At 47.7% G+C, this 128,458-nt stretch overlaps 3 protein-coding genes across 5 annotated transcripts; all 3 read right to left on the bottom strand.

Annotated features, from left to right (window-relative positions):
• Positions 1-15,652: 15,652 nt before the first annotated feature.
• BIN2 (bridging integrator 2) lies at positions 15,653-58,876 on the bottom strand. Of its 2 annotated transcripts, none has more exons than XM_030816432.1 (13): positions 58,701-58,876; positions 48,303-48,383; positions 37,660-37,714; positions 37,258-37,352; positions 36,592-36,687; positions 34,169-34,276; positions 33,765-33,850; positions 31,524-31,599; positions 30,256-30,338; positions 25,784-26,534; positions 22,575-22,655; positions 19,346-19,417; positions 15,653-16,077 (listed from the first exon to the last, which is right to left on the bottom strand). In XM_030816432.1, exons 1-13 carry the CDS (start codon positions 58,779-58,781, stop codon positions 16,048-16,050), a joined length of 1,695 nt encoding a protein of 564 aa, XP_030672292.1. In that variant the 5' UTR covers positions 58,782-58,876; the 3' UTR covers positions 15,653-16,047. The 2 variants fall into 2 exon arrangements, with proteins under 2 accessions (XP_030672292.1, XP_030672293.1); XM_030816433.1 differs by having other exon boundaries at positions 25,784-26,531.
• A 4,369-nt stretch (positions 58,877-63,245) lies between these two features.
• CELA1 (chymotrypsin like elastase 1) lies at positions 63,246-81,352 on the bottom strand. The gene is made up of 8 exons (XM_003252126.2): positions 81,303-81,352; positions 80,518-80,600; positions 78,472-78,572; positions 77,291-77,416; positions 75,976-76,112; positions 74,605-74,750; positions 64,494-64,643; positions 63,246-63,396 (listed from the first exon to the last, which is right to left on the bottom strand). Exons 1-8 carry the CDS (start codon positions 81,340-81,342, stop codon positions 63,379-63,381), a joined length of 801 nt encoding a protein of 266 aa, XP_003252174.1. The 5' UTR covers positions 81,343-81,352; the 3' UTR covers positions 63,246-63,378.
• A 5,509-nt stretch (positions 81,353-86,861) lies between these two features.
• Positions 86,862-126,923, bottom strand: GALNT6 (polypeptide N-acetylgalactosaminyltransferase 6). 2 transcript variants are annotated; one of them, XM_030816533.1, is made up of 13 exons: positions 126,818-126,923; positions 126,072-126,159; positions 118,661-118,782; positions 114,166-114,759; positions 112,069-112,241; positions 100,052-100,201; positions 98,753-98,987; positions 95,327-95,444; positions 93,743-93,943; positions 92,737-92,868; positions 91,956-92,057; positions 90,795-90,947; positions 86,862-89,481 (listed from the first exon to the last, which is right to left on the bottom strand). In XM_030816533.1, the coding sequence occupies exons 4-13, from the start codon at positions 114,654-114,656 to the stop codon at positions 89,368-89,370; spliced, it is 1,869 nt and encodes a 622-aa protein (XP_030672393.1). In that variant the 5' UTR covers positions 114,657-114,759; positions 118,661-118,782; positions 126,072-126,159; positions 126,818-126,923; the 3' UTR covers positions 86,862-89,367. The 2 variants fall into 2 exon arrangements, with proteins under 2 accessions (XP_030672393.1, XP_003252173.1); XM_003252125.3 differs by lacking the exons at positions 118,661-118,782; positions 126,818-126,923 and adding an exon at positions 126,504-126,626.
• Between the last annotated feature and the right edge of the window lie 1,535 nt (positions 126,924-128,458).

Below are 128,458 nucleotides of genomic sequence, written 5' to 3'. Positions count from 1 at the left end.
TGGCTAACATGGTGAAACCTCGTCTCTACTAAAAATACAAAAAATTAGCCGGGCGTGGTGGTGGGTGCCCGTAGTCCCAGCTACTTGGGAAGCTAAGGCAGGAGAATGGCATGAACCCATGAGGCGGAGCTTGCAGTGAGCTGAGATCGCGCCACTGCACTCCAGCCTGGGTGACAGAGCGAGACTCCGTCTCAAAAAAAAAAAAAAAAAAAACCGGAGTCCCCCCTTATCTGTGGTTTTGCTTTCCCAGGTTTCAGTTACCCGTGGTCAACTGCAGTCCGAAAACATTAAATAGAAATTTAATAGAAAAAGAAAATTCCAGAAAGGAACAATTCATACATTTTAAATTATGTGCCGTTCTGAGTAGCGTGATGAAATCTCACACCCTGCTCCATCCTGCCTGGAAAGTGAATCATCCTTTTGTGTCCATGCTATAAATGCTTAGTAGATGGCTGTCACAGTATCACAGTGCTTGTGTTCAAGTAACCCTTATTTTACATGACAGTGGCCCCAAAGCACAAGAATAGTGATGCAATTGACATGCCAACAAGAAGTGCTTCCTTTTAAGTGAAAAGGTGAAAGTTCTTGACTTAATAAGAAAAAAAAAAAAGAACTTGTTACTGAGGTTTCTAAGATCTATAGTAAATAAGACATTTAAGTGAGAGACCATTTCACAAACTCTTACTACAGTATATGTTATAGTGTTCTATTTTATTATTATTAATCTCTTACTGTGCCTAATTTACAAGTTAAGCTTTATCATATGTATGGTACAGGAAAAAACAGTATTAGATGGCGTCAATCTATCTGAGATTTCAGGCATCCACTGGGCTTTTGAATGAATCCCCTTGGAAAAGCGGGGACTACGCTACCACTGAATTGTCTGTTGAAAAAAACGGCTAAAATGTAATACCTGTACTATGTTTATTTACCACAAATTTTAAAAAAAGAAAAAATGGCCGGGCAACGTGGCTCATGCCTGTAATCCCAGCACTTTGGGAGGCCGAGCGGGCAGATCACATTGAGGCCAGGAGTTCAAGACCAAGCCTGCCAACACGGCGAAACCCCATCTCTACTAAAAGTACCCAAATCAGTCGGGTGTGGTAGCGCACGCCTGCAATTCCAGCTACTAGGAGACAATGCGGAGAATGCTTGACCCCAGGGGGCGGAGGTTGCAGTGAACTGAGATTAAGCCACTGCACTCCAGCCTGGCGACACAGCAAGATTTGGTCTCAAAAATAATACAATAATAAATAATAAAATTTTAAAAATGTAAAACAGCTCCCCTTGCGAGGTCTAATCCCTCAGCTAGCTGCCAAGGTATCGCCTTTTTCCCTTGTGGGCAGGCTTATTCTGGACGGTCCTTGCCCGCCCACTTCCTGAACATCCTCCAGGGTAAATGTCTCTGTGCTTCACACATGTTATGAGTTTCTACCTTTATCTAGAGCAGGTACACATGAAAAGGTATTCTACCTTTCTTAAGATACCTGCTGCACCCCTTTGCCTGTATGAACCTTGCCTGTCTTTCAAGGGCCAAGACTCAGATCCCCTTCCTCACCCACCCATGCAAGCTTTGCTGACCCATTTCTCCCTCCTACTCTGTTGCCCCCAACTCTTTTTTTTTTTAAGACAGGGGTCTTGCTCTGTCCACCCAGGCCGGAGTGCAGGGCATGATCTCGCTCATTGCAACCTCCATCTCCTGGGCTCAAGGGATCTCCCACCTTAGCCTTTGGAGTAGCTGGAACACACAGTGTCTACACCAAGCCCGGCTAATTTTTTAATTTTTTGTAGAGACAGGTTTCGCCATGTTGCCCAGGCTGATCTCGAACTCCTGAGCTCAAACTACCTGCCTCAACCTCCCAAAGTCTGGAATTACAGGCGTGAGCCACCGTACCCGGCCATTTCTCTTTATCTCTTCTCACCAGCAGTCCAAGGGGACACTGTCTGTAGACTTCCGCTGGGTGTCACTCACCTTTTCCACATCAGTAAAGCAGGGAATGCCTGTCCTAACGACAAATGTGACTGTGTATAGGAAGACAAAGGTGTAAGACCAACCAAGGGTTTGTTTCCTCTCTCTCCTCTGACTAGCACATGCTGAAAACAGTCAATAAATAATGATAGTTTGTCCGCGCCCAGCCTGATGATTGAACTAAAAGGTGGGCATCCATTCTCAGAGTGCTGAGCAGTAGTGCCCGGCCTCCGCACACCTTCAGGAACAATGGGGTTTTGATGCTGGGTCTGTATCATCAGAGGAGTGGAATTAGAAAGCCAGCAAAATCCTTAGGCCGGGCGCGGTGGCCACACCTGTAATCCCAGCACTTTCCGAGGCCGAGGTGGGTGGATCACGAGGTCAGGAGAATCGAGACCATCCTGGCTAACACGGTTGAAACCCCGTCTCTACTAAAATACAAAAAATTAGCTGGTGTGGTGGCGGGGGCCTGTAGTCCCAGCTACTCGGGAGGCTGAGGCAGGAGAATGGGCATGAACCCGGGAGGCAGAGCTCGCAGTGAGCCGAGACGCGCCACTGTACTGCAGCCTGGCGACAGAGCGAGACTCCGTCTCATAAAAAAAAAAAAAAAGCCAGCAAAATCCCTTTCAAGGGAAAAGATGGGTTTCTAACAAGCACTCAGTGCTAATAACCAATGTGGACTGAGTGCTTACGAGGATACTACACACTCTTCTAGGTGTTTATATGGGTTGTCTCATTTAATTCTTATAAATCATAAGATAGGTACTGTTTTCCCTATTTTGTGAATGGATGAAACTGGAGCTTAGAGGTTAGAAATACTATCTTTAGCAGGTTTTAAGAAACTATTTCCCTGTTATCTTTGAAGATTCCTTTTCCACAATTTAACTATAAGGTTTCTGCTACATTCTTTGCCATAGCTATAAATTATTAGACAGATGAATGTAAAACCCTTCCTTTAGGGCTTATAAAATAATCAACCTTCCTTCCTTCCCTTCCTTTCCTCCCTCCCTTCCTATTTTTTGAGACGGTCTCACTTTGTTGCCCAGGCTGGAGTGCAATGGCACAATCTCGGCTCACCTGTGCTCCCAGTTCAAGCGATTCCCATGCCTCAGCCTCCTGAGTAGCTGGGATACAGGCGTGCACCACCATGCCTGGCTAATTTTTTTTATTCTAGTAGAGATGGGTTTCACCATGTTGGCCAGGCTGGTCTCAAACTCCTGACCTCAGATGATCCGCCCACCTCGACCCTCCCAAACTGCTGCATTACAGCATGACCACCACGCCCGGCCTCTTTCTTTCTTTTGAATTATAATATGTCTCACTATGTTGCCCAGGCAGGTCTCAGAACCTAGCCTCAGGAGATCCCCGTCTCGTCTCCCAAAGTCCTGGGATTACTGACATAAAATCATTTGATAAACCAAGTTACAAAGCTTTGTGAAGTCACCATGTCCATGTGACTTCAGATTAAAACCGTACTAAGGGCACACTCTAGTTCCTGCTTCCTCCCCAGGCCCTTCCCGTGTGAGGCAGCAGAGAGAGGTGGAGTCTTCCCACCTGGGCGAGCTTTCCACGACTGTCTGGGGAAGGGGATGTTGAACAATTCTTTCTCACTGGATTAGAAAGGCCTTCACCTACCTCTTGGAGAAGGAGTGGTCAGAGGCTGGTCATTGTCACTAGTGGTTGAGTTCCTTGGAGAAGAGGCAGACCTGTAGGAAGAGGGGGCAAAGACAGAATGTAGCGGTGTCCCTGGGGCTTCGAGTCCTGGAAGTCCCAGGAAAGCCTCTGGTCCAGGGTCTCCCAAGTTCCTTCCCTTTCTCTTTCCTCTCTGGTTTCCCTGAGTATCTCCCAGGCTCCAGGTACCAAAAGCTCTCCACAGGACAGGTCTGAGGTCGCATGCAGTTTGACGGGTTTACCTTATACGCTCTCTCCCGATCCTTTCAACGGGCCACCAATTTACTTAGGAGATTCTCAAGGCCTGAGAGGTCAGCAAAGGTTCGCAAATCAGCAGCGAACCCAGTTTCGCCAAAGGCGCGGTAACAGTACCCTAGGGTTCCACAGCTGGAGTTCTGGTGACGCCATCCACCAGTGTCAGGAGAGGCCGGGAAGGTCAGGACCCGCGCCCAGCTCCGGAGCGGATGGGCGCGCCGCGCAGCCGGGCCAGGACGGGAGGCGAGGGCCGTGGCCGCCTTCTGGCCCGCCTCGGACCTGGGACGCCGGACTGCCGCCCCCTCCGGGCTGCCTTCGCCGTCCAGCGCGCGGTCCGCGCAAGCTGCCAAGCCTCACTGGGCCCCAGCCCGCGCCCCGCGCCCGGGAGACCCTCGACCCCTGCGAACGCGGGGTGGACGCGGCGGCTGGGTTGGTTCGCCCCGCGGCCCCGTCCCCCCCCCGCCCCCGCCCCGAGCCCCCCGCTTACCAGCACTCGCGGAGCGCGCTGCGCTGGGGGCGGCCGGTGCTCGGAAGCCGCTTCCCAGCCACCGCGACCCTCTGCCCACGGGAGCGCTGAGCTTCGGCCGCTCCGGGTTTCGTTCCTGCCGCGGCCGAGGTGGCTGCGGCGAGTGTGGGCGACCCGCTCTCCGGCGCCCCCGCCCTCCCCTCGTGCTCACCTTTCCAGTCCGACGGGCTGCAGGGGAAGGCCGGCGCGGCTCCGCGCGTCCTTTTGAACTCAACGGGGCGGGCACCGCGGAGTCGCCGAGGCCGGCAGAGGCCGAACGAGGACCCCGAGCGGAGGAAGCCGCGGGTGGCGCGCGGGGTTGGCGCAAGCCGGAGGGGTGGGGGGGGGCAGGCCGACCGGGTGGACAGGAAAAAGCGGAGAGAAACCGCCCTCTGCAGGTCCCCTCGGCTCCCCGGGAGGAAAGGCAGCCTGCCCTTCTCGATTGTCACTTTACTTCCATCCGGAGCCGCTTCCTCTCTCGCCCCGAGGCTCGGGGTTGCGGGGTGGGTGGGGGGACCAGATTGGAGCCGCGGGCTAACTGGGATCCGTCCCATTTCCCTGGGCTTGAATTCTCTGAATTTTTAGCTAATGTGGAAAGTTACATTTATTTGCATTTGTTTATCGCTTGCCCACATAGGTCTGTGTCCCGAAGCTTGGCAGATGAGCGAACTTAGCCAGCACACCCCCGGCCGTGAAGCAGGGAGGGGAAGCGGGGAGAGCAACGAGCCCCACCGGGTCTTGCCAGCTGGACGTTCTTGTGGGGCAGCGTTGGGCAGCGGTTAGGAGTGTCGTGGACTTTGGATTCAAACAGCCCTAGCTCCTCTGCTTGCTAGCTGGGTGACTTTGGGCAAATTAACATCTAGAAAATCTGTTTCCTCATTCCTAAAATGCGGGGCTGAAAGTGATCCTGCCTGTAAAGCCATCTCATATCCATGGTTCTAGAGCATGGTGAGCACCTCAATTTGAATAATCAGTGCCATGCTTTAGCTGCCTCTTGACTCACTCGTTTGTGGCAGGAAATGTTCCCAAATTAATCAGAAGAATTCAGTGACTAAGAGGATGTAATAGTGTATAACTCAGGCACTGGAATCAGCTCTGCTGTGTGATTTGGACAAGTTGCTTGTTTCGTTTCTCTTATCTGGGGCAATACCTGTCTGATAGAGTGACTGTTGGGACGAAATAAGTAGTAAATATGTACTGTAAGGCATTAGAACCTTGCCTGGCACGTAGTAAGTGCTCAATAAACGCTAGCTCTTGTTACCTTGGCTTCCCGTTTAGGATTGGAACCCTTGTGATTATTCTTTCCCTCCCAGTGATAGACTTCTGTGCTTACTTCGCACTCCTGTGCGTTCTGTAGGTTTGTAAACCAGTATTTATACAGAAATACTTTCTATAGAAAGACAGGCATCATCAGATTGTGCAGTTAATCCGGAAACGGACTGAAAGGGAAGGTCTCAGAGGAAAGAGTCATAAAGGGAGAAAACAAAACAAAGTCATAAGCAAAGCAAGAGTAGTTGCTTTTATTCCTAAAGTGTTCGTTATAAAAGAAACCAGAGGGCAGGGCACTGTGGCTCACGCTTGTAATCCCAGCACTTCGGGAGGCGGTGGATCACTTGTGGTCAGTAGTTTGAGACCAGTCTGGCCAACAAGGTGAAACCCTGTCTCTACTAAAAATACAAAATCCGCTGGGCGTGGTGGCGCACACCTGTAATCGCAGCTACTCTGGAGGCTGAGGCACGAGAATTGCTTGAACCTGGGAGGCAGAGGTTGCAGTGAGGTGAGATCACACCATTGCACTCCAGCCTGAGCAACAACAGCAAAACTCCGTCTCAAAAGAAAAACAAAACAAAAACAGGAGGAAAACAAACAATAAAAAAGTGATGAAATTCATTTTATGTAAATATATTGTGAGAAATATATGTAAATATATGCATGGGAAAATGCCAATCCAACCAAGAAAGGCAAAGAAAGTGACATGCCAGCTATGCATTTGTAACTTAATAAAAGAAAGGTGAGCCTGGCTTGTCCTTAGATAAGAGAATATCCAAGAGAAAAGGAAATTAAAATCCTAGAGGGCTAAATCCAAAGGAGGACAATTGCTGGCATTGACATACTCTAGCTGTCCACCTGATCATGAATTCCAGGAGAAGTTCAGATCATTCTTGTACGTGGGTCTGTCTCTTTCACATTTTCTATTATGTGTTGAAGATTGTTTAGACCTACAGACTCAGCTCACACTTGTAATCCAACACTTTGGGAGGCCGAGGCGGTGGATCACAAGCTCAGGAGTTCGAGACTAGCCTGGCCACACAGTGAAACCCTGTCTCTACTAAAAATACAAAAATTAGCTGGATGTGTGGCAGGCGCCCGTAATCCGAGCTACTGGGAGGCTGAGGCAGGAGAATCGCTTGAACCTGGAGGCAGAGGTTGCAGTGAGCCGAGATTGTGCCACTGCACTCCAGCCTGGGCGACAAAAAAAAAAAAAAAAAAAAAGAACTACAGACTCAGAGGCTATCTGGCTCAACTGACTGACTCTACTGATTTACTGTCACTTTCACAATTTCAACAGTTGTTAATAATGTTCTCTCAATAAGCATCTTTTTTTCTCTTTAAAATGTAACTGGCAGGGCGCAGTGGCTCATGCCTGTAGTCTCAGCACTTTGGGAGGTCAAGGCAGGCAGATCACCTGAGGTCAGGAGTTTGAGATCAGCCTGGCCACATGGCAAAACCACATCTCTACTAAAAATACAAAAATTAACCGAGTGTGGTGTGGGCGCCTGTAATCCCAGCTACTTGGAGTCTGAGGCAGGAGAACCCTTTGCACCCTGGAGGTGGAGGTTGCAGTGAGCTGAGATCGCACCAACGCACTCCAGCCTGGGCAACAGAGTGAGACTCTGACTCAAAAAAAAAAAAAAAAAAGTAACCTTACACCTATAATCCCAGCACTTTGGGAGGCCAAGTGGGCAGATCACTTAAGCCTAGGAGTTTGAGACCAGCCTGGGCAACATGTTGAAACCCTGTCTCTACAAAATACAAAAAAAGTTAGTCAGGAGTCGTAGCATGCACCTGTGGTCCCAGCCAGTCGGGAGGCTGAGGTGGGAGGATCACCTGAGCCCTGGGGGTGAAGGCTGCACTCCAGCCTGGGAGATATAGCAAGACCCTTTCCCCTCAACCAAAAAAAGTAACCTTAGGGAGGGAGGTGGGATGATTAATGGGTACAAAAAAAAAATGAATAAGACTTTAAGACCTACTATTTGGTAGCACAACAGGGTGACTATAAATAATAACTTAATTGTACATTTAAAAATAACTAAATAGTATAATTGGATTGTTTTAACACAAAAGATAAATGCTTAAGGGGATTACTCCATTCTCCGTGATATGATTTTATTATGCATTGCATGCTTGTTTCAAAACATCTCATGAGGCCGGCGTGGTGGCTCACGCCTATAATCCCAGCACTTTGGCGGACGGATCACAAGGTCAGGAGATCAAGACCATCCTGGCTAACACGGTGAAACCCCGTCTCTACTAAAAATACAAAAAATTAGGCGGGCGTGGTGGCAGGCACCTGTAGTCCCAGCTACTCCGGAGGCTGAGGCAGGAGAATGGCATGAACCCGGGAGGCAGAGCTTGCAGTGAGCCGAGACTGCACCACTGCACTCCAGCCTGGGAAACAGAGCAAGACTGTGTCTCAAAAAAAAAAAAAAAAATCTCATGTACCCCATAGATTATATACCTCCTATGAACCCACAAAAACTAAACATTAAAAAAATAAAAATAGGCCAGGCGCAGTGGCTCACGCCTGTAATCCCAGCAATTTGGGAGGCCAAGGCGAGCAGATCACAAGGTTGAGAGATTGAGACCATCCTGGCCAACATGGTGAAACCCCAACTCTAATAAAAATACAAAAATTAGTCGAGCATGGTGGCACATGCCTGTTATCCCAGCTGCTCAGGATGCTGAGGCAGGAGAATCGCTTAAACCTGTGAGGCGGAGGTTTCAGTGAGCAGAGACCGCGCCACTGCACTCCAGCCTGGCAACAGGGTGAGACTGTCTCAAAATAAAAAAAATAATAATAAAAATAAATAAAATGTAACCTTGGAAGGTTTGCTGATACTTGATTTTTTTTTGTTTGTTTGTTTGAGACAGAGTCTTGCTCTATCACCTAGGCTGGAGTGCAATGGCGTGATATCGGCTCACTGCAACCTCTGCCTCCCAGGTTCAAGCAATTCTTCTGCCTCAGCCTCCCAAGTAGCTGGGATTACATCCATCTGCCATCAGGCCCGGATAATCTTTTGTATTTTAGTAGAGACGGAGTTTTGCCATGTTGGCCAGGCTAGTCTCGAACTCCTGACCTCAGGTGATCCACTCGCCTCAGCCTCCCAAAGTGCTGGATTACAGGCATGAGCCACCACGCCTGGCTTGATACATTATTTATTTATTTTTTTTTATGTAGTCACATAGCTCATTTTATTTTTTGAGGTGGAGTCTCACTCTGTCATCCAGGTTGGAGTGCAGTGGCTCCATCTCAGCTCACTGCAGCCTCTACCTCGCGGGTTCAAGTGATTCTCATGCCTCAGCCTCCGGAGTAGCTGGGATTACAGGTCCGCACCACCATGCCTGGCTAACTTTTGTATTTTTAGTAGAGACAGGGTTTCACCATGTTGGCCAGGCTGGTCTCAAACTCCTGACCTTGAGTGATCCACCCGCGTCGGCCTCCCAAAGTGCTGGGATTACAGGCGTGAGCCACTGCTCCCGGCCAACATACTTCATTTTAAAAGTGTAGTCATTTAGAAAAATAGATCCAGTATGCACAGGCTCAGCACCCAGTTTGGTGTAAAATAAATACTATTGTAAGCAGTGTGCGTATTATGCTCTCTGGTGTGTGTGCTGTTTATCTGGATATGTCATGTCTCGAGCTCTCTGCATGTCTTACCTAGTCTGTCAGTATATCCTTCAAACTGCTGGCGGGCAGAGACTGGATGTTCTTGCAATTAATTCTATGTAGAGAGGCATACAGATAGATGATGAATGAAGCCTGGTGGTAGTAAACTACCAGTGTTCTCCAAGGATCAACAGACCTCCAGAGGCCTTAGGGAGGGGACAGGAGACATTCATCTCCACCCAATTTTATTGGCCTTCAGCCCCACCTTGTGCTGCTGCCAGGATGGCAGTCTTTCCCCGGAACATTACCATTTTGTCAGTTAGGGTAAACAAGCTGTTCCCCAAATGGCACTATTCACCGTAGGTAAGCATATGGGCACTTTCCCCTGCCTCCTTGGAGCTCTCAGTAGGGTTCTATGCAAACAAAGTGCCAACTTCACAATTCAGTAAAATTTTCCACTTCAGGTGTGCCTCTATTGCAGCAGTTACTGCTTGTCTGCCTCACCAGACTGTAAGTGCCTAGAAGTCTCTGGCTCACGCCAAAGAGGATCAGTCTCCTGAGGAGAGGAGGGAAAGCCCTGGAGAAAAGGGTTGAGGGCCTTGTGCAGCTAGGGGCCTCTGTTCCCAGCATTTTCCCTGTATCACTCCCAGCAGTGATTCTGAATGCCAAGGGAGTGGAACATCTTTTATTTTATCTTATTTATTTATTTTTGAGATGGAGTCTTGCTTGGTCAGGCGCGATCTCGGCTCACTGCAACCTCCGCCTCCTGGGTTGAAGCAATTCTCCTGCCTCAGCCTCCCGAGTAGCTGAGACTACAGGCAAGTGCCACCACACTCAGTTAATTTTTTTTTTTTTTTTTTTTTTTGAGACGGAGTCTCGCTCTGTCGCCCAGGCTAGAGTACAGTGGCCCGATCTCGGCTCACTGCAAGCTCTGCCTCCCGGGCTCACGCCATTCTCCTGCCTCAGCCTCCCAAGTAGCTGGGACCACAGGCGCGCACCACCTCGCCCAGCTATTTTTTTTGTATTTTTAGTAGAGACGGGGTTTCACCATGTCAGCCAGGATGGTCTTGATCTCCTGACCTTGTGATCACCTCGGCCTCCCAAAGTGCTGGGATTACAGGTGTGAGCCACCGCACCCGGCCCACATTCCGTTAATTTTTGTATTTTTATTAGAGACAGGGTTTCACCATGTTGGCCAGGATGGTCTTGATCTCCTGACCTTGTGATCCGTCCGCCTTGGCCTCCCAAAGTGCTGGGATTACAGGCATGAGCCACTGCGCCCAGCCCGGGAGTGGAACACATTTTAGGAGAGCTATGAAAAAGGACAGGCAGTAGGGCTTTTATAATTTGAAGAACAACTCTCCTCTCAGGGGGAAATGCAAGCTCCTCCTCTCCATTACTGCTGTATACAGTAGAGATCCTTTGAAGATGATCCTTTTCTTTTTTCTTTCTTTCTTTCTTTTTTCTTTTTTTTTTTTTTATGAGACTGGGTCTCGCTCTGTTGCCCAGGCTGGCTGGAGTGCAATGGTGTGATCAAAGATCACTGCAACTTTAACGTGAGCTCAAGATATCCTCCTGCCTCGGCCTCCAGAGTATCTGGGGCTACAGGCATGTGCCACCATGCCCAGCTAATTTTTTATTTTTTGTGGAGATGGGGTTTTGCTTTGTCATCCAGGCTGGCCTTGAACTCTTGGGCTGAAGCAATCCTCGAGCCTTGGCCTCCCAAAGCAGAGATGATTTTCTTTTTTTTTTTTGAGACGGAGTCTCGCTCTGTTGTCCAGGCTGGAGTGCAGTGGCGCAATCTCGGCTCACCACAACCTCCGCCTCCCGGGTTCAAGTGATTCTCCTGCCTCAGCCTCCTGAGTAGCTGGGACTACAGGCACATGCCACCATGCCCAGCTAATTTTTTGTATTTTTAGTAGAAGCGGGGTTTCACTATGTTGGTCAGGCTGGTCTTGAACTCCTGACCTTGTGATCTGCCTGCCTCAGCTTCCCAATGTGCTGGGATTACAGGCGTGAGCCACTGTGCCTGGCCAGATGATGCTTTTTAAAGAGTAACATCAGCCTGGCCGTCATGGCGAAATCCCATCTCTACAAAAAACGCAAAAATTAGCCGGGCTTGGTAGCACGTACCTGTAGCCCCAGCTACTCAGGAGGCTGAGGTGGGAGAATCACTTGAGCTCAGGCCGCCGCGGTTGCAGTGAGCCTGAGATGGTGCCACTGCACTCCAGTCTGGGCAAGAATGAGCCCTCGTCTCAAAAATAAAAAAGAAAAGAAAAGAAAAAAGAAAAAGGAGTAACAGGATTAGATTTTAGAAAAAATGACTCCCAAATATAAACATGTATTTCCAGCTCCTTAACGAACATATCTACTGGAACATCCTGCAAGGACTACAAATTCCTTGCATCCAATGCTTGTAGGGGACACCTAGAGTTTGTTTTATAGCTTAATCAAGGCATAATTGATGCACAGTAAATTGCACATAAAATATACAATTTGATAAGCTTTGACACATGTATATACCCATAAAACTATCACCATAATTAAAATTAAGAACATTTCTGGCCGGGCGCGGTGGCTCACGCTTGTAATCCCAGCACTTTGGGAGGCCGAGGCGGGTGGATCACCTGAGGTCGGGAGCTCGAGAACAGCCTGATCAACACGGAGAAACACCATCTCTACTAAAACTACAAAATCAGCCGGGCATGATGGCGCATGCCTGTGATCCCAGCTACTCGGGAGGCTGAAGCAGGAGAATCGCTTGAACCCAGGAGGCGGAGGTTGCAGTGAGCCGAGATAGTACCATTGCACTCCAGCCTGGGCAACAGAGTGAGACTCCGTCTCAAAAAAAATAAAAAAAAATAAAAAATTCACCCTCCTTACCATGATCCCCTCCTATCACTGGTCTTCTTCCCGTCATAGGCACTAACATGTCTGGTAATAGTGCCAATCACAGTTCGCCATTTCCCTGGCCATAGGATGGACACATCATGCAAATTGGGCCAGTTGAATTTTCTCTAGGGAATGTGGATCTGGAGAGAACACAGTGGCAGAAGGTGGCAGCTGCTGGAGGGGCTGTCCACACATTCCTGCTGCAGACATCCAGGGCTGGCTCTTGTCCTTCCCACAGCCTGGTTCTTCTTTGGCTCTATGAGCTGTCTAATATCAACATATCCTCTTATCCTTTTAAATTTTTTTTTTGAGTCAGGGTCTCACTCTGTTGCCCAGGCTAGAGTGCAGTGATGCAATCTCAGCTCACTGCAACCTCTGGCTCCCAGATTCAAGCAATTCTCAGTGCCTCAGCCTCCAAATTAGCTGACTACAGGCTCACGACACCATGCCCAGCTAATTTTTGTTATTTTTTGGTACAGACGGGGTTTCATCGTGTTGCCCAGGCTGGTCTCAAACTCCTGGGCTTTGCCATGAGATCAGAAGCCATCTGCCCATCTCGGTCTCCCAAAGTGCTGGGATTACAGGCATGAGCCACTGTGCCCTGCCCCAACATATCCTTTTCTTTCAGACAGAGTCTCGCTCTGTTGCCCAGGCTGGAGTGCAGTGGTGCAACCATGGCTCACTGCAACCTCCGCCTTCCAGGCTCAAGCGATCCTCCCATCTCAGCCTCCCAAGTAGCTGGGACCACAGGTACATGCCACCAGGCCTGGCTAATTTTTTGTAGAGATGGGGTCTCACTATGTTACCCAGGCTGGACTTGAACTCTTGAACTCAAGCAGTCCTCCAGCGTCTGCTTCCCAAAGTGCTGGGATTACAGGTGAGAGCCACCACGCTTAGCCCCAACATATCCTTTATTGCTTAATTTTGTCAGTTCGTTGGTTGCAACCAGAGAACCCACATAAACATACTTCTTTCTGCAGTCAGTGTTAAAGGGAAAGACACCACCAAGTTCTAGTCTCTCAAGCCTAACTTAGAATAATTCCTGGCCAGGTGCAATGGCTCACACCTGTAATCCTAGCACTTTGGGAGGCCGTGGCGGATGGATCACCTGAGGTCAGGAGTTCGAGCCCAGCCTGGCCAACATGGTGAAACCCCATCTCTACTAAAAATACAAACAGTTAGCAGGGCGTGGTGGTGTGTGCCTGTAATCCCAGCTACTTGGAGGCTTAGGCAGGGAATCACATGAACCAGGGAGGCGGAGGTTGAAGTGAGCAGAGATTGCACTATTGCACTCCAGCCTGGGCAACAGAGCGAGACTCCATCTCAAACAAAACAAAACAAAAACACCTCACTTTTCATCATGTGTCCCCTTCTAGCCCATCACTAAATCTTGCCCATTCTGCTCCCTGCTCAATATTCTGTCTTGTTAAATATCTTATTTTTAACCCCCCTCATCATTGTTTCCCTCGTTCCTAGTACTAGTACTCAGTGCTTGGTAGACGGTTGATGCTCAGTAAATGCTTGCAGAATGACTGAACGAATGGTGATATCATCACCTCTAAAAACAAGAGCAAGGATGGAAGGGGTTTGGCATTTATGTGGCATTTATCAAGGTGGTAGGACTTCAGAGCTATTTTGAAAATGTTGTCACAAATATTTTCATATAAAGTAATGATAGGACTTGAATCCAAGACTTCTTTTAATTTTTTTTTTTTTGAGACAGTGTCTTGCTTTGTCACCCAGGCTGTGCAATCTTGGCTCACTGCAACCTCCGCCTCCCGGGTTCAGGCAATACTCCTGCCTCAACTTCCTGAGTAGCTGGGACTACAGGTGTGCGCTACCACGCTCGGCTAATTTTGTATTTTTAGTAGAGACGGGGTTTCACCATGTTGGCCAGGCTGGTCTTGAACTCCTGACCTTGTGATTCACCCGCCTCGGCCTCCCAAAGTGCTAGGATTACAGGTGTAAGCCACCGTGCCTGGCCTTTTTTAATTTTTATTTTGAAGACAGAGTCTCCCTCTGTCACTCAGGTTGGCGTGCAGTGGTATGATCGTTGCTCCTTGCAGACTCAATCTCCCAGGCTGAAGTGACCCTCCCTCCTCGGCCTCCTAAGTGGCTGGGAGTATAGGTGCGCTCTACCATGCCTGGCCTAGTTTTTAAATTTTTTGTAGAGATGGGGGTCTATGTTGCCCAGGCTGGTGTAAAACTCCTGGGCTCAAGTTATCCTCCCGCCTCAGCCTCCCAAAGTGCTGGGATTAAAGGTGTGAGCCACCACATCCAGCCCTTTAAAATTTTTTTTAAAAATAAGAAGGGCCGGGTGCGGTGGCTCACGCTTGTAATCCCAGCACTTTGGGAGGCCGAGGCGGGCGGATCATGAGGTCAGGAGATCGAGACCACGGTGAAACCCCGTCTCTACTAAAAATACAAAAAAAAAAAAAAATTAGCCGGGCGTGGTGGCGGGCGCCTGTAGTCCCAGCTACTCGGAGAGGCTGAGGCAGGAGAATGGCGTGAACCCGGGAGGCGGAGCTTGCAGTGAGCCGAGATTGCGCCACTGCACTCCAGCCTGGGTGACAGAGCGAGACTCCGTCTCAAAAAAAAAAAAAAAAAAAAAAAAAAAAATAAGAGATGGAGGTCTCATCATCTTGCCCAGGCTAGTCTCCAACTCCTGGGCTCAAGCAGTCTTCCCCTGTTGGCCTCCCAAAGGAATCCAGGACTTCTGACTCCAAATTTCATGCCATTTCCAGGATAGGATTTTTTTTTTCGAGACAGAGTTTCACTCTTGTTGCCCAGGCTGGAGTGCAATGGCACGATCTTGGCTCACTGCAACCTCTGCCTCCTGGGTTCAAACGATTCTCCCACCTCAGCCTCCCGAGTTGCTGCAATTATAGGCCTGCACCACCACGCCCGGCTAATTTTGTATTTTTTTAGTAGAGACAGGGTTTCTCCATGTTGGTCAGGCTGGTCTCGAACTCCCGACCTCAGGCGATTCACCTGCCTCGGCCTCCCAAAGTGCTGGGATTATAGGTGTGTGCCACCGCACCCAGCCGATATGATTGTTATTATTATACTTTGTATCCTTTAGGTTTCATATCTCCTCTCTTGTGCTCAGACCCCTTACTCATACCAAGTACTAAATTTTAAACACTAGATATAGCTCTAAAATCTTATTACCCCTTTCCAAGTGTATCTGTTTATCAACCAAAGTGGGGAGTACCTGCAGGATTAAGGAGAAGAGTCTGTGGCCCTTGGTATCATAAAAGAATTACAGTCAGGAGTTAGGGTGAGCTGGGGGTCAGGGATGTGACTAAAGCTTTCAGAACCTGAGGCAGAATCAATAACCATACCTAAGTGGAAAACAGTGTCCTGGGTTGCAACGATGCCCTGTGTCAAATAAACAATCCACAGATAGTCAGAATCAGACTTTATTTAACAATCTGAAAATGCATTCTTCTGGCTTTCAGTCTTGCAAAATAGGTCATAAGTCAAAGACAGATTTGTTCACTATCCTCTGAGTGTGTGTGGTTATGTCTCTGTATAGACAAGTGTCTGTGTCTATAGATACTTTTGCTTTTTATAGTGATTAAAGCTCCACTTTAGTTAATGTATAAAGTCTTATTCTAATAATGCTAAAACCAGAATTAAATATTCCCTGAGTCTAATGTTCTCTTCTCCCCAGCCTGCCTCCCTCCATCCCTCCCATAAGGCTGCCCCTCCGCCTCCATTAATGCCAAGTCTTTAGACAGCGCCAGCATTCTTACTGAGAACCCAGGGATGGATGCTGGCTCTTATATCCCTCCGACCTATACCCTCTGGTTGAAGAGCTTCTCTGGGGAGGTGTGGGGCAGGGGGAGTCTTGGCAGTTTCTCTTCAGAGTTGTGGATTTTCACTTGTAGATACCTCGAAAGTAAACATGATTGTGTTAGGTGTTGACCTGCCTTCCCACCAACCACTTATGGAAGGGTTAAACTCAATTTGCTTCTACTGAATTATACTTCATGTAATGCCACTGGCCTCTCTTGAGGGAGGCAATGTGAAACTGGTTGTTGGGATTATTGCGAGGACTTTTTGCAGATATCGTTCATTACATCATTCACAATATCTTTATGACGATTCACAGGAGAATTTCTTTTTTTTTCTTTTCAAGACATAGTCTTGCTCTGTCTCCCAGGCTGGAGTGTAGTAGCACAATCATAGCTAACTGTAGCCTTGAACTCCAGGGCTCACGTATTCTCACCTCTGCCTCTGAGTAGCTGGGACTACAGGCACCCGCCACCACGCCCGGCTAATTTTTTGTATTTTTTAGTAGAGACGGGGTTTCACCGTGGCCTCGATCTCCTGACCTCGTGATCCGCCCCCCTCGGCCTCCCAAAGTGCTGGGATTACAAGCGTGAGCCACCGCGCCCGGCCTAAAAAAAAAAAATTTTGTTGCCTAGAATGGTCTTGAACTCCTGGGCTCTAAGTGATCCTCCCACCTCAGCTTCCCAAAGTGTTGGGATTACAGGCGTGAGCCCTGGCACCTAGCCTCCTTAAGGAATGAGCATCGTGAATTGGGTTAACTGATCAGGTTTTTCTCTTCTTGGATTTTAGAAAGTCTGGAACCAATTTTGTGGTCATCTTTAGTAAGCTTATTTTATAGAATGCATTTTTTATACTTGCCTAATTCATGGCTCCATTTTATATCACTATCCTGTCTCATATAATTCTGAGTTTTTCTGCTATATGTTGTGTATATGTGTGTATGTTAATATAATAAACATATATATATGCAGTTCACATGCCACATAATGACGTTTCGATCAACAATTGACTCTATATACAAAGGTGGTCCCATAACATTTTAATGGAGCTGAAAAATTTCTATTGCCTAGTGACGTGGCAGCTATTGTTAACATTGCAGCCTTCATGGCATCACAGCACAACACATTACTCACATATTTGTGATGATGCTGGTATAAACAAACTTACAGTGCTGCCAGTTGTAAAAAGTATAGCACATGCAATTATGTACAGTACATAATACTTGATAACAATAAACAACTATATTACTTGATGTATTTAATATATTATGCTTTTAAAAATATTTTTCTATATGTATTATTTTTGAGACAGAGTCTCACTCCATTGCCCAGGTTGGAGTGCAGTGGCACAGTCCTGACTCACTGCAGCTTCTGTGTCCCGGGTTAAGTGATTCTCATGTTCTCATGCCACAGCCTTCCAAGTAACTGGGATTATGGGTGTGTGCCACCATGCCCGGCTAATTTTTGTATTTTCAGTAGAGATGGAGTTTCACCATGTTGGCCAGGCTGGTGTTGAACTCCTGGCCTCAAGTGATCTGCCTGCCTCAGCCTCCCAAAGTGCTGGGATTACTGGCATGAACCACCACACCAGCCTACAACACTTTTTTTATTATTATTTGAGTGTGTATTCCTACTTATTAAAAAAAAAGTTCTGCTTATTGGCCAGGTGCATTGGCTTACGCCTGCAATCCCAGCATCCCAGCACTTTGGAAGGCCAAGGCGGGAGGATCACAAAGTCAGGAGTTCGAGACTAGCCTGACCAACATGGTGAAACCCCGTCTCTACTAAAAATACAAAAATTAGCCAGGCGTGGTGGCGCCACCGCCTGTAATCCCAGCTACTTAGGACGCTGAGGCAGGAGAATCGCTTGAACACAGGAGGCGGAGGTTGCAGTGAGCCAAGATTGCGCCACTGTACACTGTACTCCAGCCTGGGCGACAGAGACTCTGTCTCAAAAAAAAAAAAAAGTTCTGCTTATTAAAAAAAAACATTAACTGTAAAACAGCCTCAAGTAGATCCTTCAGGAGGAGGCGTTGTTATTACCGGAGATGACAGGTCCATTTGTGGTAGTGCCCCGAAGACCTTCTAGTGGGACAAGATGTAAAGGTAGAAGACAGTGATATGGGTGATCCTGACCCTAGGCCAATGTGTATGTTTGTGTGTTTTTATTTACTTGTTTATAGACGGTGTCTAGCTATGTTGCCCAGGTTGTATTCGAACTCCTGCCTCAGCCTCCTGCATCGCTGGAACTACTACAGGCACATGCCACCACACCCAGCTCTGTGTCTTAGTTTTTAACAAAAAATTTTTAAAAAGAAACAGAAAAAATACGGAAAAAAGCCTACAGAATAAAGATATAAAGAAAATATTTTTTGGCCGGGTGTGGTGGCTCACGCATGTAACCCCACTTTGGGAGGCCAAGGCAGGCGGATCACCTGAGTTCGGGAGTTTGAGACCAGCCTGACCAACGTGGAGAAACCCTGTCTCTACTAAAAATACAAAATTAGCTGGGCGTGGTGGTGCATGCCTGTAATCCCAGCTACTCAGGAGGCTGAGGCAGGAGAATTGCTTGAACCCGGAGGCTGAGGCTGCGGTGAGCCGATATCATGCCATCGCACTCCAACCTTGGCAACAAGAGTGAAACTCCGTCTCAAAAAAAAAAAAAAGAAAAATATTTTTTAGTGGTGTAGCCTAAGTGTACAGTGTTTATAGTCTACAGGAGTGTAAGTAATGGCCTAGGCCTTCACATTCACTCACCACTCACTCACTGACTCACCCAGGCAGCTTCCACTCCTGCAAGCTCCACTCATGATAGTGCCCTATACAAGTGTATCACTTTTTATCTTCTATATGGTATTTTTACTGTACTTTTCTATGTTTAGATACACAAATATTAACCACTGTGTCACAACTGCCTACAGAATTCAGCAAAGTAACATGCTGTATAGGTTTGCAGCCTAGAAGCAATAGGCTATACCATACAGCCACACATAATGACAAAATCGCCTAATAATGCATTTCTCACAGCATATCCCTGCTGTTGAGCAACACATTACTGTATAATATGACCTTTTTGCATTTTTAAAAAATATCTTAACCTCTTTAACTCCTTTTTGAAATAATTTGAGATTCAATTAAATAAATATCTAGAAGATAGGGCCAGTTTAAGGTCAAGTATAGGCAAATGGGCACGGAGTCACCATGAAGTCCCAGTTCATTCTTTTTTCCTCTGGTTCCCACCTGCTCGACTGCCCTAAGGGTATGGTTCACTGCTGGATTCCCCTTGTAGCCTGTGGTGAAGATTCCAGCCTGTTCCCAAACCCCTGTCAATTTAATGCCCAATCTATTCTCTGTATATCTGGTCTTACCTCTTCTTGAGGTTCAGGTGCTGTGAGGTTGTTGTTTTCTGGTACCGTGGAGACTTGAAGCTGGTCTTGGCCCTACAAAGAGAAGAGTTCTGCCAGTAAGACATGGCTCAACCTTTCCAGCCTCTCAGCGTAGATGTGTCTTCTGTGCCTTATACTTTACAAGGGGCTCAGTATTTGTACTATTACAAAGGGCAAAATACAGTGTTGTTTCACCAGAGCCTGAAGGCATCGGGAAAGGCTTTCATCCATCCTCTTTTACAGATGAAGAAACTAAGATTCAAAGGGTAAAAAGACTTGCTGGGACTGGAAACCAGGTCTTTGAATTCCAGAGTTGTTTTCATGATCAAACACCATGTAATCTGTGTGACATGGTGTGGATGTGTATCTATAAGGGAGTGCGAGGTCTTAAAATTACTACCTGCCACTTTTAGATGAACCTTCCTCAAGAATGTACTGCAACTCTCACACTTAAGTGATCCTAATTCATGACACGCAGTTAGGAGAAGCAAGTGGTAAAATGATTTATTTGGGAAAAATTTTAGGTTCTGAGATGGGAACCCAAGGTGCAGGAAGCCCGGTCTAGACCACGTTCTGGGGTGCACACCTGTAGTCCCAGCTCCTTGAGAGGCTGAGGCAGGAGGATCACTTGAGGTCAGGAGTATCAAGGTTGCAGTGCACTATGACTGCACCTGTGAATACCCACTGCACTCCAACCTGGGCAACATAGTGAGATCATCTCTAAAAATATAAATGTCAAAAAAAAGAAAGAAAGCCCTGCCTAGAAACTGCTATGCTAGGGGAAGACCCTGTGAGGTTTAAAATAAGTTTTTAAAACATGAAATCTAATTTATAAACTATAAAATCCATATTTTAAAAACAGAATCAATTTCTTTTTAATTTTTTCTTTTTCTTTTCTTTTCTTTTTTTTTTTTTGAGAAGGAATCTGGCTCTGTCACCCAGGCTGGAGTGCAGTGGCGTGATCTCGGTTCACTGCAACCTCCACCTCCCAGGTTCAAGCGATTCTCCTGCCGCAGTCTCCCAAGCAGCTGGGACTACAGGCGCCCACGACCATGCCTGACTTTTAGTAGAGATGAGGTTTCACTATGTTGGCCAGGCTGGTCTCAACCTCCCGACCTCAAGTGATCCACCCCCATCAGCCTCCCAAAGTGTTGGGATTACAGGTGTGAGCCATGGCACCTGGCCAACAGAACCAATTTCTAACTGTGATAGCCACTTGAAATTCCATGATTTCTCCTTCAAGGACATTTTCTTTCTTTTTACTCCCTCCTCCCTTTCCAGGTCATGAATTAACTCAAAGGTGATGTTACATCACCTCCCGGAAAGTTATCAAAACCTTCCATCTCTCTGAGATGATTCAAGTGGTAAGCAAGAACAGATTTTTTCCCAGTAATTTCTTTTTCAAAAATGGCTATTTTTTTCCCAGTTATATTTATATTTACCCATTTTTACATGTGACATGTCCATAATTCTGCCTGAGAGAAAATATGATTTATAATGCATTTGCAAGGGAAGTGAGCATACATAGGCTTCAGAGGATTGATGACACAAATAGGCTAGGATCTAAAGTACTCTAGTTGCTTAATTCTACAGGAAAAATATTTCTCCTTAGCTGATGACCAAAGCAATCCCACCAGAGAGGCTAAGAGTAAGGAAATATTATAAATCTAAAATATAAGGAGACAGACTCAGGCAAAAGGAGAGTGTATCCTGTACCTCTTTTCCAGGGAGGACAGTGTTACTGGCCTGTTTCTTAAAATGGTCAAAAAGAGTCTTGGCTCCTATAAACTCCTCCCTTCAAAAAGATGACTCCAAGAATGCAAGCTTGCTTTATCATTCCCCAGAGGCAATCAAAAAGTCACTCTATTACTGTCTCCATCTAAAATCATATAATACATTATAAAATCAAATTGAAATCAATTCAACCATTGAGTTGCTCTTTTCAGTGCAGAAAAATGAGAAGTGGCTATACTTACCTACTCAAAACCCTGCATCTATCCTGCACTTATTCACTATCCACATGTCCTGCCTATCTCTCTCCATCAGCACGGCTGCCTCAGACTAGAAACTGACCAAGGAAAAGTCATTTTTATTATTTAAAAAATCTTTTTTTGAGATGGGGTCTCACTCTGTTGCCCAGGCTGGAGTGCAGTGGCACGATCATGACTCACTGTACCCTTGACCTCCCTGGGCTCAGGTGATCCCACCTCAGCTTCCCAAGTAGCTGGGGCCACAGGCATGTGACACTACACCCGGCTAATTTTTGTATTTTTTTTAGAGATGGGTTTTTCCTATGTTGCCCAGGCTGATCTTAGACTCCTGGGATCAAGTGATCCACCTGCCTCAGCCCCCAACAAAGTGCTAGGATTACAGCCACCTTGGGAGGTTGAGGCACTGCACCCAGATCTTTTTATTAAAATTTTTTTAAAGAGATGGCATCTGACTATGTTGCCCAAGCTGGAGTGCAGTGGCTATTCACAGGTGTGATCGTAGCATACTACGGTGTTGAACACCTGGGCTCAAGTGATCCTCCCGCTTCAGCCTCCTGAGTAGCTGGGATTACAGGCTTGCACCACTGAGCCTGACTTAAGGAAGTTTTTTTTTTTGTTTTTTTTTTTTTTTTCTTTTTGAGACAGAGTTTCGCTCTTGTTGCCCAGGCTGGAGTGCAATGGCGAGATCTCGGCTCACTGCAACCTCCGCCTTCTGGGTTCAAGCAATTCTCCTGCCTCAGCCTCCTCAGTAGCTGGGATTTCAGGCACATGCCACCATGCCCAACTAATTTTTGTATTTTTAGTAGAGACGGGGTTTTACCATGTTGGCCAGACTGGTCTCGAACTCTTGAACTCCTGACCTCAGGTGATCTGCCCACCTCGGCCTCCCAAACTGCCGGGACTACAGGCGCCCGCCACCGCACCCGGCTAATTTTTTGTATTTTTAGTAGAGACGGGGTTTCACCGTGTTAGCCAGGATGATCTCGATCTCCTGACCTCGTGATCCGCCCGCCTCTGCCTCCCAAAGTGCTGGGATTACAGGCATGAGCCACCGCGCCCGGCCAGGAAAAGTTTTGTATCTTGCTCTGTTAGGGCCCTCAGTGCTTCGTGTGAATCAAGACTGAAGGCCTCTGAAAGATATACTTCTGGAAAAAGAAAAATAAATTTTAATGTATAAAAAAATAGGGCATTGTCATGTAGATGACTTAGGCTTTTAGTACCTCCGAGGAGTCAGCTGAGATAAGCTTATTATCCTCTTCCTTGTCTTCCATCTTCTTTGCCTCTCCAGGCTCTGAAGCAATCTGTGAATCAAAGTGAACAATGGAGGAGAGAGTCTCACACCTTCCCACCCTGGGGGCCATTCCTGTGCCCTTGGTCCATATTAGCTCCTCTCAGATAGCAGGAGGCTCCCGAGGTAGCCTTGGTCAGACACAGGCAGTAGCAGGGTGGTGTGATCTAACGAGTGCCAGAAATCTCACACACTACTCCCAGATATACACATGGCTCATGTGCTAGCCTTCTTCATTGCTCACATGTCACCGCTGACTGCTCTATAAACTTGCAACTCAGCTCCCACTCCCTGTGCCCTTCCCTACTTAATTTTTCTTCATATCAGGCCGGGCGCAGTGGCTCACGCCTGTAATCCCAGCACTTTGGGAGGCCGAGGCGGGCGGATCACGAGGTCAGGAGATCGAGACCATCCTGGCTAACACAGTGAAACTCCGTCTCTACTAAAAATACAAAAAATTAGCCGGGCATGGTGTTGGGTGCCTGTAGTCCCAGCTACTCGGGAGGCTGAGGCAGGAGAATGGTGTGAACCCGGGAGGCGGAGCTTGCAGTGAGCCGAGATCGCAACACTGCACTCCAGCCTGGGCGACAGAGCGAGACTCCGTCTCAAAAAAAAAAAAAAAAAAAAAAAACATCAAGGAAAGAGAACTAATTCTCAAGGCGGCCCATCCCATATTTTTTTTGGTCAGCCCCTTGTGTCTCCTTTGCCCTTCCACAATACTTTTTTTCCATCCCATTAAAAAAATTGAGCTAATTGTTGAAAGTTCCTCTTGTATTGATCCAAAATGTATCTTAAAAAAAGTCTTTATACATAGTTTCTGCCTCTGCCCTCTGGAGTGTCACGGAACAAGTCAAATCCCTATATGACAGTCTTTCCATATAATGTGACTCGAATATGACTTGAGGCCGGGCATGGTGGCTCACACCTGTAAGCCCAGCACTTTGGGAGGCGGAGATGGGAGGACCACTGGAGCCCAGGAGTTTGAAACCAGCCTGGGCAACATGGCGAAACCCCATCTCTACCAAAAATACAAAAATGAGGCAGGCATGGTGTCATGAGCCTGTAGTACCAGCTACTTGGGAAGCTAAGGAGGGAAGATCACTGGGGCCCAGAGAGGTCAAGGCTGCAGTGAGTCATGATCGTGCCACTGCACTCCAGCCTGGGTAACAGAGTGAGACCCTGTCTCAAAAGAAAGAAAGAAAAAAAGAGTACGACTTGATTTACAGATCCTTCACAGAACTAGTTGCTCTTCAATGGGTTGGCATCTCTCAATTTTTTTTTTCAAAAGCCTTAAAAATTTTTTTGAGATAGGGTCTCACTCTGGTGCCCAGGCTGGAGTGTAGTGGTGCTCACTGCAGCCTCGACCTCATAAGCTCAAGCAATCCTCCTGTCTCAGCCTCCCAAGTAGGGACCAGCCTTTTCAAAAGGCTGTCCTTTTTGCTTTACTTCCCTCTGTGAGTTCCTGCTTCTAGGTCTTCTCATCAGAGAAAACACACCCTGGAAATTTGCTGCCATTTTTTTTCAGGGTCTATTTACCATAGTCACAGGTATAATGAACTGAAGTGAGACCCACCACCCCCACTAAAGAAGGTAAAGCTCAGGATTCCAACTATTGGTTCTTTATTTTTTAAAATTTATTATTTATTTATTTATTTTATTTTGTTTTGTTTTGTTTTTAACTTTTTCTTTTTCTTTTCTTTTCTTTGAGACACAGTCTCACTCTGTTGCCCAGGCTGGAGTGCAGTGATGTGATGTCGGCTTACTGCAACCTCTGCCTCCTGGGTTCAAGTGATTCTCGTGTTCTTGTGCCTCAGGCCTTCCAAGTAGCTGAGACTACAGACGCCACCATGCCTGGCTAATTTTTGTATTTTTAATGGAGCCAGGGTTTCACCATGTTGGTTGATCAGGCTGGTCTCGAACTCCCGGCCTCAAGTAATCTGCCTGCCTCAGCCTCCCAAAGTGCTGGAATTACAGGTGTGAGCCACGATGCCTGGCTTCAACTATAGGTTCTTTATACTAGGAACTCCCAGAACTTGGAGGAAAAGAAAGAAATTAGTAAGAATCTGCTCATTAACACTATTAGAGATAAGCCCCTTACAGAAGTCAATTACCGGCTGGGTGCGGTGGCTCACGCCTGTAATCCCAGCACTTTGGGAGGCCGAGGCAGGCGGATCACGAGGTCAGGAGTTCGGGACCAGCCTGCCCAACTTGGAGAAACCAGCCGGGCACGGTGGCTCACGCCTGTAATCCCAGCACTTTGGGAGGCTGAGGCGGGTGGATCACGAGGTCAGGAGATCGAGACCATCCTGACTAACACGGTGAAACCCCATCTCTACTAAAAATACAAAAAATTAGCCAGGCGTGGTGGTGGGTGCCTCTAATTCCAGCTACTCGGGAGGCTGAGGCAGGAAAATGGCGTGAACCCGGGAGGCGGAGCTTGCAGTGAGCAGAGATCGCGCCACTGCACTCCATCCTTGGTGACAGAGCGAGACTCCGTCTCCAAAATAAAACAAAACAAAACAAAAAATAGACATGGAGAAACCCCGTCTCTACTAAAAATACAAAAATTAGCCGGGTGTGGTGGCGTGCACCTGTAATCCCAGCTACTCTGGAGGCTGAGGCAGGAGAATCGCTTGAACCCAGGAGGCAGAGGTTGCAGTGAGCCAAGACTGCGCGACTGCACTCCAGCCTGGGTGACAGAGCGAGACTCCATTTCAAAAAAAAAAAAAAGTCGATTACCCTAAAAGTAGATTTACTAAATTAATAGCTATGAAGACATGAAACAATCCCCAGAACCAAAAAAGGTGTCCAAGAGTATTCTGACTATAGTAAAGATACCTACATGGAGGTTATAAAAGGATATAAAGACCCTACCAGAGTCGGGTGCAGTGGCTCACATCTGTAATCTCAGCACTTTGGGAGGCCAAGACAGGAGGATCACTTGAGGCCAGGAATTCAAGACCAGCCTAGGCAACATAAGGAGACCCTATCTCTATTGGGGGAGGATCACCTGAGCTTGAGAGGTTGAGACTGCAATGAGCTGTGATCGCACCACTACACTCCAGCCTGGGTGCCAGAGTGAGACCCTAGCTTAAATAAATAAATAAATTAGATTAAATACCCAACCAGAACTACTCTTACCTGAGATGTCATTAAGGTGGGGGAAGTACAAAGTTCTTCGGGGTTCTGATTGTGGATGTTTTCATTTCCTTTGGCCTCAGGAGTTCTTACTGGCTTCTCTGGTGGTTCTGGATTAGGAGAGACCTCTAGGGAGGTCCTAGGACTTGGAGTCCCAGTCCCCAAGGTGGCCCTAGGGCTGGTGGGTGAACCCCCTCCAGAGGCTGTAGGGCTGGAAGGTATGTTCCCTGAGGAGGGCCTGGGGCTTGCAGTGGCTCTGGGTGGAGGAGGCCTACTAGGGGGTGCTGAGGTCCTCTGGATAGAGGCTCTCTTCTTTGGTTGTGCAGATCCTTCACTTGCTGTGCGGGTTCGGAGGACTACTTCTGTGGCAGATGATGAAGGCTGCCCTGAAGGGCTCAGGGCTCCGCCTGGTGATGGAGCTGGGGAGCTGGGGAGAACTTCCTCCTGGGACTTGGCACTCTCAGTGGTAGGAGAGGGCTGGGCCTGGGCGGGGCCATTGCAGGCTGGTAGAGGCTCATCTTCCTCAGAGGAACTTGCTTCAGATCCTTCCTTCTCTATTTCCTCCTCTTCTAAGAGCTCCTTGATCTCAGAATTGTCTTCCCCCTGGGCTACATCAGGTGCCAGATCTTCAGTTGCGGAGACAGATTCACTCTCACTCTTCAAGGAAAGTGTAGAGGGACTAGTAGGTGAGGTAAGAGGACTGGAGACCGTAGCTGTTCGAACTGGGGGAGAAATGACTAAAGAGCGCCTGCTGCTAAAAAAGGAAGGTGTTCAGATTCAGAATGGCTAAAAACCAGAAGCAACGTAAATATGCAAAAATAAATTATGATGCATGTAATAAAAAAACAGAATAAAGCAATTTAAAATGCTAGAAAGTTTGCATAATCTACAATAACACTTATAGAGTGAAATGAAAAATGGTCAAAATTTTATCTCTATCATGAGCTCAATTATGTAAAAACATGTACAGAGAAAGAGACTGGAAAGAAACACTGCAAAATGTCAGCAAATATTTCCTCTGGGGCAAAGATTAATGGGTGATATACAGTTGAACTACACAGATTTCATATTTGTGAATTACCTACTTATTTATTTGGAACCCCCAAATCAATACTTGTGGCACTTTCCCAGTCACTATTGGACATGCACAAGTGGTGAAGAATGAGTTGCCTGCACGCACTTTCCAGATGAAGTCTAAAAAGGCAATCATCTACCTTCTTGCTTCCGTCCTCAAACTGTAAACAAGTGTCCTTTCCACCATGTTTTCCTAACTTTGTGCTTTTTGTTGGTGATTTTGCTACTTAAAATGGCCCCCAAGCTGTAGTGCTAAGTGCAAAAAGACTGTGATGTGTCTTCCAGAGAAAATACATGTATTATTAGGCAAGCTTCATTCGGGCATGAGTTACAATGCTGCTGGTTGTGAGTTCAATATTAATAAATTAATAGTATATATTAAATAAGGTATCTTTAAACAGAAATTCATATAAAACAAGGTTATATGTTGGGTGGTTGATGAAAATGTTGTGACCAGGGGCTCACAGAAACCTGTGTTTTGATGTTCAGTGAGTATGGCAACTTTATAAAACAAAACTATCACGAACAACAAGAATCAACTATAACATTTATCGGCCGGGCGCGGTGGCTCACGCTTGTAATCCCAGCACTTTGGGAGGCCGAGGCGGGCGGATCGCGAGGTCAGGAGATCGAGACCACGGTGAAACCCCGTCTCTACTAAAAATACAAAAAATTAGCCGGGCGTGGTGGCGGGCGCCTGTAGTCCCAGCTACTCGGAGAGGCTGAGGCAGGAGAATGGCGTGAACCCGGGAGGCGGAGCTTGCAGTGAGCCGAGATTGCGCCACTGCACTCAAGCCTGGGTGACAGAGCAAGACTCCGTCTCAAAAAAAAAAAAAAAAAAAAAAAAAAAAAAAAAAAAAAAAAAACATTTATCAAGTAGCTACTATGTGCTGGATGCCATGCTTATCCTTGAGCACCCAGGATTAGAATCTAGAATATATCAGCCAAAAAAAAAAAACCTATTTTTTTTTATTTATTTATTTATTTATTTATTTTGAGATGGAGTTTCGCTCTGTCGCCCAGGCTGGAGTGCAGTGGCACGATCTCGGCTCACTGCAAGCTCCGCCTCCCAGGTTCATGCCATTCTCCTGCCTCAGCCTCCTGAGTAGCTGGGACTACAGGCGCCCGCCACCATGCCCGGCTAATTTTTTGTATTTTTAGTAGAGACAGGGTTTCACTGTGTTAGCCAGGATGGTGTCGATCTCCTGACCTCGTGATCCGCCTGCCTCGGCCTCCCAAAGTGCTGGGATTACAGGCGTGAGCCACCGTGCCCGGCACAAAAACTTATATAGATCAATTTTTTTAAAAAAGGTCAACAACCCAATTGAAAAATGGGAAAACGATATATAGGAAAGTCACAGAACAGGAACCTTAAATGGCCAATAACATGAAAAGATGCTCAAGGAAACTAGCAATTATGAAGCTATGATTTAAAACTGCAAAAAAATTCCATTTCATACTCATGAGCTTGTAAGAATGAAGAAGTCTGACAATTTCACATGTAGTGAGAATGTGGACTCATGAGGGCTCTTACTCACTGCTGATGGGTAGTAAACTGGAGTTATTACCGTGCAGAGCAATATGGAAATATCTCATTAATGGTCAAGAAGCCCCATGACAGACCTTATGACTCAACAATCCTGCTCCAAGTATAGACCCTAAAGAAACTCTTGATAATATTCACAGGGACAAATGTAAAACATGTTCATCACAACACTATTTATGATAGCAAAAACCTAGAAGACAACTCCAATGCCCCAAACTAGCAGGAGGATAAATGAGTCATGAACTAGGCACACACAATAACAACTACAGAAAGGAAACAGCAGAGCTATTATAGCAACATGTGGCAATAACAAAAAACCTTACAAACAACACGAAGAGAACAAAAGAAGTTGCAGAACAATACATACAGTAGAAGTCCATTTATATAAAGTTTAAAAACATGCAAAACAGCCAGGCGTGGTGGCTCACACCTGTAATCCCAGCACTCTGGGAGGCCCAGGCGGGCGGATCACAAAGTCAGAAGTTCAAGACCAGCCTGGCCAATATGGTGAAACCCCGTCTCCACTAAAAATACAAAAATTAGCCGGGTGTGGTGGCGTGTGCCTGTAGTCCCAGCTACTCTGGAGGCTGAGGCAGGAGAATCGCTTGAACCCGGGAGGCAGAGGTTGCAGTGAGCCGAGATTGTGCCATTGTACTCCAGCCTGGGCGACAGAGCAAGACCCTGTCTCAAAAACAAAAAAAACAAAAGCAAAAAACCCCAAAAAACATGCAAAACAATATTTTATGTGTGCATGTATGTGTGAAACAATACAGTGTGTGTATGTTACATTTAGTATTACATTTAGTATTTATTTCCATGCGTGTTATTTTATGTGAAACGTACATGCACACATAAAACAACACACATAGAAATGATAAATACTAAATGTAACACAGTAGTTACCTTTAGTGGGGTCAGAAAGAAAAAGTGAGTGGGGAAGGAACATTGGGAACTTCAGCTATATTTACAACAGCCGAGTTCTTAAATTTGATGGTAGGTACATGGCTATTTGTTGTATTATTCTTTATACATTCAGTTATGTCTAAAATATTTAATTTTTATTAATTTTTTTAGAGACAGAGTCTTGCTGTGTCACCCAGGCTGGAGTGCACTGGCATGATCATAGCTCACTGCACCCTCAAACTCCTGCGCTCAAGTGATCCTCCCGCTTCAGCCTCCTGAGTAGCTAGGAGTACAGGTACACACCACCTTGCCCGGCTAATTTTTTTTTTCGTTTAATCTTTTTTTGTAGAGATGAGATTTCACTATGTTGCCCAGACTGGTTTCAAACTCCTGATCTCAAGTGATTCTCCTGCCTCAGCCTCCCAAAGTACTGGGATTATAGGCATGAGCCACCATGTCTTGGCCTTGAAATATTCAGTAAAAAGCAGCTGGGCACAGTGGCTCACGCCTGTAATCCCAGCACTTTGTGAGGCTGAGGCGGGCGGATCACGAGGTCAGGAGATTGAGACCATCCTGGCTAACACAGTGAAACCCCATCTCTACTAAAAATACAAAAAATTAGCCGGGCGTGGTGGCGGGCGCCTGTAGTCCCAGCTACTCAGGAGGCTGAGGCAGGAGAATGGCATGAACCTGGGAGGAGGAGCTTACAGTGAGCCGGGATTACACAACTACGTTCCAGCCTGGGCGACAGAGTGAGACTCCATCTCAAAAATAAAAGAGAAATATTTAGTAAAAAGCAAAATAATTTATATAGGAGCATAGTACAAACAACAAACATCATCACACACATGCACATAAGGGACAGGTCAGGATTCTGGACTGGAGATGAGGATGTCGAATACATTCACACACAGGACAAGCAAAGCAAAAAAGAATCTTGGATGGTGCTCACCTTGACAGTCCCTTCACCACAAAGACTTTATTGGAATGTTGCTTCTCCAGTTTGCTCATCACCTCGTAGAGATTGTGGTTCAGCTAGAGCCAGTAAGAAAGAAGGGGATGCTAGCCAACTGGGAACTCGAGAGTGGCATATCCCTTCTCCCCTCCCCTTCAGACAGCTTCCTAAAATAAAACCTCCCCCTTTCAATTCTGATCTGAATTCCTCTTCATCTGCCTAGCATTAGAGTCCAGGGTCTTGTCCCACCACTCCCTCTTCCTTGTCCCTCTGTGTTCTAAGTTCTGCCTCTTCCATCAGATTGGCAGCTGTCTCAAGGCAGGGTCCATAACTGATGTCTGATTTGAGGTTCTAGCTTCTCACAGGTGATCCAGGGAATGAAAACTCATTTTTAGGCCAGGCGCGGTGGCTCACGCCTATAATCCCAGCACTTTGGGAGGCTGAGGCGGGCGGATCACGAGGTCAGGAGATCAAGACCATCCTGGCTAACACGGTGAAACCCTGTCTCTATTAAAAATACAAAAAAATTAGCTGGGCGTGGTGGTGGGCACCTGTAGTCCCAGCTACTCGGGAGGCTGAGGCAGGAGAATGGCGTGAACCTGGGAGGCGGAGCTTGCAGTGAGCCAAGATTGCGCCACTGCACTCCAGCCTGGGCGCCAGAGCAAGACTCCGTCTCAAAAAAAAAACAAACAAACCTCATTTTTAATATTAACTAGTCAAATCATACTTTAGCCAAATAAACTATGGAGAGTAGTATGTATAGCTGTTTGTGAATATAACTAATATAAATGTTGTAGTAGCAAAGAATCTTGGAATCCTAGGACTAGAAAAGACTTCATAAATTAGGTTGTATGGCTGCCTGTCACTGACAGGATTAGTCTTATTTGAGACCCACCACCTGAGAAACTGACTTGTCCTTAAACACTGCCCTCTCCAGTCCCCAGCAACAACAGATAGAGATTTCACAATGGGGTTCCCCATTTTAATGTTTCCTTCTATAGGCCCAGCCTCCTTTATTGATGCTAAAGCTCAAATTTGGACACACTTACTCAGTTGTTAAGGGAGATGAAGAGGGCCCTCGGATAGTGTATATATGTGTTTTAATATAGTTAAGTACACAGTCAAGTGCTCTTATTTCATCATGAGATAAAAGTCAAAATCTGTGGTGCCAATATGGATATTTAAAGAAATTATGTAAGTCAAGGCTATCTTCATATTTACTAGAAAACACACCTAGGAGCCTCAATTGGCCAGACGCCTCTCACCTTGCTCATTTCCCTGTAGAAGACATCCCTCAAGTTGGAAATGTTTTGGAAGATGGTCACATAGCAGCCAATACGACTATTAGGAAGCAAAACCACAAACACATACGGGTAAGGCATGGGAAAGGAGTTCTTTGTTTGAAATACAAGGTAGGACTTAAGCCAAAACCAGCCACCGAGGCTCCTAAATGAAAGCCATCCCCGCTGGGCACAGTGGCTCACGCCTGTAATCCCAGCATTGTGGGAGGCCGAGGTGGGCGTATCATGAAGTCAGGAGATCAAGACCATCCTGGCTAACATGGTAAAACCCCACCTCTACTAAAAAAAAAAAAAAATTAGCCGGGCATGGTGGCATGTGCCTGTAGTCCCAGCTACTCGGGAGGCTGAGGCAGGAGAGTCGCTTGAACCTGGGAGGCAGAGGTTGCAGTGAGCTGAGATCGCGCCACTGCACTCCAGCCTGGGCGACAGAGCGAGACTCCATCTTAAAAAAAAAAAACAAAAAAAAAACAAGCTGTCCCACATCCCATACTCAGGATGTTCTGGGATCTGGACTCATCAGAGCTGGGCCAGGAACACACCTGATTCTTAGGAGCAGGAAGGCCAGGGGAGACAGTATCAGCTCAGGTGGACACCAAAGTTTAAGTTTCATGGAGTTATCGGATTTGGGCTCTCGAAGGGCTGAGCAGACATGAAAGGGCTTTGAATAATTTTTTAAAGGGCTATATAAATATAAGGCTATCTAATTATAATTATTACAGTAAGTAATTATTCTTTCCCTTTATGCAATACAGGATGACTTCTGTGCCTGTATGTACATTAATGGAATTATCCTATAAGTGAATCAAGGAAGTATACTTTTAAAGAAACTGTATTAAATTTCATTTCTGGGCCAGGCACGGTGGCTTATGCCTGTAATCCCAGCACTTTGGGAGGCTGGGGCAGGTAGATCACTTGAGGTCAGGAGTTTGAGACCAGCCTGTCCAACAGGGTGAAACCTGTCAAAAAATAGAAAAATGGCCAGGCACGGTGGCTCACGTGTGTAATCCCAGCACTTTGGGAGGCTGGGGCAGGTAGATCACTTGAGGTCAGGAGTTTGAGACCAGCCTGTCCAACAGGGTGAAACCTGTCAAAAAATAGAAAAATGGCCAGGCACGGTGGCTCACGTGTGTAATCCCAGCACTTTGGGAGGCTGAGGAGGGCGGATCACAAGGTCAGGACATTGAGACTATCCTGGCCAACATGGTGAAACCCTGTCTCTACTAAAATACAGAAAATTAGCTGGACTAGGCGGCATGCGCCTGTAGTCCCAGCTACTTGGGAGGCTGAGGCAGGAGAATCTCTTGAATCTGGGAGGCGGAGGTTGCAGTGAGCCGAGATTGTGCCACTGCACTCCAGCTTGGCAACAGAGTGAGACTCTGTCTCAAAACAAAACAAACAAACAAACAAAAAAAAAAATTAGTCAGGTGTGGTGGCCCGTGCCTGTAGTCCCAGCTACTCAGGAAGCTGAGGTGGGAGAATTGCTTGAACCCGGGAGGCACAGGTTACAGTGAGCCACACTCCAGCCTGGGTGACAGAGTGAGACCCTGTCTCAAAATAAATAAATAAATAAATAAAATAAAAATAAAATAAAATTTCAATTTCATTTTAATTAGGAGTAACATAATGTTTTAGAATACATGTGTTCATTAAAAAGGCTCCATCCTATGTACACTAATAAGTGACAATATAAAATATTCTGACCACAATTCTATTAATGCATATCTTGTACAATAAAAAGAAAAAAAGGATACAAATGGAGTTTCTGCTCAGATTTCTCTTTAAACGTGGAAAATTTGGCTGGGCATGGTGGCTCACGCCTGTAATCCCAGAACTTTGGGAGGCCAAGGCAGGGGGATCACTTGAAGCCAGGAGTTCCAGACCAGCCTGGGCAACATGGTGAAACCCCATCTCTACTAAAAACACACACAAAAATTAGCCAGGCATGGTGGCACATGCCTGTAATCCCAGGTACTCAGGTGGCTGAAGCACAACAATCACTTGAACTAGGGAGGTGGAGGTTGCAGTGAGCTGAGATTGAGTGCTACTGCACTCTAGCCTGGGTGACAGAGTGAGACCCTGTCTCGAAAAAAAAAGCGGGGGGCAGTGTGGGAATTTAAATCTAAAACACTTTTATCTGCCTACTGTCAAGGCACACAAGGTGCCTTGTGTGAAGGAAAGGCACCTTTTCTGAATTTCAGTCATTACCTATTATAAAGAATAGGCAGCTCCTCTAGTAGTTCTTGGTTCAGATCTTCAAACACAGTCTGGGCTTTGTTGAACTCTTCCTCTGCCTAGGTGGTAAAAGAGACAAGACAATTTCCCTCAATTCTGAACCCAGCGCCACAGCATGCCTCCTTCATCCTCTGCATTTTTGTAGGCACTAGGCTTTCTAGGAGCCATCCCTCTTCTTCCCCTGACCATGCTCTCCCCAGCCTCAAGACTCTGACTATCCTTACAGCATCAGGGTCAGAAGAAACAGATTTCCTTTAGGACACTAGATGCTGAATTTATAATTTCCTATACCCATGTTGGCCCACCCACCTGCTACCACCACGGGGAGAAGGAGAACAGGAAGAGTTTACCAGTTTTTGTTGTTGTTTTTGTTTTACCTTGGCAGTCTTGGCCTCATCTTTCTTCTTGGCATTCTGCACTGCCTCCAGGTGATGTCGGGCACTGTCATAGTCCACGAGTTTCCGACCCCGCTTGGCAATTCTCTCCTGACCCAGGGTAATGAGAAAGGGTGTGGATACCCACTTTTCAGTGGCCAGGATGTAGGTCACAGAATACCAAAACAGAGAGCAAGATTCTTGCGTCCTACTATCCAATTTCACTTTTGTTGTTTTTTGCTTTTGTTTGTTTTGAGACAAGGTCTTGCTCTGTTGCCCAGGCTGGAGTGCAGTGGTGCGATCTCAGCTCACTGCAACCTCTGCCTCCCAGATTCAAGCAATTTTTGTGCTTTGGCCTCCCAAGTAGCTGGAATTATAGGCGTGTGCACCAAGCCCGGCTAATTTTTGTATTTTTAGTAGAGATGGGGTTTTGCCATCTTGGCCAGGCTGATCTCGAACTCCTGGGCTCATGTGATATGCCCACCTCGGCCTCCCAAAGTGCTGGGATTACAGGCGTGAGCCACCGCACCCAGCCCAAATTTCACTTTCTAATAGGGTTTTGTGCCCATGGGGTCTCCCTCAGTATCTGGGAAGAATAGGGGATTCTCAGACGGAGATAGAGTTCTACAGAGCATGTGGAAATCTGTATTAATTATATATATATAATAGATATATAATTAAATACATATATATATTTCCACTTCCACCTCCCCCTGTATTAAATTTTAATATTTCCTATGAACCCATTATAAACTGGTTCAGCCTCCAGGAGAAATGGCCTTGAGAATCACATGAAAGTGAAAGTCTGGATTTTTGGGAATTAGTCCCAAATCTGCCATTCATTAGCCTGTGGCCGGTGGCAAGGCACATCTCTTTTGGAGCCTCAGTAGCCCCATCTCCCCTTATACAACTGTTATTTGAAAGATCGAATACTGAATACAAAGTGCTTTGAAAGCTCTAAAACACAGTAAAAGCTGTAAATTACTATGACCACTGAGAGAAAGTCTACTCAGCCTTATCCAAACTATAAATTATACCAGTGAAAAGCAAACTATGTCATTGAACCGTTTCATTCTCTCAGTCACAGAATTTGAAAAGATCTTGGCAATTATCTGGTCCAACTTCCCATACAATACCACGAGGCTTCTCTATAACATCCAAGATAAGAAGTAGTTTGACTTCACAAAGAACAGACAACTCACTATCTTTGAGTCTATTTCATTTCATTTTTGGAAAGCTTTAACTATTAGGAACTTAAGTCAGCCTCCTTCTAACTTCTTCCTCTGAATCAGCACAGTGCTTGACAGAGTAGGTGTTTAATAAATACTAGAGCTGGGTGCAGTGCCTCACGCCTGCAATCCCAGCACTTTGGGAGGCCGTGGGCGGATCACTTGATGTCAGGAGTTTGAGACCAGCCTGGACAACACAGAGAAACCCTGTCTCCACTAAAAATACAAAAATTAGCTGGGCGTGGTGACGCATGCCTGTAATCCCAGCTACTCAGGAGGCTGAGGCGAGAGAATCCCTAGAACCCGGGAGGCAGGGGTTGCAGTGAGCCAAGACCGCGCCATTGCACTCCACCCTGGGCAACAGAGCATGACTCCATCTCAACAAAAACAAAAACAAAAACAAAAAAAAACAAAAAAACTAGCTGAATGAATAGATGAATTCTAATTCTGCTTTCTGGAACAGTTTAGAATAGGTTGAATTCCTGTTTTACCTAACAGATTTTCAAATATTTGAAGACAACTATTTGATTGCTCCATGTTTCCTCTTCTATACAATAAACATCTTTAGTGCCATCAGCTGTTTCTCACAGCTAAAAGGGATGCCTCTTACTTGGATCTAATTTGAAATCACCCCAAATATAGCTCACTGAAATCTAAGTTTATTTTATTTATTTACTTATTTTGAGACACCAGACCAGCCTCTGTCACCCAGGCTGGAGCACAGTGGCATGATCTCGGCTCACTGCAACCTCTCCCTCCCCGGCTGAAGTGATCCTTCACCTCAGCCTCCTAGGGTGGCTGGGACTACAGACACACACCACCACATGACTATATTTTTTTGTATTTTTTGTAGAGAGAGGGTTTTGCCACGAATCCAGAATCCAGAATGTCAGACCAGGCTGGTCTCGAACTCCTGGGCTCAAGTGATTCTCCTGCCTCGGCCTCCCAAAGTACTGGGATTACAGGTGTGAGCCACTGCATCCAGCCTTGAAATCTAAGTGTAAACATAAACTTCACACTACTTCCAACCTTCTATCCTAACCTCTTGTCTAACCCTCAACCTTACTCTTTCTCCTAACTTACCCAAACTTCATTCTTAATCGTGACCTCTAATTCTACTTATAATGCTTAATCCAATATGTTCTCTAACCTGGATGGGTCATCCACAACCCAGCCTTGATTCTGTACATCGAGTACCTTAATTTCGCTGAACTGGGCAACGTAGTTTTCCATGGTCCTCACAGCCTGGTCAGCCAGTTTCTCCTCATAGTCTTCCCAAAGGAGATCATTATTCTGTGGGATAGAGTCAGAGGCTGGTGAAGGCTCCACTTCCCAACAACAACTGCCTACCAGGGAAATACCCAAATTCTCCCTGCAAAAACCTTTTTTGTAGCATTGTATTTAGAATACCATGTTGGATTCTGGGGACTAGTCAGAGGAAGAAAAGAGACAGCCCCTACCCCAAGGAACTGCTCTATGGGAGTCTGAACATACATTCAGAGATTAAGGACAGGGCACAAGGTCAAAGCCTTGGACTCCAGAGCTTAGATGGGAAAGTTTAAGAGTGTATAACTGTATGAAGTTTGTTTTAAAAAACAACCAATGTTCAAGAGGTAAAACTTCCCATAATGTTTTAAAGAGGAGAAGAGGGTCAAAATTAGAGGGATCCACAGATTAGGGAAAACTTGTTTTTACCTTAACAGTTGTAGCTTCTTCCTACCACCCAGTGACTGAGGCTACACAAATGCACAGTGTGAACTGGCTCCTTTGTTTTCCTATTTTCTTGGATAGCGAAGCTAAGCTGAGGTTGAGATGCAAACAGGAGTAAGTGCCAACAAGTTGTAGAACCCAAGCCACTCTTACCCCTACGATGGCCTTCAGCTCCTCATGACCGTCCCACTCGCTGCTGTAGATCTCCTGCAGGGTTTCTGACACTCTTTTTGAACTTTCATGCATCACTGAAAGGAGAGAATTCAGTCCCACCATCATGTTTCCCCAACAGTAGTTGGTGTAATCACATGGGTGACAAATCAGTGGTTCCAATTCAGAAGGACAAACTCAGAAGGTTTAGGTTATATAAGTGAGGAAAGCTGGATGGGGCTGAAAGAAAAAGTCACTCTTCCTCAGCCCACAAAGTTCCAGGAGTCAAGAGTAGACAAATGATAAAATGACAAGAACCTGGGGGTATGGCAGTTGTTTTCCACCCCCAAATCTCCTAGTAGCTGTATAAATGCCCTCTGGATTCTCCCATGCTGCAATGCCCACCTTTGACTGCACTAAGGAAGTTCTTCAGGTCCTTGTACAGCTTGTGGCCTTCTGCCTGAAAGACAAAAGTACATCTGGTAACTAAAGAGATTAATATTTCAAAAGATGCTCCAGATGTCTAAGTCAAAAGTAGGTTAAGAGCAGAAATCACACCTAGAATTTCTCCAAATATTCACAATTGTTATAAGTTAGCCTTTACTTTCTTTACCAACATGTTGTAGGTGGTCTCTTTTGTGTTAGTTTTTAAGATGGGGGCTTGCTAAGGCTCCCATTACACTGGCATTCTTCCTTCCAGTGAACAAGAGCCTATACTCAAGTTCCACTGTTGAAATGTAAGTGTTTTCCATGTAACACTATCTATGCGATTCTCTGGCGTGTACCCTCCTCTCTGGGTAAAGTGCTACCATTTTTTGCAGACACCAGGCCTTCTTCTTTCTCTGAACCCTCACACAGACATTCCTTTCCTCCCCAATATCCTTCTCTGACTTGCCTCACTTTACCCTTCCCTTCCATCAGTCACCTTTTATGCTACTCCAAAGAGCCTCACCATTGCTTCTCCTGTGCCACCCCGAATGTCTTCATCTATAGCTCTATCTATCCCTGCTTCCATCTTTGCTCCTGTGTCCGAAATCTTTTTTTAGGCTAGGAACCCCGAGTTCAGACAAGGGTTCCTCCTCCCTCTAAAAAAGGAGAGGAAGGTATTATTTAGACTTCAAAGTTTAAATCTCAATCTGATAGATGAACTGCTTTTGTTATAACTCTGACAAATGTTCATTTAGCCTCTGCTTCTCATCAAATACTTCCAGAAACTGGAAACTAACATCTTGCCTGAGACAGTATCACTTGATTTTAAACTAGCTCTGTTAAAACTTCTTCTGGCTGGGCGTGGTAGTTCACGCTTATAATCCCAGCACTTTGGGAGGCCAAGGCTGGCGGATCACTTGAGGTCAGGAGTTCGAGACCAGCCTGGTCAAAATGGTGAAACCCTGTCTTTAGTAAAAATACAAATTTTAGCCGGGTGTGGTGGCGCACACCTGTAGTCCCAGCTACGCAGGAGGCTGAGGTAGGAGGATCGCTTGAACCTGGGAGGCGAAGACTGAAGTGAGCTGAGCTCGGATCATACCACTGTACTCCAGCCTCGGTGACAGAGCAAGACTCCATCTCAAAATAAACAAACTTTTCCTGTTAGTCTTGGGTTGGCCTTCTGTACTCATAGAGTAGATCTAATTTCTCTTCCACACATGCTTGAAGACAACTTGCATGTGCCCTTGACCAAGCCTTTCTCACAGGTTTCCTCAATTGTTCCTTATGGTGTTTAGACCCTCTTCCCATTTTGGTCTCCTTCCTACGTGTAAACTCATTTTGAAGAGTTGGTTGGGAATTTAAGGCCAGACATCTGACATTCTGGCACCTGTCTTCAGGACTGTGGACTGTAGGGATGGACTGAGAGGTGCAGCCCACTTCAAGGGTACTCTAGGGAGCCAGCCTACAGATCAGAACAGACCAGTTCAGGGGATGTTGTACTTGAAAGCCAAGCTGCATTATTCAGTACACCATAAAATACTTGTTGTGAATTTGTTCATTTGTTATTTGCTGTATTCATTACTTGATAGACTATTGATGATACCAAAAGTGTAAAAAATTGGCCGGGTGCAGTGGCTCACGCCTGTAATCCCAGCACTTTGGGAGGCCGAGGCAGGCAGATCACAAGGTCAGGAGATCGAGGCCATCCTGGCTAACACGGTGAAACTCCATCTCTACTAAAAATACAAAAAAATTAGCGTGGTGGTGGGCGCCTGTAGTCCCAGCTACTCGGGAGGCTGAGGCAGGAGAATGGGCATGAACCCGGGAGGCAGAGCTTGCAGTGAGCCGAGATCACGCCACTGCACTCCAGCCTGGGCGACAGAGCCAGACTCCGTCTCAAAACAAAACAAAAAACAAAAGTATAAAAAATTATGGGGCCAGGCACGGTGGCTCACGCCTGTAATCCCAGCACTTTGGGAGGCCAAGGCAGGTGGATCACCTGAGGTCAGGAGTTTGAGACCAGCCTGACCAACATGGTGAAACCCCATCTCTACTAAATACAAAAAATTAGCAGGGTGTGGCGGCGGGCGCCTGTAATCCCAGCTGCTTGGCAGGCTTAGGCAGGAGAATCGCTTGAACCCAGGAGGCAGAGGTGGCAGTGAGCCGAGAGCAAAACTCCATCTCAAAAAAAAAATAAATAAATAAAAATAAAAATAAAAATAAAAAATATGGGAGAGGCCGGGCGCAGTGGCTCACGCCTGTAATCCTAGCAGTTTGGGATGCTGAGGCGGGCGGATCACGAGGTCAGGAGTTCTAGACCAGCCTGACCAACATGGTGAAACCTGTCCCTACTAAAAATACAAAAATTAGTCAGGCGTGGCGGCATGCACCTATAATCTCAGCTACTCAGGAGGCTGAGGCAGGAGAATCACTTGAACCCGGAAGGTGGAGGCTGCAGTGAGCTGCAATTGCGCCATTGCATTGCAGTCTGGGTGACACAGCAGACTCTGTCTAAAAAACAAAACCAATCAAGGAAGTGTCAGATGCTACAGAAACGTTAGAATGCTGGAAGAATTGGTAAAATTCACTGGATTTGGTAATGGGTCACTGGTGACCTTGAGAAAGCACTTTCAATAGCATATTGGAGACAGATTCAGTCAGTTAACAAAATTCAGAAACACTCAGCATCTACCAGAAAGGATATCTCACTTCCTCCTTGCTTTTTCATTTATAGAAAAAAGCTTAGATAGCCTAACATGTTAAATGTATACAACATCTTTTAAATGTGGATAAGGGAGGTAGGTAGAAGTTTGAGAATTTTGAAAAGGTGATAATCAAGATTTTAAAGAGCCTTGAAAAAGTTTTGGGATTATAAAAATGAACAAGGCTTGGCTGGGCGCAGTGATGCACGCCTGTAATCCTAGCACTTTGGGAGGCCGAGGAGGGCAGATCATGAGGTCAAGAGATCGAGACCAGACTGGCCAACATGGTGAAACCCTGTCTCTACTAAAAATACAAAAATTAGCTGGGTGTGGTGGCACACGCCTGTAATACCAGCTACTTGGGAAGCTGAGGCAGGAGAATGGCTTGAACCTGGGAGGTGGAGGGTTACAGTGAGCCGAGATCGCGCCACTGTACTCTAGCCTGGGCGACAGAGTGAGACTTCAACTCAAAAAAAAAAAAAAAAAAAATTAACAAGACTTTAAAATTCTTTCTTGAAGGAAAAAAAGGACTCAGTTTTTTACTTCACCATGAAAATTTTATTTCAAAAATAAATATAATAAAGTAATAAAAACTGTTAAATTACCTTGCACAGGCTGGGTGCGGTGGCCCACCCACTATAATCCCACCACTTTGGGAGGCTAAGGCGGGTAGATCACCTGAGGTCAGGAGTTCAAGACCAGCCTGGCCAACATGGTGAAATCCCCTCTCTACTAAAAATGCAAAAATTAGCTGGGCATGGTAGTATACGCCTGTAATCCCAGCTACTTAGGAGGCCGAGGCAGGAGAATCGCTTGAACCTGGGGGCACAGAGGTTGCAGTGAGCTGGGATTACACCACTGCACTCCAGCCTGGGTGACAAGAGCGAAACTCTGTCTCAAAAAAAAAAAAAATTACCTTGCACAATTTGTACAAATAAAATTCCTAATTTTTTCCCATTAGTTATCATATGACCTGAAAAATCAGATCAGTAATCAAGGCTACCATGCATAAATGCACAGTGTTGAATACTAGGGGGTACTCTATCACAGCCCAGAAAATGAATGCCTTCTGCTTTCCACTGCAGCTCACAAAAGCCCAGCTCCATTTCTGTGTTTTAGAATGAAGCCTTTTAGTTACAAAGTTCTCCTTTATTCTCTTGCTCTTTCTTTTGAGAAGATGAAGTATGAGTGTGAGAGTGAGTGTGTGTGTGTGTTGGGGGCATAGTGGTGTGGAGTGGGGGAGGAGAGAGAGGACAGGTCAGCGACAGGTATCATTTTCTTTCTCTGACCTATCTGTCCTCCCCTGGAATATATCCAGGCTGAATAATCCCAACATCTTTCTCCTTTCCTGACAGATGTGACTCTCACAGTCTTGGGTTCTCGCTTGTCTGGGAGTCAAGAAACTTGGCTTTACCACCAACTAGCAAGTTACTCCACTTCTCTGCCTTCCATTTCTTCATCTGTAAATGCAGGGTAAGGCCAGTTCTAGCTATAAATCTTATGATTTTATCACTTCTGCTCTCTGAATCCTTGCCAAATTCTTGGCATTGCCATAAAGAGTCTGAGTCAGTCCTTCCCACCCATTATACAAATAGTCCCAACCCTCAGTTAATGAACCACTCACACCAGAAGCTTGTCCTGAGCAGTCAGGTGGACAGAGCTAGGTCTTAAGAGACTGGGGTACTGAGGATGGAGAAAGTTCTTGTCCTGGGGTTCCCTAATTTCTGGAGAAAAATTGGCTCAGACACTCAGCAAAACAAGTGTAAATAGCATGCCCAAGTGTTGAAGTGATTAAGTGTTGAAAGTGCTTTGTTTAAAGTAGATCCAGGAGGGAAATATGAAGCTAGATTATTAGATTTGATTTTAAAGGTAAAGAATTGGAAGCAGCTGTCACTACCAAAACTAACAGGTTAAAGTGTTGCTTGAGGAAAATAATCCTTCCTATATAATACACTCTGAAGAGAAGGAAAAGAGGGAAGCAAGTAGAGCCTCAAAGAAAAATTACCTATAGAAGAAATGTGATCAGGGCTGGGTGCAGTGGCTCACGCCTGTAATCCCAGCACTTTGGGAGGCCAAGGTGGGTGGATCACTTGAGGTCAGGAGTTCGAGACCAGCCTGGCCGACATGGTGAAACCCTGTCTCTACTAAAAATACAAAACAACAACAAAAACAAAAAAGAAAAGAAATGTGATCAGGAATGTGGGCAAGTGGCAAGACTTTGAAATTAAGCTAGGAAGTTTGGTATTGATAGGATAAGCTATTAATAAAAAGTTTACCTGCAAGCTGACTGTGGATGAGGGATAGGGCACATGACCAACCAGTTCAACTTCTGGAACACTTCACTCACACCTGTAATCCCAGCACTCAAGGTATCAGAGGCAGAAGGATTGCTTGAGCCTAGGAGTTTGAGACCAGCCCGGGCAACATAGTGAGACCTCGTCTTCACAAAAAGAAAAAAAAATCCTTGACCTTGTCCTTTTTCCTACTGTGTGTCTTTGCCACCCCAGGTCCCCAGGTCAGACGTGACTGTATTGTCACTGTCTTCCTCCATAAACTAAGAGCCTTGAGGGCAGGCAGGTTGTCTCATTCACGTTGAAGTCCCAGCACCAAACACAGTTCCTGGCACACAGCAGGTGCTCATAAAATGTTTGTTAAATGAATTTACCAAAAAGAGAATTCAAAAGCATGTTCAATCAGCACTTATTATAGGTTTATCATTCTCTCAGTCAAGAAGTTTTTCCTTATTTTTTTTTTTTATAGAGACAAGGTCTCACTATGTTGCCCAGGCTGGTCTTGAACCCCTGGCCCTTCCGCTTCAGCCTCCCAAAGTGTTGGGATGACAGGCATGAGCCACTGCACCCAGTAGAAGCTTTTCCTTATTCCCAACCTAACTCCATTTCATTTCTCAAACATATTTTCTCCCCTTAAGTGATGTTTAAATGGTGGGCTTCCACAGGGAATTCTGAGGGGTTTGTCCCATCAGATCTTGTTCTTCCCGATGGCACTTCTTCATCTCTTACCTTTTCTACCTACACATCTGCTCTTAGAGAGAGGACAAAGGGACAGAATGGGCCAAGAATCAGAAACCTGGCCGGGCGCGGTGGCTCACGCTTGTAATCCCAGCACTTTGGGAGGCCGAGGCGGGCGGATCACGAGTCAGGAGATCGAAACCACGGTGAAACCCGTCTCTACTAAAAATACAAAAAATTAGCCGGGCGTGGTGGTGGGCCTGTAGTCCAGCTACTCGGAGAGGCTGAGACAGGAGAATGGCGTGAACCCGGGAGGCAGAGCTTGCAGTGAGCCGAGATTGCACCACTGCACTCCAGCCTGGGGGACAGAGCGAGACTCCGTCTCAAAAAAAAAAAAAAAAAAAAGAATCAGAAACCTTCCACAGTGCGTGTTAACTTACTGATTTTTCTTCTTTTCATCCTGGACTTGGAAATAGAACAGTAAGAAGAGTTGAGAAGAGGCCCAGAGAGGCCTCCTAGTGAGGCACAGTGAAAAAAGCTGAGTTTAAGTCTAAATCCTGGCCCTGCAACTTATATGCTGTTACTTTACTATTAACATCACACAAAAAAGGAGACAATCGCCGGGCGCGGTGGCTCACGCTTGTAATCCCAGCACTTTGGGAGGCCGAGGCGGGCGGATCACGAGGTCAGGAGATCGAGACCACGGTGAAACCCCGTCTCTACTAAAAATACAAAAAAAAAATTAGCCGGGCGTGGTGGCGGGCGCCTGTAGTCCCAGCTACTCGGAGAGGCTGAGGCAGGAGAATGGCGTGAACCCGGGAGGCGGAGCTTGCAGTGAGCCGAGATTGCGCCACTGCACTCCAGCCCGGGCGACAGAGCGAGACTCTGTCTCAAAAAAAAGAAAGGAGACAACCAGACTTTATGTGCCTCCTGATGGAAGAATACAATAACACCTACTAAGTATTCTTGCCATTAAAACAAAAACCTGAATCTCATCAAGCCTCTAAGTCTATTCATTTATAGAAAATGTGGAAGACATAGGAACATATTAGACAATATCATGGGAGTTCAATCAGCAAAATACACACTATAGGAAACTGCAGGACAAACAACCTAGTATCATTAACAAATAAGCTACAAGAAGGGAGGGATTAGAATACAGATTAAGAGATATGACCTTAAGTCTAAGAAACTTAAAACATGTCAGTGAGTTGCTGATTTAAACAAACCATAAAAAGCATGAAGACACAATCGGGAATTTGGACACTGACAGGATATTTTGTGATATTAAGAAATGATTCTAGTTTTTTTAAAAGATAGCACTAAAACTTACATTTTAGTGGAATATTTAATCTGAAATATCTGAAAAGATTTGTATGACATTGGTAAGTGAAAAAGGCAAGTTGCAAAATCATATGCATGGAATAATCTCACTTTAGTAAATCTCTACTTATTGTGGATATACTTAGATATCATACACATACATAGCAAAGTAATTGTAAAGATATAAAATAACATTGTTGTAGTTTAGGAAGATGTAAAATCATAATCGTTTTGTTTATATTGTTTTCTTTTCCTTTTTCTTGAGATAGGGTCTCACTTTGTCACCCCGGCTGGAGTGCAGTGGCACAAACAAAGCTCACTGTAGCCTCGACCTCTGAGACTCAGGCAGTCCTCTTGCCTCAACCTCTCAGGTAGCTGAGAATACAGGAGCACACCCCCATGACCAGCTAATTTTTGTATTTTTTGTAGAGATGGGGTTTTGCCATGTTGCCCAAGCTGGTCGCAAGCTTCTGAGCTCAGCACTTTGGCCTCCCAAAGTGCTGGGATTATAGGTGTGAGCCACCATGTTGGGTCTATTATTAATTTTTAAATTCATTTCTTTCTTTTTTCTTTATGTAGGGGCTTTTTTTTTTTTTTTTTTTTGAGATAGGGTCTTGCTCTGTTGCTTAGGCTGGAGTGCAGTGGCACAATCACAGCTCACTGCTCAGTAGCTGGGACCACAGACGTGCGCCACCATGCCCAGCTAATTTTTCTTATTTTTTTGTAGAGTTAAGGTCTCCTGTGTTGCTGGGTTTGTCTCAAACTCCTAGTCTTAGCAATCCTCCCACCTCGGCCTCCCACTGGGAGGTGTGAGCCACTGCACGCAACCATGTACTTTCTGATTTGTTGTAATGAGTACATATTTTATTTATACTTATTTATTTATTCATTTTTGAGACCAGGTCTTGCTCTGCTGCCTAGGCTGGCATGCAGTGGTATGATCATAGCTCACTGCAGCCTGGAATTCCTGGGGTCAAGCGATCCTCCTACCTCAGCCTCCCAGGTAGCTGAGACTACAAGCATGTGCTAACACACCTGGCTAATTTTTGTATTTTTTTGTAGAGACAGGATCTTGCTATGTTGCCCAGGCTGGTCTTGAATTCCTAGGCTCAATTGATCCTCCTGCTTTGGCCTCCCAAAGTGCTGGTATTACAGGCATAAGCTACCATGCCTGGCCAAGTAAATGTTGTATAGAAAAATATTTTGAGGTGTGATAATGGTATTGTGGTTACATTTTAAAAGAGTTCTATTTTTAGAGATTGATAGTGAATTTTTCTTTTTTTCTTTTTGAGACAGAGTATCACTCTGTCACCCAGGCTGGAGTGCAGTGGTGCGATCTCGATCTTGGCTCACTGCAACTTCCGCCTCCCGGGTTCAAGCAATTCTCCTGCTTCAGCCTCCCGAGTAGCTGGGATTACAGGCATGTGCTACCACGCCCAGCTAATTTTTGTATTTTTAGTAGAGATGGGGTTTTACCATGTTGGCCAGGCTGGTCTCGAACTCCTGACCTCAGGTGATCTGCCCGCCTCAGCCTCCCAAAGTGCTGGGATTACAGGCGTGAGCCACTGCGCCTGGCCTGATAATGAGATTTTTATAGATGTGTAAATGTTGTTGGAATCAAAATGGAGTCACTGGTGTTAAAAAAAAAAAATCTCTGATAATAGAGCCAGGGAAGGCTATGAAGAGAGCATTCTCATGCTTATTTGCCTGATAAGAATTATCACAAAAGATCCTATGAAAACCACAACCTTGCACAAAGGCCATCACAACCGTATACAAAAAATATTTCTGCAAGGACTTCTGCCCAGCAACTGCCTGTTCAACCTTGGACTGGTGTCACCCTTATTATTGATCTTTGTAGCCAACGATAATTATTTTCAAAGAATCATGTAATCCTTCTCATTTTTTCCTTTGAAAACATTTGTCTTCCTTTACCTCCCTGAATACCTCATAGTTTACTATGGTACACATATTCCCATTGCAATGCTCTATTCCCACATAAATACCTTTTTCTCTTAGACAGCCTCCCTCTGTTCGTTACTTAGGTTGACGAATGAAATGATATATCTAGAATTTGTTTCATAATAATCAAAGATAGGATAAAGTGAGTGGTGACACAGTGAAACATGATTGCCCATGAGTGGATAAATTATGGAAGCTGAGTGATGAGTACATGTGAATTCATTTTACAAGTTTATCTGCCTTTGTACATATTTGAAATATTCCATTAAAAAAAAAAGTTTAGGCCGGGCGCGGTGGCTCATTCCTGTAATCCCAGCACTTTGGGAGGCCGAGGCGGGCGGATCACGAGGTCAGGAGATCGAGATCACGGTGAAACCCCGTCTCTACTAAAAATACAAAAAATTAGCCGGGCGTGGTGGCGGGCGCCTGTAGTCCCAGCTACTCGGAGAGGCTGAGGCAGGGGAATGGCGTGAACCCGGGAGGCGGAGCTTGCAGTGAGCCGAGATTGCGCCACTGCACTCCAGCCTGGGCGACAGAGCAAGACTCCGTCTCAAAAAAAAAAATAAAAAAAATAAAAAAATAAAAATAAAAATAAATAAATAAATAAATAAATAAATAAAGTTTATCAGATCTAAGATGGTAAACCAGTAACAACAACAAAAAGTTCAAAAGTAAGATTCCCAGGCCCTACTCCCAGAGACCTTGCATTTAAAAATATTTCCCAAATGATTCCGATATACACTCAGCTACTGAATTAGATGATAGCTAATAACCCATTAATATAATTTTAAAAATTATTTTCTATATAACTCAACTAACTGGTATTTATATAGTAAAGAATTTGTGGGCCAGGTGCAGTGGCTCATGCCCGTAATACCAGCACTTTGGGAGGCCAAGGCGGGTGGATCATCTGTGGTCAGGAGTTTGAGACCAGCCTGGCCAACATGGTGAAACCCTGTCTCTACTAAAAATAAAAATAAAAAATTGTCATAGCATGGTGGCATATGCCTGTAATCTCAGCTACTCGGGAGGCTGAGGCAGGAGAATCGCCTGAACCTGGAAGGTGGAGGTTTCAGTGAGCCTAAATAAATAAATAAATAAATAAAGAACATTTCTCTGTTCCCCAAAATGACAGTCAGCAGCAAGAAAAAAGTAAGTTCTTTATTTTTATTTTTAGTTTTTTTTTTTTTTTTTTTGAGATGGAGTTTCACTCTTATCACCCAAGCTAGAGTGCAATGGCAAGATCTCTGTTCACTGCAACCTCTGCCTCCCAGGTTCAAGTGATTCTCCTGCCTCAGCCTGCCGAGTAGCTGGGATTACAGGTGCACGCCACTCTGCCTAGCTAATTTTTTTGTATTTTTAGTAGAGATGGGGTTTCACCATGTTGGCCAGGATGGTCTTGAACTCCTGACCTCAGGTGATCCGCCTGCCTTGCCCTCCCAAAGTGTTGGGATTATAGGGGTGATCCACTGTGCCCGGCCAGTAAATTCCTTTAGTTCACCGAGGAAGGATAAGCAGCAGGTCACCCTGTAGCCCTTAACCCTAGGGGGAGGGTGGCTTGGTGGAGATGTTTGCCAGTTTGTAGAACTTATTGTTCTTCTGCCACTCAGCCCTCATGTCTCTTTTCTTCTTCCAAGCTTCCCTCCTCTACCCTCCAGATTACCTGTTGTTGGTAGAAGTTGTTAGCACTTTGTTCAAATCGTTCATCTTTGGTTTCTACAGCTTTCCCCAATTTCTGCAGCACCTAGGGATATAAGTCAGAAAGGCCCGTAAGGTTATAGTCAAGTCTCTCTTACACATGACCTCATATGACCCTGGCTTCAGTTAAGAATCTCACTTACAACTCAAGGGCTGTACTTATTTATGTATTTATTTATTTATTTTTGAGATGGAGTCTCACTCTGTTGCCCAGGCTGGAGTGCAGTGGCACGATCTCGGCTCACTGCAACCTCCGCCTCCCGGGTTCAAGCAATTCTCCTGCCTCAGCCTCCTGAGTAGCTGGGATTACAGGCGTGTACCACCACACCCAGCTGATTTTTGTATTTTTAGTAGAGACGGGGTTTCACCATGTTGGCCAGGTTGATCTCGAACTCCTGACCACAAATGATCTACCCGCCTTGGCCTCCCAAAGTGCTGGGATTACAGGAGTGAGCCACCGCCCCTGGCCTTGAAGGGCTGTACTCTTACTGGACCAAAAGAATTACGAATGTAACAAACTGCTGAAAAAAAATCCTGTTTTGTAGTTCTTTTCAAATTAGAGGTAGCTCTAAGGGATATGTAGTAGTGAGCTAGAGGATATATATTAATATAAAGCTCAAAAGAAATAAGGTATATCTGGCCAGGTGAGGTGGCTCACGCCGGTAATCCCAGCACTTTGGGAGGCCAAGGCAGGCAGATCACCTTAAGTCGGGAATTCGAGGCCAGGCTGACTAACATGGAGAAACCCCGTCTCTACTAAAAATACAAAATTAGCTGGGCATGGTTGTGCATGCCTGTAATCCCAGCTACTGGGGAGGCTAGGCAGGAGAATCGCTTGAACCCAGGAGGCAGAGGTTGCAGTGAGGCAAGATTGCGCCATTGTACTCCAGCTTGGACAACAAGACCGAAACTCTGTCTCAAAAAAAAAAAAAGAAAGAAATAAGGTATATCTTTCTGAATGTCATTGTTATTATTGTTATTATTTTATTTGAGACAGCATCTTGCTCTGTTGCCCTGGCTGTAGTACAGTGGTGCAATCACAACTTCCTACAGCCTCAACCTCTCTGGGCTCAATCCTCCCACCTCAGCCTCCCCAGTAGCTGGGACCACATGCTCACACCACCACACCTCACTAATTTTTAAAAATTTTCTGTAGAGACAGGGTCTCACTATGTTGCTCAGGCTGGCTGAACTCCTGGGCTCAAGTGATCCTGCTGCCTCAGCCTCCCAGAGTGCTGCAATTATAGGCATGAGCCATCAGGCTGGCTGGCATTGTTACTAATTTTTTTTTTTTTTTTTTTTTTTGTTGAGATGGAGTCTCGCTCTGTCACCCAGGCTGGAGTGCAGTGGCACAGTCTCAGCTCACTGCAAGCTCCGCCTCCCAGGTTCACGCCATTCTGCTGCCTCAGTCTCCTGATTAGCTTGGGAATACAGGTGCCCGCCACCATGCCCGGTTAAGTTTCTTTGTATTTTTAGTAGAAACAGGTTTTCACCTTGTTAGCCAAGATGGTCTCGATCTCCTGACCTCCTGATCCGCCCGCCTTGGCCTCCCAAAGTGTTGGGATTACAGGCGTGAGCCACCGCACCCGGCCTGTTATTAATGTTTAAAGTGGGTTTTTGAGAAGGAAGGAGGAAAGCATTATATTACAACAAGTATTGATGAGAAAAATGTAAACTGTGCATGGCTTTTAAGTAAAATGTGAGCCTTGAAGACATTTTTTACTTGAGAGACTGTTTTCAGCTATAGCCATAGGTTCCTCTAGATAGATGAGGTTAGAGAGGTTGGGCAGGGACACTTCTCTCATGGGGGCTTTTGTGGAAAACTTTGAGAGGCCCCAATATAATGCATTTGAAACTCAGCTAGACCTGAATGCTATCCCTATCTATCGCTTCTCAACTAGAAAACCTGAAGCCAAACTGTCATACTGATGTCAGTGCTAACGCAAAAGACATGTGGATGAATAAGACCCAGTCTCTGTTCTCACAGGACACTCCCTTATAAACAGGCAATTACATGTAGTAAGAAAGCCCTGAGTCTTCTGCCTATAACCCCCATCTTGGAAGGAGATACCATCATCCTGCCAAATCCAAGTTAGAATCTCAGGAGTTGCCTTCAACTACTTCTTCATCCCCTTCATTGAATCCCTCGCCATGTCCATCTCTAGAAACCATCTTATTCCCCTGGTCTCACTGCCACAGCCTTAGTCTAGGCCCTCACCATTTATTACCTGGCCTGCTGCAATAGGTCTGCTATGCTGCTGCTCCTTAAAATCTTCTAATGGTTCCCCATTCATCTGTTCAACAAATTTTTATTAAATGCCCAATATGGGCTAGGTGCGGTGGCTCACGCACCCAGCCTTGGGAGGCCGAGGCAGGCGGATCACTTGAGGTCAGGAGTTCGAGACCAACCTGGCTAACAGGGTAAAACCCTGTCTCTACTAAAAATACAAAAAAAAAAATTAGCCTTGGAGTGGTGGCAGACGCATGTAATCCCAGCTACTCGGGAGGCTGAGGCAGGAGAATCACTTGAGCCTGGGAGGCAGAGGTTGCAGTGAGCCAAGATTGTGCCACTGCACTCTAGCCTGGGTGACAAAGGGAGACTGTCTCAAAAAAAGGAAAAAAAAAGTCCAATATGTATCTTTTAAGTAATAGTTCAAATTCTAGCATGCATGCAGGTCCCAAGGATCTGACCCTACATTAAGCTTCACCTCTCATATTCCTCTTCTCTGCAGGTCTCCTTTCCTGACACTTTTTTAGTTTCCCGAATAACCCACACTGTTGCTTGTCATAGATGCTGGTCCCTCTTTCTAGAATGCCTTTCCTCACCTTGTCTGCCAGGCAAGTATCTTACAAAACCCAGTTCAACTCTGTATCTTTTGTGATACTTAACCACATCAACTTCATCTCATTGATCGATTATTCACTCCCTCCCGAGTGCTTGCAACTTCTGTATCTTGTATATAGTTCAATTGTTGTTTTATTACTACTATTATTATTATTATTATTTTGAGACAGAGTTTCGCTCTTGTTGCCCAGGCTGGAGTACAATGGTGCGATCTCTGCTCACCACAACCTCTGCCTCCTAGGTTCAAGCAATTCTTCTGCCCCAGCCTCCTGAGTAGCTGGGATTACAGGCATGTGCCACCACGCCTGGCTAATTTTGTATTTTTAGTAGAGATAGGGTTTATCCATGTTGGTAAGGCTGGTCTCGAACTCCCGACCTCAGGTGATCCGCCCGTCTCGGCCTCCCAAAGTGCTGGGATTACAGGTGTGAGCCACCGTGCCTGGCCTGTTTTATTATTTCTATTTGTTTATTCTCCTAAACTATACGCTCCTTAAGGTTTAGGTACTTGCTTTGTTCATTTGGATTTCTCAGTATCCAGGAACTAAATATTTAATAATTGTAACAGGAAGGAGAGTAAGACTGATATAGGAGAGGATATAGGACTGAATGAGTGGAGCCTTGGAGTAGGATTTTCTAGATTGAAGTAGAGTATATGGGCTGGGCGCAGCGTCTTACACCTGTAATCCCAACACTTTCGGAGGCCAAGGCGGGTGGATCACCTGAGGTCAGGAGTTTGAGACCAGCCTGACCAACATGGTGAAACCCCATCTCTACTAAATACAAAAAAATTTAGCTGGGTGTGGTGGTGCATGCCTGCAATCCCAGCTACTTGGGAGGCCAAGGCAGGAGAATCGGTTAAGAGGTTGCAGTGAGCCAAGATTGCGCCATTGCACTCCAGCCTGGGCAACAGAGTGAAACTTTGTCTCAAAAAACAAAACAAAAAATTAAATTAAATTAAATTAAAAAAGAAAAAAAGGCCGGGTGCGGTGGCTCACGCCTGTAATCCCAGCACTTTGGGAGGCCGAGGTGGGTGGATCACAAGGTCAGGAGATCGAGACCATCTTGGCTAACAAGGTGAAACCCTGTCTCTACTAAAAATACAAAAAATTAGCCGGGCATGGTGGCGGGTGTCTGTAATCCCAGCTACTCAGGAGGCTGAGGCAGGAGAACGGCATGAACCCGGGAGGCGAAGCTTGCAGTGACCCGAGATAGTGCCACTGCAGTCCGGCCTAGGCCAAAGAGCAAGACTCTGTCTCAAGAAAAAAAAAGAAAGAAAAAGAAATAGAGTATAAAGGGTGAGAGTAGAAAGAGGATTCCAGTTAGAGACAACAGCATCAGGAAAATCATAGGAGTACACAGCTTCACGAGCTGGTTCAGCATGGCTGTTATGGGGAGTGGTGGGGAATGAAGCTAGAAAGGGAGACTGGAGTTTCATTATGAAGGGCTTTGAATGCCATGCAAAAGTGCCCAGATATGGGGAGTGTGGCAGGTTCTGTGGAGAGACTCTGATTCATATCTCCATTCTTTTTTTTGTTTGTTTTTTTCTGAGACAAGTCTTGCTCTGTCACCCAGCCTGGAGTGCAGTGATGCCATCTCAGCTCACTGCAATCTCTGCCTCACCAGTTCAAGCGATTCTTCTGCCTCAGCCTCCCAAGTAGCTGGGATTACAGGCGCCCACCACCACGCCTGGCGAATTTTTGTATTTTTAGTAGAGACAGGGTTTCGCCATGTTGGCCAGGCTGGTCTTGAATTCCTGACCTCAGGTGATCTGCTCACCTCAGCCTCCCAAAGTGTTGGAATTACAGGCATCAGCCACCGGGCCGCCAGTATCTCCATTCTTAATCCCGGGGTTGTGTCTCATTCCTGGAGCTCTTGCTGTAGTGGATAAGATCAAGCACTCTGGAGTTAAGACAGATATGGGCTCCTATCTTGGCCTTCCTACTTACTGACTGTTAAGTCTTCCGGCAAGTCATTAAAACTTCTGAGCCTCAGTTTATAGAACTCCCTTTCCCCCATTAGATAATATTTATCTCCTGGAGTTGTCAGGAGGATTAAATGATATTTTGCACGTAAATTGCTTTCTCAGAGCTGCCCTACAAAGAGCACTCAATAGGTACTCACTGTCATTATGTTTAGTTTTGCTCCCTTGCCTGTAAATGCGTATATTTTTGGTTTGGCCATATCTGTTTGGTTTGGCCATATCTGTTTGTATCTGTCTCTAACTGCACCTCACTTGCCGCCCAGCCCTGGATGTGCAGTCTGCCATCCTCCCTGGCTCCACCCTTCCCCGCTAACAAAACACTGTTCTCTACCAGAAAGTTGCAAAACCATCTTGTTTAGTGGTAAGTGCAGCTCTTAACTTCCTTTCTGCTACCCCTCCCTTCCTTTGTCCCTAATTTGGTTCTTCTTAGGTGGAGAGGATAGAGAAAACAGAAAGAGAAAACTCAGTCTAGAGTCAGTGTAAGGGATGACTGGGGCAGACCAATCTCCCCAGTCCCCAAAAGGCTCAAGGCCAAAAGTCTTGGAGGGTGTGGGGTCGGGGGTTGGGGAGTACTGAGAGAAACTTCCTCACCTTCCAACTCTGAAAGTGAAAAGGTGTTACCACCCTGAAACATACCCCAGTGCTCTGGGGCCAAAGTAATTTGTTGCCATAAGCAACAGGTACATGTTAGGGCACTTATACTGTGTCATGGGTGTTCTTCCATTGAAAGACCCTTGAGGGAACAGGGTGTACAGATGCTAAACAGACGTTTGTTGAAACAATGACTAAATCACTACTTTTGGATCACTTCCTAATGAAAACCCATATAATGCTAATCCCTAAAATCCTACTTTGAGAATTCTGTCCCAATTTACCTGGCCTGGCAGCTAAATTAGAATATAGATATTTAAGGAGAAAGAGCAAGAGCAAGGCAAGAAAGTAAATGTGGCAAAATGTTAACACTTGGTGAATCTGCGTGAAAAATATTCCAGTGTTCATTGATTATTTATAACTTTTCTGTAGATCAGGGTTGGGGTGGAAATAGAGCTTTAAAAAAAATTACTACATATATCTTTGGTGGCTACAGTTCCTTACCATTGCCTCTCCCATAATCATTTATTATATTTTAGTTAATTCCCTCGATTGGGGTAACTTGCATAGGGCCTGGATATTTGATATTATAAAATTTTGCTAAAATTTTTTCTTAGGTGCAGTAAATTTTTGTGGTTATGTAGGAAATCTTTCTTTCTCTCTCTTTCCTTCCTTCCTTCCTTTTCTCTCTCTCTCTCTTTCTTTCTTTCGAGACAGAGTCTAGCTCTATTGCCCAGGCTGGAGTGCAGTGGCACAATCTCAGCTTACTGCAACCTCCACCTCCCAGGTTCAAGCGATTCTCCTGCCTCAGCCTCCAAGCAGCCAGGACTACAGGCGCACTCCACTAGGCTAATTTTTGTATTTTTTGATAGAGATGGGCTTTCAACACATTGGCCAGGTTGGTCTTGAACTCCTGACCTCGGGTGATCTACCCACCTCGCCCTCCCAAAGTGTTGGGATTACAGGCATGAGCCATGGCGCTTGGCCGGAAAGCTTTATTTTTAGGATATATGATAAAGTAAGCTTTCCTTAAAAGGTCCTAATATACTTTTTCCAGCCTTTTCTCTGACCACTCCCTGTGCTCCAGCTGAGCTGTAGTTCTCACTCCAGTCTCCATGCCTTGCTTATGCTGGCACTTCTCAGCTAGAATGCTCTCTGACCACTTGTCTGAAAAACTACTAATCGTCCATAATTCCTATTTCAAATTCAGCCTCCACTATGAAACCTCTCGATTCTCCCCAATCCTTTTGTCATCTGAATTCCCATAGACCTGCATCTTTCAGGTCAGTTATTTTATTCTTCTTCTTTTTTTTTTTTTTTAACTAGATTGTAAGCTTTTGGGAAAGCAAGAATGTCTCTTACCCCTAAATTCCCTGCTGGGTCCAGCTCAGTACCCTGAACAAAGGAGTTTTTCTGTAAATATTTGTGGAATTTAACCCTCTGGGATTTAAGCTGAGTAGATGTCAACAGAGAAGACCAACAAAGGAGTGGTAAACAACGCCCCTTCTCAGGGGGATCTGAGAGGTTTGCCACAGAGAAATCACAAACAGATGGTGAAAGCAGTACTATAGTTGGAAATGAGAAGATGTATCATACTAAAAAAAAATCACACACACAATAAAGCCAGCTTAAATTCAGTCCCATGTTGAGTTTGGGTGGGAAATGGAAAACAGACCAAGTATGTTTCATCCCTATTGTGTTTAATGGTCACCAGACCTCCACTCCCAGCTTTTCAGAGGATGCCTGAACAAAAAGTGTTTCGACTCCTGAGTTCTGTTCCTGAGAGAGGATCAGCAGGAAGTGGGGGAGGCACAGATGTGAGAGTGGCTTATCAGGAACGTTGTAAAGCAGCAGGCTGAGTGAGGTTAGGATTCAGAGGCAGGACACCTGGGTTTCGGTAATATTTCTGCTACCTACCAATCTCTTTTGAGTCTTGTTTCCTTATTTCTAAAACAGAGATGCTAATAACCTGCTTAAAGAGTTGAATAGATGAAGGGAGATGACATCGGTAGAATGTTGGCTCCATAAAGGGAGAGAGAATCACTTTGTCTTTTTTTCTTTTTTTTGAGACAGTTTTGCTCTTGTTGCCCAAGTTGGAGTGCAATGGCGCGATCTCGGCTCACGGCAACCTCCGCCTCCCAGGTTCAAGCGATTCTGCTGCCTCAGCCTCCTGAGTAGCTGGGATTACAGGCATGCGCCACCACGCCTGGCTAATTTTGTATTTTTAGTAGAGACGGGGTTTCTCCACATTGGTCAGGCTGGTCTCGAACTCCTGACCTCAGGAGATCCACCTGCCTGGGCCTCCCAAAGTGCTGGGATTACAGGCGTGAGCCACAGCGCGCCGCTGATAATCACTTTCTTTTTTTTTTTTTTTTTGAGACGGAGTCTTGCTCTGTGCCCCAGGCTGGAGTGCAGTGGTGCGATCTCGGCTCACTGCAAGCTCCGCCTCCCGGGTTCACGCCATTCTCCTGCCTCAGCCTCTCCGAGTAGCTGGGACTACAGGCGCCCGCCAACACACCCGGCTAATTTTTTGTATTTTTAGTAGAGACGGGGTTTCACTGTGGTCTCGATCTCCTGACCTCGTGATCCGCCCGCCTCGGCCTCCCAAAGTGCTGGGATGACAGGCGTGAGCCACCGCGCCCGGCCGATAATCACTTTCTTATATCCCTGTCTCTGGTCCATAACAGGCGCTTGATATTTGACACATTAGCTATTACTTATTACTCAGAAGATTACATCCAACTGCTTGCAGAAAAAGCAGAAAGTGTTGCAAGGAATTCTTTCATTTTAGTGCAAATTTCTCCCTCTTTATCTTGCTCTCAATAACTTCCCAAGACTCAAGGACTGGCTTCAGGCTGACTGAGCTGAGCTCCCTTCCGGCATCCCAGGCCATTCCCACCTTATTGAAGTTCGACCTCTGCCTACCCTTGTGTCTAGTCTAGGTTCAGAATATCTTGTTTTCTTCATCAACTGGGAATTCTTCATGGCAGATTTGAGTTTGCTCCTCTTTCTCTACTTCCTCAGGATTCAGGCCAGAAGAACCTGAGAGACTGGTTCTGTCTTTGGGAAGTATTTGACTCTGAGTCAAATGTGACACCTTTTCAATTTAGTGTTCTTACCATATTGAGTTTCATCAAGAACATCAACCCTCTCATTTTACAGGTGCAAGATCTGAAGCCCAGAGCAGGACATTATTTAGCCAAGGTTTGGAGTCTGCTTACAAAGGAGTGAAAGCCCAAAGCAAGGTTATAGTGTCGACGAGAGGCTAGATGAAGACAGAAGATGCAAGAGTGAAATACAATCAATTGTATGTCTTTTATTTTTGTTTATTTATTTTTATTTTTTGAGACAGAGTCTCCCTCTGCTTGAGTGTGGTGTAGTGTGATCACTGCTCACTGCAGTCTTGATCTCCTGGGCTCTAGCGGTCCTCCCACCTTGGCCTCCCAAAGTTCTGGGATTACAGGAGTGAGCCACTGTGCCTGGCTGGTATGTCTTTTTAAAATTACAATTATTCTTGACTGTTTTGTCTTTTAGGGTTTTTTTTTTTTTTTTTCAACCACAGTGCGGCCTTCTCCTCTCCAGTACCTCCTGCTCGCCCACACTGTTTCTAGCTGGACCTTCCCATAGGCCGTGCTCTCAGGTCTACCAGATTTGCAAGTCTTCAAAGAGGCTGAAACTAGGATCAAGGTGAAGTTAGGGTAAGTGAAGTAACGAAGTCTGGCTACACAAACTCTTTCCCTTTTCCTCCTCTCTTTCACATGACCTCAAATTATAGAAAAAAACCTGCCTTCCATTGTGGTCTCTTAAAGTCAGGAGCTACATCTACATTCCATCGGTTTTCTGCTGATAAATCAACTCGGGAGAGCTGGTTGCCTTTAAGCCTTCCCAGGGCTCAAACCAGTGCTCCACCTTTAGAAGATAATAGGGATATTTCAGTTGTTAAGCAGAGCTGTTCATCCAAATGCTTCTAAGTCCATCAGCTCTTAGAAAACCAACACTTCTCCGTTGTAGAAGGCAGGTCGGGCTTAATAAAGAGAGAGAGAAAAAAAGAAAACTGAAACTCTATCTCAGGTCCTTCTTGTCTCTCTTCCCCCGCTCTTTCTTCTGGCTGACATGTCTTCCCAAACTGCTTTGTCTACCAGAGGGTTGGTAGGTGGAGAGCAGAGGCTCAGGTTAGAAGCAAAGAAAATATTCTGGACAGGTAGAAACAAAAATGCCATCAAAATGTGTAGAGAATGTCCCCACGATCTAGATTGCCAAGCACATAAGAGATGGGCAGCCTACCTAAATGCCAGTGCTGGGGCAGGGCTACCTGGCACTAACCAAGGACACACTCTGAACACAGATGTGGTTCATCACCCTGGGAGGTGTACCCCCCAACGCCAAAGGGAGGGTACAAGAAGCAGATTTGGGTTCCTGCTTACGTCAGCTGAAACACCACCCAGAGGCCAGGCAGGGTGAGGTAGGGGAGAACCATGCAGGATTATTCTAGCCTTCAGTGGGGGTGCCTGCTGGCATCCGCTGCATCGCTGTCTTTGAGGAAATTGCCCTCTGTGGAAAATTACCCTCCAATTTCATCATCCGTAAAATACCAATTTTGGATTGCTAGCACAAAATTTGATACAAAGGTGGCCACCACCGTCACTTCCTTTCTTTCGCCTTTTCTGGGTCAGCCTGAGGGTTGTCGAAGGTTCTGCCAGAGACTGTTGTCTCCCCAGCTTCCCTCATCCTTGCCCAAGATCGGGTGGCGGTCTCCGACCTCTCTCCAATCTGCCAGTTTTCATGGAAGCCCACTCCTCGCTCCCGTTTCCCTGGGAGAGCGGGAGACCCTTCTCGTCAGCCCAGACCCTTCGGGGCCCCTGAGCACCCCGCCCGCCCCTCCTGCCCGCCCGGGCTCGGCCTCGGCTCCCTGTGGGCCAGACAGACGGCGAGGCCCGGCCACCTACCTTCTCCTGGGCCCTGCTAAACTTCTTCTGCACCTGCTTGGCGAAGAGGCCGGCCGCGCCGCCTGCCTTGCCCTCTGCCATCCTGCCAGCTCCCTGGGGGCCGCCGCCCTGGCCCCGCGCCCTGTGGTTTTCTGAGGCCCCCGAGGAGGAAGTGCGGGCTCCCGGCTCCCGGCATGCCTCGCTTCCGGCCCCAGCCCTGAGCCACCTCAGGCCGCCCCCGGCCCGCCCTGAGCCCGCCCTCGGCCCCCCACTGTCAGCCGGAGCAGGCCGGCTCGGAGGGGCGGGGACGGGGCCTGCCCTCAGGCAGCGCTCGCTCGAGGCCAGCTTCCGCGCTCCAACCCCTGCCCGAAGCCTCGGCCTCACTGAACCGGGTCCTCAGCGGTGGGGCCCAGACCCATTCGCTCCGGAAAGCCAGTTCCCATCACGCTGAGCCCTGCAAAGCAACTGCCACCGCAGGGTAGAAAATGAGGTGGGTTCCACTCAGCGAGAGGACCTACCGTATCGAAAACACACTTAGGTTCTGTGAGTATGCATGCGAAGCCGCCATGGAAACTGCCTTTCTTGCTGCAGGTTGCGGTGTAGGCTCCGAGCCTGGAACTGGTAGGGACAGAGTGCAGAAAGGGGGCAAGACACCCGGGCCTGGCCTGAAAGACAGAAACAGGCCGGGCGCGGTGGCTCACGCCTGTAGTCCCAGCACTTTGGGAGGCCGAGGCGGGTGGATCGCCTGAGGTCAGGAGATCAGCCTGACCAATATGGTGAAACCCCGTCTCTACTAAAAATACAAAAATTAGCCGGGCGTGGTGGCGGGCGCCTGTAGTCCCAGCTACTCTGGAGGCTGAGGCAGGAGAATTGTTTGAACCCGGGAGGCAGAGGTTGCAGTGAGCCGAGATCGCGCCACTGCACTCCAGCCTGGGCGACAGAGCGAGACTCTGTCTCAAAAAAAAAAAAAAAAAAGGAGGAACAACTAAGCTGGAGATAGAAACAGGGTAGGGGGCTGGTTCTTAGGCAAGCGAATGATCGCATTGAAAAAAGGCTGAGGAGGATAGTATGGACGCCCGTGCTGGGGATGAGGAGCAAGTTTTTCTAGTTGGAGTACAGTGTACTGGATGGAGGCAGAATGTGAACACAGACACAGATTGTGCAAATTAGGGTGGGCCTGTTGAGATGACAACCATTGTTTCTCTAGGGAGAAGTTCTCCAAAAAATTCCTCCCTGACCTGTTTGAGGGGATAGCTTGAGATTAGGACAGTAGGTGTGGAGGAACCACGTACTCAGATTTTACAGTGCAGGTAAAATTTCCTCAACGAAGGGAAGAAGGTCAAAATAACACTTCCTAAGGAGTGGAGGGGGAAGATAGGGGCCTGACACAAAATTAGAGGCCCTCGTATGCTATTGTATTCCTCTTCTTTCTCCAGAACAATCATTACTGCACTCAAGGTCAACTGTGTACCAGGCATTGCTGGGTGTTCTGAAACCAAATATGAATAAAATGCAATCCCTGACCTTAAGATGCTTAATAAAGTCTGACCAGGCACCACGGCTCACACCTGTAATCCCAACATAGCAAGACCTTGTCTCTGCTAAAAATACAAAAGTTAATTGGGCATGGTGGCACACACCTGTAGTCCCAGCTATCAGGGAGGCTGGGGTGGGAGGATCACCCAAGCCAAGAGAGGTAGAGGCTGCAGTGAGCCCTGATGGTGCCACTGCATTCCAGCCTGGACAAAGTGTGAGACCCTTTCTCAATAAATAAAGAATAAATATTAATAAATAAGTACATGAATAAAGATGTTTAAAGTCTGGAGGTGGAGATAGGTGGGTAATCAGGTGATTATAATGTAATGTGCTTAATTCATTTGTAGAGATGGATACAAAATTTTCTGGCAATAGGTGATTAGGTTTTGTTTGTTTGTTTGTTTGTTTGGAGACAGGGTCTTGCTTTCTTGCCAGGCTGGAGTGCAGCAGTGCCATCAGGGCTCACTGCAGCCTCTATCTCCCAGGCCCAAGTGATGCTCTCACCTCAGCCTCCCGAGTAGCTGGGACTAAGGTGCATGCATGCCACCACTCCTGGCTCCCCAGGCTGATCTGGAACTCTTGAGCTCAGGCAATCCACCCTCCTCAGCCTCCCAAAGTGCTGGGATTACAGGTATGAACCACCGTGCCCTGCCAGGCGATTAGGGTTTATTCTGGATGTTAGCTTTGGTGATGCCCTGGAAGAGGCAGGGTGATGAAAATAGAAGGACTTGATATTGGATGGGAGAAGTGGGGAGAAGCATGGAGAATAGCAGTACTTCAGGAACACTGAGAGTAGATGGCAATGCTAACAGGTGTGTCACTGGCAGAAGGAGGCCAATACCTGTGTCCCTGCCAGGACTACATGGCATCCTCAGCAATGCAACCCAGCCACTGTCTCCTAAGAAACTCTGTTTAGTGCCAATATCTTGCAAACTGAAATTGATGGTCACCAAATCATGTAGTGTTAGAGAAGAAACAACCCTTAGAAGTTAATTAGATAGGGAAAGTGAGTCACAGCAAGGGCTGATGACTTGCCCACAGCCACCCAGCTCCTCAGTGGTGGAACTGGGATGGGAACAGACTCAGCCTCTTATAGCACATGGAGTGTTCTAGAGGCCTCTGCTGAGCCTGCCAATTCTAGGGTCTGTCTCAGCCAGTTTCTCCTCCTGTAATGTTTAATACCCTAGTCCCTCTTGTCTGGTCTTCAGTGATTGACATGAAAAGCTGCTTCTCATCCTTTTTAGCCTTACCCTTTCAGTTCCCCCTTTGCTTTCTCATAGGCCACTCTAACAGACTGAGCCCTGGCCAGGATACAGCAGAATTATCTGTTTCCCAGTTCTCTGTGGTTTATAGAACCCTGGATCCGGTTGCCTATTTTAGTTCCAGCCTTGAAGTGCTGATTCACACTTAGCTTGAGGCCCTGTGTTGTTGTCGCCTCTTCCTTTCTGTTCTGCCTCTTCCCCTCAACCCTTTCCTTTCTTTGTTTAGTATCTTCTCTTCTCTCCTTTTTTCTATTCTTAGCTCTCCAGTCTCCGTTGTTTTTTTTGTTTGTTTTTTTGTTTTTTTTTGAGACAGAATCTCACTTCGTTGCCCAGGCTGGAATGCAGTGGCGCGATCTTGGCTCACTGCGGCCTCCACCTCCTAGGCCCAAGCAATTTTCTCCAGTCTCCTTTCTAATTTGTCACTTTCTTAGTCTGCTGGTATCTGCCCTGCCTCCTAATCTTACACTTCTCTCTGGTGTATCCTAGTAGTTGCCATCACCCAGAAACTTGGAGTGGGCGCTTGTTTTAGGCACCAAAGGGGGAAACAAAAGAAGGATGAACCCACAGTATACCTGGGAAACATAGGGCACATTCAGTCACTCAGGAACTTTTTTGTTTGTTTGTTTTGAGACAGAGTCTTGCTTTGTTGCCCAGACTAGAGTGCAGTGGCATGATCTCAGCTCACTGCAACCTCCACCTCCTGGGTTCAAGGAGTTTTCCTGCCTCAGCCTCTTGAGTAGCTGGGATTACAGGTGCCTGCTACTGGGCCCAGCTAATTTTTGTATTTTTAGTAGAGATGGGGATTCACCATCTTGGCCAGGCTGGTCTCGAATTCCTGACCTCGTGATCCACCCACCCCGGCCTCCCAAAGTGCTGGGATTACAGGCATGAGCCACCGTACCCAGCCCACTCAGAAACTTTTTTTTTTTTTTGAGATGGTCTTTCGCTCTTGTTGCCCAGGCTGGAGTGCAATGGTGCAATCTTGGCTCACTGCAACCTCCACCTCCCGGGTTCAAGTGATTCTCCTGCCTCAGCCTCCCGAGTAGCTGGAATTATAGGCGCCCACCACCACACCCAGCTAATTTTTGTATTTTTTTAGTAGAGACGGGGTTTCGCTATGTTGGCCAGGCTGGTCACGAACTCCTGCCCTCAGGTGATCCACCTGCCTCAGCCTCCCAAAGTGCTGGGATTACAGGCGTGAGCCACTGCGCCCGGCCCACTTGGCAACTTTTTAAAGCGCTCTGTGCCTTCAAATATAGCAAATATCCACAGGAATAGGGCAGATGGACAAATTAGTGGATAGGTAGATCCTAAAGTAACCCAAAATTGATAACATAAAGCTACTCCCACTGGGTTTGTATTATGGACTGGTAGAGGTAGCAGCAAAGGGAAGACCCAGCCTGCAGATGTGGTGAAATCCAACTTGGATCCGATAACTGCATTTCTTCTAAATCAGTGGTCCCCAACCTTTTTGGCATCAGGGACCCGTTTCGTGGAAGACAATTTTCCACGAACCAGGGTGGGGGATGGTTTCGAGATGATTCAAGGGCATTACATTTATTGTGTACTATATTTCTATTATTATTACATTGTAATATATAGTGAACTAATTATACAACTCACCATAATGTAGAATCAGTGGGAGACCTGAGCTTGTTTTCCTACAAATAGATGGTCCTATCTGGGGGTGATGGGAGACAGTGACAGATCATCAGGCATAGGGACCCCTGCTCTGGAGGGCTTAATTACAAATAGACACAGTATGATCATGTATATCTAGTTTTATTTGCTTTTCTATCAATGGCTCAATAGTCTTTTAGAATGTGTTTTACTTTTTGATGGCAAGTCCTGTTGCAGATCTAAGAACCATTTTGGGAAGGTCGTTGGACTCAGGAAAATGTTCAGTTGGAGGCAATGACCTGAAGGAAAGACAGTTATGTCCACAGTCAGTAACTCCTGCCTACCTCCTTTCTTGTTTCCTCAGGGCTCCCAGTTAAGTATGGTTTTGTACTGGGTTTATGGGAAGTTGACAGGGTGTAGGGGACAGGGAAGCAGGAAGTCAGCCTCAACTGTGATAGGACAGCTCAGTGTTATAGGTGCATACCCAGAATACAGTGGCAAAGACAGACCTTGAAATGGCCGTGAGCCAAGATTAATACACAAGGCTCCAGAATGTGTTTGAAGGGTGGAGGGCACAGTGAAAGTGTTGTGTGGCCTTTCCACCAGGTCAGTGTAGGCAGAGCCTCACCTAACTCTCAAGCATTATTTATGGTGGTAAAACCTGTCAAAAATTAGAGCAGGCCGGGCGCTGTGACTCATGCCTGTAATCCCAGCACTTTGGGTGGCAGGTGGATCACTTGAGGTCAGGAGTTCAAGACCAGCCTGACCAACATGGTGAAACCCAATCTCTACTACAAATACAAAAAAAAAAATTAACCAGGTGTGGTGGTGCATGCCTATAATCCCAACTACTTGGGAGGCTGAGGCAGGAGAATCACTTGAACCCAGGAGGCAGAGGCTGCAGTGAGCCGAGATCAAGCCACTGCACTCCAGCCTGGGTGACAGAGTAAGACTCTGTCTCAAAAAAAAAAAAAAAAAAAAAAAACAGTTAGAGCAAATTATCATGATGTCCTTAGAAAGACCTTGTGGGAGAGGAAGTCGGTGCCTCCTTCCCTTGCCTAGGAGTACGGAGGCCTTTCTGAACTTGTTTTTCCCTGGGCTTTGACTTAGGAAGGCACTGATATGTCCCTGATTCAGATCTGATGTTGCCACTTCTTACCCTAAGCAATAAACAATACAGCGAAGTCTGCTCTGTGGGTATGTGGAGGGGAGGGAATTCAGGATGGCAGCATTACTGAGGGAAAGTACACTATGGAAGGAAGGGAAGGGAGTAAACACATGGATGTGGTAAGGAAGATGACGGCTTGCCCAGTCCATCCAACGTTTGTTCCCCAACCCAGCCAGTGCGTGGGTCTCCAGGTGACCCCATTTCAACCCATCATTTGAGAGGACTCACATCATTTATCCAGGAGATGTAAGCAGAGACCCGGGTGAAGACTGTAGGCTTCCTGGAGACATTACAGCCCTGGCTGGACACAAAGCTGGTCACTCCATGGACAGAATACTTGCCATTCACCAAGCAATGGAGGGGGCCCCCAGAGTCACCCTGCAGGGAGGAGAAACAGGATCCTAAACTCCAGATCTTCGGTCTTTTGCTTGCACTCCTCCCGCCCCCTGTCTCTGGTTGTGAAATTCGGTACAGTTTTAAAGCTCCAATGCAAATCTCCACTTCCTTCATGTCCCCACAATCAAAATGAATCTCTTCTTCCTTTCTAAACAACCACAATACTTCTTCTGTTTTGCTGCACTTATTTCATGTTCTGCCTTGTAGTTTGGTTTCATAATTTGTTTGTACCTCCTCACACATGTCTATGAGCTTCCTGAGACAAAAACTCTTACCAAGATCTTTCCTCTCCACAATGCTAGCATAGAACTTTAAATATCTAAAGTTCATTCACTTTTATCAGCTTAAATTGAACCTGGGGTGGCAAAAATAGGGCATTCTAATAATTTCCTTATCCCCAGCATTTAGACCAATGGGTATAATTTGACCAAGTATTTAGACTTGGCAGTCAAAACATGCTAAACTAAACTGGAATGAAGCGGAAAGTGATGTATTAGGTTACGTGCTCAATTGGGAACCTGGGTTTATGGAATATGATCTTGCCTCCCTTCTTACTCAGCTTCCAGAATGCCAGGTCCATAATGCCACACATAAAATGGGAAGATACTTCTCTGGAAAAACTGAACAATCCAAGAGGAAAGACCTAAAGATACTGACATTGGAGGTCCTTCACTAAAATGGCCTAGCTAGATCACCTGACAGGGAATCCACTATTGATGAACCCCATCTAAGGCTCAGAGCTACCAATCAGCCCACCCACTCTGGGTAAAAATACCACCCCCACTCTGAAATAAAAGCAGATGGTTAAGGATCACTAAACATCTAAAGAATGTCTCTAACCGGGCGCGGTGGCTCATGCCTGTAATCCCAGCACTTTGGGAGGCTGAGGCGGGTGGATCACGAGGTCAGGAGATCGAGACCATCCTGGCTAACATGGTGAAACCCCGTCTCTACTAAAAATAGAAAAAATTAGCTGGACGTGGTGGCAGGCACCTGTAGTCCCAGCTACTCGGGAGGCTGAGGCAGGAGAATGGCGTGAACCCGGGAGGCAGAGCTTGCAGTGAGCCGAGATCGCACCACTGGACTCCAGCCTGGGCGACAGAGTGAGACTCTGTCTCAAAAAAAAAAAAAAAAGAAGAATGCCTCTTATATAAAAATAAAGATTGAAACAAAGAAACAAGGAGCTAAATAAAAAATGAAGTCAACCAAGACTATGCAGGGAGAAGAAAACAAGCAATAAAACCATAACTAATAGGCTGGGCGTGGTGGCTCACACCTGTAATCCCAGCACTTTGGGAGGCTGAGGCGGGCGGATTACCTGAGGTCAGGAGTTCAAGACTAGGCCAACACAGTGAAACCCCTAAAACTCTACTAAAAATACAAAAATTAGCCGGGCGTGGTGGTACATGCCTGTAATCCCAGCTACTCAGGAGGCTGAGGCAGGAGAATTGCTTGATCCCAGGAGCCGGAGGTTGTAGTGAGCCAAGATTGCACTACTGCATTTCAGCCTGGGCGACAGAGCGAGACTCCGTCTCAAAACAAACAAACAAACAAACAAAAAACATGACTAATATGCATCCATGATACAAGAATGGCATACTACTAAACAACATTCAGACAGCAAAAAGAGCCTTTGGAAATTACAAATTTGATAGATATAGAAATGAGAGACTGGAAGAGTTGGAACATAAGGTAGAACAAACAAGATATAGAGAAAACAAGAGGACCAGCTTAGGAGGTAAACATGTGAATAACAGAAATTCTAGAAAGAGAAAAGTAAAAATAGAGTGGGAGGAAATCAACAAATAAACAACATTTTCTGGATCAAAGGTCTAGAGTTTCCAGGAAAACCCACCCATTAAGTGTCCCTCACAACGAATGCAAATAGATCCACATAGACCACCAGGTCAAGAGAAGATGATATAGGTCACTTAACAAATTAGTGGAGTGTGTGGGGTTGAATTAATGAAAAATTGACTATATTAAGCAAATGAAAAAGACGATTATTAACAGAAATTGAAAAAATGGAAAAAGTTGTGCAGCAAGGGCTGACCTTGGTGGTTTATGACTGTAATCCCAGCACTTTGGGAGGCTGAGGCAGGAGGACTGCTCAAGCTAAAGCCAGGAGTTTGAGACCAGCCTGGGGTACAAACCGAGACCCCCATCTCTATTAAAAAATTTAAAAAAATCAGCTGAGTGTGGTAGCATGTGCCTGTAGTCCTGGCTACTCAGGAGACTGAGGTGGGAGGATTTCTTGAGCCCAGAAATTAAAGGCTGCAGTGAGCTGTGATTGTGCTACTGCACTCCAGCCTGGGTGACAGAGTAAGATCCTGTCTCTTAAAAAAAAAAAAAAGTTATGCAGCAAATGAAAAGTAAACCTAGAATATATTACATGATTTTGTTGTAAATAGCATTTTATATAATCATAGTAAATACCGAATGTTGATCTAACCAAAATATTTTGAGAGGTTGAGATGGTGATCAGAAAATGTCATGCTTGGAGGGCAGGTATGTGTATATAAAAAATAGAATCACATCTGCCATAATGTCTGAACTGAAAAATAGCAGTGTAAGTATATAATTTTAAAGATATAGAGGTAGACACCAGAAGAATCAGCTGAAGAGTTGAAAGTGGCCTCCCATGGGGTGGGAGAACTAGAGTAGCTATTCTTTTCTATTATTGAGCCCCATAATCTTATTTGCCAATTTAAGCTTCAATAAAAAGTAAAACTTGGGGCTACGTGTGGTGGCTTACACCTGTAATCCCAGCACTTTGGGAAGCTGAGGTGGGTGAATCACATGAGGCCTGGAGTTTGAGACCAGCCTGGCCAACATAGCGAAATACAAAAAATATAAAAATACAAAAAAAATTAGCCAGGTATGGTGGCTCATGCCTGTCATCCCAGCTACTGAGGAGGCTGAGGCACAAGAACCCAGGAGGAGGAGGTTGCAGTGAGCTGAGATCATGCCACTGTACTCCAGCCTGGGCGACAGAGCAAGACTCTGTCTCAAAAACAAACAAACAAAAGTAAAACTTAAAAAAAACTAGGGAAAGAGACCAAAATTTCAAATTGGGATAATTCTGTGTGTGTGTTTGTTTTGAGACGGAGTCTCGCTCTGTCGCCCAGGCTGGAGTGCAGTAGTGCCATTTCGGCTCACTGCAACCATCTCCCGGGTTCAGGTGATTCTCCTGCCTCAGCTGCCGGAGTAGCTGGGACTACAGACATGCAGCCCCACTCCCCGTTAATTTTTTGTTGTTGTTTTTGAGACTGAGTTTCACTCTTGTTGCCCAGGCTGGAGTGTAATGGCATGATCTCAGCTCACTGCTACTTCCGCCTCCCAGGTTCAAGCAATTCTCCTGCCTCAGCCTCCCAAGTAGCTGGGATTACAGGCATGCACCACCACGCCTGGCTAATTTTGTATTTTTAGTAGAGATGGGGTTTCCCTATGTTGGTCAGGCTGGTCTTGAACTCCTGACCTCTGGTGATCCACCCACTGTGGCCTCCCAAAGTGCTGGGATTACAGACATGAGCCACTGAGCCCTACTGTTTTTGTTTTGTTTTGTTTTAAGACAGAGCCTCTGCCCAGGCTGGAGTGCAGTGGTATGATCATAGCTCACCGCAATTTCAATCTCCTGGGCTCAAGCAATCCTCCCACTTCAGCATCCCAAGTAGCTGGGACCACAGTGTGCGCCACCTCGCCCAGCTAATTTTTTAAGTTTTTGCAGAGACAGGGTCTCCCTATGTTGCTGAGGCTAATCTCTAACTCCTGAGTTTCAGTGATCTCCCACCTCAGCCTCCCAAAGTGCTGGGATTATAGGCATGAACCAAGGGTAATTATTTTAAAGTAGAACTACCTGTACTCCACCCTAACTGCTATTTAGGAAAGACTGTTTTCTTTAGATTATTGTACGCCAAACAATCTCTTCCACCTAAATTCTATTAGGGATTTGAGAGTATTTCAGGGGCTAGAGGAATGATAGATAAATGAATTGTATATAATACTATTGTCTTATGCTAATTGACCCAAAAAAAGACCAAGCCTCTGGAGAGAGGGAGGGTGTGGCTGAGGATTTTAGAGCAGAAAGAAGAGTTGGAAAAGAAATCAGTGGGGATGGGCTGATTGAAATGGGAGGTTCTAAGTGAGTCCACTCTGAGGAGAAGGGTTGAGACCCAGAACTGTGAAAGCCCAGAAGACACACTATTTGAGAAACTCCAGTGGGGAGGGACCTGGGGACACAATTGCCTCCAAGAATTGTCAATTTGGAGTGGCAGCCAGAAGAAAAGCACTCGTTTTTTAGAGGTCAGGGCTTATGGGAGAGCACAGGCATGTGTATTCACTCAGAAAGTTTAAACCTTAGGAGGTTATAGGTGAAGCTGGCTGATGAGGGCCTAGAAGAGGTTGCATTATGCATTAGTCTATTTTCCCCCTTATTCCCATGTAGAGTCCCTGGGATACAGGACTTTTAAATGTTAATACCAGGAAAGTCTAGGGCAAACTAGGATGAATTGGCTACTTTATTTCCATGGTTCTTTGTACACATACACACAAAAAACTTTTTAATCCTTTTTTTTTCTTTGAGACAGAGTCTTGTTCTGTTGCCCAGGCTGGAGTCCAGTGGCACGATCTCAGCTCACTGCAAGCTCCACCTCCCCGATTCACACCATTCTCCTTCCTCAGCCTCCCGAGTAGCTGGGACTACAGGTGCCCGCCACCACGCCCGGCTAATATTCTGTATTTTTAGTAGAGATGGGGTTTCGCTGTGTTAGCCAGGATGGTCTCGATATCCCGACCTCGTGATGTGCCTGCCTTGGCCTCTCAAAGTGCTGGGATTACAGGCATGATCCACCGCACCTGGCCTAATCCTTTCATTTTATAGTTTCAGCCAGCCTGCCAGCTTCTCTCGCTCCTCCATCTAGTTTGGACCTTGCAGTTGATCTGCAATCCTGTCCTTTTACCCCAATCATGCAGGAAACCGTCTTTGAGTAAAACAGAGTGAATCATGTATTCATGTGGTCGTAGTCTGGTCTCCAAACAGCCAGTCAGCAACATCTTGGAGAACTATCCTCCCATTCACACTAACTATTCCAGACCCATACAACCCTTTCCCCTTCATTTTCAGCAGTCAAGCTGACTCCTCCTAGTTCATGAGTAACTAGAAGCAATAATGTAGAACACCTGCCAACGTTCGGCTACCAAATCCTGCAAACTTTCCTATGTCTGTGTGCATCTGGTATCCCTTTTCCTGTTCACAGCCAGCTCCACCTGTGCTCTTAGTTCCATCTCTTTCTTCTGTGGGATCTTGTGCCATCCATTATTATTATTACCTCTCTCTGACTCTACAGGATTCTTTCCTCTCTGCCTATTTATGCACTCAATTTTCTTTTCTCCTTTCTTTTTTGAGACGGAGTCTCACTCTGTCACCCAGGCTAGACTGCAGTGGTGCTATCTCGGCTCACTGCAACCTCTGCCTCCTAGGTTTGAGCAATTCTCCTGCCTCAGCCTCCTGAGTAGCTAGGATTACAGGCACACGCCACCATGCCTGGCTACGTTTTTGTATTTTTAGTAGAGATGGGGTTTCACCGTGCTGGCCAGGCTGGTCTCGAACTCCTGACGTTGTGATCTGCCCGCCATGGCCTCCCAAAGCACTGATATTACAGGCGCTCCCGGCCAATTTTCTTCTCTTAGAAGATCCACTCCCTCCATGACTTGCTGTCCTTAAAGCTACCAGACTTTTTTTGTTCTTCCTTTTTTTTTTTTTTTGTCCTCTTTTGAGACAGGGTCTCACTCTGTTGTCCAGGCTGGAGTGCAGTGGTGCAATCATAGCTCACGGCAGCTTCGAACTCCTCGGCTCAAGTGATCTTCCCACCTCAGCCTTCCAAGTAGCTGGGGTTACAGGTGCATGCCACCACATCCAGCTAATTTTTAAAATTTTCGTAGAGATGAAGTCTCCCTACCAGTTTCCCAGGCTGGTCTCTAACTCCTGGGCTCAAGCGATCCTCCTGCCTCAATCTGCCAAAATCTTGGGATTACAGGCATGAGCCACTACACCCGGCCGGTTATATTTCTTATTGCCTCTTTATTCCTTACCCTTCGGACAAGCTTCTGCCCTCACCACTCCACTGAAACTGCTCTTGCCAAGGTTACAATTGCCAAAGTGGCCACTTTCAGCTCTTATCTACTGCGGCTTCTGGGTGAATTGTATATTATGTGATATCTGTAAGTACTTCCTGAGATTTCATAATACCCTTATTGCCAGGTTTTTATCTTACATCTACTTCTCCTTTCTTAGATCCTAGTGGTTTCTTTGTCCTCCACCTATCCCTGAAACACTCAAGTATTTATGTTCTGACATTTCTTTCCCAACCCACTGCTCTTTTTTCATTGGACAGTTTTTCCCTGGGATGGGATCTGATTTGTTCTCAGTGGGTATCTCAGGTCTTCCCCCAGGCCCCACTCTTTCTATCTAATTTCTTGGCCAGGCGTGGTGGCTCATGCCTGTAATCCCAGCACTTTGGGAGGCTGAGGTCAGGAGTTTGAGACTTAGCCTGGCCAACATGGGGAAACCCCGTCTCTACTAAAAATACAAAAATTAGCCGGGTGGTGTGGCACATGCCTGTAATCCCAGCTACTCAGGAACCTGAGGTAGTAGAATCACTTGAGCCTGTGAGACAGAGGGGGGTGGTGATCTGAGATCACGCTACTGCACTCCAGCCTGGGTGAGAGAGGGAGACTCCATCTCAAACAAAACACAAAAAAACACCAAATTTCTTACCGGTCGCTATACCTGAATGTCCCACTGGGATCTCAGGCAAAGCTTGTCCAGAACCAAACTCATCTTCTCTCTCAAACTCTGTAAATCTTGTCTCAGGGCAACAACGCCCTCCCCCAAATCACTTAAACCAGATGCTTGGCTGTTGTTCCAGATCCTCCTCCTTCCCTCCTCCGGTTCCTATCACCACTGCCTTAATTCAGGCCCTCAAATTTCTTGCTTAGATCATTGCAATAGCCCTCTAGGCAATCTCCCTGCCTCTCTTGCCTTCTTCAGAAACATGCCTAAAGAACACTTCTAAAAGGTGAATCTGGTTGTGCCAGTCTCCTGTTTAGAAGTCTTCGATGGCTTCCCAATGCCCAAGAGATAAGGTTTATGTCCCCAAGCCTGGCATTTGAAGCCCTGAGTTGTACAGCTCTTGCTTGCCTCTCTAGTCTTACCTCCTGACATTTCCTAGTATGGTAGTAGCTTCTATTCTAGCCCAGGGGTCAGCAAACCTCTTCTGTTAAGGGCCAAACAGTACATATTTCAGGCTTTGCAGGCCATACAGCCTTGGTTGCAACTACTTTGTGTTGTAGTACAAAAGCAGCCATAGGCTGGGCATGGTGCCTCACGCCTATAATCCCAGCACTCTAGGAGGCCAAGGCAGGAGGATTGCTTGAGGCCAGGAGTTCAAGACCAGCCTGGGCATCATAGTGAGACCTTGTCACCACCAAAAACAAAACAAAATTAGCTGGGTGTGATGGCATGTGCCTGTGATCCTAGCTACTTGGGAGGCTGAGGTGGGAGGATCATTTGAGCCCAGGAAGTTGAGGCTGCAGTGAGCCAAGATGACACCACTGCACTCCAGCCTGAGTGATAGAGCAAGACCTTGTCTCTTAAAAAAAAAAAAAGCAGCCATAAACAGTTTGTAAATGAGCAACTGTGACACTGTGACTGTGTTCCAATGAAATGTTATTTATGGGCACTGACATTTTATATATTTTTCATGTGTCATGACGTATTATTATTCTGATTTTTTTCCTTACCATTAATAAATGTAATAATCCCAGCCTGGGCAACACGGTGAAACCCTGTCTCTACAAAAAATACAAAAAATTAGCTGGGTGTGGTGGTGTGTGCCTGTAGTCCCAGCTACTAGGGAGGCTGAGGTGGGAAAATCACTTGAGCCTAGGAGGCAGAGGTTATAGTGAACCATGATGGTACAACTGAACTCCAGCCTGGGCAACAGAGTGAGACCCTGTCTCAAAAAAAAATATATATATATATATATATATATATATATATATATATATACAGCCAGGCGCGGTGGCTCACGCCTGTAATCCCAGCACTTTGGGAGGCAGAGGCAGGTGGATCACGAGGTCAGGAGTCCGAGACCAGCCAGTTTGAGACCAGCCTTGCCAACATGGTGAAATCCTGTCTCTACTAAAAATACAAAAATTAGCGGATGTGGTGGTGCGTGCCTGTAATCCCAGCTACTCGGGAGGCTGAGGCAGAAGAATTGCTTGAACCCGGGAGGCAGAGGTTTCAGTGAGCTGAGATTGCACCACTGCACTCCAGTCTGGGCGACAGAGTAAGACTCCATCTCAGGAAAAAAAATATATATATACACACACACACATACATATATATATATATATAGAAATGTAATAACTGTTCTAAGCTCATGGGCCATATAAAAACAAGCAGTGAGCTAGATTTGGATTGTGGACCTCTAGCCTCTGCTCTACTCTAGCCTCAGGGAATGCCCCATAATTCTCTATGTACTCTAGGTTGTTTCTTGGCCCCCTGCCTTTATTCATGCCGTTCCCTCCCTCTGAATGTGTTTTCTCCTTTTTGCCTGGCCTATTCCTATTTACCCCTCAGGACCCACTACAGATTCTACTTTCTTGGGGAAGGCAGCTCTTTTCTGGCCCCAGTAGGTAGAGGTAAGTACCTACTCTTGGGCTTCCATATCACCTGTGCACATCCTGATTATTAACACTTAACCATATTGTATTACAATGTTCTATTGTATGTCTGCGCCTCTAGTTTCTTTACTTGACACTGTTTGATCCATCTTTGTGTCCTTAGCACTTAGCACAATGCCTGGCATATAGTGGGTATCTAATGAACAGTTGTTAAACTGCATTAAGAAATCTGGGGTGGGGCATGGTGGCTCACACCTGTATTCCCAGCACTTTGGGAGGCCGAGGTGGGAGGATCACTTGAGCCCTGGAGTCTGAGACCAGCCTGGGCCACAAAGCAAGACCCCATCTCTATATTAAAATAATAATAATTTAAAAAGCTTAAAAAGAGAAATCTGTAAGATAGTTTATGGCTGATTGATCTTGTCAAAATAGAGGAAGGTTATATTTGTCATATATAAGCTATTATAAAATTATTTTGTGCACTTTCCCCTATCAAACTCACCTGTACATACTGCCAGAAATATCACTGGGGTAAAGGATGGTGGTAGAGGAACTGCAGGAGAAGTTGGACTGATAGGTAAGAGGGGGCAGGGTACTGCTTATACACCATCACAACCACCTCTCCAGGCTCAGCTCCATCGCTGCCATTAAAAAATCTAGGTAACAAATTTGGCTGGGCGTGGTGGCTCACGCCTGTAATCCCAGCACTGTGGGAGGCCAAGGCGGGTGGATCACCTGAGGTGAGGAGTTCGAGATCAGCCTGACCAACATGGAGAAACCCTGTCTCTACTAAAAATACAAAAAATAGGCAGGCGTGGTGGCTCATGCCTGTAATCCCAGCTACTTGGGAGGCTGAGGCAGGAGAATTGCTTGAACCCGGAGGCAGAGGTTGCGGTGAGCTATCGTCCCATTGCACTCCAGTCTGGGCAACAAGAGCAAAACTCCATCTCAAAAAAAAATCTAGGTAACAAATTCTAAGAACACACACATATACCAACAACAACATACAAATGTTGGGCCACGTACGAACTTTGAAGTGAGGGCATCGAGCAAGATCAATTTTAAGGTTCCTTTCAACTTACGAGTTTCTGCATGTGTAGAGTTACCAGCACAGGATCATTCTCACTTAGACGCCAGAGTAGAAAATCGAGTCTGTGTAGGACTAAGAGTAAGTGTGGAATAGGGAGGCGAGGAAGAGGGGTGGAGGGATAGGCAAAGAGTGGCGGGACCTGGGGTGGGACCCCCTGCAAGTGTTCACCTGGCATCCAGAGCGAACTCCATCTCCACCAGCACACACCATGGTGTTCTTCACAGTGGAGCCCCAGTAGGAGGAGCTGGAGCAGATGGCATAGTCCACAGAGGGCAGGTAAGCCTGCTGCAGGGTCTGGGCCAGCTGCCCATTGGCTGAACAAGACACACAGCATTGGCAGTCAGCTCCAGATGTGGTCCAGCGGAAAAACCTTCCACCCCTGCCACACCTTCCCAAACTCGAGTGAAAGCTGAACTCAGGGCAAACTCCTTCTCTCTCCCTGTTGCATGTGGTGGATCCTCTGTCTTCTCTCTTTATATGGCCGCACAGGACCCTTCCCTCAGGGAGGCAGCCCTGCTTACTGTACCTAGGCTCCAAGCCACCAACCCCACTCCTGCTTCTTTTCACTCGTGGATAACTTAGTTGCGCCATGGAATGGCCTTATTTGTGGATGATTTATCTGTCTGTTCTGTTTCCTCCTGCAAGCTCCATGGAGCAGAACTGGGATTGTGCATGCTTGTTTCCATTTTTTTTTTTTTTTTGAGATGGAGTTTCATTCTTGTTGCCCAGGCTGGAGTGCAATGGAGCAATCTCGGCTCACCACAACCTCTGCCTCCCAGGTTCAAGAGATTCTCCTGCCTCAGCCTGCCTAGTAGCTGGGATTGCAGGCATGCACCACCGTGCCCAGCTAATTTTGTATTTTTAGTAGAGATGGGGTTTCTCCGTGTTGGTCAGACTTAAGCGATCCTCCTTCCTCAGCCTCCTGAGTACCTGGGACTGCAGACTCATGCCACCACGCTCAGCTAAGGATCCTTAATTTCTTTGGACCTTGGTTTCCTCATGTATAAAATGAAGGGCTGGCTGGGTGCAGTGGCACATACCTGTAATCCCAGCACTTTGGGATGCCGAGGTGGGAGGATTTCTTAAGCTCAGGAGTTCGAGGCCAGCCTAGGCAATATAGTGAGATCCCATCTCTACAAAAAAATTTAAAAATTAGCTGAGTGTGGTGGTACATGCCTATAGTCCCAGCTACTCAGGAGGCTGAGGTGGGAGGATCACTTGAGCCCAGGAAGTGGAGGTTGCAGCCTGGGTGACAGAGTGACACCCTGTCTCTAAATAAATAAATAAATTTTAAAAATGAGGGGCTGGTAAAAAAAAATTCTCTGATAAAGTCTTTTTTTGTTCTAAGAGTCCATGAATCTGTCAACTACTTCACAGCCCATTCTTAGCTTGATATAATGCATCAGTTATTGTATCTATGGTTCCTTTAGCTCCTGGTCTCTGGCCATAAGCACCTAGGACTACAGAAAAAGGTGCCTTAGAAGCTCAGGTACCTAATCAAGATCCCCGTGGTGGATTGTGCCAATGTAGGCAACTTACTCTTGGTCTGGCCCCAGCCTGTGATGTAGCAGGGACTGTTGTTAGCCAGGATGGCTCCCTCCTGGGGCAGAACACCCAGCTGGACATAGCTATTGAGGGTAACGCTCTGGGCCAGGCGCAGCAGGGCGATGTCATAGCTGCAGGAGAAAAGGAGACTGCTCACTCATGGGATCAGCTCTTCCCTGAGGTCAGCATATACACTGGCCCTCTCTAAGCATTTGTATCCCCGTGGAATTGGAAAGTGACAACTTTGAAGAAGGATGGGGCTCACTTGCTAAGCCTCAAACCAGAGCAATTACAATTTAACATGTAAACATTCTATGTTTAAGAGCAGCATCTGCTGGTGGGACGTTGGTATTGCAGCCTAGCTCTGACCTTTGCAACCCAGGGAAGTAGAGAATGGGGGAATCTGAAAGGAGCAGAGTGGGGTGATCTTGGTGGCAGAGTTTTCAAACAAGAAAAATGTAAAAGGCTAAGTGGCTCTACAAGCTCAGTAGAATATCCCAATTCCTTGAACCCACTCCCACCTCCACATGCTATAGAATTGACCACCATTTTAATTATTTATTTTCCAGAAGTTTACAACTTAACTTGCAATTCTCCCGTGTAAGATTCACTTTAGGAAATTTACTTTTGCTGATGGAGTCTATTCTATAATGTGAATAGTAAATAATGATAAACCCCCCCCCCAATAGAAACAGAACATTAAAATCTGCAGAGAAGGGGCTTTAGGTAATCCACTGTGCAAACCAGCCTGGATCCAACAAATCCTAAAGGTCTTCAAAGATTCTTAAGCCCTCCAGAACCTCAGTTCTCTTTTTCTTATGAGACAGAGTTTCACTCTGTCACCCAGGCTGGAGTGCAGTGGCGCGATCTCAGCTCACTGTACCCTCTTCCTCCTGGGTTCAAGTGATTCTCCTGTAATCAAGCGATTACAGGCACGTGCCACCACGCCTGGCTAATTTTTTTTTTTTTCGTATTTTCAGTAGAGACAGGGTTTCACCATATTGGTCAGGCTGGTCTCAAACTCCTGACCTCAGGTGATCCACCTGCCTTGGCTTCCCAAAGTATTGGGCCCAGAACCTAAATTCTCAAAGTCCTCCTGGACAAATGAGCCAGCTCATTGTTCCCTCTAGGACATGGTGCCCTCTCTCAGGCTCAGCTGGGCTCCTTAACTAAAGGCCAGGCCAGGCCACGGACCAGGTTTCAGGCCATGCAATCCCTCTAGCCCTCTGAAAGAACAGGTGAAGGCAGCCAGTTGTTGGCTAGTCAGGCCTCACCGCCCAGCCCAGGGCCAGCTTGGACTTGCTCCTACCCGGCAGCCACGTTATCGCTGTTCCAGTATGGATGCACCACGATCTTCTGCACACTCACGTACTGCTCAGTGCCATCATTCTGGCTCAGGTTATGGTCTCCAGCCACCACGCGGAAAGTCATCTGGCTGGCATGAGAGAAGGAGGCCCTGAGTCATCCAGGGGACTCAAACCTTCTCTTTACCCCACTTAGAGAAAAGTTGAAAAACCATTTTTTTTATTATTATTATTTAAGAATTTTTTTTTGTTTTGTTTTAGAGATGGGGTTTTGCTGTGTTGCCCAGGCTGGCTTCAAACTCCCAGGCTCAAGTGATCCTCCCACCACAGCTTCCCTAGTAGCTGGGACTACAGGTGTGAGCCACCGTGCCCAGGTTTTGTTTCTTTTGTTGGCACAGGAGCCCATCTTATCTGGTCTAGGCAGAGGAGGGATATAAGACTCTCCAAAATGAGAAAGTAACAAGCTCTTTCATTCCCTAATTGACTAACTTGTGGAAGTGAAAAAAAAACTACCATCACTTTCATTTTCTCGGTTTAACATCATAGGCTGAATATCTTGTAACCTGGGAGAGGTGTAGTGCGCATAAATGAAATAATGGCCTCAGCCACCAAGATTTTGAAGGAAGCATAGACTTCTAGGCTAGTCATTCTTAAAGCGTGGTTCCTGGGCCACAGTGTGAGCATCACCTGGAAACTTGTTAGAAATGCAAATTATCAGGCCTCACCCTGGACCTACCAAATTAGAAACTCTGCTGGGTGGGGCCCAGCAATCTGTGCCTTCCAGGTGATTCTGACACATGCTCAAATGTGAAAACCATTGCCCAAGACAAATAGGAAAAAATAGTCATCAGTCAGATGTTGACTAGGCACTTACATATTTACTCAATCCTCACAACATTTCTACAAAGTAAATGTTCTTAGCCCATTTTAGAGACAGGAGAATGGGGGCATAGTTGCCCAAGGCTACATAGCTAGAATTTGGTGGAGCAAGATTTGAATTTGAGTCTCCCTGACTCCAAAGTTTGTACTTTCACCAAACTACTTCCCTGCAGGCCCTGAACAGGAAAGGGGCCACTGCCCAGTCCCTGAAGTGCTGTCCAGAGAGGGCAAAGTTATATCATCCTTCAGAAGGGTCAGCCCCTTCCCCTTCCAGGGGCCCAGGAAAGCTCGTCTTTGTTTTTCTTACTAATCCACGCAGTGAGCAGCTGTCATCACCCAGTTCTGTCTGATGAGGGTCCCTCCACAGGTGTGATACCAGGAACCTCCAGACCGGTACTGGAGGGAAATCTAGATGGGGAGGAAAGAAAGAAGGGATAGGTTGGTGTTTCTCAAATGGTTTTGCCCCAGGTCAGTTGCAGTGGCTCATGCCAGTAATCCCAGCACTTTGGAAGACTGAGGCAGGAGGATCAGTTGAGCCTAGGAGCTGGAGACCAGCCTGGGCAACATAGTGAGACCTCACCTCTACAACATCAAAAATAATTAAATATAAAAGACTTTGCCTCAAACTACATGTCACCTCCTTAAAGTCCTGCTGTCCTTCAAAACATTCTCTTTCTGGGCTAGGGATAGCAAATAGGTTTCATCTGACCTGCCAATTGCTACTGATTGGTTGGTAGTGGCCACCTGGAGTGTGGCATTGATAAGGGGTGTGTGGATGCTTCTGGGGTCAGCAGGAAGGGATGCTCCATCGTTTGGTGATGTTTGCTGTGTACATGGATGAGAAGTAAAGGCACACAGTGTATTTGGCATTATCTCTCTAGGTTGTTGCAATGGACCTAGAACCCATTGCAACTCCTTCTACCTCTGTTCTCCCTTAAAGAGAGGCTATAGGCCAGGCACCATGGCTATAGGCCAGGCACCATGGCTCACGCCTGTGATCCCAGCACTTTGGGAGGCCGAGGCGGGTGGATCACGAGGTCAGGAGATCAAGACCATCCTGGCCAACATGGTGAAACCCCATCTCTACTAAAAATGCAAAAATTAGTTGGGTGTGGTGGCATGCACCTGTAGTCCCAGCTACTCAGGAGGCTGAGGCAGGAGAATCGCTTGAACCCAGGAGGTGGAGGTTACAGTGAGCTGAGATAGCGTCACTGCACTGCAGCCTGGTGACAGAGGGAGACTCCATCGCCCCCTCTCCTCCCCCAAAAAAGAGGAACTATAGGCAAAGATTTGCTCCATCACCTAAGCCCAACAGGCTTAGGTCTCCAGAGCTGTACCTTCAGTGTTTTCAAGACATCTCCTGTCTCCCCACTTCAGGGACTACTTAGAAATACCAATGGGAGGCCAGGCGCGGTGGCTCACGCCTGTAATCCCAGCACTTTGGGAGGCTGAGGTGGGCAGATCACCTGAGGTCAGGAGTTTGAGACCAGCCTGGCCAACATGGTGAAACCCCGTCTCTACTAACAATACAAAAATTAGCTGGGCATGGTGACAGGCGCCTGTAATCCCAGCTACTCAGGAGGCTGATGCAGGAGAATTGCTTGAACCCAGAAGGCAGAGGTTGCAGTGAGCCGAGATCATGCCATTGCACTCTAGCCTGGGCAATTAGAGCGAAACTCCATCTCAAAAAAAAAGAGATACCAATAGGATGTTTGCTTTATCAGTTCATGTGTCTTCCTCTAGCACCTCATATTATGTAATAGCTCTACTCCTGAAAACTGGGGCTCAGACTTTTATAAGCTAAAACTCTGATTGCAGTGATATCCTCTCAAAGTGTGGATCTTCACCAGTTAATTTGCCAGGTTTACATATTTAGATCACTTAAATCAGGGCCCAGCTGCCCTGTTAGGAAAGTGGAAACTCTAAATAGCCAACTAAGCAGCATGCTGTACGTGTGTGTGTGCGCGTGTGCGCATGCATGCGTGCAAGCATTGTGACACACACAGCGTGGAGTGGTGTGCGTGTGAGTTTCAAGGTATGTGGAGTCCAAGGTGCGTGTCTGGCACCCAGTCTTTCTTGCATGGCACAAGTGCTGTCGCTGGGAATATAAATGTATCTTGTGTTTGGGTGTGTGGCTTGAAGAGGGACTGTGGTTGGTGTATAAATCCCCTCCTCCAAGCCTTTTGCATTTAGAAAACCACCTAAGCCTGATCCCATCCATCTTTAAAATCGAGAACCTAGACATTTGGAGAGCTGCTTGTTGATAGGGACATGCACAAACACACATGATACCTTCTGTCATGCACTGAGCTCTTATTTGGGTGGAAGTCTGGGGCTGGGAAGGAACACCCACCTGAGAGGGCCAGGAATTCCTCCCGGCCTCAGTCCCTCCGACTACGCGGGCGTTGGTTTCCGGAAAGTCCTGGGTGCTGTGTCCTTTGTGGGGCAGAAGAAAAGTGAGTGATGTCTAAGCATGGGGTCAGCCAGGGGTAGGGGTGGGGGGTGGCGATTGTGCTTTGAGGAATGTTAGCCTTGTCTGCAAATTCACAGTTTCTCTCTAACGAATGAGGGGCCCAGCTGTGAGTTCTCTGAGCCCTTTTGAAAACAGGGGTGCCTGGGTGCCTTCTGTTTCCCCCAGGTGTTCCCAGAACTCCGGCATGCTATGAAGGACTTCTCTAAAACCACCAGGCTAGGCCCCAGAGGCTCCTTGTGGTCTCCTCTTTGCTCAAGATCACCCTTTGGCCTGAAGAGACCCCCCAACTCTTTGACCCCCACCAGCCCCCTAATGCTTTGGCAAGATTCTCCAGAGTTCAGGGCCTGCAGTGCACACCCCAGCCAGGCACCTGCTGAGGAAGTCCTCCTGTCAATGGGGGTGATGGGGAAGCCCAGGGACCCACCCCACTACCAGATGGGGCTTCTCTCTGCTTTGTGGCCCAGGGACCTGCCACCCAGAGGGGCCTGAATAGCCAGTGGCCCTGACCTTTTCTATCTTGGCCTCCAGGAGAGTAAAGGATGCTCTGCAGGCAGAGCGTCCCACCTGCCCTGGGACAGGGTGCTGGCCTGGACTTAGGGAAAATTTGCTGACTCTCCTGCCCAAGTCCCCCTCCCTATAGACCTCAGGCCACATGATCCACTTACCATAAAGGACCAGGGTTGCGAACACCAGGAAGCGCAGCATGTTGCCGATGGAGTAGACCACTGCCTTCCTGCTTGGGCCAAGCCCTCTTTATACTCCTCTTAGCAGCAGCTTTGCTGACCGTCTTCTTGCCAACTGGCAGGGCTGAGGGTGCAAGGCAGGGAAAATCACAGGTGACATGGAAATACAAATGAAAATATTTCTTTTCAAGTAAACTAATATATTTGTTATTCGAAGACAGAACAAGGTCAGAGCTGAATTAATCATCTGCTTTTAATTGAAAAGCATCCAACAAACTCTTTTTCAGAAATAAGATGGAGAACCAGGGCTGGTTTTTCCCTAAGGGAGCACCTCTCATCATCCATCACTCTCTCATCGTCCTCAGTGGCACCATAAATGCAGAGACTTGCCCGTGCACTAGCAGCTGGAGGCCAGGGGGATAGTGCAAGAGTGGGGAGTGGTTAGCAAGGGTAAGGAAGACACAGCAACTCTCTCTGCCCGAAGAGGGAGATGGCACGTGCCCCCAGGATGCAGGCATAGGTGTAAATGCAGACACAAAAGCTAAGTAGATGCAGTGGAGAGAATTCTGGGGGAGGAAAGTACTGAGAAACAGGCTTGGGCCCTCTGAGATGGAGAACCAAGAAGGGGCTCCCAGAGGAGAATCTGGGGCAGGGTAGAGGAGGGGATCCTTGGGATGTGAAGACAGTCTGAAGGCTATGAGGGTAGATGGAGGGTGGAGGGCAGAGGGAGAATGAGGGTAAGAGCTGAGGTTCCTGCAGGAGATGAAAGGCTTTGTCCATCACAGTTCGTAGAGGAAAGAGAAAGGAGTTGCGGCCGGGCACGATGGCTTACGCCTGTAATCCCAGCACTTTGGGAGGCTGAGGCGGGCAGATCACAAGGTCAAGAGATCGAGACCATCCTGGCCAACATGGTGAAACCCCCATCTCTACTAAAAATACAAAAATTGGCCGGGCGCGGTGGCTCACGCCTGTAATCCTAGCACTTTGGGAGGCCAAGGCGGGCGGATCACGAGGTCAGGAGATTGAGACCACGGTGAAACCCCGTCTCTACTAAAAAAATACAAAAAATTAGCCAGGCGTGGTGGCAGGCGCCTGTAGTCCCAGCTACTCGGGAGGCACAGGTAGGAGAATGGCATGAGCCCGGGAGGCGGAGCTTGCAGTGAGCCGAGATCGCGCCACTGCACTCCAACCTGGGCGACAGAGCGAGACTCCATCTCAAAAAAAAAAAAAAACAAAAAACAAACAAACAAACAAAACAAATAAAAATACAAAAATTAGCTGAGCATGGTGGCGTGCTTCTGTAGTCCCAGCTACTCGGGAGGCTGAGGCAGGAGAATCACTTGAACCCGGGAGGCGGAGGTTGCTGCACTCCAGCCTGGAGACAGAGCAAGACTCTGTCTCAAAAAAAAAAAAATAAATAATAAATAAAAAGAGAGAGAAAAGAGTTGCAATGTGTCTTGAGGTGGGCAGAGGACCCTTGGGTTGGCCACAAAATGATCAGAGCCACTGCAGGCTCCAGAGCAGAGGACTGTGGGTGCAGCAGTCATGGTAGCAATGCATGGAGTTTGGAATTAGGCAGGGAGAAGCCAGGAACCTAGACAGAAGCAGGACCATCACCTGCCTACCCAGGGCTTTTGTTGTCTAAACACTCCAGAATCCAAGCTTCATGGCTGCAGGGGTGGGAGAGCCCTGGAAAATGCTCTTTGAAGGAATCTGCACAGTCACCTTTTCAGGGTCTTGAGCTGTTCAGAGGAGTTGCACATTGATGCTCAGATAACCTGAAGAGCTTGCTCTCCAGCCTGCCCTCCAGCATTCTGGCACAAAGTGGACCTCAGGGAAGAGGGGTGAGCTGCGCTAGGGAAACCGAGGCCTCTTTTGTCATTCTCCTCTGGCTTCCCTGCTTCCTCTGGCCCCTAGCCCCAGGATGAGGAGTCCAAGAGGAGGCTTGAGGGCCTCCTGAAGGTTACCTCTTGACATCACAGCAGGGCCGGATCACCTGAGGTCAGGAGTTCCAGACCAGCCTGGCCAACATGGCAAAATCCCATCTCTACTGAAAATACAAAAATTAGCCGGGTGTGGTGGTGTAATCCCTGTACTGTGAGCTATAATACCAGCTCCTTGGGAAGCTGTGGCAGGGAGAATTGCTTGAACCCTGGAGGTGGAGGTTGCAGTGAGCCGAGATTGTGCCACTGCACTCCAGCCTGGGCAACAGAGAAAGACTCCAGCTCAAAAAAAAAAAAAAAAAAAATTCTTAGGGTTAGGCACAGACAATGGCTTAAATTTTTTCTTTTTTAAAGACAGGGTCTCATTCTGTTGCCCATGCCAGAGTGCAGTGGCATGATCTCAACTCACTGCAACCTCCGTCTTCTGGGCTCAAGCGATCCTCTCACCTCAGCCCCTCAAGTAGCTGGACTACAGGTGCCAGCCACCATGCCCAGCTAATTTTTGTATTTTTTGTAGAGATGAGGTTTCACCATGTTGCCCAAGCTAGTCTCAAACTCCTGAGCTCAAGTGATTCACCCACCTCAGCCTTCCAAAGTACTGGGATTGCAGGCGTGAGCCACCCACCCGGCCAGACAATGACTTAAATTTTGAGGCATTGCATTTCTTTTTTTTTTTTGAGACGGAGTCTCGCTCTGTCGCCCAGGCTGGAGTGCAGTGGCGCGATCTTGGCTCACTGTAAGCTCCGCCCCCCGGGGTTCACGCCATTCTCCTGCCTCAGCCTCCCGCGTAGCTGGGACTACAGGCGCCCGCCACCTCGCCTGGCTAATTTTTTGTATTTTTTAGTAGAGACGGGGTTTCACCGTGTTAGCCAGGATGGTCTCGATCTCCTGACCTCGTGATCCGCCCGCCTCGGCCTCCCAAAGTGCTGGGATTACAGGCGTGAGCCACCGCGCCCGGCCGAGGCATTGTATTTCTTCTGACATTGCATACCAATTCTAGGAATGAATTCTTTTGAGATAAACACTGGTCGGGCATGGTGGTTCATGTTTGTAATCTCAGCAATTTGGGAAGCCAAGGCGGGAGGACTGCTTGAGGCCAGAAGTTTATCAGCCTGGGCAACATAATGAGACCTTGTCTCTACAAAACGTGAAAAAAACATGGCGGCACATGCCTGTAGTCCCATTACTCAGGAGGCTGAGGTGGGAGGATCCCTTGAGCATGGGAGGTCAAGGCTGCAGTGAGCCATGATTGTGTCACTGCACTCTAGCCCGGGTGACAGAACAAGACCCAGTCTCAAAACAAAACAAAACAAAAAAACAGGCAGAAAAATAAATGTTCAAGGTTGTGGGTTATAGTATAGTTTGTCACAAAGCTTGTTGCAAAATTGGAAAAAAGCTAAGTATTCATCAGTAGAGGAAGACTGAATAAATTGGGTTTAACCCTGCTATGGAATACTATACAGCTTTATTATTTTTTTGAGACAGTCTCTCTGTCACCCAGGCTGGTGTGCAGTGGCGCGATCACAACTTACTGCAGCCTTGACTTTCTGGGCTCCAGCGATCCTCCCACCTGAGCCTCCCAAGTAGCAAATTTCACTTTTTTAAACCTCACTTTTCTAGATCACTTGACTTTTTTCCATAGTATTACTTTAAAAAAAAAAAAAAACGGAGTCTCTCTCTGTTGCCCAGGCTGAAGTGCAATGGCACAATCTTGGCTCACTGCAACCTCTACCTCCCAGGTTCAAGCGATTCTCCTGCCTCAACCTCGCGAGTAGCTGGGATTACAGGTGCCCACCACCACGCCCAGCTAATTTTTGTATTTTTAGTAAAGATGGGGTTTCGATATGTTGGCCAGGCTGGCACAGTATTACTTTGGTAATTAAAAATAAGAATAAATTCTGGGACATCTAGCTATTTGTGGCAATGGCCCCAATACTCTTCATGTGGGAAACAGATCCCCAGAGAAGCCTAGCTCTTTAATGCTAGAGTGAGAGACTCCTAGAGCCAGGAGATAGTAGCACAGCGCTAGCAGCAGGGTTTTAAGAGGTAGGGGCCTTAGGTTAGCTGAGAGTGGTCAGAGGGGTGGGTTTTAAGGAAGAATACTGGTGTTGTTAGGTCCAGGCCAGGCTTGACTAAGGAAAATGCCATGAAGAAGCTAGTTTCTTGTTTGTTTGTTTTTTTGAGACAGAGCCTCACTCGGTCACCCAGGCTGGAACGCAACCTCCGCCTCCCAGGCTCAAGCGATTCTTGTGCCTCAGCCTCCCGAGTAGCTGGGATTACAGATGCCTGCCACCACATCTGGCTAACTTTTGTATTTTTAGTAGAGACTGGGTTTCGCCATGTTGGCCAGGCTGGTCTTAAACTCCTGACCTCAAGTGATCTGCCCGCCTCGGCTTCTCAAAGTGCTGGGATTACAGTTGTCAGCCATTGGTGCCCGGCCAAAGCTGGTTTCTTGAGCCTTCCCACCACTCCCGTCAGTGCCTTCTCCCTCTTCTCCACCACCTCCCTTCCCTAGTCCTCCCCTCATCCCTGAACCCAGACCTACTCTCTAGACACAGCCTGTGTCTCCCTCCTGCTGCATCTCCCACTCCCTGGGAGTAACTCTTGGCTGACTGCGCCTGGGAAGTGCTGTGCTATTTGGGGGCAGGTGGAACCTTCTTGACACAGCTGGGCACCTTGGTTGGGCTACATGTTTGGGCTACATCATATGATTGGGCTGGGGAGCTGTTGGGTGACACCATAGACAGTATGAGGGATACTGGGATCCACGTCCGGATATTTAGTGCAACCAAGAATTAGGCTGGGGTTAGGCTCCACGACTCCCTGTGGCTTACCGGACCTACCAAAGCCTCTCTCAATTGGGCCCCAACCCACTCTTGTACGGGGCTGAGTTACCCAGTAGGCACAGCAGGTGCAGTGCCTAGGGCCCATAGAAATGTTTTAGCTTCTTTTAAAACCAGAAGAAATAAAGTAAATACAATCAGCCTGGATAACATTCATCTTTATACCAACATAGTCATAACATTAATTTCTTTTTGAATGGAGCAAGAGCCCCGTGAAGGCTAAAGTGCCTAGGGCCCCTGAAATTCATGATGTAACTCTGATCTTCCAGCTTCTACACCCATCACTCCCTCACCCCAATGTCCTCTGGGTTTCTCAGACCCACTGGGGCCACATGTCCTCTGTGGCTTTGCTCCTGTCAGGCTGCTGCCTGTGTGACAACTCTGCTTATTGAGCCCTTCCCATCTGAGGACTCATCTTCCGAGGTCTTAGGTCAAACATTGCCATCTTTGTGAGGCCTTACCTGATTCCCTAAGTGGAAGGAATTGCTCCTTCTAACTCATCCAGCACCTCTTGGAGCATCTCCAGGCTTGCCATGATTTGCTTACATTTAGCATGTGAGTTCCATGGGGACAGGACCTCGTTTCACGTCTCACGTCTCCACATGCTTGACACAATACACAGGCTAGATTTAGGGCCAGAGAGCATTTGGGAACACAAGACAGTGGCCGTAACAACTTTTCAGATGTGTGTGGTTCTTCATAGCCCAAATCAACTGATTCAGCTAAGGGACAACGCAGGTAAGAGAACACAACGCGAGTTTCCTTGACCAATGCCAGAAAACCTTTATTTCCACTGAGACTTCTCATCCAATTCTCTTCTTTCCGGGAACTTTTTCCCTTCCCTACTCCAGGTCGTACCCTGGCCACTCTCTCCTTTCCTTTTGGCTGGCCTACCCCAGAATGTCTCCTCTGTAGGGTCCAGAAGGCTCTCAGGGATGTAGGAGGCCTCCTGCAGGGTTGAGCTGCTTGGGAACAAGAGACAGCTGTGGTCCCATAGCACCCTCATCTGGTGACATCCTGCTACTCACAGTCAAAAGAAGCCTTCCCAGATGAAATTGTAGTCCTCTGCACAGCCATGCTCTTCTTCCGGCAAAAGAGCCATGTGCAGTTGGCTCTGCTCCCCATGGGGGCTTGATGTGGGCCCAGCGGTGGATCAGCCTTCCAGACACACTCAACCCTGCACACTCTTCCTGCCGCCTCAGGCTTTCCAGGACCCTCCCGAGCCTTATCAGAGTCCTTACCCTCAGGGCTACTGATACCTTGCTGGGTGACCTTGGACAGATTCACTTACCTGGACTCAGTTTCATAATATGAAAGTGATAGGGTTGGGCTACGTGATTTTCACGTTGTGCTTCCAGACCATTAGAAGTTAGGGGCTGGAAGGCATTGCCTGTCCCTCTCTCAATTTCACTCATGCTACTTTGTTTTTTTTAAATCTACCTTTTGTATGGGGGCTTAGAAAAAAGGGTTCTGGGATAAACTTGAAAATCACTGGCTCCAGGAGCTTTCTTTTAACACTAACATCCCAGGATTCCTAAATGTGCTCTCTCCACAACGGCTACCTGGCCGTTTTTCCTTTTTTTTTGGAGATGGAGTTTCACTCTTGTGGCCTAGGCTGGCGTGCAGTGGCGCGATCTTGGCTCACTGCAACCTCCACCTCCCAGATTTAAGCAATTCTCCTGCCTCAGCCTCTCGAGTAGCTGGGATTACAGGTGTGTGCCACCAGGCCTGGCTAATTTTTATATTTTTAGTAGAGATGGAGTTTTACTATGTTGGCCAGGCTGGTCTCGAATTCCTGACCTCAGGTTATCCCCCCCGGCTCGGCCTCCCAGAGTGTTGAGATTACAGGCATGAGCCACCGTGCCTGGCCCTGGCTGTTTTCCTATGCTCTGTGGAGGCCAGCCAGCTAGAAATGATCAGAATGGAGGAACAGGGAACGAGAAGGCTGGTGGCAAGCAGTCTAGTGTTCTTGTGGTGCAGTGGAAGGAGCCCTGACTCAGCATTGAAGAACGAGCCTCAGTCTTGGCTCCAGCCATCTGCTAGCTAAGGGACTATAGACAAGCCCCTTTACCTTTTTCGTATCTGTAAAATGGGCACAGTGGTTTGTGTCCTGTCTTTCTCACAGGATTATTGTGCAGATAAAGTAAGATAAAGGACACCTGTCAGGGAGATGTCTGTAAACAGTTCTACAGACTTCGGGTAACAGCAAGGGAGGTTCTCTTAGACCTCTGATCCGTCTGTTAGAATATACTTTTTTTTTTTTTCCCTGAGATGGAGTTTCGCTTTTGTTGCTCAGGCTGGGGTGCAATGGTGCCGTCTTGGCTCACTGCAACCTCTGCCTCCCGGGTTCAAGTGATTCTCCTGCCTCAGCCTCCCAAGTAGCTGGGACTGCAGGTGCGTGTCATCATGCCCAGCTAATTTTTGTACTTTTAGTAGAGATGGAGTTTTATCATGTAGTCCAGGCTGGTCTCAAACTTCTGACCTCAGGTGATCCACCTGCCTTGGCCTCCCAAAGTGCTAGGATTACAGGTGTGAGCCACTGTGCCCGGCCAGAATATATCATTTCACTGGACTCTGCAGGTACTTTGGATGATCAAGGAATTAGGATATGGCTGTAGAAGTACTTTTTTTCTTCTTTTTTGTTTTTTTTTGAGACAGAGTCTCACCTGTTGCCCAGGCTGGAGTGCAGTGACACAATCAAGGCTCACTGTAGCTTCAACCTCCGGGGAACAAGCAATCCTCCCAACTCAGCCTTCTGAGAAGCTGTGACTACAGGCGTAAGCCACCATGCCCAGTATTTTTTTTTGCGGGGGGGAGGGTGGGCGTACAGATGGGCTCCTCACTATGTTGCTCAGGCTGGTCTTGAACTCTTGGGCTCAAGCCATTCTCCCACCTTGTCTTCCCAAAGTGCTAGGATTTCAGGCATGAGCCACTGTGCCCAGCCTGAAGTACTTTTCTTGAGCTCAGCATTGCTGCTCTGAACCCTCCCCCAGCTGCCTTCCCTACTTTGGAAGCCACTGTTTCTAGAACAGGAAAACGCTAGGCTAAATATATGTCCTAATGGTCTCTTCCGTCAGTGTGAAGGAAAGAAAATGGGCCCAATGTTGCTGCAAGGAGTAGGAAGGTCCTGCCTTTGCCACCCAGTGGGTTTAGAAATCCATCTTTACGGCCTCCAGAGAAGCTGGTGATCAGGTTCCCAGACATCAGCAATGCTGTTCCCTGAGGAGCTTGTGGGGGCTCTCTCTGGGGATGATCTGGGTCCTAGACAAAGAGCCACAGCTGATGGGGGTCATTGGGATTGCAGGGGGCCATGGCTGGCTTTTTGTCCTGGGATGTCAGGCAGGTACCAGATCCTGAGTTCCTGATGAGCTGATCCTAAAAGATGACAAAGCAAAAGGTCAATCTGGGCCACAGACCTCTAACAGTGCTACCGGGGACAATGCGTTGGGGTACAATTGATAAAAGCCAAGGGAACCCCACAAGGCACAAAGAAGACACTTCCCCATTCCTTTCCTGCCCTCTCATGAGACACATTCCTGAGTTCCCACCTCTATCTGGTGCCAAATCCCCATCCCCAGCATCAGCGTGAGTGGATGAAATAGTGAAAGACAAGACCATGGGCTGAGAGAAAAATGCTTTCAGGGCCTTCCCCACCCCCAGATGGCCAGGCTCAAAGACCCAGGGCCACTGCTCCACCTCCAATTTTCTGCCTTGGATTATGTTTAGACTGCTCCCTTCCCTGCAGCCTCCAGGTTAGGTTCCTCTTTCCTAAGCTGGGGTGGAGTAGGGAGGCTCACTCAGGGTGCTGGCTTGAGCTCAGCATGGTGGCGGTTACAGGGCATATCCTGGAGCAGTGTGGTGTAATGGAAAGAGCCCGTGCTTTCAATCAGACCCATCTGGGGCTAAATCCCAGGCCTGCCATTTACTAGTGGTGGGTCTTGGGCCAGTCACAGACATGCTGGGCTTCCTCCGGCTCCAGCTCATCTGTAGAAACAGTGACTATTCCTGCTTGGAAAGAGCCTCTGAAAGATTAACTGGACCCAGGTATGTGAGTGCCTAGCTTTGAGCCTAGGACACAGAGGACAAGCAGGAACTATAAATGACTCTTCACCTTCTTCTAATTGGGTTCAGCCTAAAAATGCTTCAACCATGGCAGAGCTAGCCAGGAACCATAACCTCTCACCCCATTTTTACATCAGTCATCACCAAATACCCTTTAAGCCTCAAGAACCCTGCCTGTGGCCACGCCCACACTCACCTACCTTCTACATTGCTCTACTCCACCCCATGGCGTCTCAGGAAGAAAATGAAGAAAATATAGAGGGGCCGATGTGGCCTCAAGTTCTTTTTTTATTTTTTATTTATCCCAAGATGGAGTCTTGCTCTGTCATCCAGGCACTGGAGTGCAATGGCACGATCTCAGCTCACTGCAACCTCCGCCTCCCGGGTTCAGGCAATTTTCCTGCCTCAGCTTCCTGAGTAGCTGGGATTACAGGTGCCAACCACCATGTCCAGCTAATTTTTGTGTTATTAGTAGAGATGGGGTTTCACCATGTTGGCCAGGTGGTCTCAAACTCCTGACCTTGCGATCCACCCACCTCGGCCTCTCTAAGTGCTGGGATTACAGGCGTGAGCCACTGCACCTGGCCTCAAGTTCTTGATTCTGAGCTTTCTGGACACTGACTCACCTGGGCCAATTCCCATTCCTCGTCCTTGGGGACCTGGCTATTCTTGCCAGTGAAGTGACAGCTCCTAAGGCCCAGAGCACCCTTGCTGACATGTAGACACAGCTGCTTTGCGATGTTGTGGCGAAGGTCCCTCTGAGTTGTGTACTCAAAGTACTGGAAATCAAGACAAGAGAAGCAGGTGGAGAGTTCGCCCCCAGCCTTCCAAAGCCACCTGCCCTGAGCTGTCAACCATGCATGGTCTCCTGGGGAGGAGAGTGAATGTGAGGCCATGCCAAGACTTTACTCATTTATGTGCTGCCTTCAGGATTGTTACCATATCAGGGTTATACTGGAATTATATATATATATTTAATTCTTTTTTATGAGATGGGGTCTTGTTATGTTGCTCAAGCTGGTCTCAAACTCCTGAGCTCAAGTGATCCTCCCACCTTGGCCTCCCAAAGTGCTGGGATTACAGGTGTGAGCCACTGTGCTTAATCACATTTCCTTTAAATTAGATTAAAATTAAATTTAACTTAGCCTCATTTTAAGTAACATCCGTGAAATCATGTGATATGCTTGTTCTATTTTTGCTAATACATTACTATTAAAATAAAAAATGTTCTCCAATGCACCACCGGAAATCATCTTGCAGGCCAGTGGTATAGGAAACTACTCTAGAATGACTGTCTTCACCTGCATATACCAGTGGGCTTGTTTAGTGGCCCACACCACTCCTTTCCCTGCTCCAGCTCTGTTTTCAGTGCCTCTCACTTACTAGTGCTGGGCACCTAGTTTTGGGGTCACTGCAAGGTGGTAGGATCAGAGTGGTAGCTTCTGGGCAGAGGATGCATTGATGATAGAAGTTGAGTGTAGGTGATGGGATGTGCTCGAAAATTTTCCACCCTCACCTCTAAATATCCCCCAGCAGCTAGCTTCCTCAAGCCTCCTCTGATGAACAACCCTCCCTCCTATCCCCTTCTCACGCCCAGCACCAATGCCTCGTTCTCTCCGGATGTCCCTTATTCAGACCTTGTGTGTGTTATGCCTTCTCCGACTGGAAGCTTCCTGAGGGCAGGGATGGTATCTCCTCCCTCCCAGTCCTCAGGAAAGGACTCTTTAGGGTAGAGAAAAGGAGCCGGTGAGGAGAGGAGATGCTCCAGAGTTGGGTGGGCTGCATACCTGGTTGCCGCCAAGGCCGTGGCAGGAGTACATGATGAGGGGCTTCCCCCCACGGTTGTTCTCACCCACATCCAGGCATTGGTTGGTGCCGAGGTTCTTGATCTGCAGAAGGGTGAGCAGAGAGGGGAAGCAGGATGGCACAGTCAGGAGGTTCCTCATGTGTGATATGGGGCCCCACTGGAACAAATTCCAGTCAACTGCAACACATTTGCGTGGCTGGATTTCCCCCGTCATTTCTCTCCTCTGTGCGCTAACCCACATGCCTGGAGCTAACAGCAAAGTGAGCTGCAGAGCCCCAGAGGGTGGAAAGGGCAGGACTGAACCCCTCTGTGGGGCAGGCAGGGAACCTCCCAGGACGCCAGGTCCCTGGAAGAAGCCCTCAGCACGTGGGAGTTTCCTTATAAGCAGTGGTTCTCATATGTGAGCCCTGGACCATCAGCATCACCTGGAGACTCATGAGAAATGCAAGTTTTCAGATCTCCCCTGAGTCCTTCTGAATCAGGAACTCTGGGGATGGGCCCTAGCATTTTACCGTGCCTTCCTAGTGATTCTGATGCATGCTAATGTTTCAGGACCACTGCTTGTGGGTTGTTTTGCCCTTTATAAGGTTTTTTGCTATCTCTAGAAGCCCCAACGTGGCCTCTCAGTCCTCCTCTTGGATAAAGGAGGGTGCAGGGTAAAAGTTAATTCTTGTTAGTCATCCATCTGTGGGGTCAGTGGTCTTGAACTTCTCCAAGGGGTGCTGTCGTGATGGGCAGGCAGGTTGGTTCTCAAGACTTACGGCACCATAGAAGGTGGGCGTCAGGTCAGGAACAAACATCTCTGGGTAGACATTGTGCAGGTACCAGGAAAAGTTGTGACAGTGCAGTTGTTCCCTCAGCTGCAGTCGTTCCGAAATGTCACCGAAGGATTTCTGTCAACCAAGCCAGCCTCCTAAGGATCAGTTCCACCAGTTTTTTTTTTTTTTTTTTTTTTTTTTTTTTTTTTTTTTTTAAGAGGGAGTCTCACTCTGTTGCCCAGGCTGGAGTGCAGTGGTGCAATCTCAGCTCACTGCAACCTTCCCCTCCTGGGTTCAAGCGATTCACCTGCCTCAGCCTCCTGAGTAGCTCGGACTACAGTCGTGCACCACCACGCCCGATTAATTTTTTATTTTTAGTAGAGATGGGGTTTCACCATGTTGGCCAGGCTGGTCTCATACCCCTGACCTTAGGTGATCCGCCCGCCTCGGCATCCCAAAGTGCTGGAATTACAGGCGTGAGCCACCACACCCAGCCAGTTCCACCAGTCTTTGACCTTCCTGTCTGGGCTGAAGTACTGCAGATAGCATGGAGCACCTGGGGCTACTGTCTCTCATGTTCATTCCCACTCAGGACCTGTTAAAGCTACTGGCCCACCCTCACATCCAATTGCAAACACCCCGCCTTAGCTTTGGAGTCCCCTGCTTATCGGTCCATCTCCTGTGACTCCCCAGACAATCATGTCCCACTCCCCAATGCCGAGGCTCTCAGAGCCATTCCTCCTGTAAGGGGCTCTTCCCCCAAATCTCCTTCCCCTCCCTTCCCCTGTGAAGGGATGCAGAGACTCTATGCCTAGGGACAACATTCTCTAGCTTTCGAAACCTACGTGCCTTGTGGCCTTCTCCTGGGCTCTAGCTCACAGGGCCCTGAGGGTGAAGGGAGGCGCCAGGTGGTAGAGATGAGGTGGGTCCCAGCCATTAGGCCCATGAACAGGGTCTGGGGGCCATACTTCTCTTCATCTAAACCTCTCCGAGAACCATTTCCTCTCACCTCTTGGGCCATCTTTGCTGCCTGCAGATTTCTCCTATAGAAAATCTTCTTGTAGCTGTCCATCCAGACCTCCGCCAGGCGCACTTGATTGCGAGCAATGACACTAGTGCCCTTGGGGAAGGTGTGGGGGCTCTTGGTCCGGAACACGTGGCCTACGACAGAGCAGGGGATGATCTCCAGCTGGCCCCCACACTGCCACACCTGATGTAAGAGGAGACAGGACGAGGCCTTCAGCGGGCTAGGTGAGACAGTCTCCCCATAAGCAGCTCTATTCTATTGTAGGGCACCAGACCCCAGGTCCAAGGACTTGGGCAAATGCTGCTATCTCTCCCTGGAAAAAAGGATACTGACTAGGCTTCTTCCTAGGCCATGACTACACAACCCCAGGCTTTCTGATGTTGGTTCACTCTGACTTAAGCACAGGGAGACTGCAGCGTCCTGTGTTTACCAGGGCCCACTTTAGGGAAAAGCCTGCTGCTTAATTTTTGTTACCTGTGCCTGTATACCTACTCTGAGCTCTGATTACTTGGCTTTTTGACCTGGAAATGTGAGTTTATCAGCTCGCTCAGGTGATAAAAACCAGAGCATCAGTCTGTTAATAGCAAGGATAGTTGGCTGCTAGGTGGCTAGTGGTAGTCACCTGGGCCCTTAGCACACTGGCTGCCTAGGAGGGTGAACAGAGGTCAGAGGCTCATGGAGGAGCCTAGGATTGGGCCGCTGGGAGTTGGGGTGACTGGCAGGTGACCCTTTTCTATGCTGGTGGGCTGACTGAAGACATCCCTCCCACTGGTTTCTTCTCTTGGGTTTTAGGTGAGAAAGTATGTTGTTACTCATTTTAGTGTGGCAGCAACAGAAATACATCATTGTTATAGTAACAGCAGGCATCAATTATGTGCTTAATACGCATCAGGCACCGTGAGAGGTGACTTCATAAATGAGCTCATCTACTTACTAATTACTTTTCCATGGCATGGAGATTTGTGTGGGTTTCATGGAGAGGTGATCCTTTCTTCCTGACCTAATTCTGATTTGCCTAATTCCTGGAATCTCTCACAGTTCTGGGGTCCACCAGAGTTGGGGCCACCATCTTCTCTGACTGTTATGAAGGGCTTATCGAGCATAGGTAGGGAAACTTCAAAGGTTACCAGGGCATGTGTCCTTTGAACTGGGAAGGGGAGCCTGATTTTTCCAGAAAAAGGATGATGACTGGTTACTGATCTGTTTTTTTTTTCTAGCCCTAATTGTGAACATACTAACCTGTTTCTATCTTCACCCTAACCCTTTACCACAGACATCGCACAAGAGTCCACAGTCACCAGATGTCCAGTCCTCATTACCCCTATTATTCCTTCCCTCTGAGAAGTTTTGCCCAGTAGTTTGTTTTGAGCTGTCCAAGCTGATTGCCCAAGCCCTACTGCCATGGACAGGGGAAGCAGAAAAGAGGCAGAGCCACATTGGGAAATAGCCACCCTTTCTAGTTCAGTTCCAGATGGGATGTCCCTGATGCCACCTCTGCCTGAGAGATGTTTCTCAAGCTGTCCCCTGGGATGTTGTGGTTCCCCCCAAAGCCCTCTTCACTCTCACCCGGAAGGACATTTCCACGTTCTCCCCTCCCCAGATCTCCATCTGATTATCATAGGTACCGATGTGCTCAAAGTAGGACTTGGAGATGGAGAAGAGGCCACCAGCAAACGTCGGGGATCTGGAGAGACAGAGGGAGAAGCGTGTGCATCTTCTGGGAGAGGAGGAGCGGAGCCTGGCAGGGAAAGCTGTTTGTGGACTCCCTTCCTAACCTGCTTCCCCCTCCTTTCCTCTTTCTCAGGACGTGCAGCCCCTCATCCACTAACTCACTCATCATTTAGCTTTTACTATGTCCTCTTCCCCTTCTAGGACCAGGTCAAGGAAATATGTAATTATCCTTTAAAAGGCATTCATTCATTTGTTCAACCTAGGATGCACGTAACACTGGCCACCAGGGCCCGTGCTACATGATGGACACACAGAACGGGGAAAGACAGATCCTATTCCCCCAGAGCTCAATCTAGTCACAGAGGTTAAAGCTACCATTAGTTACTTTTTGGCAGCAAAGTGCCTGGAGCCTAGGAGATACTCAACTTTCAGAAGCTGTGTGAAATTGTTTTTGAAAATAGGCAGGATTCAAACCATGAATGAATGAATGAATGAATGAATATTATCAGCTGGGCTGACTCCATTCTGTTTCAGGGGCCCTGCCCTTCAGGGACTATTAAGCCACAGTTTTAGTAGGTGCCTAGCCCTGGTGATTTACACTGCTTGAGAAACTGTAGATTTGGCGAGAAGTTGCCAGTTGCTTTTAACAGAGAAAGCTGATAAGAGGCGCTCCTGGAAACGGTGGAAAGCCAGGTGAGATCAAGCTCAATTTGGGCTATAGGGAACATTTAGAAGGTTATAAAAAGATTCTGGCTTTCAGGCACAGACAGGGAGGTGTGGACTCAAGATAAGATAAATTGACAAAAACATCTAATTCCTAGAATTTAGATACCAGGTTGCTTCTAAGAGGGACTGGGCTAAGCATTAGGGTATCCAAGCGGACCCGGGGAAGTATAAGCGAGATGGAATGCTGGGGTGGGGGCAGGGGAGACAGGGCAGGAGCACAATCATCAGCTGTTGGCTTCTGTGTGGGCCAGCCTGGCATGGCTAGGCCTTTGCTGCCCTCAGTGGGCGGCTTCATGTGGTACAACCAAGCAGAAAGATATGGAAACCCCTGTAACCCCAGAACCTATCCAGGTGCCTTACACACAGCTGGGGCCCAATCACTGTTCATTGAGCTGATCCATCAAGGTGACTACACAGGAAAGTGACCCTGGTGTTACCCTGTGGTTGCTCTTGTCTCCCCAAAGTTGGCTCCTGCAGCCACTTTCTGGAAGGAATTTCAGTTGGGAAACCCTCTGAAATAGCTGGCTTCCTATCACTTTGGAAGAGGCTCTGGCCTCTCCTAGGGGTCTTAAACCAGTCCAAGTAGCACCCTGAGAGGCTCAGAGAGTGCTGGAACTGCAGAGGAGCACTTGGAAGCCAACCTGCTTCCTCCGCCACAGGCCCTTTGAGAGGTCTTCCAGACCGAGAAGTCACTGATGGATTAGCCATGAGGGCAAACCCTGCATGGGAAGCTTCACTGTAAATTCACAATCACAGGCAACCTCTAGTAAACACCCTGTATGTCCTGGCCTACCCCTAGGATCCCCCAGGTCCTCTGCCTCTCCTCTTAGGCTCTGGTTGGCTTGAGATGGGAGGCCGGGAGGGGACTGTCAGCGATCCTGCTGGGGTGGGGGTGCTAAGTGAAGAGGCTAGGCAAGCCATGCATGCTACCGGGGCATGTGGGCCAAGGAGCACATTCATTCCTCAAACACTGGAGCTTTGTCTTCCAGTTGTACGGCCCTTGGACATTGAAGCCTGCGACGTCAGTGATGGGTGGGGGCCAGGTGCCCTCTTTCTGACTGTGCTGCTGTGTGCCTGGTCACTGGCATGGGGGTGGGGGTGGGGATCTGTTGCTGTGTACACCAAACAAAAGGCAGCTATGAAACAAGCATCAGGTCAGTGGAAAGTTACAATTTCTTTTCTTTCTTTTGCCTTTTCCTTTCCCTCTCTCCTTCGAATGGAGACAGAGCAGCTGGCTGTTCAGGATCCGTGGGATTTCTCCCTGTGGCATTCACCTGAGTTCCTTTCTACCGGTACTCTGAGCAGGTTTCTTTTTTTTCTTTTCTTTTTCTATTTTAAGAGATGGGGTCTTGCTATGCTGCCCGGGCTGTTCTTAAACTCCTGGGCTCAAGCAATCCACCTAATCCACCTCAGCCTCTTATCTAGCTGGGATTACAGGTGTGGGCCACTATGCCTGGCATGGACAGCATTTTTTAGGATTCTGGACATGTGGAGAGGAAGAAGCACTAATCCTTTCCTCCTTTCAAACCTTCCCTCTTATCTCTGGCTACTGTATCTCCAACCTCTGCTTCCCTCCGTCCTGGATGTATATTCAGTTGAGCCTTAAGTATACTGGCCAGTCTAAGATAACAATGACACAAATAATCCCAAACCACAGGCTATACTAAAAGTCACTCCTCAACTTGGTTTGTCTGAGACAACTGTTAAAAGAAACTTACAGTCTCCAATAACACCAACAGGCAGCCTGGAGAGGGGAGGATGGGGTGAGTATAAGAGGGGAAGGTGAGCCCAGTGGGCATTAAACAGTGGGTTGACTTCCAACTGTCTACCCTGCAGCCCAGGGGCTGGCACACAAGAGCCTGTGGGCAAAATCTGGCTGCCTGTTTTTAGAAGCCACTGGGGCAGAAAATTGTTTTTACATTTTTTAATGTTTGTAAAAAAAATAAAAAATAAGACAAAGAATATGCAGCAAACTATATGTGGCTGGCAAAGCCCAAAATATTTATCATCTGGCCCTTCACCAAAGAAGTTCAGGGCAACTGCTACAAACTTCACGCTGCAGAAAATGTGTCTATTTTCTTTTAGTATATTCTCAGTCTTTTCAAAGACAGTCACCTGGGGGCACACACCACTCCCTCTTATTACAGTGACTATTCCACAATGGCCTCCATCACATCTCTTGCCCCATCTGCAAGCATGGGCCACTCCTTTTATGTGTAGGGAGGAATAAACTAAAGACTGTATAGCCCTTAGTTCAGTGCCTGGCACATGGTAAGTGGTGAAAAAGAGCAAACTGTCGTGGTGTGAGGCAGTGCAGTGCCACGGTTAGGGCCAGACAGGCCGGGAAGGGTGTCCTTGCTCCACTGTTGCTAGCTGCATGATCTTAGGTCAGTGTTTATCACTGTAAGCCTTCGTATTCTCACCTGTAAACCAGGCTAATAATCATTGTACTTGCTTCATAGGGAGTGAGGATTAAACACAATATGTCAAGTGCTTGATAGAGCACCTAAGAAATGTTGATGTGAGATGGCACAGGTTCCTGGAACTGGGTAGGACTGGGGCCAGGTTGGGGGCTCACCAGGCTGCGGTCCTTACTTGATGGGGTAGGTCTCATCCTTGCGCCTCTGCTTCTCATGTGGAGGAAGTGTTTCCCAGCCGAAGGTCAGGCTCCAGTCAAAGTTGCCTCGGCTATGGACTCTGCCCCTCTGGACGGGCTTGGCGAACTCAAAAGTATTAAGGTCGATGGTGACGATGTCTGGGCTCACCACCACTGTCTTGTCCTCAGCGATTCGAGCCAAGAGGGGCTCCAGCCAGCCGTGGAAGCACTCACCTGCAGGCCTCAACCAGGAGGCAGCAGTCAGGGTCCTGCCCACAGCGGAGCCCAAGCTGCATCCTGGGGGGAACGCCCAGGAGGATAAGAGACCGTCCACCTACTCTTGAGTTACAGGCAGCAAGCCCCACAGCTGCAGGGAGCACACAGAATTTCCTAAAACCCTTCCACCACCCCTCTACCCCCAAAGGCAGAGACAGCTTTGGCAGGGAGAACGGAGGTCTCAGGGGAGTAACATGGTCAACTCAGATGACCCAAAAGCACAGGGAGGCCCTGGATGGTATCTTCAGGGGTTCCAGCTGATCCATTGGCTCAGCCCTCCGGGCCCACGTGTGGATTTCAGAAGAGGGTGTTCCCCCTCCCAGGGGCATCTGCATGTCAAATTTCAGCCCTAATTGTAGAAGAATAATCTCTTTCATTTGTCTAGCTCCTTGAGATTTTCAGCGAGCTTCTGCATGTATTACTTCATTCGGCCCTCAGAGTAATAGTTCTGTTCAGTAAAGTTAGTATCCTCATTCTTATTTTACAAATGAGGAAACTGAGGCTGTTAGTGGGGCAGGGTCAGAATGCAAACCAAGAATTCTGACTCCAAGTCTAGAGCTTCCCCTAATATATCTCACCACTCCTAGGGAAAATATTTCACCCTCCACAACAGTGGGGAGGTGTTTTGGTTTTGGGCAAGGAGGAGGCCTTCCTGGCTCCATGTTGCCCTAGAAGAAAGCCCCAAACAAGCCAGTTCTCAGTCATAACAGGAGGCCTCTCTGAGGGGCCAAGCTCAGAGCAAGGTGCAGATGGGGAGTACAGGGAGGGATGAGTGTCTGGGGCCCCAGAGCACACTTCTAGTGATTTTGGGGTCACCAGTTGTTTTAGGGATGTTTGTCCTCTTGATGAAACATCCTTGGGATTGGGGTGAGAAAGGGGTAGAGGCAGCCGGAATGGGTCCCAAGCCTCCTTCACTCCCGGAACAGAGAACAGGAAGGGGCCTTGGTGAGGCTGTAGCCCTGGCTCATTCTAGCAGGGAGGGAGCCTCCAGGTTATGCCCAGGCCGGTGCCCTGGTACTCACAGTGGGCATCCAGGAACGTGAGCACCTCTGCCTGTGCCACGCTGGCCCCCAGCAGCCGGGCGGTGATCAGCCCCTTCCGCTCCTCCTGCCGCACCACCCTCACCACCTGCAGCTGCTTCACGTACTGCTCCAGCTTCTCCTTTAGGTGCTCTGGAAGGGACGGTGTCATTGTGGCCAGTCCACCACTTTGTTGTATACCCAATCCCCTGTGGGCACCAAGCTAGGGGCTCTCAGGCCTCTAGCAGGTCTCAATTTTAAACCCCCAACACCTGCTGCACTGAGCCATTCCACAGAAGCCAGAGCTGGGGAAGGAGGTTAACAGGGAAGATGGGGAGAGGAAAGAAAGAAGCCCTGTCTGTGGTCAAACCTGCCTCACCAGGGCTCTGGCTCTGTGGTGCTAGATCCTATGCCTGGCTGGGCACCCTCTCTAATGTCAGGGACAGCACCTCAGAGTTGTGTTTCTGTGGTCACATATCAAGTACAAACTTTGTTGTTGTTGTTGTTGAGATGGAGTCTCACTCTGTCACCCAGGCTGGAGTGCAATGGCGTGATCTTGGCTCACTGCAACCTCCACCTCCTGGGCTCAAGTGATTCTCCTGCCTCAGCCTCCCGAGTAGCTAGGACTACAGGTGCATGCAACCACGCCTGGCTAATTTTTATGTTTTTAGTAGAGACAGCGTTTCACCATATTGGCCAGGCTGGTCTTGTACTCCTGGCCTCAACTGATTCACCCGCCTTGGCCTCCCAAAGTTCTGGGATTACAGGCATGAGCCACCACGCCTGGCCCAAGTACCAAATTCTGACAGAGGCTCTCAGACGCCTCCCTCAGTTTCTCCACCCTCTCAGCCACCATCTTCCAGAGCTGCGATTCCACATCTCCATTGCATGGTTGTTTTCCAGTGTCTAGGATTCCCTGTCTCCCAGGCTCTTCACAGTAACGTCGATGGGTGGGCATACACAAATGGTGACTCCTTGCTTGCTGGATCAGCAGCAGGACATCTGACTCTAATCCCCATTGTAACCTCCTCTGCAGATAGAATTCTTTAAGGTGAAAACATGCCTAGCAGCTTTTTAATTATATTAAGAAAGTACTTGCACCAAGCACCTACCATAGACAAGGCACAGTGGCAAGCCCAGCTGGCTTGACCATTTGTCCCAAGGAACAAACCACCCAGAAGCAAGGCTGACCAGGAAACAGGCGATTCCAGGGCAGGTGATCCGTGATCTAACAGAGGTAGTGCTGGGGTGTGGGTCCCAAAGAAGGGCCAAATCTCCTGGATTTGAGGAGCAGGGAAAGCTTTTTGGAGGGAAGATGTCTCTACTGAGACCTCCAGCTCCTTTCAAAGAAGAGATTAGTTCATGGCCCTGTAATTTAGTCTGAAATCCTCAGAGCATTAACAATAGCTCTATTCTGGCTGGGCACGGTGGCTTACTCCTGTAATCCCAGCACTTTGGGAGGCCAAGGCAGACGGATCACTTGAGCCAAGGAATTAGAGACCAGCCTAGCCAACATGGCGAGACCCTGCTGCTATTAAAAATACAAAAATTAGGCTGGGCATGCTGGCTCACGGCTGTAATCCCAGCACTTTGGGAGGCCGAGGCAGGTGGATCACTTGAGGTCGGGAGTTTGAGACCAGCCTGACCAACATGGAGAAACCCTGTCTCTACTGAAAAAACAAAATTAGCTGGGCATGATGGCGCATGCCTGTAATCCCAGCTATTCAGGAGGCTGAGGCAGGTGACTCGTTTGAACCTGGGAGGCAGAGGTTGCAGTGAGCCGAGATTGCGCCATTGCACTCCAGCCTGGGCAACAAGAGCGAAACTCCATCTCAGAAAAAAAACAAAAACAAACAAACAAAAGTTAGCTGGGTGTGGTGGCGCACACCTGTAAACCCAGCTACATGGGAGGCTGAGGCAGGAGAACTGCTTGAACCCAGGAGGTGGAGGTTGCAGTGAGCTGAGATCATGCCATTGCACTCCAACCTAAGTGACAGAGCAAGACTTGTCTCAAAACAAAAAACAAACCAAGAATAGCTCTATTCTGAAGCAGTCCATCTCGAAACATACCGAATTCCAAACCTTACTATGTTTTACTAACTGCCATTTTGGTTTATCTCTGCCACGATTCTGTTCTGTGCAGAATGGAGTTGGCTGCAGTTTTAGACGTGGGGGACAGATGTGACAATTGTGTGTCCTTTTCCTTTTGGACTGTGGGACCAGCCCAGAGCTTGGGCCTTGCTCTGAAGGCAGCATTCTACAAACGGCAGGTCCTGAAATTAAGCAGCTTAAGGGGCTGCACGCAATTGATCTCCCACAAATGCACGCACACACGCACACGATAACCCAGCACTGAGCTGGAGTGTGTGCCGGCGTGGGTGAGGTAGGTGTCTTCATGGTAACTTCTTTATTTAATCTTCTCTATGAGAGTTAATGACTCTATGAAACAGGGAGTATTGTCCCCAGTGTTTATAGATGGGAAAAGTAAGACTCAAAGTGACTAACCCAGGGTGGCAGAAGCACAAAGGGCAAGCAGATCCCAGCAGGTCTGCATGTGAGGACTGCTCACCTTCTTCCTCCAGGGGAAGTGAGGTCACGGACTTTTTTTTCTTTTTTGAGACGGAGTCTGGCTCTGTCGCCCTGGCTGGAGTGCAGTGACACAATCTCGGCTCACTGCAGGCTCCGCCTCCCAGGTTCATGCCATTCTCCTGCCTCAGCCTCCCGAGTAGGTGGGACTACAGGCGCCCGCCACCACGCCCAGCTAATTTTTTGTATTTTTAGTAGAGACGGGGTTTCACCATGTTAGCCAGGATGGTCTCGATTTCCTGACCTCGTGATCCGCCTGCCTTGGCCTCCCAAAGTGCTGGGATTACAGGCGTGAGCCACCACGCCCAGCTTTTTTTAATTTTTAAATTCTGGGGCAGATTAAGATGAGAAGGCCAAGGACTTAATGCACCCGAGTTTCAAGGCGGTCTCTGCTTCCTCTCGCAGTCGCCCAAGGCCTTTCCATTTCCCTGTATGTGAGATCCCAGGAGGGAAAGGGAGAGAAAGGGGTTTGTTGAGGCTGTTCTTCAGTCACTGCCCTGGAGAGTGGCGCCTAGGAGAAGGAAAGTCTCTATAATTTGGAATTTCAGCTGTTTCCTTCTTTTTTTTTCTTCTTTTTTTGGAGACAGAGTCTTACTCTGTCGCCCAGGCTGGAGTGCAGTGGTGAGATCTCGACTCACCACAACCTCCACCTCCTGGGTTCAAGAAATTATCCTGCTTCAGCCTCCTAAGTAGCTGAGATTATAGGCACCCGCCACCACGGCCCACTAATTTTTTGTATTTTCTGTGGAGACGGGGCTTCACCGTGTTGACCAGGCTGGTCTCGAATTCCTGACCTGAAGTGATCTGCCCGCCTCGGCTTCCCAAAGAGTTGGAATTACAGGCGTGAGCCACCACGTCCTGCCTGCTTTTTCCTTCTTTGATCCTACTGGACAGATGGTGATTCTGACATGGTGCTCATTTATGAATGTATTCTTCAGGCAGTCATCTGAGGAGGGGGCTGTATCTTACTTAACTCCAAGAATGAGGCCTCTTATCTCTGGGGGCCAAGACCTCAGGAATCAAAATCAGCCTCATGCAGCAGCCTCAGCCCAGCAGTCACTACACAAACATCTGCCAATGTGCTGCCAGGTGCCAGATGCTGTTCTGGGCAGGGAGGGGCCTGGTCTGGGTCCTGCCCTTTGAGACTCATAGTGCACCTGCAGCGCCGGGTGCTGGCCCTGACAGGAAGGAGGGAGGAAGCCCAGGCTCCTCAGCATGGCTGCTGTTTCCCCGAGAGCTTGCCCAGCTCTGTGCACAGGAAGTTCACGGTAGTGGAGATAACCCAGGGACAAAACATCATAGGAAGTGGGTTTTGTGGTGAGAGACAGTGAAGCACTGAGCTGTGAACCTCAGGGGGGCCCCGAGCACTACAAAGTCCTTCTCCCACGCCTGCCTTCCAGTCTGGCAAGGCCAGACCCAGGGATTCTCAGCCCGAGAGGCTCCCAGTCTCTGGCCTCAAGCCCTTCTGGGGGGACAACTCCCCTAAGCAATGCCCCTCGTGATACTCCACCTGTCCCACCCCCAGACCTACTGCACAGACCCAGAACTGAGGAGACTGGAGCTGGGCATGGCTGCACCAGTGAGCCCAGCCACACACTCATGTCCCCGCAGTGACATGTTCACCTAAGTTCCAACTTAGGTTCAACACCCCACCACGCTAACCAGCTTCAATCCTCACAACTCAAGTCCACAAGACCCCTGGGACGCCAACACAGGCACCACACTCAGTTCCATGATCTGAAATGTCACGCAGATGGCTCGCAGGGCTTCCTTCCTGACCTTGCCATCTTCACTTGGTTGTGGAACAAAATGGAAAATTCAACATATGCCCAAAACGAGCTCTGAATTTCCCCTGCAAATCTGCCCCCCAGTCTCCCTCATGTCAGTACATGGTGCCAGCATCCCTCCAGCTGCTCTAACCTGGGAGTCATGCTAGAATCCCCCCTGCTGTCCGCTTCCACAATCAGCACATCTGCAGGTACTGCCAGCTCTCTCTCTCTCATCCCCATAGTCACTCCAGCAATCATGTCTGAACTGCTTTTCTGCCTTCTATACCACTCTCCTCAATCTATTCTTGACATGGCAGCTACTATGAGAAGTAAAATTCTCTCTAAAAATCATAAATCAGATCATGTCACTACAGCGGCTTCAAATTGTACTTAAAAACAAATCCATGATGTTTCCTTGTGGAAAGGTATGATGGTTCCTTAAAAAAAACTAAAGCTAGAATTACCATATGATCCAGCAATTCCACTTTTGGGCATATACCCTGAAGAACTGAAAGCAGGGACTTGGATATTTGCACACCAATATTCACAGCATTAGTCATGATAGCCAAAGGAGGAAACAGCCTCAGTGTCCATCAGCAAATGAACAGACAAACAAAATGTGGCGTATACATACAATAGAATATTATTCAGCCTTAAAAAGTAAATTCTGGGCCGGGCTTGGTGGCTCATGGTGGCTCACGCCTGTAATCTCAGCACTTTGGGAGGCCAAGGTGGGTGGATCACCTGAGGTCGGGAATTCGAGACCAGCCTGACCAACATGGAGAAACCCCATCTCTACTAAAAATTCAAAATTAGCTAGCACATGGCTGTAATCCCAACTACTTGGGAGGCTGAGGCAGGAGAATCACTTGAACCCAGGAGGTGGAGGTTGTGGTGAGCCAAGATCGCGCCATTGCACTCCAGCCTGGGCAACAGGAACGAAACTCCGTCTCAAAAAAAAATAAATAAATAAAGTAAATTCTGACAGATGTTACAACATGGATGAATCTTGAAGGCATTATGCTAAGTGAAATAAGCCAGTCACAAAAGGACAAATACTGTATGATTCCACTTATGATAATCAAATTCATAGAGACAGAAAGTAGAATGGTGGTTGCCAGGGGTTTCAGGGAGGTCAGCGTGGAGAATTCATGTTTAATAGGTACAGAGTTTCAGTCTGGGATGACAAAAAATAAGTTCTTGGCTGGGCGTGGTGACTCATGCCTGTAATCCTAGCACTTTGGGAGGCTGGGAGTTCGAGACCAGCCTGCTCAACATGGTGAGACCACATCTCATTAAAAAAGGAAAAAAAAAAAGTTCTGGAGATGGGTAGTGGTGATGGTTGCACAATAATGTGAATGCATTTAAAATCAATAAACTGTGGACTTAAACAGTGAAGATGATACATTTTATGTCATGTGCGTTTTACTACATACACACATGAAAAATCCAAACACTGCCCGTGGCTTACAGAGGTCTCATAATTTGGTCCTGCTAGCCTTTTAAAAAATTATTATTATTATTATTATTATTATTATTATTATTATTATTATTATTTTTTGAGATGGAGTTTTGCTCTTGTTGCCCAGGCTGGAGTGCAATGGTGCGATCTCAGCTCACTGCAACCTCTGCCTCCTGGGTTCAAGCAATTCTCCTGCCTCAGCCTCCTGAGTAGCTGGAATTACAGGTGCCCACCACCATGCCTGGCTAATTTTTGTGTTTTTAGTAGAGACAGGGTTTCACCATGTTGGCCAGGCTGGTCTCAAACTCCTGACCTCAAGTGATTCACCTGCCTCGGCCTCTCAAAGTGCTGGGATTACAGGCGTGAGCCATGGGCCCGGCTCCTTACACCCACTCCACCAGCACTCTTTCTGCTCCCTGGCTTACTTTGTTTCAGCCACACTGTCTTCTTTCTGCCTCATTAACAAGTCAAGCCCCAGGCCTCTGTGTTGGCTGCTCCCTTTGTAGAGAGCACTAAGAGTAGTCTTTCCTGGCTACTCGGGTGAAAAGAGCTCCCTAATTACTCACTCACTGACCCATTGCCCTGCATTCTTTTTTTTTCCCTCTAATTTAGTTAAGCTGGTGGAGTGTGCCAGACAGGGAGGGAACACTGGCTGCTGACCTAGCCACTCAGGAATGAGGTCTGTGCCCTGGTTCTGACTCAGAGGTGGGGAAGAAAAAGCCCCCGAGCTCAGCACGGGGTCTCCTCCCCCATAGTATCAAATGCCCTTAGACTCAGTCTCACAGGGCTGCTGTTGGGTGCCTGGAGTGGAGGACAGAGAGCAGGGACATTGTATTTCGGCAGAGACACGGTCCTGTTTGTGTGTGTGTGTAATGAGAGCTGGTTAATCTGATCAAACAGTCAAACACGTAGGAAATTTTATCCCACTGTGGACGGCAGAGATTTCTGACCATGGATCTGAGGTCTTTTTTCTCCTTTCCTCACTGAACTGAATGTTGCTTAAAGTATCTCTAGCGTCTGAAAGCCCTCTGGGTAGGGTTGTTTATCATAGGGTCCACAAATTCCCTGGAATTAAATGCAAAAATGTGGGTTTTGCATATTATTGTAGGAAGTGGTGCACTATTCTAGGGATTTTAACAGATTCTGAAACGATGCCAGGACCCAGAAAAATAAGAATGACTAGCTTAGGTTTTTCAGGCAGGTGATTGTTTTGTTTTTGTTTTTGAGACAGGGTGTCGCTCTGTCACCCATGCTGAGTACAGTGGCATGATCAGGGCTCACTGCAACATTGACCTCCTGTTCAGGTGAGCCTCCCACCTCAGCCTCTCGAGTAGCTGGGACTACAGGCACATACCACCATGTCCAGCTAATTTTTTATTTTTTTGTAGAGACAGAGTCTTACTATGTTGCCCAGGATGGTCTTGAACTCCTGGGCTCAAGTGACTTTCCCACCTCAGCCTCCCAAAGTGCTGGGATTACAGGTGTGAGCCAGTGCGTCCTGACTATGCAGATGATTTAGAGATGCTGGAATTGGCCTTAGAAGAGAGTCCAGGGCAACAAGTCCAGGACAGCCAGAGATAAGGTGAACGTGTGTTTGGTGGCCTGCTAGGGGCAGGCGCTCTGGAGGAGATACTGGGGCTACTGCCAACTCTGCCCTACTGAACACAGGCTACTCTGCCTGTTAAATGCTGCCTGTGCCAGCCTGGCATTATGTCACTTGTCTAGCTAGTCAGAGGAGTTGCCTACTTGGGCACTTGCAGCTCATGGAGTCACAAAATTTAGGGTGAAAAGTTAACAGTTTAGAACCCCCATGTTGAAGGCTACAGGAGCCCACCTCTTGCATCAGCGTGACCTGGATGTGAGACACGAAGTCAAAGGAGATCACTTTGGAACTTTAAGGCTTAATGAATGCCCTGTTGGATTTTCGACTTGCACGGGGCCTGTAGCCCCTTTGTTTTGGCTAATTTCTCCCATTTCAAATGGGTGTATTTATGCAATGCCTGTACCTCCATTGTATCTAGGAAGTGACTAACTTGCTTTTGATTTTACAGGCTCATAGGGGAAGGCACTTGCCTTGTCTCAGACGGGAGTTTGGACTTGGACTTCTAGATTAATGCTGGAATGAGCTAAGACTTTGGGGGGACTGTTGGAAAGGCATGATTGTGTTTTGAAATGTGAGGACATGAGATTTGGGAGGGGTTAGTGGTGAAATGATATGGTTCGGCTGTGTCCTCACCCAAATCTCATCTTGAATTGTAGGTCCCATAATCCCCACATGTGGTGGAAGAGACCCAGTGGGAGATAATTGAATCATGGGGCAGTTTCCACCATGCTATCCTTGTGATAGTAAGTTCTCATGAGATCTGATGGTTTTATGAGGGGCTTCCCCTTTTGCTCGGCTGTCATTCTTCTCTCTCCTGACACCTCATGAAGAAGGACATGTTTGCTTTCCCTTCTGCCACGATTATAGGTTTCCTGAGGTCTCCCCAGCCCTGCAGAACTGTGAGTTAATTAAACCTCTTTCCTTTATAAATGACCCAGTCTTGGGTATGTCCTTATAGCAGTGTGAGAATGGACTAATACACTCCAGTACAAGGGATTCAGGTGAAAGAGCTTCCGAAGGATGGGTAGCATAGGGTTAGGAGGAGAAAGATAACGAATGAAACCAGTTTGAGAGGAAGGACTGCTAATATGCTTGCTTCCATTCCATACAACCTTTCCATTGCTACAAAGATTCCCTAGAGATCACTGCCAAGCTCCTCCCATCTCTGCCAAACTCTTCACCCTTTCCTTTCCAGAAGCCTAATCTATACATTCCTTGTCCACCAGACCCTGTCATTGCATCCCTGATACTTGCTTGCCTTGATTTATGTATTTTTTTTTTTTTTTTTTTAGAGACTGGGTCTCACTCTGTTGCCTAGGCTGGAGTACAGTGGTACAGTCAAGGCTCACTGCAGTCTCAACCTGCCGGGCTCAAGCAATCCTTCTACCTCAGCCCTCCAAGTAGCTGGAACCACAGGCACATGCCATCGTGCCCAGCTAACTTTTCTATTTTTTTATAGAGACGGGGTCTTGCTACATTGCCCAGGCTGGTCTTGAACTCCTGGCCTCAAGCAATCCTCCTGCCACGGCCTCCCAAAGTTCTGGGATTACAGGCATGAGCTACTGTGCTTGGCCTATTTTACTTTATTTGTATCTTTTTTAGAGACAAGGTCTCACTCTGTCATCCATGCTGGAGTGCAATGGTGCAATCACAGCTCACTGCAGCCTCAACTTCCTGGGCTCAAGTGATCCTCCCACCTCAGCCTCCCCACAGGCAAATACCACCATGCCTGCTAATTTTTTATTTTTGTAGAGATGGGATTGAGTTATGTTGCCCAGGCTGGTCTGGCCTTGCTTTATAAGTGCTGCCAAGTATCTGTCTTCCCTGGGAAGATGTGAGCTTCCTGAAGAAATGAACTCAACAGGGCTCACACTCAAGCCCTTCCTTCCACAGCCCTAGTCCTCTTTTCAGCATCACCCCTAACCTAGAGGAAGGAGGGAGGCTGGGGGAGGACAAGGACAGGAAGCAGCTCTACTGGAGTGGCCCCAGCGCTTACACTGGGAAATGTGGAGTCAGTTCCTGCCCTCACTATTGGGAGTTTGAGCACAGGAGGTCAACCTGGGAGAGCCCCAGACACCACACGCCTCCTGCGAGGAGGGCTAAGCTTGTGGAGACTCTCAGCCTAAAGGTGCCTCAGTCCCACAGCCTTTCCTAGTTCTGGCCCCATCATCTCCTACTCTCAAGTGAGGGTAAGAACTTCCTCTCCAGACTGTGAGTCCTCTGCCTCTCTTCCTGCCGATTATCCTCCTCCAAAGCTGCCATCTTTCTGAAATGAGGTCACAGTCCAGATGAAACACTTTCAACGACTCCTTCTTACTTTCAAAATAAATGCTTTTAGCATGACATGAATGTCAATTCAACATTTTTTTTTTGAGACGGGGTCATGCTCTGTCTCAGCCTCCCGAGTAGCTGGGACTACAGGCACATGCCACCTTGCCAGGCTAATTTTTGTAATTTTTATAGACAAGGTCTTGACATGTTGCCCAGGCTGTCTTGAACTCCTGGGCTCAAGTGATCCACCCGCCTCAGCCTCCCTAAGTGCTGGGATTACAGGGGTGAGCCACTGTCCCTGGCCAATTTAACATCTTTTAAGTCTCATTTCCTAAACAAACCTAAGCTTCAGCCACACCAGATCTCTTTAACAAACACATTCACGTCTTTAGGACTGTGCTTATGCCATTCTCTTGTGGGAATGCCCTTCATCCACTCTTCTCTCTTAGACACTCATCCTTTAAGGCCCAGCTCCAATCTGGCCTCCACTGCAGACCAGCCCTAGCTACGCCAGGCAGAAATGGCACCTCCTGGCTACATATTCCATGGTGCATTGTTCTTGTACCATGAATAAAATGGAATGCATGGTTGTGACACTCTTACTTGATGCCAGCCACTCTGTGGCACCTGAAGCTCATTTATGACCTATCTCAGATCCCTCACCCACCATGTAAGGGACTCAACTGCTCTTTTTTTTTTTTTTTTTTTTTTTGAGATGGTCTCGCTCTGTAGCCCAGGCTGGAGTGCAGTAACACGATCTCGGCTCACTGCGACCTCCACCTCCTGGGTTCAAGCGATTCTCCTGCCTCAGCCTCCCGAGTGGTTGGGACTACAGGCATGTGCTGCCATGCCTGGCTGATTTTTGTATTTTTAGTAGACACGGGGTTTCACCATATTGGCCAGGCTGTCTCGAACTCCTGACCTTATGCAATCTGCCCGCCTCGGCCTCCCAGAGTGCTAGGATTACAGGCGTGAGCCACCACGCCCAGTCCTTTTTTTTGTTTTGTTTTTTGAGATGGAGTCTCACTCTGTCTCTCAGGCAGAAAAGCAGTGGTGCCATCTTGGCTCACTGCAGCCAACGCCTCCTGGGTTCAGGTGATTCTTGTGCCTCAGCCTCCCGAGTAGCTGGGACTACAAGCGCACACTACCACACCCAGCTAATTATTTTTTTATTTTGTGTAGAGATGGGGTTTCACCATATTGGCCAGGCTGGTCTCAAACTCCTGACCTCAAGTGATCTGTCCGCTTCAGCCTCCCAAAGTGCTGAAATTACAGGCTTGAGCCACTGGGCCCGGTCTGCCCCCATTTTTTGAAGAGAAAACAGGTTCAGGGAGGCCAAATGCTTGTCCAAGATCACAGAGCTAGGAAAGATCAGAGCTGGGATTTGAATTCCTGGGTGTTGGACTCTGCAGTCCATGCCCTTTCACACCTGTTACAGGTGCATCACTGCCACAGCACTGTGGCTAGTGTTGTAAGAGGCTTCTGGCCGGGCACGGTGGCTCATGCCTGTAATCCCAGCACTTTGGGAGGCTGAGGCAGGCAGATTACCTGAGTTCGGGAGTTCGAGACCAACCTGACCAACATGGAGAAACCCCATCTCTATTAAAAATACAAAATTAGTTGGGTGTAGTGGCGCATGCCTGTAATCCCAGCTACTCGGGAGGCTGAGGTAGGAGAATCACTTGAACCCGGGAGGTGGAGGTTGTGGTGAGCTGAGATCGCACCATTGTACTCCAGCCTGGGCAACAAGAGCGAAGCTCCATCTCAAAAAAAAAAGAAGAAAAAAAAAGAGGCTTCTGACCTATGGGAGTTTTTAGTATTTTCAGGGCAGGGTCTGTCTCCTTTGTCATGGCATCCCTCTGCCTGGGTCAGAGCCAGGCACACGGTACTGAGTAGATGTTTGTGGAATTGAAGGCTGGAAGTTTGATGAGCAACCCCACTTATCTATCAACAGCTATGGCAAAAGGGCTGGTTGGGGAGTCTTCAAGAGCAGAAGAGTGGCCCAGTGGGTAGGAAACAGAGGCGATGGCCTGTCCCTACCCTCTGCCCTGGCTCTTCCAGCATTTCTGAGTTAGGGTTGGCCTTGGCAGCATTTAGGGAGTCTTGAAGCCAGAGCTGAAAAGCTCTTGGAGCTCTTTGGCTGAGGCATGAAGGAAGCATGGTCTACCTGCCCCTACCTGACTTCTTCCTGCTCCTGGCCTTTAAGATAAGCCGTGATGCCAGGCAACAGGCTCTGAGGTGGTGCCTGCTCCCTTGAAAGGACATGCCCTCCTCCTTCGAGTGCCCAGGGGAGACCCCGGCCCCCTCCTCTGGGCCCCTCCAGCCTCACCCTCCGTGCTGGCATCATCCACCAGTATGATCTCCTTGAGCAAGATGGCAGGGGTGGTGTGTAGGACGCTGTACACTGTTCGCAGCAGTGTGGACCAGGCCTCGTTGTGGAACACAATGATGACGCTGGTGGTGGCCAGTGGGGGGCAGCGCCGGAACTTCTGGTCCACACACCTGGAAGTATGAAAGTACGGACAAAGTTCTCCTGGTCCCTGGGAGTGCCAGGTGTGGGGAGGACCCCGTCCAGAGACTCCCCCAGACCATCCTCCACTCCTCTGAACCACAGCCTACATTCTCTGTAGCAGGTGGGAACAGCTGTTCCCTGTTCCTGTCTCCCCCGGTATCTGCCACCCACCCTGAGCCTCTGCACAGGTTCTAGCCAAACCACTCCAAAATCCATCCCCACAGAGCTGGCTCAGTGCCCCAGCTGTGATGCTGAGGCTCCTCCACCCCCTTCTTTCATCTGCTATCTGCTCTCAGGCTAGGAGTTCCCAGGGCTGGCTCTCTTCCTCCGTAATATGTGAACTGCATAAAATGTAATCCAATCCAGAGGTCCCAGAGGGGTAGGTAATAAAGGCCAAATTTGACATCTGAGAAAAGTGACTATGATTTCCATACTCAATGAGAAGAAAAGTCTCTTCCCTTTGCAGCGTACAGTTCCTCTCTAATCCATTTTCTCATTAACTCCCTGTGATCTGACACTGCTATCACAAACAGTCAATTTCCTGTGACCTTTCTTCCATCTTCATCCACTCCAGCCACTCTGTGGCACTTGGCCACGCTGCTACCTTCTTGACACTCCATCTCAGGGTGGGGGTGGGAATGTGTGAATCTTGGATCTCAAGGAATCATGTGACCTCACACCCTTTCCTTGACCTCCTCTGCTGGTCAGAGGATTTCTTGGGGACCCTCCAGAGAGATTCCCCGGCTTCCTCCACTGGCTGCTGTCACACCCAGTGCTCTTCTCTCTCTCTTTTTTTTTGAGACAGAGTCTTGCTGTGTCACTCAGGCTGGAGTGCAGTGGTGTGATCTTAGCTCCCTGCAACCTTCCACCTCCCAGGTTCAAGCGATTCTTGTCCTTCAGCCTCCTGAGTAGATGGGATTACAGGCACCCACTACCATGCTGGGCTAATTTTTTTGTATTTTTAGTAGAGATAGGCTTTCACCATGTTGGCCAGGCTGGTCTCAAACTCCTGGCCTCAAGTGATCCGTCCACCTCAGCCTCCCATAGTGCTGGGATTATAGGCATGAGCCACTGCACCGGGCCCCCGGGCCCTTCTCTGCTAAGGAATTCCTGATAGCTTCAAGTGGCCCCTTGTTCCAGGGCTATCATACTTGGCTCAAGTCTCAAGAACCTCAGGTTCACAGCCCTAAAGACTCATGAAATCTGGGGATGAGGGCTGCCATTTGAGAAAAGGCCAAATAGGGTATAACACTTGAGCTGGAAAAGACAAAGGCTAAGTGGGGAAGACATACTGTCTTTAACTTGAGGATCATGGGAATGCAGCCATGGGGGCATTAGAGGGAGGGGTCTGCCACTCAGAGATCTAAGTGATATCTCATTGTGCAAGATTGAGGCTATAAACAACGTCAAATAAAGGCTGGAATCAATTCGTGGCCTTGTGGGCCTTCACTGGAGGAAACCAGGTGTGAGGATATTCCTAGCCACCAGGGCTGCTGTTAAGAAATGCCCCCTCCCCAAACAGCTCAGCATTAGAGTCCCACAGTCTCTGGGGCAGGCCTCAGTAGAGGAGAAAGCTACTGAAACCACAGCTTGGTATCAGGTCGCCCCAGTCACCCTGTGCCAGGTCCTGGTGCCAGGCTGAGTTCCTTCTTCCACATCATCTCACTTTCATAATTGCATTTCACTCTCACAGGTCTCCCTGGGCCTCTGGCCTGACCATAATACCCTTGAATCACAACCCCTGGGATCAGCACAGTTGTTCTGGGAAAGAAGTGAGGCACAGAGGAGATCCTTGCCCATATTATAAAATTCCCTTCAACTCTTTCTCTGGCCCTTGATCTATGGCCCTGGCCATACTAGCCATGCCTTTAGCAAGGCCCTGGTCTCCCTACAAGGACTCTGGGTGCTACTTACTCAGGTGGTCGGGTGTCTGGCCCCAGGGACCTCTGCAGGGAGATCCGGTCGCTGGCAAAGGCATTGAAGCAGTGCTTCTTATAGCCTTCTTCCTTTTCCCGGGTCTCCAGGGGGGTCCACTTGCTCTTCTGAAATGCTTTTCCATCTGCCCCAGGGGCATTGGGGTCCTGTGGTGGCCGTTCCCAGAAGGGCTTCAGTTCAGCTGGGGTATAGAACCCAGGGAGGCAGGACTGGTTTATGGAGAACAGAGTCTGCTGGGCTTCTGGAGCCCTGATTTGGAGCTTGGGCATTGAATCTCTAAGGTTGTTCATGGCCTCCAGCATGAGGTCCAGGACGTGATCCTTCCGGCTCACCAGGGACTTTAGCCACGGCTTCTCTGTGGCCTCCTCCCTGCTGCTCACGTCCCTATGCAGGAGGAAGAGGAAGAGCACAAAGGCGCAGCCCACCATGGCCAGGCGCAGGGGCATGTGGCGTCTGCGGAGGAGCCTCATCCTCCAGAACCAAGGGGGACCCCAGCTGCGTCAGCTCTGAGTCCTGAACCCAACCCTGGAAATAGCTTGATACGTTGTGGTGGCCACAAGCTGGGGCCTCAGCCTGAGAAAGGAGGGGACGAGAGAGAGAAGTGAGCCAACACAGGGCAAGGAGGGAGTCAGGTGCTTCAGGTTCGAGGCCAGGCTCTGTTGCTGAGTGGTGGCATCACCTTATTGGCCACAACTTTTCTGTATCTACATTTCCTGCATCCATAAAATGAGGAGACTGGAGGCAGTGTTTCTTTCCTGCCCTAAGATCCTAATATGCATGGATCTGGAGTCACTGGAACACTGAAACACTACATGAGATTTAATCGTTAAACTCATGAGATTTAATCATTGTACCTTTGGGAAACAACTTGGTATTATCAAGAAAAATTTAAAATGAACACAGCCTGAGCCAGCAATTCCACTCCTCATTTTATATCCCAGACAAACTCTGGTACATGCAAACCAAGAGGTATGTACAAGAACATTTAAGCCAGCACTGACTTAAATGGCAACATCTCACTTTCATAATTGCATTTCACTGGTAAAACCTTTAAGTCCACCAGCAGAATGAATAAATAAAGTGCAAAATACCCATACCATGCAGTGCTCTACAGTGATGACCAAGAATGAACCACTTCTCCATGCAACAATGTGGATGTGTTGTTAGGTGAAAAAAGCAAGTGACGAAAGGATATGTACAGTATGATTCCACTTATAGAAAATGTAAAAACATGCTAAATTAAACAATGTCTTGTTCATGAATACAAATATGTGATAAAGCTATAAAGAAAGCTAAAGACCAGCCTGGCCAACATGGTGAAACCCTGTCTCTACTAAAAATACAAAAATTAGCTGGGCATGGTAGCGCATGCCTGTAATCCCAGCTACTGGGGAGGCTGAGGCAGGAGAATCACTTGAACCTGGGAGGCAGAGGTTGCAGTAGGCTGGGATCATGCCACTGCACTCCAGCCTGGGCAACAGAGCAAGACTCCGTCCCCCCATGAAAAAAAGAAAGCTAAAGAAATGATATAACCAGTTTCTGAAGATGAAGAAAATGGTACAGGATTAGAGATGGGTAACGGGGGACTTCAAAGTGTTTTTTTCTGGAAGTGGATGGTGGCTGCTGGTGGACTGTAATTCTTTATACCCTATACGTATTTTATAAATATTTCTTGGCCGAGCATGGTGTAATCCCAGCACTTTGGGAGGCTGAGGTGGGAGGATCGCTTGGGCCCAGGAGTTCAAGACCAGTCTGCTCAACGTATTGAGAGCCCATCTCAATAAAAAATTTTAAAAATTAGCGAGGCATAGTGGTGCCCACCTGTAGTCCTAGCTGTTTGGGAGGCTGAAGCAGGAGGACTGCTGGAGCCCAGCAGGTTAAGGCTGCAGTGAGCTATAATCGCATCACTGCTCTTCAGCATGGGCGAGAGAGAGATTCTGTCTCTAAAAATAAATAAATAAAAGTTATCTGTAATCTACTCATATTTAATAAAAAAGAATTTAACAGAAACCTAAGATTTCATGACAAGACATTCCTGGCAGGGCTGGGCATGGGCATTCACCAGGCTCTACCCCCAGGCATGTGGATCCATGCCCTAGAGGATAAATGCTTGCAGAACTTTCTGTGCAGAGTTCTGGACACATAAGCTCACTGGTTAAGCACTAGACATCAGTGGCAAGGGACCTGGGCACAAATTCCAGTTCTTCCTCTTCTAGTAGTAGCACCTACCTCCTAGGGTTGTTATAAGGATTATGTTCCTTCCCTGCAAAATTCATGGACAAAGCTTAGCAGTCTCTGCACGTGGTAAGTTCCCACAAAGTGTTAGTTTTGATCATTAGCAGCTGTGTGACCCTTGGGTGATTTACTTAATCCCTCTAAGCCTCAATTTCCTCATCTATAAAGTGGGGGCAACTAATACCTAACTCACAGGGTTGTGGGGAGGATTAAATCAGATAATGTAGGTAAAATGTTTGGCAGGGCACCTGTCATACTAAGCCCTCAATAAATGGTATCAACTATTTCTATTATTATAATAAATCCCTGCTTCACTTCCCAGCAGTTATCCTCAAGCACCTGGCCCTTGGCCAAAGCCACGTTCATTACTCCCTGCATGTTTTGCTTAAAAATAACTCTGGTTGTACTATTTAATGCTATTGTTTAAACACACAAGCTCCTGCCTGTGGAGAGGCCTGGTGTCTGAGACCTTGGGGGTATGTGGCCATCGTGATTTCAAGTGGGGAGCTGGATTCACTCTGGACTGGGGTAGAAATGTGGCTTCTTTTATAACATCAGATTCAGCAGCACTGTCAAAAATCAAACAAAAGAAATCTCTTTGAGCATCTATTTTGTATTAACTATTGTCTAGGAGATAGGAGAGATTTGTTTATTCCACCAGTATTTACTGAATAACTGCCTCCACCAGTAGTACTCTGCAAGAGGCGGGGGACACAGAGAAGTGCAAGGCCAGCCCTCAAGGATCCTACAGTCAATTGGAGGCATCAGATTTTAAACAGAGATTACCCTGTGAGAAGCAGAATCAAAGAGGTACCCTTGAGTGCTGAAGGAGATGGCATGCAGGAAACTCAGCAAATGGGGGAGGGCAACATCTGTGAAGAAATCTCACGGGGGCAGAAACTTGGGCCGAGCACTAACCGGCGAGTAGGAGTCAGCGAGGCGAGATGAGCACATTTCAGGCAGAAGGCACAGTACCTGCAATGGTCTAGAGGTGGGAGACAGAAGAGCCAGTCACAGAACTGTAAGCAGTCTGGTATGGCAGGAGTAGCAGAAATTGGGCCTACAGAGGTGGCTGAAACCAAGTCCTGAGGGCCTTGTTCATCATGCTGAGGAGCATTTGCCCTTGACCCAAGGCATGGGGAGTAATAAAGCGTTAAGCTGGGAGCCCAGCATTACAGGAAGAACAATCTGACAGTGGTGGAGGGTATCTTGGAAAGGGACCTGCTTGGCAGCTGGATGACCCATTCGGAGTCTGACCAAGGAGAGTTAATAGCAGTGTGGATGGAAGAGGGAGGGTGTGGTGCTAGGAAGACCCCCTTGGGTGATGGGGTGGGACAGTTTACCTTGTCTGGTACACAGAGGGACACAAAGGCTCAATTCCTTTCCCCAAGGGATTTGAAAATCTTATTGGAGAACGAGAACTGATAGCACTGACCAGGTGAAGGAAGCACCTGACCAGGGGAGATTCAGGAGCAGGAAAAGGACCTTTCACTGAATACTCTTTTGTACTTTGAACCCTGACTATATTACTTATTCAAAAATGAATAAAATTAAAGCAGAATAGTATAGACAGTAAGTGCTAAGCTGAGAGAGGTAGAGTTCCCTGTGGGCTTGAGGAAGCCTTCGGGGAAGAAATGGGGATTCGGCGTAGCAGGAGTTTCTTGTCACAGAGGTTGAGCTATGCTGGGGCTAGCACAAGGGGATTCGCTTGAGCTAGACACCTCATCAGTTCTGGAACTGTCCCGGCTAAGCCCACACAGAGGCCTGCAGAATGGGGGAGTGTTTGCCATGACAGCTTTGAACCGTCCTGCAGGCTGCATCTTCCCCGCTACTTTCTTTTTTTTGAGACGGAGTCTTGCTCTGTCTCCCAGGCTGGAGTGCAGTGGCGCAATCTCGGCTCACTGCAAGCACGGCCCCCTGGGTTCACGCCATTCCCCTGCCTCAGCCTCCCGAGTAGCTGGGACTACAGGTGCCTGCCACCATGCCTGACTGATTTTTTGTATTTTTAGTAGAGATGGGGTTTCACCATATTTAGCCAGGACGGTCTTGATCTCCTGACCTCGTGATCCGCCCGCCTCGGCCTCCCAAAGTGCTGGGATTACAGGCGTGAGCCACCGCCCCCGGCCTCCCCACTACTTTCCATCTACCTTCCCACTCCAGCAAGAAACAGGGAGCACAGTTAGAAACAAAGGCGTGGTAAGATTGTAGTTACTAGCTGTTGCCAGTGCTCAAGACTCACCCCCTCCAGGAAGGCTTCCTGCCTGATTCACTCAGAATCACCTAGGTTACTCCAACTCTTTCATCCTGGCACTGCCTCGTGGTCCCTCACAGCAGGGTCTGTTTTTGCTTCTTTTATTTTCCCTGGAGAAAGAAATCTAGGGTTAAATTGAGCTCATCCTAGGCATCTAATCTCTCAATCCCATCTGGCTGCCTGAAGCTTTCTCTCTCAAACCTGCAGTTCCTCAAGGTACTAACCACATCCTGAACCGAAATGAGACGCCTGGGATTAGCCTTGGTGGTGAGGCACTCGTTCTCTAGTTTGTTTGCTTAGCATGAGGGCAACAGGAAAGAGTCCCTTAGAAGAGACACACAATCTAGGGCAAGCCACAGGACTTTGGGGTTAAGGATTTTTGCTCCCTGTGTAGGAGATGATTCCCAGAAGTGTGGTTAGCAAGGTCCTGGAGGTCGCCCCTCCGCCAGCCTTGGAGAAAGAATAGCTGCTATTCTTTGCTATTCTTTCAAGTACAGAGCTTCACGAGATCTGCCCCTGGAGTCTTGTGTATCTCCCTCACCTTTGGGCTCCCACACCTGGCCTCCTGCTTTCCTGGCAAGTGTGCCCGCAGCCCCCATCCACTCATTTCCCTCTCGCTGTGGCTCAGCATGTTTTCCCAAGTCTTTTTCCTCCAGGTTCCCTTGGGCCTGCAACTCCTCAGACCATCCTTGGCTTTGATCCAGAGATGATGCCAGAAATCCTCTCTGAAAAGCCTGCCTAGATTGAACAAATGGGATTTGCTTCCCTGGCCCCACCAGCCAGAACACAAACTTACCTTCTCTCATTGGTGTAAGGAACTGAGGCTTTACCCAGCCCAGCTTGTATCAAACTGCTGATTACAATCCACCGTGATATTATAAAATAAATTCAGAGTGTTGCAAATCAGCATTCAAAAATTTCTTTAAAAGACCAGTTAGGACCAGGCATAGTGGCTTACACCTGAAATCCCAGCACTTTGGGAGGCCGAGGTGGGCAGATCACATTAGGCCAGGAGTTCAAGACCAACCTGGCCAACACGGTGAAACCCCATCTCTACTAAAAATACAAAAATTAGCCAGGCTTGGTGGCAGGTGCCTGTAATCCCAACTACTCAGGAAACTGAGGCAGGAGAATTGATTGAACCTAGGAGCTGGAGGTTGCAGTGAGCAGAAATAGGACCACCGTACTCCAGCCTGGGTGACAGAGCAAGACTCTGTCTCAAAAAAAAAAAAAAAAAAAAAAAGACCAATTAGCAAAAAGAGACCAGTTAGCTGGGTGTGGTGGCATACGCCTGTAATCTCAGCTACTTGGGAGGTGGTGCCGGAGGACTGTTTGAGCCCAGGAGGTTGAGGCTATAGTTAGTTATGATCATGCTGCTGCACTACAATCTAGGCAATAGAGCGAGACCCTGTCTCAAAAAATAAAAATAAATAAATTTAAAAAACCCAGAATAGAATGAAAAAGAAAATATCAAAGTGCATCACATATCACATGTAACACAGGCAAGTATTCGTTTTTTCTTTCTTTCTTTTCTTTTGGAGACAGGGTCTCATTCTGTTCCTTAAGCTGGAGTGCAGTGGCGCAATCTCAGCTCACTGCAGCCTTGACCTCCTGGGCTCAAAGGATCCTCCTGCCTCAGCCTCTGGAGTAGATGGGACCATAGGTGTGTGTCACCATGACTGGCTAATTTTTATTTTTTGGTAGAGATGGGGTCTCACTATGCTGCCCAGGCTGGTCTTCAACTCCTAGGCTGAAGCAATCCTCCTGCCTTGACCTCCCAAAGTGCTGGGATTACAGGTGTGAGCCATCACGTCCAGCCCGAAAAGTAAACTTTTATTTTAATGTTTGTTTCAGTCTGCTAAAGATACACACTGCCTGATACAAAATTAAAATGATAAATTTGTTATTCAAAATTTGTACAACTAAAGACAAAAGAAGTTTAAATGATTCAATTTTCAAATGATAGTTTTTACGGTTTGTAGAATTTCTGCTTGTAATATGATTAAATTATAAAACTGCCCTAAGATTTTTGGGATGCCCTGTCACATATACACAGGTACCAGGTCTTGCTATAAAGTATATTTCTCACTTTGGTCAAGTCATAGAAGTTTGAAAGCCAGTGACACAGTCTAAACCCCGCAGTTTATATTCTAGCCTCCCTCCAAAAAGCCTTCTCAGATCTCCCAGCAGAATTCATCTCTTCCCTGCTTTGCCCCCTTAGCACCCGATTTTTATTTGTACTCCAGTCTCATCACGGCCCACCATGCGTTTATGGACTCCTGGACCACAGAGGCCATGCTGTTTTCAGCTTTTTATCACCTACAAAGTCTAGCACAAGTTTTACACATAGCAGGTGTTCCATAAACTTTTCTTTTTTTTTCTCTTGGAGACAGGGTCTCACTCTGTCACCCAGGCTGAAGTGTAGTAGCATGAACACAGCTTTCTGCAGCCTCGACCTCCCAGGCTCAAGCAATCCTCCTATCTCAGCCTCCTGAGTAGCTGGGACTACAGAGGTGCGTGCCATCAGGCCTGGCTAGTCCAACAAACTCTTGTTAAATGAGATGAGGCTGGAGGGGTTAAATGTGGAGCACTGGCTTCACTAAATGATGTTCTGAATGCACTTACTGCAAGAAATCCTTGACTTACAGGATATTCTGCCATTACACATTAGCTTGCTGTTTCGACTAGGTCTGTCTGTGAGTCTAACACCCTCATTTTATCAACAGCGAGGCCAGAGTGGTTAGGTGACTTCTCTAGCAACACACAGCTAGTGGCTCTCAGGAGCAGAACCCGATCTCCCAACTCCTAGACTACTACTCTGTTTACCACACTCGTACCCTTGGAGGTTGAGTAGGGAATTTGGGGACCAGGCCTGTCCTCCCTGAGCCTCCCCCACTCCACCCTTTGATCCCCTTCCTGGCATTTGCCCTCCTCCCACTCAAGGATACAAATGCTTTAAAGATGCAGAAACTGGAAGTCCCAGGCAGCCTTAGCTTTTGTGAATGTCAGAGTCAGCCATCCAGAACACACCCTAGCTGGCCAGGTGGCCTCTTTGTAACAATGTTTCTTTCTGTTTATCAGCTGAGCTGGTCACCTCCTTAGACGTGGCAGCAGGAAGCAAGCAGTCCTTACCACAGGGATATTTGCTCAAGTTACTCAGAGGAGGGCTCAATTACAAGTTTCTTTGGAAAGTGATAACTGTCACCACTCTTACCACGGGCACAGGTGTGTGGAGCTAGACATATTGGGGAGGGGGCAGGTTAATTTCACACTACTGCTGGGGGAAATGGGGCTGAGAGGCTGTTTGGCCCAAATGACCGTCCTTTCTTCCTCATAAGCACTTTCTCTCCATCAAACACAGCACTCATCTCAAGTCCTCTGCACTCATACTGTGAACAGAAGAGCAAATTATCTCCTCCAAAGCCCTCCTCCCACCCCTGACCCTTTTGATCACAGAATGTGGGAGGGTTTTTATTTTTCCCCATAATTACACCTTCAAGACACTTCAGCTTTTCCCCAAGACTCAAGCTGCAATACTGTGGCTTATTTTCCCAGGAAGATACACTGAAAATTATTTCTGTAGCTAGTCTATCAAGTTCCCCCAACATATCAAGGTTCATTTTATGTTTGCATAATTTTTTTTTTTTTGAGACGGAGTCTCACTCTGTTGCCCATACTGGAGTGCAGTGGCGGGATCTCGGCTCACTGCAACCTCCGACTCCTGGTTCAAGCGATTCTTATCCCTCAGCCTCCCAAGTAGCTGGGATTACAGGCGCCGGCCACCACGTCCAGCTAATTTTTGTATTTTTTTAGTAGAGACAGTGTTTCGCCATGTTGGCCAGGCTAGTCTTGAACTCCTGACCTCAAGTGGTCTGTCTGCCTCGGCCTCCCAAAGTACTAGGATTACAGGTGTGAGCCAATGCGCCCAGCCTGTTTGCATGATATTTTAAGCTTAAATTACCCAAACATGGATTTTCTATTGAAAAACTCAACCCAACTTTGCTCACCACTGTATACCTAGAGCAGCGCTTGGCATGTGGTAGGCACTTGGTTAATATTTGTTGACTTATTCCAAGAAAAAGTCACCAAAAATCAAAATAATATGCCACCAAACAGGAGGTTCAACAGTTCACAGGTTTTTCACTGGAGACCCTGTAGGCCCTGCCAGGTGGGGCAGGAGTGTGCAACGGTTCATCCCTAGGAGTGCAGAAGTGGAGGGAGGGTTCCAGGTGGAGATGAGGTGGGATTCTCTCATCACCTAGAAGCCTTGGTGACAACCAGACTGGGCTTAAGGGGGGCAGTTGGGGGAAAGGACAGAGAAGGGACAGGGAAGTGATGAGAAGGGTGGAAGACAGGAGGGGTATTCCCGAAGGCCTCTTGGGCCAGTCTTCAAATTGGGAAGGGGGGTTAATGGGAGAGACTAGAACTGAATTTTTCTTCTCTCCTCATCCCCCAGTCTGCTCTTGGCTGCAGAACTTTCACCCGGGGCCACTGGCTACTCAGTGTACCATCCCCTGGGCTCAGGGTCTGTGCCCAGCCTCCTCCGCTAGCCAGCCTTCCTAATTTCCCCATTGCCGCCAGAAGCACTGAAGTCCGTGAAACAAGCCAGCCCCTGTCCCACTCTCAGACAGGTCCTTTTTAATCCTGTCTCAATTTCAGGTTCACCCCACACCTGCTCCCAAGTCCTGCTGATTCATTCCCTGCCTCCTGGTTCCTCACCGTCCTTTCTGCTTTCAAAACCTTCATTTGAAATTGCGCCTTTATCAACCAGCATCTGGAGGATCAGCAGGAGCTGCCTGCCAGCCTCCTTTGCCTCGGGCCCCTCTCTCTCTTTCACAATCAGGACAGCCATATTCATATTCCTTGAGCACTGTTTGACTGTGGCAGAAACACGGAGGGGCTGGCCGGGTTGCTTCCTGTTTGCTGCTCACCCTCAGGCCCAACCAGATGCTTGGCACTCACTGGCTATCTTTTCTTCCTCAAAGCCTTTCCCTTATATTCTTGCCAAGCAAGCCATATTTCTTTTCTTTCAAATTCTTACCAGAGACTCCCCTCTCTCAAGAAGGCTTCCTAGACTAAGGTGCATCTTGCTGCCTCCGTTTCTAGGTGTTATTTGTTCCCAAGTTTCTCTAATACCCGTGCTTTCCTCATGTGGGACTTCCCCACTAAATATCATGGAGAAGGGAGAACCAGCAGGCCCAGACGCTAGACCACCTAGATCCTGTTTCCTTCTCCTTCCCAATCCTTGAGTCTTGGTCCCCAAACTTCTGTCTCCAGAATGTTCTTCCTGGCCAATCCTGGCCTTCCAATCCCTGTTGCACCCCTCTGCCTTGAGATGTATGGCAATGCTATTTTGCTAGTCTGTTCTTCATTCTCTATCACGTGCAGAGCTGAGGACTGGGTTGCTTTCTTCCTTCAAATCTCTAACCTAGGCCTTAGGACCAGGTTGTTCAGGGTACAAGAGAATAAGCTGACCCCACAGGGCTGTCAGGTGCCACAAAAGACTTCCAACAGTCCTTCTCCTCCCTGGAGTGAGCTCACCCTTGTTCACCACATAGGCCTTTTACACAGCACAATTACAGCATTGAGCTCGACACAGAGACAGGCACTGCCCTGCACTTACCCTCCTGCTTATTCAAATCCTCACTCTCATCCCTATCAAATGAGAATGAACATTTGGGCTTTCCCAGAAGGGGGCAGAGGGCTGTGTAAAGAACTGAGTTTATCCAAGCTACGGCAGGGACACACCCAGCCTGGTCTTCAGCATCACTTCCAGGGCTGGAGATGTCAGAACACATCCGTGGGAGCCAGAAAATGTTAAGAAGAATACCATCACCATTTTAAATATTACTGCTTACCAAATCAAATCTTCTCTGTTTTACACAGAAGGAAACTGAAGCACAGGGAGGTCAAGTAACTTGACCAAGGTCACACAGCTAGAAATGTGGCAGAGGCAGAATTTGCATTCAGGCCTATGTATCTCCAAAGCCCACTCTCTTAACTGTGACATCACATTGTCTTGCATTTGACTGGTGCTTGGAGCTTTGCCAAAACACTTCATCTACACCTTCTCATTTGCTCCCCACCCAGGGAGTGTTTATGTGTTTTGGCTAAGATTATATATCGAAGTTAGTGACAGGGCTGAGTCAGCTGCCTGCCTCCATGATACTCACTGCCTCCCCGCACTGAGAGGCCCTCAGCCCTAGGGTTAGCGGCCCCTCCTGGTCCTGAGGTCTGTTCGAGGCAATGGTTGCATGGACTAAGTTCATGCTCATATTTCCTGTCCCCACTTCTTCCAGCTGAACTTGGGAAAATATGTTTCTGACCTCACAGGGCACCTGACACACATCAGGGTCTCCCCTTCTCTGCCCTGAGCTCTTCCATGCTGCTACGGGTAGGAGTCAGCTGTTCCGCCCACTGTAGGACTGTGGGCAGCATTACTGAGGTGAGGTCATCTTGAGCAGCCTAGTCTCCTGCACACTTCCCTCTTTCTTTTGAGGGTCCTGTCCTGCTCTCTGCCCTGGTGCCCCTGGAAGCAGCTTTCTCTGATTACCTCTGGGTTCCTAACGTGCATGGCACCATTAAGGAACTGGAGCTAGGGAAATGCCTGCAATGCTACTGGCTCCTGCTAGGCAATTGGAATCAAAACATCTTTCTTTCCTTTCTTTCTTTTTTTCTTTTATTTTCTTTTCCTTTCTTTTCTTTTCTTTTCTTTCTTTTTTTTTCTTTTGACAGAGTTTTGCTCTTATTGCCCAGGCTGGAATGCAATGGTGCGATCTCGGCTCGCTGCAACCTCTGCCTCCCAGGTTCAAGCAATTCTCTTGCCTCAGCCTCTCAAGTAGCTGGAATTACAGGCGCCTGCCACCATGCCCGGCTAATTTTTTTGTATTTTTTGTGGAGATGGGGTTTTTCCATGTTGGCCAGGCTGGTCTCGAACTCCTGACCTCAGATGATCCACCAGCCTCAGCCTCCCAAAGTGCTGGGATTACAGGCATGAGCCACCACATGTGGCCGGAACCAAAGCATATTTCAAACCCCTCACCTGACCTGGTTTTCATCATCACATGAATTTCCCTGTCTCATCCTTCTTAACCTTTCCTTTGATGGGAAGGGAGACAGCTCATCCGTCTGGAGCGGAGAATAGGGCCTGTGTGGTGCACATACATCTCTGGTAGAAGGCGCAAAAGTCCTCGAGGCTCTTTGGTGTGTCCAGAACTATGAACCTCACCCAGTGCCTGTAAATTCTGTGTGTGTGGGCCTGGGGGCAAGCTCAGAGCAGAGTTAACACCCTTTCTGAGAGTGCTACAATGGGTTGTCCGCTGCTAGAAGGGGTCTGTTGTAAGCTTTGCTGGCAAACTGACCACCCTCCACCCCCATACACAGAAGAGCCCCATCCTACCCTCTGCAGAGGTCTGGGTCTGCGATGATTGGCCCTGGGTGCAAGTAAAAGCTGTTTCTCCTTTTTATCAGCCTGGGAATCTGAACAACTGAGGAAATGGGGAAGTCGGTGACAGTCACAGTCATGAACACCCAACAGATTCCATTTCCCCACAGCAGGAGGCAGATCCCTCCCCACCCCAAAAGCCCCCCGGCTCGGGAGGGAATTCAAGCAGGGCTCAGACCGACCTCCACCGGCGAGGCTTCTCCTCCCTGTCCCCTTCTGCTCAGGCGCAACGTGGCAGGGCAGGAGGAAACCTCTCTGGAAGAGTTGCCGTACCAGAGCACATGGGGTGGCCCGATCTGGGGAGACGGGGCACAGAAGGAATGCAGGGCATGGGTGGGTGAGGGGAAGAGGGTGTGGAGCCCTGGCTCTGGCTTGTCCCCCTCTCACCCCTCCAAGTTCCAGAGGTCTGGGCTCCTCATTCATCTCGTAAGCGCCAAGGTGGAGGGGGGTCCTACCGAGGGAGGAGCTACAAGCCACCGCGACCAGCAGAGAGCGAAGGCAGGAGGGACCAGCCTGGCCCAGCCCCTTCATTTTACTGTCGGGGGTGGTGAGGAGGAAGAGGAAGAGGCGAAGGCTGGCGGAGGAGGAGGTGAGAGCGAGGACTCGGCAGAAGCGAGCTCCGCGGGAGGGAAGTCCGAGCAGTGCGGGAGCTGAGGGGGGCCCTGCCGGGGAGAGGGTCGCGGGCTCCTTTTGCCGCTTACCTGTCGCGCCGAGGCAGAGCCGCAGCCGCGCCGCGGGGCCGCTCCCGGGTTTCCCCACCGGACGGCCAGGAGGGTGGGGCCGGGGCGGGACCTACACTAACGCGCCCGCCCCGCCCCTCCCGGGCCAGGTGCAGCGGGTCCCGCCGTGTCCCCAGCCTGCTGCGGGCCCGGGAACTCCGGGCGGACCGGCAAAGGGGCGCCCCGGCTTCTCTGCGTCTCAGCCCGCCCCGGGGGTGCGGTCTTTGCGGCCAGGCTTTCAGCGCGGAAAAAGATTGGAGGGTCCTAGTCACCCCGAAGACGACAGGCATTAGCAGAGCCACGGGCGGCGGGTGCATGGAACCGGAATGTGCTGCGCGCCCGCCTGGAGCGCTCGGAGCCCAGAGGCCTGCCCCGGAGGGGAAATCGCGGCGGGGCAGCCATGGGCCCCGGGGTCCTGCCCCAGGTTTGCTTCTCGTTTGTGCTCCATCCAACAAGAGCTCGTATTCCGTGCGCCGTGAACGGTGTCAAGGGCTCCAGGTGCCAGGTATCAGCTGAATCCCAGCCCCAGCAAACTTTAAACCTACTGTGATTATTCCGAATGTACCGGGGAGGCAGCTGCTCACACAGCAGAGGGTGTTTCTCAAAGTGGGATCCCCCACCAGCAGCGCCAGTCAGAATCACCTGAGAACTTCTTAGAAATTTGGGCCGGGCGCGGAGGCTCATGCCTGTAATCCCAGCACTTTGGGAGGCCGAGGCGGGCGGATCACAAGGTTAGGAATTCGAGACCAGCCTCCAACATGGTGAAACCCCGTCTCTACTAAAAATAGAAGAAATTAGCTGGGCGTAGTGGCGGGCGTCTGTAATCCCAGCTACTCGGGAGGCTGAGGCGGGAGAATTGCTTGAACTCGGGAGGGGGAGGTTGCAGTGAGCCGAGATCACGCCACTGCACTCCAGCCTGGCGACAGAGCGAGATTCCGTATCAAAAAAAAAAAAAAAAAAGAAAGAAAAGAAATGGGCCCTACATATTCCGAAACTCGGGTTGGGCCCGGCGATTTGTGTTTTAAAAGCCCTCCGAGTGATTCTTGTGCATGCTCGACCTTGAGAACCCTGAACAATTAGTGGCAGGGCTGGAATGAGAATCCTGGTAAACCCGCCTCCTAAGCGGGTGTTCCGAATTACCCCGCCAGGGCCCGCGCAGCTCACTGGTCCTCCCCGGCGCTGCCTCGTGTGCTGCAATCTTTTGGGGCCTTAGCAACAGAGAAGGAGCGCGCATGACTCCAAATAGCCAATAATTTGAAAACTTTCTATGGTAGAAACTTCTACCACTAGTTCAGTTTCTCTTTTGTTTTGATATTTAAATAAATTTGTCTTTCTTTCTCTTTTCTTCCTCAGGGTCTCTTTCTGCTCCCCAGCCTCCCTCCTTTTTTCTTTTCTTTTTCTTTCTTTCTGTCTCTCCTTTCTTTCTCTTTCCTTCTTTCTCTTTCTTTCCTTCTCTTTCTTTTCTTTTCTTTTCTTTTCTTGCTCTACTGCCCAGGCTGGAGTGCAGTGGAGCTATCACGGCTCACTGCAGCCTTGACCTCCCAGACTCAAGCTGTTCTCCTGCTTCAGCCTCCACAGATGCATGCCACCATGCCCAGCTAATTTTTTTATTTTTTGTAGAGA

This window comes from Nomascus leucogenys, chromosome 8, assembly GCF_006542625.1.
Source record: "Nomascus leucogenys isolate Asia chromosome 8, Asia_NLE_v1, whole genome shotgun sequence".
NCBI classification, from domain to species: Eukaryota; Metazoa; Chordata; class Mammalia; order Primates; family Hylobatidae; genus Nomascus; species Nomascus leucogenys.
Note: the sequence above shows the minus strand (reverse complement) of the source record. Positions and strands in the feature narration are given on the sequence as shown.

Coding starts and splice junctions, on each gene's coding strand:
- BIN2 (XM_030816432.1), bottom strand. CDS start 58,781: ATGGCAGAGGGCAAGGCAGGCGGCGCGGCCGGCCTCTTCGCCAAGCAG. Junction 37,353..37,659: donor CTTCCTTAGTGCAGTCAAAG/GTGGGCATTGCA, acceptor CTCTCCTTTCAG/TGATGCATGAAAGTTCAAAA. Junction 22,656..25,783: donor CCACCTTAATGACATCTCAG/GTAAGAGTAGTT, acceptor TTTGATTCACAG/ATTGCTTCAGAGCCTGGAGA.
- CELA1 (XM_003252126.2), bottom strand. CDS start 81,342: ATGCTGCGCTTCCTGGTGTTCGCAACCCTGGTCCTTTATG. Junction 77,417..78,471: donor GCTGCTCACTGCGTGGATTA/GTAAGAAAAACA, acceptor CTCTCATGCCAG/CCAGATGACTTTCCGCGTGG. Junction 64,644..74,604: donor GAGTTCGCTCTGGATGCCAG/GTGAACACTTGC, acceptor TCCTCCCTGCAG/GGTGACTCTGGGGGCCCCCT.
- GALNT6 (XM_030816533.1), bottom strand. CDS start 114,656: ATGAGGCTCCTCCGCAGACGCCACATGCCCCTGCGCCTGGCCATGGTG. Junction 100,202..112,068: donor GGATGATGCCAGCACGGAGG/GTGAGGCTGGAG, acceptor CGTCCCTTCCAG/AGCACCTAAAGGAGAAGCTG. Junction 93,944..95,326: donor ACGTGGAAATGTCCTTCCGG/GTGAGAGTGAAG, acceptor CTCTTACATCAG/GTGTGGCAGTGTGGGGGCCA.